The following is a 144,179-nucleotide window of genomic DNA, read 5'->3' as shown; positions in this document are numbered from 1 at the left end:
TGAGAAGAAGATTGTGGAAGGCCTTAAATACCAATCTGAGGAATATAGTCTTTATCTTAAAGATAAGAAGGAGCCTCTGAAAATTTTAAGTGTTAGGAAAGGACAGTGCTAGGCCCTCTTCTGTTCTCCTTAACACTATTTCACTTGTTGATCTCATCAACTTCCTTGGATTCAACAGTCATTTCTATACTGATGATTCTCAACTGGACTTATCTAGCCCTGGTCTTTTTGCTGACCTCCAGCCTTGCATTTCCAACTATGTATTTTACATCTCAAAATGGATGTACTGTAATTATTTCAAACTCACCATATCCCAAACTGAACTCATTATCTTCACCCCAATCTCTGCTTCTAAACTTCCCTATTACAGTAGAAGACCCCCAGTCTCTTAACTTAGATATCATTCTTGATTCCTCTCCCTCTCTCTCTCTCAGCACCACATCATATCCAATCCGTTGCAAAGGTCTCTTGATTTTACCTTCGTAACATCTCTTGTATATAATTTTTTCTCTTCACTGACAGAGCCAGCATACTGGTATAGGCCCTCATTGCCTCACACTTAGACTATTGCAAGAGCCTGATGGTTGTCTTTCTGTGGCAAGTCTCTCCCTACTTCTTGCCCATCACTGACTAACCTATCAAAGTGGTATTTGACCCTATCATGCCCCTCTCCTTTCCAAACCAAACTCCAGTGACTCTGTCTCACCTCAAGGATAAAATATAATCTTTGCTGTGTGGCCTTAAAAATCCTTGAAAATCCCCTTTCCTGTCTTCCTCCACCTTACAGCTCTTGCTAATGCACTCTGTAATTCTGTGACACAGGCTCCTTGCTACTTCTTGAATAAGACCCTCTATCTCCCAAGACCGGTCATCTGACCTGCCTGTCCCCCAGGCATTCATTGTTCTGCTTCCTCATCTTTGCCTCTTGGCTCCCATGCTTCCTTTAAGTTTCAGGTAAAATTTTAACATCTGTAGGCAACCTTCCCAATCCTTCCTAATTGTACTGGCTTCTCTCTGTTAATTATCTATGTATCTGCTACATAGTTGTATGTGTGTGTGTGTGTGTGTGTGTGTGTGTGTGTGTGTGTGTGTGTGTGTGTAATTATTTACATATTGTCTCCCCAGTAAGATTCTGAGTGCCTCAAGATAAGTTATTGTCTTTTGTCTTTATATTTCCAGTGTTTAGCACAGTGTCCAGCAGCACACAGTAAGCATTTAATAAATGTTTATTAAGATTTCCTGATTCATTATAAAATTCTGCTTCCTTTCCATTTGAAATCCTCATTGAAAATATTCCTCATGCATGTGAAGATGATTCTCTTAATTTTTTGCAAAAGAAAACAGGCATTAATGCAGCTGCTATTGATATTCTTTGAGATTTTTCCTCATTTTTAAAAAAATTTTCACTCCCTCTGATGCTTATTTACGAAAAGCTTTGGATGCCATCACAACTGATTTACCTCCATCAAGAATCTCTTTCATGTAAGTTTGGTTCAATTTATTTGTTTTCCTTATGCTTTTTCTCTGTAATGCCTTTTTAAGATCTTCTTATAAACATTTATTGGGCTATGATGTTACAGTCCAAATGTAGTAGCTCTTATATACTTAATAGTAAAGAACAATAACGATAATAATTTGTCATAAAAATCTTTGCAGATCTCTTCCATTTTTCTCCTTTTTACTCTTCTTCCATCTCTGTCCTGAAATGGCCACAGTACTATTTTGCTTAAGTGAGCTACTCATCAAACTTTCTTAAACTGATTTCTCTTTGTACTGCTTTTCTATTCTTAGGTACTTTTTAAACTTTTCAAGTTTCCTTGTTTAGGCAACTGATTATATTTTATTCTTCTTTATAAAATTATTATAATTGTGTCAATGTCATCTCTACAGTCATTTTCCCAAAGTGTGATCTTTCAAAAAATATTTATGAGTTTTTCCATATGAGAGTAACAATTTTCTCATGAAATTATGTTTCTTATTTGCTTGGGACATAATAAAGCCAATGTCTTTCTTTGCTTTTTTCTAAGGAATATCTATGAGCCATCCTTTCACTTATCTGCAACTTCCTTCTTCTGAGATTTTTTTACAGTGATACAAAATGTTACAATTCATTTTCTTCAGTGTTATGTTCATTCATTGGTCACTGGACAAGTCCTGCACATATGAAGTACTAAGAAACAAGTTAAAATTTACAAGTAGAAAACCATGTGATTCTTTCCCATCATTCTGCCAGTTTCCCAGAATCAGAAGGTAGTTTGTTTTTTTCCAATTTTGTTTCATGCGTTACCATGACCAAAGAATCCATCACAAAATTGCCAACCAACTTGTGATGAACCTCCATTCTTAGCTTGGCTGGTGGCTGGAAAGCATACTCAGTATACTACTATACATGCACATATATTTGTGTATATATATATATATATATATATATATATATATATGTATGTATATAAATATGGATATATATATATGTAATACATAGGCAACACCTTTATTTTGTCGTTGAAAGTTCCAGTTTAGACTTCATTAGCATAGTATTTCAGTACCCTAGGTAATCTCCACATCTTCTTTATCATGTTCTAATCATCAGTAAGATTTTTTTTTCTTTCTGCAATCAGAAGAATATATCCAACTTTGATCTTAACACAATTTTAAAAATAAAGCCTGAAAGAGCTAGTAATGCAAATAAATGCCTATATATATTCATGCGTTTGCACAATAAAACCCCAGATTTTCAAATACACAGCTCCCTTTAATGCTAATATCTTCCAACACTACCAAATGATTTGATAACTTTAACAAATCTGGAACATATAAATTTATGTGGGAAACATCTATAAAGTTTCCATTCTTGCTCAAATTATAATCCTTTTGTTCCACCATCAAGCTGAAACCTCTAAACACTTAGCTCCTGGGCTAACTCATAAGTGTCTCAAAAAAAAAAATAAATAAAAGGTTAGATTTTTAATTGAAACATGTCAGTTTTGCCACAGATTGCAGATCTAACTGCTGCAGGCAAAAATAGAAGGATAATGAAAAGCTGATGTTTTCATAATACCTGGAGACACTTTGAGAGATCTGCCATCACAAAAATGAAAGGCAAACCAAAGCAGGTTAGGCTTGAAATAAAGCTAAAACAATGAGGCTGATTTGACTCAATAGTTAACATAATGTTGTTTTATTTCTTCTATACGCTTAAAATATCATTTTAGAAGTATAACAAAAGGTCAACAATTGACAATGTGATTGAACTTCATCAGATAAATGTCATGCACAGTTAAATATTTAATGTTACCATAATTTGCTCAATTAATTCAAACTAATAGCATGTCTTCTATACAAACACAGTCATTTTTCTCTTTTGTCAAATAATCAAACATAACAAGGTAGATCTTGTACATATTACTTGTGTAAAATAAAATATTTCTGATTATGTTTCAGTTTGAGAATAATCCTCTTGATAGCAGCATAAACTCTTAAATGTATGTTTCAAGTAAATACTCACTAGGCACACCAGACACTAAATAGATGAGTCGTGATGAGAAGTAATGAAGACATTATCAACAGAATAAATTTTTTTTATGCTTTTAGAGGAAATAAATATCCTATAAAACACCACCATTTTCAATACACAGAAATCTTCAGATTTTTGTTTTAACCTAGGGCAACACTGATCAACTCTTCTATTGAGTCTGGCCTTGCTCCCTTCATACCTGACATATGGTTAATTCAGGCAGGAAAATGTGATCAAGACATTTACTTCCAAGATGCTTAATGGAAATTAATGATAAAAAAAAAATAGTCAACATATATTAATGAAGCACCTACTACTATAAGAAGAGCACTGTGCTAAGTTGTGGGTATACAAATATGAAAAAAAAAAATCACAGCTTCTTCCCTCAATGATCTTACAATCTAATGGAGGAAAACAACACACAAAAGGCAACTGAAAAAGGAGGTAAGGTAGCTCACATACAGGAATGATGGAAAAAAGCAAGAGTACACGACAGGAAAAGAAGAGATATCTGGCCTGAGCCAACCTCCTTAAATGGAGTTAGGGGAGGAATTCTTCACTCCACAGTTCATTCAAAGGGGCAGAGAGTATTGATGCCGTGTTCCTATGAATCCTGGTGATAAGAGTTTGGGGGTTGGGAAAAGTAGGGAGAGAAGATGGAGAATTCCAAAACGGTGCAGCCAGGTAGGAAATGAGAAGAAAATGTATTGGGAAAATATATTGGGGGAATAAAATAGACTAGAAATCACTTAATAAAAATGTTTATATGATTTCTTTTAATTACAGGCTGTGGTCCTTGGATATCCATGAAACAAATACATTCACATTTGAATCGTAAGTCTGTCTCTAATGCTGAATACAGTGGAACATCCCTATAACACTGTTCTCTGAGAATGGGAATAGCACCCATCTTTCAGGATAATTATATATCAGCAGATTCTGGTTGTGTCTACTTGATGCACTTTTAATGGAAAAAAAAATATAAGCCATAGTATACCCTAATCTGTGTAATAAAGAACCACACTATAATACATTTTTACTATATTTGAATGTTAAACAAATGAGGGAAGACCAGGAATCAGATATTTCCTTAGGCTGGAAGTTGCTGATAACAATACTTCATAGGGAGCTACCTAGTATGAAAGAGAAGAGAAGAGAAAGGGGCTCTGGAGTCTTGTTTTCTGATTGAACTAGGGCCAGATCTCATTAAAACATATAAAAACTCTGCTCCCAGTTGCCAACTTGAAATTTTGTGTGGTTATGTAGGAATTTCAAACTATGAATCTGAACATGCATTCATTGACATCATGGGAACACAAGTATTTTTAAGTAACAAAGTAGATCAGATCTAATCCAGATTGATATGAGTTCTTATTTTGCCCTTCTTGGGCTGTGTCAAACTGTACAACATTGCCCTAACAAGGAATTCAGAGCAGGTCAGAACATCTGTCCTGCTTATTTTGTTAATGTAGGTAGGCAGATGAATTTGCTTTTATAACATAAATAGAATCTGGAATGTTAAAAACAAATAAATGCATCTTATTTATTGTGCAGTGCTATTACAATAACATGCTCTGTAAATAGTGGCATTTCTAAGCAGTTTTTTTGTTTTTCCATTTCTTTCTCAGTGCCATAATGCAATGCTCATGGTTTGAGCACTAGACTTCAAATGAGACATCTATTCAGAACATGTTCAGACAAAATGAGTGGTTTCCTTAGTAATGGGGTCTATGTGAAAGCCTCCAGCACAGCCCCTCCCACTAGTCAGGGTTTTCTTTCGGTTTAGTAGTTCACACATAGGCTTTCAAAGAGCATTATACAGCTGGCTAGCATGCCTCAAATCTTAAATGGATAAACCATTGAATATTCATTGCATTTCTAATTAAATGTACCCTTTATATAAAGGTTAAGAACGTAAAGAGTTCACTAATGGTGAATTTTGTTTTCTGCAACCTATCTACAGAAGAAAAATAAAAACAAAATGATTGTTCTTAAATGAACATACTGATGTCTCACATCAATATATTATAAAACACATGCCTTAGTAGCAATCCAAACTAGCCCTATTTTTCTCCAACCGTGCCAGCAGATTGCTGCTTCCGATACTTTAATTTACTGCATACCAAAAATCCTTGAAAGAGCTTTGAGATATAATAATTCCAAAAAAGAGTGAATTTGTAATAGCCAAAGTTTTTCAGAGAAGTTATTTTAGTTAAACTATGTTTCTGTGTGTGTATGTATGCACACACATGTTTCCAGGATGACAGCACAGTACTTAGGAAGAAGAGGCACATTCAATACAGTGCCACAATTCTCATTCATCTAGAATATTAACTGTCAATGACACCCAAACACAGTCAACTAGGCCAGACTAAGAATAATAATATACAAATGTTGTCCTTTTATATTTAATGCTTGCCTTCAAGCTTGAAAATATGCAGATATTTTCTTGATGTATTCAAATCATCCAAAAAAAGAAAACAGAATGAAGATAAAGAAGGAACTTATTCCTCTTTTTCAGATGAGAAAGCAGAGCTATAATATTTATTAATCTATTATTTCAGCAAGGTAAAAGGTGACTATTCTCTCAAACTAAGACAAATAATCTGTCAATTAACCAAAGTTGAATCTAGATGAATAAGCAAATTGGTGGACAAGCAAAGAAATTAGATTTGAAGGGAGGCAGAATGATGTTATGGAAAGAACCCTCATTCTTGCTTTTGAAAAGAGTGAGAAACCTTCATTCAATTCCAATTTCATGTGCTCAATAGGTGTATGTCCATAAGCAAATCACTTAACCTCTTGGAATCTTAGTTTGTTTTTGTTTTTTTTTTTCATCTGATAAATAACTTACAGGGCTGCTGTAAAGAAAAGAAATGAAGTGTCTTGTATCTCTGTATTTTAGTGGTGCACACTATAATCCCAGGTCCCAGGGAAACTGACTAATGGATTATGTAAACTCAGGAGTTCTGTGATGCAGTGGGCTAAGGTAATTAGGTATCCATACTAAGCATGATATCAATATGGTTGGAGACTTAGGAGTAGAGTGCACTGGGCTGCCTAAGAAGGAATGAACTGGTCTGGGTCAGAAATAGAGCAGGTTTCAATCCTTCCATGTCAATCAGTAAGGAAATCAAGCCCACAAGTGATCAGTAGACATCCAGCATAGGTAAAATGTGGAGAGAACAAAGGAAGGAAGGAAGGAAGGAAGGAAGGAAGGAAGGAAGGAAGGAAGGAAGGAAGGAAGGAAGGAAGGAAGGAAGGAAGGAATGAAGGAAGGAAGGAAGGAAGGAAGGAGAGCTTTGCAAACATTAAAACACTACATATATATACATATGTATATATATGTATATATACACATATATATATGCTGTCATTCTTATTTTTATTAAACTTACTCACAGATTGTAATATAATCCTGGGATTATATTACATTTAGCAGAGTTATCTTAACAAAAATATTTCTAATAGTAATACTAGGCAGGCCAGGCTTCAAGGACATTCACACACTACATTTTGCCTTAATCAATTAGACTATAATTTTTAGTAAAATTGCTCTTATTAATCCTGAGTGGTAATGGAGAACATCTGGCTACCATCCTTGATATGATAAGACTTCAGATGTTTAAAATGAGCTATTATGTCATTATTCAGACATCAATTATCTCCATTTAGGACTTTTATGTGTTTCTTATCTTCAGTTTATGTTTTATGCTCTTCAACTATCTAGATTCCATATTATAATCACAGTTTTCTCCATATAATTTAACACCTCTGGTTAAAAGTTTCAAAATTCAATGGTGGTTCTTTGCTTTAATCCAAATTTCAGCTGTTGATCAAGAAAAAACTCAAATGGGAAGGGATTTGATGTTCTCCATTACCAATGAGGTAAGACTTACATATAGGATACTCATCACATCACAAGGCAATTGGGTAGGTGTTAGACAACTGGAAAAAGTTGGTTATTAGACAGCTGGTCTAATAGCAAAAGTTATACTTGACCATTTATGAATATTAAATGGAAGTAACTATCACGAATACTAGGTCAGAAAAATCTCAAAATTGAACAAAGGACAAGAAGCAACCATTGTTATTCTCATGGAAGTATTTCTTGTCAATTGACACTTCCATCACCAAGAAGTAACTTGCTTATTAGAATCATTGACAAAGATTCTCTGTTGCTACTGAAGTAATTCTACAAACTCAACATATCCTCTTTACTGAAGATCATGAAAAACACTTAGACTTCACAGTTTGAAATAATCCAAAAATATATGACCCAGGGAACTCCTTTTTCACGTTGTTGGTTGCCCACAATTTATCAAATATTTATATAAATAGGTATGACTCCACAAGAGCTCAACCATATGCATCTTGATCCCAGAAATCATATCAATATTTCCAAGAAAGTGAAGACTCCTATGTAGGAGACTATTACTCTATATTCACCTGTAGGCATTTGGAAAGAATTAAGGGACTGGATTAATGTGGTCAAATTATTGTGAGTGGCTGTTGCTTCTGAGAACCAGTATAGAACAGCCATACTAGAAACTCTAAGAGAGTTTCTTGAGGGGCTGGGGGAGAGGTGTAACCACCAGCAAGGTGGAATTTTGTTTTTTTTCTTTTGAAATTCAGTTTCCCAGCCACAGGCTAAATTATAAACATCTGAAGGGTTAATCTCCTTTGACATTAGGTATTGAGGCGTATTCTCATGCCTTTGAGCACTGAACCAGTGAGATGCAAAGTTTCAGAACTGCACATATGGACTCTCTGCACTGAGTCAGTCAGGTAATAACATGTGAGTTGTGCATGTGGGCTCAGCCAGTCAGGTAAACTTGTAAGCTAGGCAAGTGGGCTCAGTCAATCAGATGGCAAGTAAAACCTTGTATATAAACTGGAAGACTGATATCACATTGGGGCTCACTCCTGAGAACTCTTGATGTCCTGGATGAGACTCTGCATAGTCTATGTTAAAGAGCGCCACAGCAATGAATGTGAACCCAGAAGAAGAAATGAAGAGAGCAGACAATGAAGATGAAAAAATAAATGAGCATGGAGAGTGGAGCATTGAGAAGGCTAGGTAGCAGCAGCAGCAGAGACTCACTGAAGGAGCCTCTCAGTTGTGAAAGTGAAATGGGCTAAAGGGTAGATTCCCACTCCAGGGAAGGAGGCTTAGCTTAAGACCCTATTAAGAGCTGTTATAAAGTAGTCTCAGGGCTTTAAAAGTGAATGGAGATGGTGGTGCTGGTAATGTGTGTAAACATGGTCCTTGCCCTGGGACAGAAGCTGGGGGCAGGAGTCCTAGGGGCCTGCTATGTCCAGACTCAGGCAGGAGGAGGAAGAACTTGGAGAGGAGCTCAGACTTGGAGCAGGAGCAAAGAGCTGCCTGCATGTGAATCCAGGCAGGATCTGGGAGCATTGGCACTCAGACCTGCAGGAGGAAGAGCCACAGAGTTAGGGACTTGGCCCTGAGTCAAGATGGAGGTATTGCAGCAAGGCAGGAGTGGTGGAAATGCTTTCCTGCCAGGACCCTCTGGGATGGTTTGAGAGGGGGAGGAAGGGAGGGAAGAGTAGGGAGCAAGAGAGGGAAACTGTTTCACCTGAGATTGCCAGGTGAGAGCCTGCAACACCAGCGTGAAGAGGACACGCCCTCAAGAGGACTTCACTTGGACACTCTATTTTGATTGAGGGGATTGTAATCTATTGTGACCTAGGGGTGAAAAATATACTGAATATGATGATATATGCTGTGTACCATGTTACAAAATGAGTGTTATGGGGGTATGCTAAATGGTACATTTTATTTAAGGTCTAACAGTAAGCACCCCAACATATACATGGCAGCCTGCTATCACAGATTCTTAGAACTGCATTCATAAAGGAATGGTAACTTTTGAGGGGTTTAATCACTTTAATTTAATTTTAATTTAATTAATTTAATGTAATCACTTTAATCAAGCACAGGTATCAGAGAAAATCAAAATCAAAATTTCAGAGAAATCAAAAATCACCAGAGAGGACTTCCACACAGCCTGACCATTAACATACATACATCTTTACAAGGGAGGGGAGTACCAACATTTGGCTTTTCAAAAAGCCTGGCTTCCTACAGTCTCTTCTGGCACACAGACCTTCTTCCAAAAACTAATCCCCAAAGTAAAACCAACCCTCAGAGTATTTATACTTTTTTTAGAGCCAGAGGGCATCACAACGCCAGAGAACCAGTGCCTCATTAACAAAGGTGTGGGCCTTCCTACAACTCTTCCCTAATCAGATTCCCTTCACTGGGGAAGATCTTCAATCACATTAACAACACAAATACATATACTGTTTCTAATTAAAGAAACTCTTAGTTTCTGTACTTTACTCCTAGTAAAGACTTTTGATTGATAAAGGTAGGATTCAATCAGAGGCATTTGATTATATGAAAACAAAAACACCAAAAGATCCCATTTTGCTTTCCTTGACATGAAGTCATGTGCCCACCCTGGTAATAACTTGCTATGATGTTATGGATTATGAATATTATGTTTTGGTTTCTTGAATGAGGTTCAGTTTTGAATAGAGTGCTTATTATACCATTCAATTTGACCCTATATATTCATAGCAGCAGCCCTCAAGTGTGCTGTGTTGATTGGTGTTACAAGAGGAGGAGCTCTGTCCTTCACCCTCCTCTCTATTCAATGCCCAAAGAAGCCCTTAACAACTCAAATGGAATCCACACTGAAACAAACATACTCTCTTTACCTCTTTACTTTTCTTAGTCTCTGTTTCTTCATCTGATTAAATATTATTTAATAGTGTTTATTATATTTTTATTTTATTAATATTATATTATATATAAATATTATGTATTTATTTTATTAATGCCATAAAAATGGCATTAAATAACTCTCTTGCTTACTTCACCAGACAGCTTGAACAACTTCTAGCGCATCTGACCCTTTCTCTTCACTCACAATTGACCACCTTAGTTCAGGACCTCATAGCCTGTTTTTGCTCCTATTATAGCAAAAGCTTCCTGACTCAAGTCTCTCACCATTCTATTCCATCCTACACATTGCTGCCAAAGTAATCTTCTTTTAATTCATATATGACCCTATGACTCCTATATTCAACCAGCTCTGACTTCTTCTTGCCTGTAGGATCCAATATAAACTCCTCTGATTACCTTTTAAACTACCTAGCTTGGCTCTAACCTCTAGCCCCAATGGACATTTATCCCTCTCTCACAGTCTAATATACTACCAAACTGACTCCTCTCCATTCCTCAGACAAATCACTCTAACTATCCCACAAGCCTGGAATATACCCCCTCCTTACCCCTACCTCATAGATTCCCTCTCTTCTTTTACCTTGCAACTCAGGCACCATCTTCTACATCATTCCTTTCCTGATCCCCACAATTGTTGGTGTCCTCCCTCTAAAACTACATTTTATCTATTTTTGAATATTTGTTGGACATATGTGCTAGAAATATTATTTTTTTTATTGCTTATATTCCCCATTGGAATGTGAGCTCCTTGTGAGCAGGAATAATTTTTCATGCCTAGCACAGTGCCTGGCACATAGTAGCTATCTAATAAATATATATTGGTTGATTAATTGGACAGCCTTTAATGTTTAATCAGTAAACAATAGGGAATTGTTCAGCATTTTAATCAAGAGAATCAGGATCGCAGATTTGCTTTGGGGATTTAATCTCACAGGTTTCAGAAAGTTTTTGTCTTGTTTTAGTACCTTTGTTTTCCTTTTTGGAGTCATAAGAATGACATAGGGTGTCCTCAAAGTCTTAGCGCAATTTTAAGCATAATTTAAAAACTTTTAGAACTTCCTGTATTTAGAAGAAATAAAATCATTTCCACATCCCCCCATGGCTATGAAATACACTTCAAATATGGGAATCTAGCTTCTATTATTCTTTCTAAAACTTTTTTTAAGACCTGAAAAGATGAGAATGATATCTCTGTAATAAAAACAAATCAATTACTGTAGAAAGGTCAGCAAGGCCAAACAGAACCTTTACTCTGATGAGCAGGCATATTATATTCATCTTAGAGAACATCTTTCTAAGATCTGTGATTTTCCTGTAGAAGTGCATCTTTCTTGTGCATTTGTTATCTCAAGCAGACATATAATATTAATCATTTGTAAAAGGTAGGAATTTCTTAAATTCGTAACAGCACAGTATGTTATGGTTAAAAGTTCCAAGGGAAATCTAAGAAGTCCTCAAGATCAATTTCCGCTGAGTGCTAAACCCTGATTGTCATAAATTCAGGGCACTTCCTGGCCATCTCCCAGTCATACTACCTGCACTCTGGGCTCCTTCCACTAGAACTTAGAATCAAGGCCCCAGGAACCTGGGCTCTGATTGGTAAGTTAGCTTTCATCTTTTGTAACTACTACTAAGCCTGTATTTGTTGTCTTCTCTTAGAATATAAACTCCTTGAGGACAAAAGATTATCTTGCATGTTTGTTTTTGTATTGCTAGCATTTAGTAGAATGACTGGCACATAATAAGTGCCTAATATACAGATGTGTATTTGGTTTTTTTCTGTCGTTGGTGGTTTCTAAAATAAAAACCATTTTTAAACAAAAGCACATTTACATTTTGATAAACTTTAAGCTAAGACTCCAGGGCTCTGAAAACAGGAAGGTAAAAAGTTACCATTTACATACTATACAAAATTCATCAATGCATCGCAATGTACTAAAGATGCAGAATACATGCTTTAGATCTGTTCCAATGTATTTTTTTTCATAATTCAAGAAAATCAAATCTCTGCCTCAAGTAATGATGAAACTATTTTCATGGAGAGATATGATGCAAAAGAAGCTTTGTTGTTATCTTTGCTTTATATTTTCTAGGAGCACTGGTTAATTCATTCTGATCCCCTCATAACCTGTTACTATGACCAATATCAGGCATCTTTGAGAGCTGGATGGGTAAAGTTCCTTGCCATAGAAGACAATAAAGCTAATTGACCCATACACAATTAAGCCCATGACCTTAGCCTCATTAGTACCATGCTTAAACCACTGGAATATTGAAGCTGAATACCTTAATTAAATATACAATTAAAGACTTAATACTATAGTCCTCAAGCATTTTCAAAACTTCATTAACAGTTACTTCAAGATATCTAATAAAGCAAAAAAAGCGTACAAAATACCAGTTTTATTTAAAAATTAAGCACAAACCTGTAACCTTTCTTGTATACTCTCACATTGCAACAGTCCAAATTAAATATCTGTTTCTTAACCTTCCAAGGTCCTCTACCAATCTCATTTTCCTTATCTAATTATCCTTGTTTTCTATCATATCTAGTTCAAGCTCTGTGCTCCAGCTAGGCAAATCAGATTCTGACCTTCACAGGATTTATTTGTTCCTATCCCCATACCTTCACATGTTCCATTTCCCCCCCATCTGGAACACTTCTCTGTCAAGTTGTGTCTCTCCTGCCCTTTAAGATTCAGTTCAAAATTTATTCATTCAATCAATATATATTGAGCATCTATTATAAGCAAGGGACTGTGGAGAAGACAGAGCTGTGTAAGACATCTGCCCCTGTCCTATCCTCTACTAGGAGAAATAAAACATGTAAACAAACAATTATAATCCAAGGTGCTAGATGCCAATATTGATGGCACAGATAAAAAAAAAAAAAAGAGACTTCAGAAGTTGAGCACATTTCCAGCTGGATGATCAAAAATGCATTATGCACAAAGCCTTTAAGTATGAGTAGAAGTTTAATAGGTGGAGATATACATAGAGCATTCAAGGAATTAAGAAGTGAAAGTGAGACAATGTGTACATATTTGTGAATATACACACCCCTATACACATATGTCTATATACAAGGCATATTAAACACATAATATATTGTGAATGACACATCTATGTATATATTATATTGCATTAAGTATTCTTTTATAACATATTCTATTATGACATCATATATTCTTTCACTCTATTGTACTTCATACATCATGTATCATATTGTACTGTGTCATATCATGTCACGTCATGTTATATATATATATATATAATGAGAGACAGAACTTAGATCAACTTGACATAGCAGAGATTTCACAAAGGACAATATTAAGAAGTAAAGTTGGAAATAAAGGTAGTGGCCATATTATGACTGTCCTTGGTTGTCATGTTAAAGAATTTAAACTTAATTTGGCAAAAATGAATAAATGCTAAAAGTGTTGTCATTGCTATTTATCTTTGCAAATGTAAATTTTATTTTTCATTTCCAATAAACAAGTAAAGGTATTCAGCATGTGAACAAAAATATAAGAATATAACAAGAATGCGCAAGTAAGCTGAAATCAACCAGGAAAATACTACTTTATATCATACATATCTAAGACTTTTGTTATTGACCCATCGCTGACTCTGCTCCATAGTAGTATCCGCATTGTTCTTGTTTTCCCAGTCCTTTTCTTAAACTTTTTTTATTATACTTACATCATGAATTTGTTGCTATTTTTTTTCCCTTAGCTGGTTGGCTATATATTTTTTCCTTTGTTTTGAGTCACTTCATATAAGTTTACATCCATTTCCTTAAATTCTCTATCATTCCTTTCAGTGAAATTATGTGCCATTGCATTCATGTACCATAATTCATCCAGTCATTCTTCAACTGATAACACTTGGTTCATTTCCAAATTTTGCTGTAGTAAAATGCCGCTGGAAACATCTTATTTTTTTAAAATAGGTCCCTATTTTCCTATCCATAATCTCCTTGAAGTATAATCCTAGTATATGGACGACAAGGATAAAAGTTGAGTATACATATATTGTGAGTATATAATTCCATGATGAAAGTTTCTGAAGACGGAAGCAATAGAATCAAAGCAATGTTTTTTAAACAAAATGTTCATCTAGTGATGCAGTAAAGGATGAGTGAGAGATAGGAGAGAGGAGAGGCAGGGCACACTGTTTGATTAACCCAGTGTGAAACAAGTACATCAATACATATTTTGAAGAAAAAGACTGACAGGAGTCAGCAATTAAATGTAACATGAGGAAAGAGAGTAGGGGAAGGTAAAAATAACTCCAAAGTTCCAAGCCTAGGTGACTAGAAAAAAAAGACAATTTTTAAAAAGTCAATAAGAAAATGTGGTTTAGGGAATTGAGAGGTCTTACCTTATATCAGACCACTCAGTCTAATCTATATGTTAGCATAGCTACTAGGGATAGTAGTGGAAAGGAAATTTGTCATCCCTCAGAGTGCTCTCCCACCCCACCAGTTTCCAAAGTCTATTGAAACCTTTGCTCCAGGCTCAAGTATATATGGAGCAAACAAGACAACTTAGCCAGTTACTCTGATAGAGAGAAGGAGCATGTGTCAAAAGAGTAAAATTATAACCAACACTTCTCCACAGACTCCACTGAAGACCTCAAAAATCCTGGGAATATGAGCAACCCATTGACCACTGGTCCTGCTTCCATACTGGAAGCCTGAGCTATAATTAAGGGGAGTAATCACTGTTAAGAAGGGGGTTACCTTCCTTGGCACCAATAACACCAATTTGGCAATTTACTGTCAATGATAGGAAGATAAGCCCCCAAACTCCTGGAGAAGCATCCTCCATACCACTGGCCCTATTTCCATCTCAGACCCCCAAACCGTCATCTAGGGGGATTACCTCTGTAAAGATGGTAAAAGGAAAAAAAAATTCTCACCAACACAGTTCTAGGAACTGTCATGTGGTTCAAAATCAGAAATAAATATGATTTTATTAGTGGAAAGGACATTGAGGACTATATATTAACGTCTGCTTTGCCACTGCAGCCCAAAAACCACAGGGTCTTTCGACCTGCATTGTAATTGAAACATACTCTGTATATAATCTCGTCTTAGAAAACAGGTTGTTTCTGCTTTTCTATTTGTATCTTTAGTGCTTACTACAGTACTTTGCACAAAGGAGGAACTTAACTAATTCATCTTATATACATTCATAGTGTAATTTTCAGGAGAAAAAAAGAAGAGGAGGGTGTTAACTGTATTTTAAACTTAACTAGACACAGCCCTTAATGCACTATATAATGGTCTTCTTCAGAAACGAAGGACAAACACACACAATCTTGGACAAATCACTTCACCTTTTGGACGTTGGTTTCTTCATCTGTAAAATGAGGAGCTTATACGAGGTGATCCCTAAGGTTTTTTCTAACTCCAACATCCTTTGACTCTACAGAAGTCATTGTTTGATAGTACTCCCCAAACACCTGAATTATGGGCCTCCCATGTTAGTGGAGTAGGCAAGCTGGCAACCTGGGTTTAAAGGATCATCTTCAGAAGGGCAGAGAAAAATTCTTAATCTACCTAGTTCCCTCTACCTTTCACTTGCTATCTTGTTACATTAAAAACACACACACACACACACACACACACACACACACATTAGCAACATTTATTTATACAAACCATTTGCTATTTATGACTACTACACTGCGTAATAATTAAGTATATGATTAGATGTTTTAGAGGAATAAAGTTTTATTTCAGTACAACAAAATTTTTCTTCAGATATGTTCAGTGTTCATAGCTTGTTGCTTAGGTAAAATGGTGAACTGCTCACAATTTTTTTAAAGGTAGGAGAGATGTCATAAAGGACTTTGCCTACTACTCCACTTAACCTCTCAAGGCCTCAGTTTTTTTAATTTATAAAATGGGCACGGTTATACTACTTATTTTGCAGGGATTTTTGGAGATCAAATGAAATAAATTATGTTTTTTTTGTAAAACTTAAAATACTATATATGAACAACATTTATCACTACTATTATTATTCCCAAAAAATCTCAAAAGGGATAAGGATAGGAACTAGATTTGTGATTGTCTTGATATAGGGAACTCCAAAGTAAGGAACTCCTTCTACCAGTGCAGGTCACCATCTTCTCTGCAACTTACATTCTTTAAGAGTTATCTAGAGTACAAAGAGGTTAAATGACTTTCCCAGGGTCAAATCATAAGTTCATGTCAGAAACCCAGGATTTCCTGGTTTCCAGACCTGCATTCTATCCACTAAGACACATAGCCACTCTAATAACTGGGGGATAGGAGTTGGGAGGAGTTCTGTATGTAGGAGACATTAAATAAACATTGACTGACAAACCTGATTTTTTTTATCAAAACAAGAATGAACATTGTTTACAAATTATGTATAGTCAACATTTTATTATTCACATGCAAGTTACTCATTTTGATAACTGTCTATGCCACCCTCCATTCCATTCACCCTACTGTCTGCTGAATTCCAACACTCAGCTAATAAAGGGGCTGACCAGGTGTGTGTGAGTGACAGCAAATTACTTTTGCGTTATCTGCTACTTTGTATTATCTATATTAATGTTCCTTTATGGTAGAAGAGTCAAGGTTTTACTGTACAATCTTAGTAAAAAAATGTTTTTGTAGCCTACCACAGCATTGTTGATTGGGTTGGAGATAATTTCAACTGTAGTGTTAAAATTGAAATCTAAAGGAAATAAAGAAGAAAGAATGTAGCTAGCAGCCACAGGAAGCTTTAATGTATAATGTGCACACACCCACACACACAACACACATCCCTCATCTGTCTCCTTTCACTCTTTAAAATATTCTCCTTCCTATCTTTAAAATATCAAATTTCAAGGGAAATCACTAGAAGATTACAGACTGAAAGAATTTTAATATTGGGTGTCCCATACTCCACAGCCCTGAAGGATGACAAGAAAGACAGAAACCACCTCTGCTCTTCCATTTGCTACAAGCCAAATGAAAAGGACAAAAATTAATAAAAATTCAAGCTTAAATATTTCCCAAAGTATATGTTTTTTCTTACTTGGAAATGATAATTCCACATCCCCAAATGTAATCCTGTCAGCTTTCATTAGTCTAGTCTCTAAAAGAACAAGTAGCCCTTTCATCAAAGCAAATAACGTTGTGGATAAGAGCATCTAACGAAATGGGAACTTGATGAAGATTCCACCTAATTTTCTGGAACTACATTAAACTTGAGAACTTTTCAATGCTCTCTAACATGTCAGTGGTTCTTAACCCACCACCAAGAATACAATGGCATTCAATAAATATTAATTGGTGTGGATGAAAAGAACGGATTAACAGATAAAAAAGGTCAAATTAAGAGACATGCTTTATGCTATACATTATTAATGGATCACTCATGAATAATCTAATTTATCTCTGAATTCATAGAGTTAACAAAGCTCCATCCCCCCAGGGTCACTCTCTTGATTTGAGTGCTTCCTCTAACAAAACTCTTTTCCTAATTTGTCACAGATATTACACAGAAAACTACCAAGCAAGATGTAGTTTTAATTACTTCCTTCCTTATCTTTAGGCCGTGCCTGTATACCACCACCTCCATCCCAGAGGAAAATGCTATTTAAATAATATCTGTGGCTGAGAACTTTCTCTCAGGAATATATAAACATAATTCAGTGAAACTCACTCTGAAAGAAAGGAAATCTAAGTAGCATGAACACAACCATAAACAGATAATCTAAGGAGCACAGAACCGTGACTAGATAGGACCACTAGGGTTTTATCCCAGGAAGCTAATGTGGGTGTGTACAACATTTTTCAGTGATTTCCAAGTCTTCCTGACCCCATTTGGGGTTTTCTTGACAAAGATACTGGAGTGGTTTGAATTTCCTTCTCCACCTCATTTAACAGATGAGGAAACTGAAGCAGTGTTAAGTGACTTGGCCAGGATTGCACAACTGGTAGGTGTCTGAAGTCAGATTTGAACTCACAAAGATAAGTCTTCTTGACTTCAGGTTCAGCACTATCTACTGGGCCATTTAGTTGCCCCTGAGGGCAACCACAGAGGAGTAGAATGGCACACTCTTACCTAGAGAAATGGCAATGTTGATTTGAATATGATTCCAATGTTACAGCATGGCAGCTGCTGAGTAGTAGTCTAAGTGGGCAGTGGGGGTGGGGAATGGTATAAAGTAAAGCCTTGCAGGAGACCAGATCAAAATCAGTGGGTCACTGGAGCAACCAACAAACAAGACATTGGGCATGGTGTTAAGTCCTTCAAGGCCTGGTTTCTGCACTGATTTCTGGGATATATTAAATCTCTGTGTTCAGAATCATATAAAGGAATATACGTATACTGGTTTCCAACATGAAAACTCTTTTTAAATGTCAGCTATCAGAATAACAGTATCCTAGACCAAAGTGCTTGCTGGGACCTCAGAAGTTATCTAGTGTAATCCCTCTAGTTTTAAAGAATAAATTAAGGCCCAGGGAGCTGAAGTGATTTGCCAAAGGTCATACATACAGGAAGCATCAGAGGAAGAATTTGAAGCCAGGACCTCTCTCTCTAGAGTCAATGCCCTTTTCACTGTACCATAACACTATTATTTCACAAAGTAGCTGTGAGAATCACTTGATTATGTGTTCTTTCTAGGGTTCAACTCAAAGCATAGCTGCAAAGTCAAAGTTGCTCCCTCAGCATTACTCACCTTCTCTGCCTCTCCTTAGTGATTAAAAGGTGGGAAAAGACAAAGGCAGGTCTGGGAAGCCCAATTTCCCCATACTCATTTGGTAATGGCCTTCCTTCCCTGGACTTGGTATTTATGCCTCTTTTAAATGTACACACATTAATCTTGTGAATCTTTTTGTATTATGCTGTGGCTATCATGTATCCTTATAATCTCCTGCTAAATTGCAAGCTCCCTGAGAAGAGGGATTCACTTTCATTTCAAAGTTGGCATTTTCCCTGGTGCGTATCATAGCATTTTACTCATAGTAGAAGTTTCAATATTCCTTGAACTGAGTTGAACTGTAAAGTGTTATAGAAATTCAACTTGTTATCATTATGAATAATTCTAAATGAGCTGATAATTTTCACAGGGACAATCAAGTGTTGACTATATACAATTTGCAGATAGATAAAAATAGAATGGATAGTGTTTGCTTGATAAGAATTTGGGTCTGGTCATTTAACACTTAAAGGGATAAATGGGTCTGGCTTTTAAGACTGTTCCAAGCTAAATCTGGAGGAGAAAAAACACCAGTTACTGAAGAGAAATATTATTCTCTTCTGTATAGACTTTTCTGGATGTTTTCAATATTTCTATTCTAGATATGGCAGTGTGATAGTGAAGATCAGCTAGTGCTTAAGCCTCCACAGAAAATCCTTCTGGACTGGAAATAGGGATAATGACTTTAAAATGCCCCCAAGTCAATATATTATAAAATGGGGAGGGATATATGGAAAAGAAGAAAGTATGATAGGAGGTCCCTCAATGAGGTCTCACATGTTAGATCACGTGCAAACATTCCCCTGATTTCTCTTAATGCATTTGCTCCAGTTCAAAAGACTGAATGAAAAATTGGGAGGAGACAATTTTCAACCATATATGATGAAGAGGCTGGTACTATGTGATGACAAAATATCATATGAGGAACCAAAAGGAATTATGGTTCAAGAGATATTCACCCTTCTATTGATCCCCTTTTCTCTCTTCTTTCCATGCCTGGCCCTCATGCCTGGAATGCACTCCCTCCTCACCTCTGCCCCTTAGAATCCTAAGTGTCCTTCATGGCTCAGCTCAAGCAACAGTTTTTACATGAAGGCTTTCCTGATCCTCTGAGCTGCTAGAACCTTTTCCTCAAATTAGTTCATGTCTATTTAAGAAGAAGAAGGACGAGGGCTAGGAGAAGAACATGAAGAAGAAGAGAAGGAAAAAGAAGAAGTCATAATCATCCTCACTGTAGTAGGAGTAGTAATTGTGGTAATAGCAGTAGTAGAAGCATAGCTAACATTTGTATGGAATCTTTTACATGCTAGTAGCTTTACAAATATTATTTCACTTCATCCTCATAACATCCTTGAGAGGTAGGTGCTCTAATTATTGCCATTTTACAGATACAGAAACTGAGGCAAATAGAGATTAAGTGACATTTTCAGGATCACACAAGTAGTCTGAGGCCAGTTTTGAACCCAAGCCTTACTGACTCCAGACCTAATGCTCTTTGCACTATGGCACCACCTTGCTACCTCATATTTGTATATGCTGGAATATGTGGCATAGTGTCTCCCATAGTTAGATCATAAGCATCTTGAGGTCAGAGTCTATTTCTCTTTTGACTTTATTATCTCCTTTACCACAGTGTCTTGAATGGAGAATTGTCTGAATGAATGTTTATTGGTTGAATGGTTCATTGAACTCATATTTCTGAAGTAGAGCAAGAAGTACACATATTGAAGAACTCAAGAAAAAAACAGATGCCTTTGCCAGGTATACCTAAGTTTAAGAGACTACATTGTTTTAAAGGGCTTTGCACACTGAAAAAACTCAATAACTATTTGTGATTTAATACATAAATAAATGAAGCTTTCAGCTTTGAGTCAATAGCGATCTGGCTTGGGACCCACTCTAACAGTGGAGGTAGATGTTAGGAGGGTGAATTGTGATTTTTCTCGCCAAAAGCTGAAGGTTGAAATTCTTATGCTTCTACATTTAAGTCATGTGTCCTTCCTTGCAAATGAAACTTTGATCCAAAGATCGCATTGTCTTCTTTAATTCCATGATCCTAATGAACTGCTACATTCTATCAAAGTAACCCATTATCATATCACAATACTTCTCACCCCTGTAGTCATATTTCCAACTTAAATGAGGAAAAATCAAATAGCAGAACCCCCGTGCAATTCACTGAGCAGATCAGAAACTTTTTACTACATGTCAGCCATCTATCATGCATGGCGCATTCATATTTATTTAGCTTTCTCAGCACATCAGCTTGTCTTTCCAAGTCAGCACTGCACTGTTTCAGAGCTCCATTTTTCAAACAGTGCAAGCAACAGAAATTCTGTTATCAACAGACTGAACAACCATAAGTATACAAGAGCATTGCCTGTCTGCTGTATTAAATGCACTCTTTTCCCCCAGTACAGTTACTGAAATCCTTCTTGCTGACTACATCTCAAATTAGTTGATTCAGCAATTCATAAATCATTCATTCAACAAATATCTGTTCAATATAGAGTTTTGAACAACAAATTCAATTCCACAAATATATCTTAAGAACCTACTATGTGTAAAGCACACGTGTAAAATACAAGTTAGAAATATAAAGATTACAAAGCATATATCACTTAACTTTAAAATGTTAATGAACACATAGGATATAAAAGACAAGCATTCCAAACATGTATATATATATATATATATATATATATATATATATATATATATATATATATATATATATATATATATATATATATATATATATATATATATATATATATATATATATATATTAGAAATTATAATATGATGCACCATAAAAATAGTGAAAATAAAATTATGGAATCTCAAATTTGGAAAGTATCTTAAGTCATCTTCACAGCATTCTCGAATATGATCATATAGACTTACTTTAAGTATCATTATTGATAGGAAGTGAACATAATCTAATCAAATTAATAATCAATCAAGATTCTTTATAATGAAATATCTAATATATTCTAAACATAGTGTTAAGTATTGGAGACACAAACACAACAATATAAGAATCTTTGTGTGCAAGGAATTTATTTTCTAACAGATTCACTCATTCCAATTTCAGATGTTCAAATTGTTAAGAAGTTCTTTTAGATGTTGCCAAAAATCTGCCACTTTACAACTTTCATCAATTATTCCTAGTTCAGCCCTCTGGGCCAATGATAGCTAATCCCTCTTCCACATAAGAGCCCTTCAAATACCTGGATAAAACTCTCACATTCTACCTAAGTTTTTGTGTTTCTAGACTGAACATTCCTAGTTTGTTCAACAGATTCATGGATAGTATCATCTTAGGTTTTTGATTATCCTTGCTCTACTCTACAAACAATATGGTTTGTTATTTTTTAAAAAATTCAGATCACATTGTAAAACACTCTGCAATCCTTAAAGTGTTATATAAATGCTAGTTTTTATGATTATTGCTAATTATCACAATAAGATAAATAGCAATACTTCATTGGCATACCAAATTACCAATAAGAAAAGTTTACCTATGGAGACAGGTACCTGTGTTGCAAGTTATTGTGCAGGAGAATTACCTGGGCTATGAAAAAGCAGTGTGACTTTAATTCTTATTTTTAAATGCATTCATTTAATAGTAAATATGTTTTCATATCCTTTCAGATTTTATTTCTTTTATTTCTACTACCAGAATATCTTCTCTGGCTCAGGAAAGAATGAATGAATAAATGAATGGATTTATGAAGTGCTTCCTTCCAAGCATTGTGTTGAGCAATAGTGTTAAATGTAAAAAAGAAGAGTCTTTGCTTTCAAGGAGCTTACATTCTAATGAAGGACACAAAATGTGTAGGAGATTTGTGGGCAGTGAAGTGGAACAACACAGTAATCTATTGACAAAACCGTTCCAGATAATGATTTAATTATCATTTTCAGAGACAAAGATGGGAAAGGAATGGTGGTGGGGAGGTTAAGTACATGGTAGATAGCTGAAAATGGTCAGAGTGATAATGAGGACTCATGGTCCCATGAAGTGCAGAGAAAAGTGGCTTAACTCCTTCTGTAGTTCCCAAAGTCCCATGATTGGTATATACTGATGTGAATTTACTTATGAAAAGCAAAACATTGAAGAGATACATTCATTAGTCACATTTTCAAATAATTCATTTCAAGAAGTACCATATTCACAAAGGTAGTGTCTAAATAGTCACAAAAAGAGGGAACAGAGAGTGCATTTCTTATTTTTTTGCCCAGTGTTAAAACCAACCTACTGTTGCAAAGTCACTTGATAAGATGGTAATAAACACTGATAATGTCTTATAAATACTGTTGCCAAAGGACAACCGTAGATATAGAATAAATCCCATTTTTTTATTTTCTAAACTATGAATGATTATTATTTTTTCCATTAATCTATTGATGCTTCTCTCCTAATATCATAGGTAACATGTCAGGATAGATTTATTAAATGTTATTGCAAAACATAATTATGTTTTTGATTGTTTTAAGTGTCCATTTGCAAAACCTACAATCATACAATAGAAGTAAAGATTCTAAATAATTTTAATCTTCACCTGTAATTTAATAACTAAGTTAAAATGATTCCCTGGGAAACAATCTCTTCAACATTCCTTGATGTGAATGAAACTTAAGATTAAAATGTTTCTCTTTGATTTTTGGAACATACATTCAAATTTAAATATCAGGCATGTTTGTTAGTTTCATCCATAAATCGAGAATATAATCATATATCCCTTTGATTATCACAACTTACTAAAATTATGTAAGTGCATGATAATTCATCTAATTCTTGGGTTCATCAATTATATATTGCAATACCAATCAACCAAAATTAAATCACTAAGCACAAAAGATATAAACTAAAACTTGTTTATCAAATTATGTTATCACTTTCTACCACTGAACCTGATTCTTTTATAGGATATAGGTTAAGTCCTAGGACTAAGAGCAAAAAATAAACTTAGATACCACCATCATAAATCCAATCCTTTCTTTTTTACAGATAAGGAAAATAAGGTTCATACATGTCAAGTGACTGGTACAAGTTCCCCCTTGCAATGGAGTTACAATTTAAACCAGGGTCTTTTGACCCAAATTTACTATTCTTTCCAGTCATCATATTACCTCAATTACATGGAAAGGAAAAAAAAAAGGTCAGAGGTAAAACCAACTATACTGGATAGTATATGGAGGGGCTGAAGGTAGGAGAAAAAATATCACCCACTCAATGTGTACACAATGCTAAACTCCTTACACATCAGCATTTTTCAAAGCTCTGTTCAATTTTCCCAATAACAACTGAAATACCTGGAAAAGAAAATTGCTGAACTATAATATACTAGTACATGTGACAGTAAATGACATAATGATTTCTTCCATAGCAAGGTCATTTTTAGTCAAAAAATGTATTATTTGAAAATATGTGCAACATTTTCATGACTTCATGCATATATAAGCATGTTGGTAAAAATTGCTTTTATTTTTTAAAAGCAAAAGTATTTTTTTAAAGAAAAGTGTTTTGTGATTTTTTTAGCTTTCCAAAACCACAGAGGTCAGTGTCATTTTCAAAATAAAAAACAATAATATAATGTTCAGCCTATTATAAATCACGAATGCTTTCTTCAAACAAATCTGGGGGAAATGTCATTTTTTTTCCTTTTTAGTCCACTAGAGGGTGGCCTTCCTAAACTAGGGCTGGGATTATGCATTCAGCCTGCTTTTTGACCTGTTGATAAAATGATTTTCACATTCTATTCTTCTCTACAGGATGTTTTTTTCCAGACAAAACAGCATTTTTTTAAAAAGTATTCTAATTGTTATTGTCTATTTTTAGGAAATCTGTCTGAAAAATGTGTAGTGTTAAACTCTCACATATTTTTGCCCCTCAAATGAGAAAACATGTGTTTTCTAAACTTTCCTGAAATTTAAAAGCACATTTTATAATCTACTGAATTTTCCATTATGTGCAAAATAAATTCATAAGCATAACTATATATGTATGCATATACATATATGTGTGTATGCATATTATATGTGTATATATATTAGATTTGTAATATTTGCCAAAGTACTAGAGCCCACATTCTAAACACACACACCCACACAAACACACACACACACACAGACACACACACACACACGCACACAAAGAATTACAATTGACAGTTTCGTTATATCAGAGAACCAGAACAGGACAGATACAATTAGAAATCCAGGTTTTAAAAACATGTTCTTCCTTAATATATGTCAGTGGTGTGAATCGAGGGCTAGAAAACATGCAGTGGATTATATTAGTCAATCAGCCTGTATAGGAAAGGGCAATGTTTAAAACAGTAAAAACAAAACACAGCACTGACAAGAAAATACCTGTGCTACATTAAGTAGAGTAAGTAAAGAACCAAATGCCACCCAGCACAGCTTCAAGCTGTTTGTGTAGAATCAGATCATCCTTTGTTGAACTTCAAAGAGAGGTGCTCAGGTGCTGTGCCTTTGAAGGGTTCTTTCTGTTTGGGAATCTTGGTAAATATGGTTTTCCTATTTCAGAACTGGAATCCACACTGTCTCTATGACTGCCAACTTTTGTTTCCAATACAAAACTTGCCCAAAAGCCCCCATGCAAAAAGGGTGAGAAGGCAAATGATACCCAGGGAAAAAAATATGTAAGCTGGTTTCATTTATTTGTGCCCTAAGCAGCAGTGTCATATAACAGACAGGTTGCTGCAGCCAACCAGACTCGAGCAGCTGTGAGTGCTACATCTTGGCACTCCGAAGCGATTGGCTCCTCTCTGGGGAGTGGAGGGTGTTCAGTTATTAATGACCGCTGAGCAGGCAGCACCATGTCAGTGTGACAACTGATCTGGTGAACGATGCACCACTAACCACCATGGAAACAAGGGGAAGTAAAAGGAGCTAGCAGCATCTCTCTTTCCTGGATCGCAAGCATCCGCCAGGCTGACAGGGAGGCAAAGAGAGCGGCTGGCAAAAACCTGGGATCTCAAGTGCAGGCTGCTGCTTTCCCTCATGTTGTAGGATATACAGATAGGACTCTATATACATGTCTATGCATGCAGTGTCTGTTTGTTTATGCTCTGTCTACATATATACATATGCACCTTTTCACACCCAGGGAAGACTGCCACTCTGTGATTATCACACCTAAGGAACTAAGGAATCCACAGTCCAGAGACACAAGAAGTCATCTCTACCCGGAAACTGCATTTGCAGGGTAAGTTTTTCGTTGTTGTTGTTTCGCTTTGCTTTATAAAAAAAATAGATATGTATATATATTAATATGTGCTCTTTATCATTCCTTTGGTGCTTGGTTTCGTGCTTCAAATCTCCTGTTGGTATTTTCTTCTTGGCTGCATCTCAATAGGCTTTAATCTCAAATTTTACTTTTGTAGAAAAATAAAAATTCAACACTTCCTTTCCTCCTCCCCCTTTTATGTCTAGTGGTGCTTGTGGAATTCTCTAACATACATTATACAAGCTTGAAAGCCCATCAAAGGATAAGAGAGGGAGAAAGGGAGAGGCAGTGATAAGAGGAGGAAAGGATTTTTTTTTTCCTTTCATGTACTTAACATAATAAGCAAACTACACAGACGCTGTCTGGAAAACAACAATAACAACAATAAAAAAAAAAAAATGGAGTGCAAACCCCACTAGCCCCCACCCCATCCACACCATAGGTGGATTAAGGCAAACACTGTTATATGTCAGGACTCAAAACCACTGAGCAGAGGCTGAAAGAGCATATCACAATCAGTTATTGAATTTCTGCCAGGCTACATCTTAAGGATTGTGGTAAATGATTTCCCTTTAATAACATCTCCTCACTAGTCAGAAGGGACAGTGAGAATGTCTGATTGCTAATGCAGCTGGAACTGTACAGCCGAGGTAAAAAGGATCCCATGAACCAGAAGAGTTCTCATCTTCTTTGGTAATTAACAGGGTCACAGCAGGTTGGCTCTCTGATACATTTCCTATTTGAGAAGTCTGTTCCAACCAACTGTTATTATATTCCCTTGGCTAAAACCAAGCTGGAAGGCTCAATTCTATTCTAATGTACTTACTTGAAATAAAACCAATCTGCCTTTTTTTTTTTTTTGGTCAGGTTGTATGAGTAAAACACAACCTTTTTTGGCGGGGTGGGGGTGGGAGGAGTGGTGAAGGAGAGGAAAAGGAGATGGAGAGTAGGAGGAAAGGAAAAAGTGAGTATTTAGAAATCACCACTCCGAATACATAAAACACTGAGGTAGCTAACTCTAAGCATCACTTTGTGTCTTCTATTTACCCTCTCTAATGTTCAGAAGCAATGCCCCTGAGACCACAACCATGCTCAGTCAAGTCTGTCAACAGCCCTGTAAGAATGATTCATGAAATACAGTGCTTGGCTAATTGATACGTTTAAACCCTGCAAAGGGCACCTAGCTACTTAATGTATGTTTTCAAATAGACAGGACAAATTCAGGATCTTGTAGAAACACTCACTACTCCTCTAATGGATCCTCTATAGACGTTAACAATAAGCTAAGCATTGAAATCCAGCCTCCTGGAGGTCTTCACTTTCCCCATCCCTTCACCCACCCATTTATGTTCAATTCACTGGTTTTATAGAAAAGAAATGGTTTGTTTCTACACATGGAATTTCAGAATTTGTATTTCCTTGCAACATAAGGAAAATCTAAGGGACAATTTCCTCTCAAAGACTGTCACTTTCCCATACATGTGTCAAAATTGAGTCACTTTACACTAGGTAAGGTAAGAAGTCAATTAATTCAAGTGACCTTTGTAAAAGACGACAATAAAGCAGCTCTGACAATATGCCACTGTCTTCGATTTTCCCTCTGGAAAATGAATGAGCTTAAGAGGTTTCCTGCTCACAGAGAAAAATGAAAGGTGCTGAAGCATTAGCTCTCGATATTGGCAAGCTTAGTTGCTCAGCTTCAAATGCTACGTGCAATCTGTTTTAAAAACAACATGATTTATTATAGAGAAGAAAAACCACTACACTTGCTGTTTTGTTATTCATTAAAACTCCTGCTTTAGCCACAGAGCAGTCCTGATATTTGGTTCAACAAACACCCACTCCTTTTGAGTAGACCTGCAGCCTCCTGCTTTTTAAGCCCTGTAGAATGTGTGGCACTGCAGTATTGATTCGAGACTATTGTGGACAGCTTTGGGGCACAGTTCTGAATAAACTTTTTACACAAAATATTCATTCCCCAAGTCTTATGGGCTTTTGTTTTCCAAACCTGCTTCAGGATTGCAATCCATAGCACTTAAGAGTGCTAAAAATCTCTGCTCTCTTTCAATTTTGAGTAATACTCCCATACGTATTTCATGTACCACTGACTGCCACAGTGATGTGCCCACTAGATTCTGAAAAATTCATAGAACTTCAGATACCCCCGTACTTGGTTTGCCCTGGTGAGTAAGGGTGTTTTGTCTGCCAATGGCAATGTCAAATGATAAGAAAGGCAGCAAAATTTAAAGACTTTTGCATAATCTCCCTCAATAAAGAAATGATGACAGAAAAAAATGATTGCCTACTGGGATGGGAATCTTCGAAGGACCAACCTTTCAGAGGTAGAGTACGTCATAAGCCACAAGCCTGGTTAGAATGCCAAGAACACATATGTGGGCATCTTGGCTAGTGGGCAGAGTCCTAATAAATCCTAGGACCTGCTTTGTATGCTGACCCAAGAACATATAACAAAAGGGCCAAACTTGGGATGCCCAGCAGGTATCTGCCTGCTGTACGAATGCTGATTAAGATGATTATTAAAGGCACTTATTTCAGAATTCAAAATTATCAAATAACAAAAACTCAATACATTGTTATTGAAAAATTAGATCCTGAAGATTATTCTGAAAAAAATAGTATTAGTTATGAACTTAAATGATGTCTTTAATGGAAACTGAAAGATTAAGTGGAGAATGAGTTCCTCTCTTCTTGCTTTAGTAAGGATGCCCCTAATGACCAATTTAAAACAAGTGTTTCTTTCAAACTGAAAATACACTGTGCAATTAGTATTATTTTAAAATATCCTACATAAATTTGGTTCTAATACTTCAACCAGTCTTGTATCATACTCCATGGCACATTAAACTAAATAAAGCAGGTAAGCACCAGGAAATATATCCATCTCATGAATGCTATCAGGGAGAAATTCTTCATAAACTTCTATGATGGTGTTTCTACAAAGACTACTTGGGAAAAGTTGACAGTATAGCAACTGAAAAGAGATGTCAGAATGCTATACCCTCAACACAACACACATACACACACACACACACATACACACACACACACCTGCTTTAGTCTTTAATAAAAACAAAGCTATATCTACTGATGGACCCAGAAAGTAACAAGTTAAATAAGAGTCATTCCTTTGGCCAAAATTTTTAAAACAGATGACCTTTACATTGGCAATAAGAAAGCAGACAGCATAAAAGGACATGCAAAAAGTTGAAAGGAACAATTAAAATAATTAATTTAATTTTGGGGGAGGTGGGGAGGAATTGAAACATAATATAAAATCAGTTAGCAAATGATTCTTAGAGGTCACTAAAAGCTTTGTAATGATAGAGGATGAAATATTACTAAACACAAGTCTTTGTAAAGAAAGACAATGTGTTCCCTGCGGTTCACTGAATTTGCGTAATTGACAAATCTGTTAACACTTACTGGCTGTTATTGTAATTCATCTTTTAAAGTTAGGGTGAGAGTTGTTTTTCTTCTTAAGGCATTTTGAGAAATCTACCCTGGATAGCTTCAATGTGAATAAATTAAAATCTAAAATGTATTCATGAGATCTCTGAATCTTTAAAATGAATGGCACCTTGAGGATTCTCAAGTTCACTCTTCTCATTTTACTTTGGAGGACTGGCATCCAAGGAGGGCCAGTGATTTATCTGTAGTTTCAGTTCTAGTTAGTTGTAGCACCTTGCCTTCTGATCCCAGATCCAAAACTCTTTCTATTCTACCATACTACCTCCCCAGTATTTGAATGTCAAGTTAAAACAAAATAACTCTTTTTTTAAAGTCTTTTTAGATTCCAAAAAATTGGAGGAAACTCCTATGACTGGGACAAGGCACCCTAATAAATGAGAACAATAAAAAGCATAAATTCAATAGCATATTATGTCATTTCATAAATTACATGAAGTCCTCCATGATTCACAATATATTTCTCAAATGTGGAATCGATTATTTACCTATGTTCCCTTACTTTGAAATAAAGTATTTAACAGTTTTACCTACCTCAAAACACTACGTACATGCCAGCTATTATGTTTATTAATATTTTAAGAAAATTAGAGTTTTGCCCTTTGTAAAGCACATGAATCATAGCTATTCAAATAAGAAGCTCCTGGTCCACCATTTTTAGATCTGAGCTCTTTTTTCCAGGAGTAATGATAAGATTTAATCTCATTATTTTATTCCACACTTTTTTGTCTGGTTTCACAGAAGTCTACATTGTTAAAGGCCACACAATCCTTCCATAAATAAGTCAAAATCAATTAACTGCATGTAATTTAATGTTCACTAATAAGGCAATAAAAACCTCTTGTTACAGAAGGATTTTGTGTGAGCTTGAAGACTAGAAAGCAACAAGAAAGGTATTCCCTGTTACCGGTTTTTTTTATGGCTTTTCCTCTCTTTGTGATGTTTTAAAAATGTATTTGTAAAATCCCCACCTAGCATGACATAATTTAGAAGATAGGCCTTTTTTTAACACAAAGTCATTTGTCTATTATAGCCATTATCAAGCTTATTTCATAATATGGCAATACAAACATAAATAAACCACATAAAACTGATAATGAACACAAATGTCTTGCTATAAGGTGGGAACAAGACAAAATTCATTAAATTTCCTGCTGTTCAGTTACTAACCATTTTAATTTGGACTGAATGAGAAAATATATGGAAAGCACTTTACAAACTTCAAAGCGCTGCATAAATGTTAGCTGTTATTATTATAACTATAACTGTATTCAGCAAAATTTTCTTTTTTTTATGTTTTAGATAAAGGGCATGGCATAGTAGGTAGAAATCTGCCCTCAGAATCAGGAACACCTGGGCTTGACACATACTGCCTGTGTGGTCCTGGTAAAGTCATTTAACTTTAATGTCACAGGTAAACCTCTAAACTCCAAGTTCCTGAAATAAGAGCCCATCTGCATTGTTAGTGGGAGTTTATTATTCATGAGGGGTTCCCATTACCAAAAAAACAAAATCACATCTGGACAAAAATGAAATGATATTTTAAAAGAGAATTTTAATAGGTACAATTGAGAAATAAACCTGAAGCCAGAGGACTTTAATTCCAATTTTCTTAAAGCATTAATGATAATGGGAAGCTGGGTAGTGTCATGGATATGAGATAGGCCTTGAGTCAGGAAGACATGAGTTCAAATTGGGCCTCAGACACATTAGCTGTATGACCCTGAGCAGGTCACTTAATTCTGACTGCCTCAGGTCTTGATCTGTAAAATGGAGACACACTGTAGAAGGAAAAGGCAAAACACTCCAGGGACACCATCATGTAGAGGTCCACCCAACTGAACAAAACCAACAATGATAATAGTTAGCAATAAGAGCTGCTATTCTACGTAGTAGTTATATGACTTTAAAAGAATCCCTCAACTCTGGGTCTCAGTGTCCTCATTTGTAAAAAGATCAGGTTGACTTAGATGGTCTCTGATATCCCTTCTAGCTAGAGCTCTATGATCTCATATGGAAAAGTCTGTCTGAAAATAATTTTATTTTAGAGTTTGACCTATAATTATAATTAATGGGAAAAAATGAATAATACTATATTGATCTTCTCCATGGTTTTGTTGTTATTTTTTCCTGGCACTTACCAATCTGGTAAACACACGATCAAGCAAAGGTCAGAGCAATTTTTATAAAAAAGAGAGCAAAAACTTTTCAGTGGTTTAGACCCAGGGGCACACCAAATTGATTGGTGAGAAATTGTGATTTATATATTCAAGGTTCCTGGAAGCACCAAACAAGTGCTGGCAGGACAGCAACTACATAGTTAGAGCCTTCCTGCTTAGGCTGCCTTGAGGAGAAAAATACACATGGTAAGGCTTAGAGGAGGCTATAACACTGTGAGCAAAATCACTTCAAAATCCATTTTATTCTAAGATTCACCTGAAAAGAGGAAGGAAGGGGTATTTTTATCATAATGACTGTTATGGTGAAAAATATAGAGAAATCAATGAAAATATGTTCTAAAATAAAAGCATTTGTTTTGGATTTTAATTAGATTAATGTCTTTGGTTGGCCAACTCTTGGATTCAGAACTAGAGGGGTGTGGGGGGAAGGCAGGGAATGAACCCATCATGTCAATAGGTAATTTTTAAGTACCTACAATATGTGAGTCTTAGTAGGATTACAATTTTTACAACTTTGCATCAGAATATCCCACAGATTCTGAAAATGCTGACTGGCTAGATTACAGGCTTGTACCATCAAGTAACAAGACATATATCTGAACACCTGCAAAATTATCTTCTCTATGACTGAGTACCTGAGGCCTGAAGAGAAAAAAAAGGCAGAGATAAAATATTAAGTAGGAGACACACTCATCAGATATCAAGTTCACTCATATACTCACAATAGCCTATTAGCATGTGACAAATTCATCAGTGACCTTTTATGGCATTCCTATGGTTTTCTGAAGATTCATAAATTCCCAAAGGATATAATACTTTTGACTTGTTTTTCCTGCAGGTAAATAGACTTAAGAATAGGGACTACTACTGGTGATTTAATGGGTATAGGGAATTCCAGAGACAGGAAACTCCCTCTACCAACATAGTTTGATATAATCTTAAAGTGATCCCTAGAGTAGATATATCAAAAACACAGCCTGAGTGACTCCTGAATGAAGCCTGAATCAAAAATAATTGGGAAAAATTAATAAAATAAATTAAAATTCAATAAAACATAGATAATATTACATTTTAAAATTAATTCAATATGCGGTACATTTTGGCTCACAGGGATACTTATGTACAGATTATTGGCCTTGTTTCCATTTGAGTTTGATCCCACTGAACTAGATCACTGACAGGTTAAGTACCTTGCTAAGGTACACAAAGCCATCATGTTTCAGAGATGGTATTGAACCAAGATCTTCCTGGTGCAGAGGTTAGTTTGCTATCCACTAAGCCATGATACCTTTAAAGATATTAGATTGTGATTACAGAGAATTGATTTTTTTTTGACACTCTGGTTCTTGATTATTTGTTGTAAAATTGGTGGAAACAGACATAACAAAGGAAATTCTACTGGGATAAAATCTATTTTCCTTAAATTTTTGTACATGCAAACAGAAGTTATACTTTTCAGTTCTAGAAGCTTGAAATTAAATTTCCATCTGATCTGAAACTTTCTTGTCAGGGAAAATTACAATATCACAAATTAAATGAAAGAAATAAATATGTAATAGATGTATTCAGCATTATGATTCACATTGGTCTTAATATTTTCTGAGTTTCTTCCTTCATCATTGACTTCAAAGGGAGATCTCTTTAATTGGTTAGAAATATAAGTCCTAGGAAAATAGAACTTACCATAATTGTTAACAATGTTAGGAGTCTAAACCATTCACTCCAAACTCAATTAATTTCCTCAGTAACTACAACAGTCATGTACAAGTAGCAGATCTTAGACATGAGCATACAATATTTTTAGAGCACCACACCCATCAACTTTCTCTTTATTAGGAAATTAAATAGTTACTAAGTATGATCTCAATACACACCCAGAAAAATGGTATTTTGATTTCTGAAAGAGCAAAAGGGGTTAATGTTATTACACTGTGCTTGCCTCAGGCACCAAGTGAAACAAGGAAAAGAGCTAAAATGAGATTCAGTCTAGCTTGCAATTCTGCAACACAATAGAAAGTGTAGTAAAAGAAAAGGCAAAATGTTAGTACCATGTAAGACACAGGAAGACAGAAACAAATCTAATATTGAACACAGTTTAGTGTTCTGAGTTCTATTCCTAGCAGTCCTTGAATGCATGGCCTCTGCACACAAAGTACTATACTATTGTGTAAGACTAAATTACATTTATCTGACAAGAAAATTTGCTTTGTGAATGAACTGATTCACCTACCAAACACACACAGTTTATATTACTCTCTATATCTATAGTTTGTCACTCACACTTCTTTTTACATCAAACATGCCTTATATTTTAACTGCATGCAAAAATGCCATGAAGTGATGTAGTCTTCACCCCAGCTTTTTTTTAACAGCAGTGTGTCTGACAATTTAGTACTTCACTTTAATTTGTAAGCATATTACCTGAAATTTTCTAATTGAATAAACTTCCATTTTTTTCATGGTATGAATGATGTCACATTTTGCTTCTGTTAGATAAAACCATCTGTCATTCCTAACCAAGTTAATGTAAGCAAAGAACTTCCAGCGATGAGGAACCTGTGGCCTCTAGGGCTTTCTAGGTCATCAGGTATGGCCTTTTGACTGAGTACAAATTTTACAGAACAAATCCTTTTAAGGGGATTTGTTCGGTGAAATTTGGATTCAGTCAAAGGACCTAGAGGGCCACGTGTGACCTGGAGGCCACAGGTTACCCACCCATGGATACCTTAGGCTCAGAGCATATATGCTGGCCAATTGCTTTATAGAGTAAGCGACAGCAGACACTAATCCATGGCCTTCCAGCCTGCCCCATGGCCCCAAGATGAATGAATGAAACAACTGAATGAATGAAGCCACTGATCATGTAAATGCCATGTAGAACAATCATTCTATTCATATCAAGGTGATGTATACATGTATCATTCATCTTACAGCATAACAGAAATTTTAATTCAGACTTTCTTCTTTTGCTTACTATTTTTGAGTTAGAGTGTGTTTCCCTCTACTCTTATCCTTTTCACTTAGTTCTATAGAAACTAAATCTCAAAGAAATTCTAGTATTATTCTCCACTTGATTAACTGACAAAACAATTTTTACAGTCCCTTCACAAGTAGCCCTATGAACTGGCAGCTTATATGCACTTCTTTCACCATTTTCCATCGAGAAAAGATGAATTCAACATGCTGCTTTGCTTGAGGTCATGCAGTGCAGTCACTGATACAAAGGCATAATATATAGTTTAACTCATAGGTCTCCATTTTCATTCTCCATAACAATCTCAGTCACTTTGGGTATACCCTTCTCTAGTCATGCATTTTCTTTTAAAAAAAGGAAGAAATTGCTGACAGTATTTCATCCTACTGTTACCAGGATCTTAAATCCTCAGTGAAGAACACCAAGTCTCCTCAGTGTTAATGAGATTCTATCTTTGAAAAGAGAATTCATGAGGAATATAACTCATCTTTTAAGTCAAACATGCTGGGGACCAGGTCTATAATTTTAGTATATGTAAAGACTCTACCTATTACTACTGTAGTTAAAAGGTTTTTCATCCTTTACTTTGTAACATTTATTTATATTGCAGTACCATTAGACATCTAGATAATATGCACACATCTAGGACAAAACTACAAAATAGTAGGGATTTGACAACTAGTTACATAATCACAAAATTTTAGAGCAGAAATTTACCTGAAAGATCAAAGAATGTTAGAGATGGAAGGGGCCTTCGGGAATCATCTAGACTAATCTCTTTATTTTACAGATTTCAAAAGGTTAATTTTTTTTTTAAATTCTCACTTTCTTTTTCTAACATAGTATCCTAGACTTCTCAGTTGTCTAAGCCAGGATTTAAATAAACAGCAGTTTTCCACACTAGCTGTTTGTTGAATTTGAGGGTTTCTAGGTTAGCAACGCCCTTTAAAAGGCCATCAATGGAGCTGTACTACATGAGAAAAATCTGAATGAGGAACTAGGGTAAAAAAAAATCACTGAACACTTCTGTAATGAAAAATAAAAAGAGAGTATCTTGTAGTTTATATACCCCATAAGTTTCGTTTTTGTGCTTAAGATGCTGCTTTTTTATTTCAAGTAATTAATCCATTAAAAATAAAATATAGATGTAATTCAGTGATAAAAAGCTAACATACAATGTTAAAAATGGACACAAATACATGTGTATTTTCACATTTCATTTGATGCTTTCACTATTGGGTTAGATAAATTGTTCCTTAAGAATAAATTTGGTGATGATTTTGTATTATTTTCTTTTTTTCCCAAAAGAATGCAATACATGCAGTGCACCGATGCTGTTACCATGTGATTGACTAGACATTCCTTTCTGATTATAGTGATCAATAACTACAAGATGAGATTTTAAGCTTCTCATCAGTTATAAGAAAGTTTACATGGACTACCTTATATGTTTGTCATTCTGTATGATAATTTAAATGATATAATTTAATTAATACAATCATAGAAAAGGTAATGCAACTGACAACACAAGAATGAATGTTAATTATTAATGGATATCACCATTTTAAATATTCTAATAAATATTTGAACTTATGTAGATCCTACGATATGGATAGACAATACCTATTTTTAATTTAAAAGTGCATCTCAGAGGTTGATGACTATAGCACACAGGGAAAAGACTGATTTTTATAGATTTTCATATTCTTTAAACCTAAGTATTTTGCTATAGTGTGTGTGTGTGTGTATATACACACACACACACACACACACACACACACACACACACACACACACATATATATACACACACATACATATAGGCTGGATTTAATTAAATCAACTATCTAGCTGAGCAATCAATTATATTAAAAAAAAGTTGATCACCCAAGTTGGATTACTCTAATCATCAATGTAGGAATTTACTTAAATATTTCTTTTTCCAGAGTATGAGAGGAAAAAGCTAAGCTTTTCCTAAACTTTCCCTATGGCTCTAACTTGTCTACAGGTTTCAACAATCTCTGAACGTCTCAAATGTAAAAACTCTGTGCAGGATCTAGGATCATGGAAATGTACTGAGATTCTTAGGTAGCAGTAGTTCACACAGGCTATATACCTCATTAACCAAGTTAATGAGTTAAAGTACAATTATTTGAGTATAATAGATCACCATTTTCATAATTCTAAAAGTTAGCAGACCTTCTGGAAGGAAAAGGAAAAACTAAATACGTACCTTGAGTTAGTTTCCTCTCTGCTATAACAATTAAACTTGTAGCAAAAGTGTGGTTTAGCACCAATTTGGTAAAATTGTAAAAATAAGGTTTAATTTTAGAATTGTAGAAAGCTCTGCAACAGCTTAGCAAGAGCCACAACTTTTATGTAAACATTCTATTAAAATGATTGGAACTGGGGTTCTTTACATTTTGTGTGTCATTGACCCCTTTGGCAATCTGGTGAAGCCTATGAATTCCTTGGAATCATGTTTTTAAAGAAATAAAATAAAATACATGGGATTTCAAAGGAAATCATTTATATTGAAAGCATTATAAAAAATATTAAAGAAACGGACCAAAAAAAAAAGTTCAGAGACCTAAGATGAAGAAATCTTGATCATGGAGATCTAGGGTCCTATGTCATACTGAGAGAATAATAATGTTAAAGATAGAGACTTTTACTATAGCAAATAGTTTAGGAACATTAAAAATACTATGTAATGGAAAACCATGATCTCACAATTAAAGTTGTAAAAATTCCAAGGGCAATGGAAAAATCTATAATGAGCATAGGCAGACTATAGTACTTGACCAACAAGTTTGAATGTAATGTGGTGTAACATTCATTATTTAGGAAATACATGACCAGAAAAAGAAGCAGGCAACATAGGTTATAAAGCCATTGAGGGTCTATGATTTTAATCAGTGGAGAGAATATATACACTGGGCAAATCATAAATTCTTTCAAAATGTCAACTAAAAAAAGCACCCAACTTCCAAGTCCTAGGATCATAGATTCCTAATTGCAAGGAATTTGAGGAGGCTTTCTAGTCTAGATTAACAGCTATATGGCCCTGGGCAAGTCATTTAACTTTTTGACTCAGAGAGGTTAGTAGGTTTAGTAGGTCATAGACCTACTAAATTTCAGAGACAAGATTTGAACCAGGTTATCCCCACTCCAAGGCCATCACTCTATCCACTATATCATACTGCCTAAGTCCATGGTATTAAGATAGAATCCTAGGATAAATATAGAAACAGATATCTAATTGACTCTAGACTAGGCCACCTCTTTCCCTGACTCCTCAAAAGGTATTCAAATGCACATGTCAGTGCACACACATACACTCACACTGTGTAGTTATAGAAATAAAAGTGTTGAGCTAAGATAGATTCTGTACAATATCAAAAGGAGTCATTAAATGCCAATGTTTCCCTTGTTTACTCAAGTGGGACTTATTCCATTTAACAAGCAGTTGTGCTTCTGTCTCCATTTAATTATCCTTCACTTTCATCACTTAGACTATGAAAAAATGTAAATAATGACTTTTTGTAAAAGATAGGAGAACACTGTTAGGCTTTACTTAATAAATATATTAAGCTAGTCAATTCAAAACATAAACAAAATATAAGATACTTTGGTAGGAAGGGTGCTGTCACCTAGGGCTGGTGTGGGGCAAGGAAAGGCTTGGTAGAGCAAATGATGACTAAGAGAAGTCTTGAATTCCAAGGAGTAGAGGTAAGGAAGGAGTGCTTTATTGGCATGGTGGAAGGGAGGGGCAGTCAGTGCAAAGGCATTGAGACCTAAACATGAGACATGATGAAGCATCATATCAGAGCAATAGCAAGGAGGATAATATTGATAACTTTGTAGAGTGAGTAGAGGGGAGTAATGGGTAAGTAGCCTGGAGAAGTAGGAAAGGAACAGGATATAAAGCACTTAACCTGCCAAAGTATTTACACTTGAACCTAGAGGTACTAGGGAGCCACTGGAGTTTACTGAGTAGGGAGTGGGGTTGGAAAATGGAATGTAGTAAAATCCACACTATTACCACTTATGAAAAAATTGTCAATTTACTGCCCTGACACCATACAACCTCTCCCTCTCTCTAGGAAAACAAAAACACACCGTTCCATGCCTATCATTCCCTTCTACCTGTAGTCTCCCCCTATTAGAATGCAAATACCAGAGATCAGGAATGGTTTCTCTTTTGTATTTCTATTTTCCATGCTTAGTCAAGTGTCTTGCGCTAAATAAGTACTTCACAAACATATTTTCATTCATTCATGTCCATGGAAAGAGAAATGGAATATCTACTTGGAAGCAGTTGTCATTAGTCCAAAGTATATACACATATTAAATATAGCTATCAAATTATCCCATCACTGTCTTGACAGGTGTAACTGACTACAAGTTGTAAAAGGTACTAAATGTATCACTAACCTAAACATATTCTACTAATGATGTTTTAGCATTTAATGATGTTTCAGTATGTGATTATTAATTCCAGGATGCATATTTAGTATTACTTTTACAGATGAAAGATTCGAGTTTTTTATTTTTTTTCCCCACCCTTCCAATTGTTTCATTCTTTGCTATTCGTTCAGTGAACTATTTAACTTGGGCATAAATTTCATGATACATTTCAGTGTGGAAATTCAAATTACTAGCATGCCTTGTTTATGTGAATCTATCTGCTAATCAAAGCTCCATTTTAAAGAGGAAATTACAAAAATATACATCCTTCCATTAGTTAACCCTTTTTCATCTCCTCAATGAATATAGCACTCTCTAAGGATTGTATGTGAATGTTGTCTGGTTGAGTCAATTCAGATAAGAGGGATTATGATGATCAGTTTTAAAGGCCTTAGAATAAGATGAGACTACTCTCTTCCCACTGATTTCTGGAGTATATTTCACAATTGTCATTAACATATACACTTTGTTTTGTTTTGTTTTTCCTTTCTACGTTCTACTGTTATTTGAGTTGATTGGTGGGTGAATGCATAAATGCTGTCTACTCCTAAGAGGTACTTCTCATATACAGACATGATGCCTATGTCTCACACATCTGGAACCTCAAAGTATTATAAGAAAAGAGCACTGGCACTGGAATCAGAGGTCCCAGATATAAACCCTGCCTGTGATGCTACCTGTGTGACCTTGGATAAATCACTTAAATTACCTCTGCCTCAGTTTCTTCATTTGTAAAATGAGGGAGTTGGAAGAGATGGCTTGACAAGTCTCTTCAAGCTCTAGACCTGTGATCCTATGAATAAATAAACAAATAAATAATTGCATAGGAATCCTTGAGAAAACCACTCAGAATCCATGACTAAAGGAGAATGTAGAAATTTAACTGAGGTCTAAGTATGGCATAGAGTTCGTTACAATACATTAGACTTATTGCTGGGACAAGTCATTAATCATCCTTGGACCTCAGTTTTTTCTTCTATGAAACGAGGGGGTGGTTGGATAAAATTATCTCTAAATTTCCTTTAACTTTTAAATCTTATGACTCAAAATAGATCCATTTCCATGTAATTCAATAATTCAAGATATTAGGAATACACACATACTTTTTTTCACAACTAGAAAAGACCTTTAAGATTATTTCATATAACCCCTTTACTACAGGCCAGACCAGTCTATGCAGATTTAGATGGTATAGTCCACCTGCCAGACCACCTTTTTGTCTAAGTACCATCCTAACAATTAAGAACAGATGACAGTTTCTAAATTCAACTGATTGGGAATAAAGGCAGGCTATTTTCTATGAAGGGCTCTCATTTACATAACTCCCTGACTGCTGTGATTTGGCAAGGGTCCAACTTCCTGGGCCCTTGCCAAATGTTATCATCCAGTCACATTTCAAGGTGTAGCTTTATAAATTGGCAGTTTATTTAAAGTAATATGTTTGTTGCTGTTGTTAAGCATTACGCATGTTAATTACTTAGGATCAAAGTGCTTTTTTTAAAAAAAAAATTGTATTTGAAGGTGACTTTTAACAAAAGGTTATAAACTAAAAACACATTTTAAATACAATGTAAAATATTACAACTGAAAAGAAAGCAGATTTGGAAATAACAGATTTTAAATATTCTTCAAAGCAGAAACATAAATGCTGTATCACTACTAACCTCTCCAAACTGCTAGGCAAGCAATTTCTATGATTCTGGATTAATATAAATATAAGATGATTCAGTCCTGGATCAAAATCCCTTTAAGACCCCTAAGCAAAAAGGTTAACAGGAAGAATGGCTGAGGGACTGACTCATCCCACATTTGTGTAAAACTTGTGGTGAAATTCATTTTAATATTAACTTATAAATCCTATTATAAATACATACTACTAAAATTAGAGTTATTCGTGTTTTCCCAATTTTAATAACAGTGAAAAAGAGAGAAAATTGAAGAAAATTGCATATGGTGAGTCTGAGTTGATGACTTTTAAAAAGTGACATCCCCATATTCTACTCATCATGAAAAGTTCATTGATGATATTGACTAATTTTTTCATTAGCTTGGTTTTTTGTTTGTTTGTTTGTTTTTATGGAAAGGGGTGTCCAGAGAATTGCCTCTGAGATACTGAAAATTTTAAGTAATTTGCCCAAGGTCATCGCATTGACCAAAACTTTCATAGTTTTTATTAAAAATATAAATTGTTTTCTTTCCTTTATGTAATTTTGTTCATTAATTATATGGGAATGTACAATTTACAAAATTCCTTTAAAAGTCTTTATAAGTAGTATTGCATAATTATTAGTAAATACCCTCTGAGTCAAAAAGATTTGGTTTTAAGTCCTACCTTTGATATATATGGACTCTGTAAATGAACAAGATATTTAACCTCTCAAATCCCTGACCCCCTTCCAGGATTCCCCTCAACCACCACCACTTTCTCTAAAACTAAATTTCAAAGCAGCGGCTGATCTACATTGGTAAGAGGAATTTCTTCATTGGGAATTTCCTTTATAAATTAAACCATAGCTCCAGATTCTATTCTAAATCTTATGTAGACACACACACACACACACACACACACACACACACACACACACACACACACACACACACACATACACCAAGACTTTATACTTTCTTTTAAAACACAAATTGGCATTGACTATAATACTGCACTGCCATCTTGGACACTTAAAATCATTAATAATACTAATAAATAGTAAATTTTTCTTAGCCCTGAAATTTTCAGTTTCCCAAAGCCCTTACCTTCATCACCCGTAAACTAACATTCAAAGCAGTTTCTGCCTCCATCTATTTGAGCTCTGGAAAAATTGTACCTTTCCTCCTACTAGATAAAAACATATGGTAATATCCATGCCTATAAAACAGGACTACACTAAGTTATATTTAATGGTACTTCTTAAATAAAGAAAAATTCACATTATTAAGCAAAGAAATCAATACAAACTTGTATTTGTGAAAAGAATCATGAATATTCAATCCCTGTCTCTTAATTTTTCTCATTCCTCTTCCTCAAATACAAAGGAAACAGTCATCTCTGAATCTTGACCTTGGAGTCCTATAGATAGTCATAGATTTGTAGGAAAGAGAACAGGAAGGGAAAGAAAGATGTATGGCAAAGGACAAAAGGACAAGGGGTGACAGGATAAATGAGGGAGAAAGAAAGTAGATACAGATACTGTAATAGGGAATAACAAGGAAAGACAAAAAATGTATACTTATTCACAAAAAATTGAATTAAACATATAAGCATCCTATTATTTATTTTTGGCAACCTGATTTTTGCAAGTGGAAATTCTGGTGTTGAAAAAATAAGGGTCTTTACATGATATTTTAAAGTTATGCAAATCATTTATGTATATATACATATATACACATATGTATTATCTATTTTTTAAGTAATATATACCAATTTTCCCTACTTAGTAGTAGTTACTTCTACTTTCTCCCCCAAGTGATGCAGCACAATTCATGCCCTCTCATATTGGATTAATCTCAATTAACCCTTCCATAAACAGAATTTGAAGGCTACAGGAACACTTGTGACCTATGCATGAGCAAATATATGTCAGCTTCCCCCTCACCTCACTATCAACCTCCAATTTTAGAGTTGGAAACAGCCATTCAGATGGGGAGAAAGGAAAGTTCAAAATCAGACACTTTGCCTTTCAATGCACATTCAATTTTTAAACCACCAAAGTACATTTTTCAGGAAAGGGAATGACCTCTATTTCCATGTTTGAAGAAAAATTCTATAAGTCAAAGATTCAATCTTAAAGATAAAATTATTATATCTTTTGCTCAAATAAGATTTTTAAAAACCATGTGTTATTCTTTAAAAAACCTTCTCATAACTTTTTTCTAGAATAAAAACATTAACAACAAAAAACAAAAGAAATGAGAAAAAGAAGAAGATGGATAGCTAACATTAATAAAGGGCTTTCAAACTTGGAAAGATCTTTACATATATTATCTCAAGCAATCCTAATAAAAATGTTGTACAATTGATGCTAACTTAAACACACGAAAAAAAATGGCTCTTTAACCCCCAGAGTTCCTATACAATTTAGCAGTCACTTCTATAGATTATTAGGCTCCACACTCCACTAAATACACATATAAAGTGTATCCCAAAAGTCTTAGTGTTGGTGTAAGTTTTAATAGCTAAGAATAAAACTGCACTAAGACTTTTGGAACACCTTATATAGCTAGTGGCTCAAAGTTTAAAGTAATTTTAAATCTGTCTTGGATCACTAATAGCAATCCCTTGAAACATCATGCCATACACTCAGAATGTTGTTCTCTTCGTGTTACTATTACTGTCTACCCCTTTTCACTGGGAAGCTATAATATTTTATTTACAATAAGAGTGGCAGATTTCTTTGAGCTGGCCTCAGGAACTATTCACCACTTACATCTTTGATTTTATAGAAAAGTGCAAGCAAAATTTCCCCACGACTAATTCACAAACACACCTAAAAACTATAGAATTCTTAAATAATAGGGAATTTTCTCACTACCCCTCCCTACATTTTCATTGAAGATAGAATAAAGTACTATATTTAAATTGAAAGAAGGGAAGTTTATTATGTATAATAAGAATCACTTCATTATCATGGGAGCTATGTGCCTCCAGATTTTCTTTTAATGGGAATTGTAGCATATTCATTTATATGGAGAAAGTGAATTTTTAAAGTGACTTGTTTGTTTTGATACAGAGGAAACTGTAATGATGCTAGAGTCAGAAACCCAGTTTCAAATCCAACCTCTCACCATTATTACTTGTATGAACTTTGGCCATCATTAACATCCCTCTGCTATGGTTTCCATTGTACTAGATAGCCTCAACGATCTCTTCCAACTCTGCATCAGTGGTTCTATGTTTATAGCACTGTCTGAATAGAAGGGCTTGATCTAATCTCCTTCAAATTTCCCCCCCAGTTCTTTAGATATGAAAGGACACTTCATTATGGGATTGGAAAGAGACCCGGCTTTCAATCAATCGATAAGCATTTACTAAGTACCTACAGTAATAGGTACTGTATTAAGTGATGAAATACAAAAAGAGGCAAAAGACAGGCTTTGCCTTCAAAAAACTTATGATCTAATGAAGGAGAAAATAGGCAAACAAATATGTACAAAGCAAGTTATATACAGGATAAATAGGAAATAATTTTAAAAGGGGAAAGCACTAGAGTTAAGAAGAGTTAGGGAAGACTTCTTGTAGATCGTGGGATTTTCTTTGGGACACAGAGGAAGTCAAAAAGATCAGGAACCAGAGAAAAGGAAGAAGAGCATTACAGGCATGTGGAACAGCTGGAGAAAATTCCTGGAGCAGAGAGATGGAGAAGAACAAGGACTGAGAAAAGGCCACTGGATGTAGAAACTTAAAGATCATTAGCAACTTTGGAGAGAGTAGGTTTGGTAGAATGGTAAAGTCAGAAGCCAGATTGTAAAGCATTAAAGAGAGAGCGAGAGGAAAGAAAGTGGAGATAGCAGTTGTAGAGACCTTTTTGAGGAGTTCACCTACAAAGGGTGGAAGAAATATAGGATAATAGGAGGGCTGGAAGGATCAAGTAAGTGCTGTTTTCAGGATAGGAGAGGTGTATATGTTTGCAGGTAGTAGGAAATGAGCCAGTAGAGAGGGAGAAATTAAAAATGAGTAAAAGAGCAAGGATGATGGAGATGGCAACCTGTTGGAGGAAGTGAGATGGGGTGGGATGGGATGACTTAAAAATGCGATTAGCCTTGGTAAGGAATAAGGCTACTTCATCAGGAAAGACAGAAATGAAGAAAGAGAAAGGAACAGAAGGCATCTGAGTGGTAAGAGATGAGGGAAAGGGTGAGGTGGGAGCTCAAGGCAAATGGGTCATTGTTTTCTGTAAAATTTGTCAGCTGAGAGGGTGGAGAGAGGAGGAGTCAGTGGAGATTTAAGGAAAGATGAAAAGGTTTGGAAGAGCAGCTGAGAGGGTGGGGTAATAAATTGGTTAGGGAGGTAGAAGCTGTTTGCTTAGCAACCAAGACCTGGTTGAGGATATATAACATAAATTTGTTCTGGACTCATCAGAAAGGTTGTAGAATGTTCTCCATCTTTATTCAGCAGAACCTACAAATGCAATGAATGGGAGGAGTAATTCAGTGCTGAAGGCTGACTGGGCATACAGGCAATATGATAAAGGTCTAGGGATTCAAAGAGAAGGACAGTATACAATGAACTTGGTTCTCTAAGGAGTCAAGATAGGAAGAAAAGAAAGAGTGGCTAGTCCAGGGATATTCCTCTGTGAGATAACTGAGGGCTCAAGGGAGAGGTGAAAAGCAAAAGACTGTGGTCAGATAAGGGGGTTTCAAAATTCTCAAACATGGTAATGGTTCATTTATAAGTGATGGTGAGATCAAACGTACGGTCATCACTGTGTATGGTAGAAGTGAGGTGAAGGAGTAGTTCATGCAAGGTGAGTAGGTTGAGGAAATGAGTGGCTAGGATATTTGAGGGAAAATCAATATGTATGTTGACGTTTCCTAGTATAAAAGCAGGAGTTGGGGAGGAAAAAAAAATTGTAAGCCAATTGAGGAAGGAAGGGGAGTAACTTGGGAGGGGGGCGGGGTGGGTTTGTATAGAACAGTTACCAAGATTTTGATTGGGTGGTAGATATGAATAGCATGAATCTCAAAAGAAGAATGGTTACTGAGTGATGGAGGAAGGGAAAAAACCTGAACGTATCAATAGGAATAAGAAATATTTCAACTCCCCTGCCTTGACCAGTGAGCCAATGGTAATGGATGAAAATGCAATCAGTACTGGAAAGGGTGTCTAGGGAGGCTGTGTCATCAAGGGGGAAGCCAGGTTTCAATAAGAGCTAATAGATGGAAGGAATATGAGAGAAAAAGATTGTTCTTGTCCTTGAGGAGTTATACTAATAGCTTTTCAGCAGTTCAGATCATAACTACTGATCAAATTATAACAAACTGTATGCGTAAGATTTCTTGTTTTAGATTGAACGCAATGGCTTCATAAAAGACCAAGATACCTTATGACCTCTTTACATTATAACCGTGTGCTACAGAATTAATATGCCTCCAGTTCTTTTATGTGAATCCCTATTTAAGCTTGAATTTGATTCTTTGTCAGAATTTTTTTAAAAAAGCAATATTATCCCCCAAATACACAAAATTATATCACTAAGCTTCATTTTCAACCAAACCTTTCCTGCACTGGCAATTAGCCCAGGTAACTTCAGAATTATGTAACATTCAAGTATGGAATCATTATCCAGGACAGTTCTCTGAAAACAGGAGAGGAGAACTATCCATTATAGAAGTATACAAATTGATCAAATTAGACTGCATATGTTACCATTTTCCATGACAACAGTAACTTATTGACTGACAATTTACATCTGGTTTACTCTCTTTTTCTGCAAATCACAAAAATGGGTTTCCCTAGCAACTGCCACATGTTACTTAGCTTGCTAGAGGGAGAAATTCTCTCTCTCTCTCTCTCTCTCTCTCTCTCTCTCTCTCTCTCTCTCTCACACACACACACACACACACACACACACACACACACACACACACACACACACACACACACACACACACACTGAGAGACAATACAGCATGTAGTTTCATTGTTCTTCCCACCCCAAGAGAAAAGATCTCCTGACAGAGGTTTATTTTCTTGTAGCTTTAAAATTGGCTTTCTTTTTCCTTCTGATACCCTTTGCATTTATATTATGCTTCCAACCAATTGGTATACAATGGAGAAAAGAAAAAAAAAAAGAAAGAGGAAAGAGCCACAAATGAAATTGAGACAGATTGTGTAGGTCACAAGTATCTGATGTATCTGATGTAATCATTGTCTTTTATTATACATTCACATTTTTTCATCATCTTATCTAAGTGCATCTGTCCCTCATTCAGACTAAAACCCAATGCTTTTGATGCTTACTGAGTCCAAGGTTTGTTGTTTTTATTATTTTTTCAGATATACCATGTTTACCCAATCTACCACTGTTTCACATATGCACACACACACATACCTGAACACTGAAAACACTAAATAGAAAAACTATGGAGTAATATAAAGAGCCTAAACTTATGATTCACTAAAAGTACAATTGAGATTATAATAATTATGTTTGAAAATAAATCTATTTCATAAGTAGCCCTACATCCCACAGTGGCTGACAACATAGTCTATCGGAAAGAACATGGGGCTGGAAATCAACAGATAAATTTCACGTTGTCAGTATCTTTCTTTGTGACTTGGGGAAATCTATTTAGTAATCTAAAAAAATAGCATGGCACAAGGGCAGGAGAAGAGGATATAGAGTCATTCCTGAATTTAGGAAAAGCTGAGTTCAAGTCCTCTCTCTAAAATACTGTATGACCACAGGCAAATCAGTTAATCTCTCAGAGCGTAACTCTCAAAGGAAATGGGTTACAAATGATTTGCTGATTTGTACTAATAGAGGAAGTTCCCATACCAAGAGTAGGCCTAAGAAAAATAGATGGATAGGTAGATATATAAATAGATAGGCAAACAGATACAATAATTTATTAACCTTTTGTTTGAACTGCATAATAAAGAAAATGCAAAACTATTAATACTTGTGAATGCTGGGGAAAAGTAAGAAAATATATGTAAAATACTTTAAGAACATATATACATTATATATATATGCATATGTATGTGTGTATGTTTGTGCGTATTTGTGTATGGGTGTGTACACGTACATGGATATATATATATATATATATAGCAACATATCGTTGGAAAAGTTTTCAGAATTGAATATGCAATAGTCCATATGTGAATCAAGTATGTAAAGTTTATTTACAAGCTGGATTATTTTTCCAAAGAAACCAAATTTCTCTTCTTGTCAAAATATAATAATGTTAAAAAGAAATCCCTAAGGGGAAGATGCCCCATCGCCTTTTTGGTAAATACTCTATTTTCTACCATCACTGATATACTAAATTCCTAATTGGATGTACTTACTAATTAAGAAAATTAAAAACCTTATCTTTCATTCAGTGTCTTTTCACAGATGCACTGTACAAAAGAATTTTTACAAGAATGGGCTGGATTTTTTTTTTCTCAGAGTAGATAGAGAATTGGCCACAGACTCACAAAGACCTGAGTTCAAATTGTGCCTGTAACAGATACCAGCTGTGTGATCTCCCATATATCACTTAAACTCTCAGTGCTCCAGGCAATTCTCTAAATATTACATTGTTGGTCAATCAATAAGAATTTATTACATTTATTCTATGCTAGACATTGTGTTAAGTACTGGGCACACAAAGAAAGGCCTCCAAACCAGAAGCAACTAAAACAACAAAACCCCAGTCTCTGGTCTGGAGGAGTATACATTCTGATTAGGGAGATAACACAGAAGACACATGCAACGTAGTAACCTGAAAGTGGTTGGCATGAGCCACTGAGCGGCCCAGGAAAAGTTTTCTGCAGAAGGTGTGGTTTGAGCTGAAACTTGAAAGAAGCCAGCGAAACTGAGATATGGTGAAGGAGGAAAGTATTCTAAATGAATACAAAAAGGATTGGAGTGGGAAGAGGCTTGAATCAGGGAGGGCAGTTATCACCCTAGTGCAGTTAAGGTGGGATTAGGAAATGAACTATGGTAGTGGCTTTATGGGTGGATGACATTGAGGTTGCAGGCTTGTATAGAAAAAAATGTTGCTGCTACAAAGAATAGTTACCAAGGAAGTGTTCATCTGCTTCAGTTGAGGGAAATTCATTACCAGGCTCCCCCTTCACCTATGAAATCACTGGTGATTTTATAAGGTTATAAAAGAAAACAAAAACAAAAATAGAAACAATAAAAACAAACAAACAAACAAAAAACCACTTAGGGAGAACTCTGAGTCTGAAGTGAGAACTTCTTAATTCTGGTCCCACACTTACAATACAAGCTATGCTAGCTTAAGCAAACCTCTGTAGCCCTCACCTTCCTTTGAGGACCTCAGAGAGCCTTATGTTAGATGGCTGCAGGATCATAGATTTAGAGCTGGACAGGGCCTTAGATGCCAAATTCAACCATCTCATTTGACAGATGAAAAAAGTGAGGTTCAGGCATGTCTGGGTGCTTACCAGGTAAGTGGCAAATTTAAGGTTTTACCCTTGGCTCCAGGACTCCAAACCTTATAATTTCTTTTGATTTCACTTTGCTGCCTGTATCTAAGATCTCCTTCTGCTCTATCAGTCAATGAAGATAGACCATACTTCTCTAGATCAAAGCTTCAAATAGATACATGAGACATAGAAGATAGGTAGATACAGACAGGGAGATATATATAGAGAGATAGATATACATATACATATACATATATATGTATATATATATATTATTCAGAATAGAAATATTCCCTCAAGTCTTGACTTAAAAAGTGTGTCCTCTCCTCTTGTGAACATAAGTAAATTAATCTGCTGTTCAATTTAATCATACTAAAGGAATGAACACACGTAGATTTTTTTTTTTTTTGGCATTTCCTTAGGCAACAATATAGAGCAATCAATTCTAAAATAATTGGGGAAAATTTGTGTTTTGTTAGAACAGAAAAGCAAAACATTCATTCAACAGTACCACATAGAATCATTTGCTTAATAGCATTTCTAATATGTTTTGCATTTATTCAATCTACTTCTGTCTATATTAAAATGCAAAACAATTACACTGGATCTAAATCCTAGTAAAATCAATCAAAGTTTCCACTAAACAAGTAGAAGCAAAGTTAAACCACCCTGTGACTTTCAGTCTCTGCTGAGTAGATAGTACTTACACATAATTATTCTCTATGGATACAATACGGACAGGAAAGGTTTGGGGGTTTTGTTTTTGTTGTGTTTTGGTTTTTTTTGGTTTTTTGTTTTTTGCTGATGCTTTTAAACACAAAACACAGAAAATCATTTTTTAATTAATTTTTAATCATTTTCAATGCATGCTTCATTCAGCAAACCATTTACAAATATGTCCAAACAAGTATAATCATAAATCTACATCTAACGCAAGAAGGGCTTTCTTTGAAAATAACTTTTGTAAATGATTAATATTCAAAAATCATTCTGCAAGTATGACCAGAAATGTTTTTGTTACTTCCCTATTATCCCAAAAATCGTTTAAAAATGTCTTCAACCTGTCATTTTAGTCATATTTTCCATTTCTCCTCCATGTGCCTTCCCCATTCCAGCCAAAATGACCCATTTTTTTCCTATGCATGCCATTTCATTTCCTGCCTGTCTGTGCTTTGGCATATACTGTTCCCTGTACCTGGAATGCTCACCCTCCTACCATCCACTTCTTAGGATCTTTAGTTTCCTTTAAGACTTCATTTGCTTCTACCTACTAAATGAGACCTTTTCTGATGCCCAAAATTGTTAATGACTTCCCATAGCCCCTGAGTTATTTGGGATTTATTTTATATTGATTGCACAGGTAGAATGCACTCAAGTAGCAAGTTAGTTCTTTGACTGGTGAGGATTGTTTAATTTTTTTTCTTTGTATATCCAGTCTCTAGCACAGTGCCTTATAAATAACGAGCACGTAATAAATGCTTGCTGAACAAATTAGCTGAAAGCAATTTGTATACCTTTAATATCTGACTCTTTTGCATCTCTCTTCTCCTATGTGTATGTGCATATGTGTATAAGGATATAGATACACATGTGCATATATATTATACACAAAACATACACAAATCATACATACCATATATAATGTATGTATGTAAAATCACATGATGACATAGAGGTGCTTATAGTGAATATTGACTGGCCCTTGGAAACCTCGTATGAAAAATATTAAAATCTCAAAGTATATATTATCAAGAAATGACACCAGCAGGTTTGGAACAAGAAAATAAGGTCAAATGAAAGATAATATGCATTTTGAATTTTAATTTGTTAGAGAAAGAAGGAGGGGAAGCATGCTTTAATTGGTGAGTAACTGAAATAATAATTTTAAATATGAGATTCAATAAATGTGTTTCTTGCTTTGATTAAATGTCAAGGCCACAGATTTGTGATTTCAGATGGAGTGAACAATAATTTTAGAGGATAATAATGAACTCGCGAAGATTTATTAGAAATACTCTGTTGTCTATTTCAGGGGCTTTGCCTCATATTCTGTACCTCCATGTCTGCAGATAATACAATTAGTCTGAGGCCATGAAATCTCCCAGACCAAGTTCAAAGCTTTGAGCAAAGCATTTTACTTTCATCCGATCTCCCTGTACTTTGGGTTCTCAAACTAAAGATCAGGACTATCAATATTGCCCAGTCTCAGAATGTAGAATGTGTGTGTGTGTGTGTGTGTGTGTGTGTGTGTGTGTGTGTGTGCGTGTGTTCATCTTTCATTGCCAAAGAAGACCATGCCATCAGAGAAATAATGACTTGCCCTTGACTTTGAAAACAGAGTGAGGGAGGGCTGTGCAGGTCACCAGCCTCACTTCTCCTCCGGAGCCATCTGAATCCAGTGACCAGATATTCATCAGGATGACTGGAAGATGACCCAGGATGAGGCAATTGGGGTTAAGTGACTTGCCCAAGATCACACAGCTAGTGAGTGTCAAGTGTCTGGGGTGAGATCTGAACTCAGGTCCTCCTGACTCCTGCACTGGTGCTCTATCCACTGCACCACCCTGCTGCCCAGTCTCAGAATAGAAAACATGAAAGCCCACCTTTTTTAGTTTACGTTAATTTCTCTTGACCTCATTTCTTGCCTAGTGGTGGGGTTCAAGGAGTTCTTCGTAAAAAGATAATTTCTAAGGTATCAGCGATAAGCAAACAAACTTTCTTCCATCTCATATTTCCTAGCAAATTATTTCCTCCACTGCAGCACTTAGGCTCATCTCCTAAATTCAATCTCACAATTTTTGTAGCAATGATTGCTTTCCATTTCAACACCATTGGGCTTCTCTCCAACAGCATGAATCAGCTAGAAACAAGCAAGGTCAGACCTCGATCCATACCAAATGTGGAGACCTCACTGTTCTCTAGACATTGATAAGAACTGAACATTGCATTAAGTTTCCGCTGTCAATTAGTAAAGCATGTCAAATTTTTCTCCAGAACTTTTCTTAGGGAAGCTTATGGTTTAATTATTTTGTTGGTCAGATTTCTTTCATCTTATATCTGGGGAGAAAAATGACATTACATTCTTTCAACAGGAATTTGTGTTAAGACCAACATTTCTAAAATTTCATCACTTTTACACTCTTTTCTATGTATAACTATTTTCTAAAAGAAATGGTATGAGTTTTTTAAAGTAAATTTAGGACTCAAGTCCTTACCTAATATAATCCCATTCCTCAGATCGTATCTTTAAACAGCAACTGACAAAGCTTATCTTAAAGTGGAAAGGTGCACACTAGTACAGGCAGAGAGGTCATATCTTCATTAGTTCCACCACAGCAGATTTATTTAAGTCTGTCTCATAAGGAAGAGATTGCACGGAGCTACTTTTATGATTTTCTTGAAAATAATCCATACTTATTATTGGATTTTTAACCATGCTGTTATTTTAAAGTCGATGTTTGTCACACTTCTGTAGCCCTGAAATAGCAAATATTTCTTCTCTTGGTTTGCAAGTTTATGTGTTGATTCAATAGTCTGTCGATAAGCACTGATATCAGGCATTTGGCATTCATCAACAGTCCAATACTACTAATGATGTGGATGGCACATTACTGTATTTGTTGCATATAATAATGTTGTCACAATTCATTATAAAAAATAAATGTTCACAGAATAGCATTTGCTTATGACCCCAAAAGAAGATTCAATTTATATATGTTCTTGTTTATAATAGAATTTAATTTTTTTTAAAGTAACTGCTTTGTTTTACATCACCTCATGTCAGATGATGCATAATTCCTTATTTCAAAAAAACATATCCCATTTTTTTCATTCCATAGTTTTCAGCTCACCTGCTTTCCTTCAAGTCTCAGCCAATATCTCACCATCTGTAAGAAGCCTTTTTCAGTATTCCTTAATCTTAATGCTTTCATTCTACACCATCCCAAGTTATCCTATATCTTATTTTGTACCTATTTACATGTTATCACCTCCATTAGATCATGAGCTCTTTGAGAGCAGGAAGTTGTGTTTGTTTGTTGCCTTTCTTTGTATTCTCAGTGGTAAGCGCGGCTCCTGGAGCAAAGGAAATGATTTGTTTTGTTTTGTTTGAAGTGCTACTTGACTGGAATGCTTTATATACACACATATACATACACACATACATATGTGTGTGCACACCCACATACATACTGAATACATACAAATGTACATAGAAATCACAACTCCCTTTATTTCTCTAGGCAACTTTCTAAGGCAAGTCTCTAAATTAATGATAAATTATTATTTTGCATCAGTGGCAGAAGTTTGCACAAATGGCTATGAAATTACAGGTCTGCCCTCCCATCTAAAAACACATTCAGAAACACACATACATATGAGACTATACCATAGGAACATCAGAACGAAATAAGAAATCCATTTTAAGCATGAAGGATGCTGTAAGTGAAGGCATACCCACAGAAGAAAGAAGGAAAATAACAATAAACACAGAGAAGTATAGTAGAAATGTGCAGACCCCATAAAGGGGAACAATGAGAGATAAGGCTAGAAAGGGAGGTTAAAACCAAATTGTGAAGGACAATGAATGCCAGGATCAGTTTACATTTTATTTATTACAATGTGATATATAGCCTCTGAAGGTTTTTAATCAGGCAATGATTTTAATTGGATTGAATGGAATTTGAATGGAAAGGAAATCTGCTAGTGGAAAGAAGACAAGAAAGTTCTCACAGTGGTACAACTAAGAAGAGATGTGAAACTTAAAGGGAAAGCTGAGAGAAGGAAGGGATAGTCTAGATCTGGGTGGGGAGGCTACAACTTCGAGGCCACATGTGGCCCTCTAGGTCCTGAAGGATAGCCCTTTGACTAAATTGAAACATCAAAGAAGAAATCCCCTTAATAAAAGTATTTGTTCTGTAAAACTTGGACTCAGTCAAAAGGCCATACCTGAGGACCTAGAAGGTCACATGTGGCCTGCAGGCTGCAAGCTCCCCACCCCTGATCTAGATCTTGCAATGGCAGGGTGAACAAGACTTGGCAACTCCTAAAGTGTGTGGGGTGGGGAACAAGAGGAGAGAGACAGTGATAACTATAATATTACAAACCTGAATAACTGGTGATGCTACCATGAGAAAAAAATATGGACGGGCAATCTTTTCGGGGAAAGATAATGAGTTCAATATTGAAAGTCTAGGGTTTGAGCTTCAGGCAAGTCATCCAAGTAGAAATGTCAAGCAGGGAGCTGGAAATAAGAGACTGAATTTCTGGGGAGAATTTGGAGATGAAGATAGAAGAAATCAAGTGCAAAGGTGTGATAATTCAAACCTTGAAAAAGTCCTCATGCACAATATCAGAAGAGAGATATAGGGCAAAACTGAACTGCTAATGTCCTAAATGTATTCTGCTCTCTTTCTGAATATTTACTTATTTATTAAGTATGTAACAATATATTTTCATTAATTTAAAAGTGTTTTACTAAGAGTGGCACTTCTTATTTAAAACAAAGTGGTAAACAACCTTACTTGAAATATTAGAGGCAAGGTAACATATATGAATATGTGAAATGTATTTAATGAGTCATCAAAGTTTTCTTCCCTCAAGTTCAGATCTTTTGTACTATAACATAAGATTTTATATTTACTATATCAAAGCTAAACCTGGATTGTGTAAATATTATCCTTCCTTCGATATTCAGCTCATGTCCTAATAGAATGCTTTGCAATATGGGGAGAATGGAGGGAATTCCAGACATCTCACTTCACTGATATAGGGAACTCCTTGTAAGGAAACGTCTGTACTAATCCATATCAAAAATGGTTCAGCAATTGTAGTCTTAAAACTACAAGTGGAGTGTTTAAAGTTTAAATGGCTTGCCCAAGGTGGTATATGTAGTATGTCCAAGAGGCAAGACTTAAATTTAGCTCTAACAATCTCTGGGGAGGACTTTCTATCTGCCACCTCTTTTAAAATAGTAGAAACTTAATAAAAATATCTTAAATCAATGTTAATTACTATAAGGGTCATCATGATATAATGAAAATACAAATGGCCAATGATTCTGAGATTTGAGTTTTACTGCCACCCCTCTCACTAATTTATACTTCAAATTTAGGCAAGAAATAATATTACTCCAAGCTTCTATTTCTACATATCTCAAAAAGATGGACTGAACTAGGTGGTCTCTGTGGTACTTTTCAACTGTAGCATTCTAAAACTCTGGAAATTTTGAAAAGCAGACAGCCAGGAGTATTTGCTAAAGTGTAGTGACAGATGAGATGAGATAGGTATTTATCAAGATTAGGTTATAGAGACCTAAAAAGCCTGAATTTTATACTATAATCAAAAGGGGAAAAATAAAGGTTCTGAGCAGGAGAATATGTTGAGCTGTGGGACTTTTATGCACTTTTTTCTGGTTTCAGGATGCAGGATAGTAAGGTAAAGAGACATTAGCAAGAAGAACAGTTATGATTTCTCAGTAATAACGCAAATATTTGACTAAATTTATGAAACACAGAATGTTATCACAAGGGAAGACACCTTAGAGCTCATCTAGTTCAAACCTGCCATTTAACAGATAAGGAAAGCAAAGTCGTGAGAGGCTGTAACAAGCCTAAATTATACAGTAATGTGGCAGAAGGAGAATTTGATCCCATATCATCCATCAGCCTCTCAAGTCAGGACTCACTACAAGGCTTCTTAATCTTTTTCTACTCACCTCTCCTTTTTCCCATTTATTTTTGGCTTGTTGGCTTTGTGTGCACTGAGGGCATACAAAATGCAGTGTGCTAATGCTTTGAGTTCAGAACCAACGCTACATTGAAGCTGTGCAATACAGCATGGGCAAGCGCTGCCAGAAACACCCTTGATTCATTACACATTTGATCTTAAACAAATATTTGGTCACTGCATGTTCAGAAACTTTTACTGTTGCCAATTTTGGGGGACCCCATATGGGCTTTCAACCCACAGTTTGAGAAGTTCAGCTAGGACACCAGCTATGTGGGGAAGAGGAATGCCCTCCTAAAATTTACAAAGGGGTGATGGGAGAATTCAGTTCTCTCTTCACAAGAAGCCCAAATGAAATGTTCTACGCAAGGTGACTTCAATTCTTATACTTGGGGCAAAGGAAAGAATCAGGTGGAATGAGACATTTACTCAAATGCTTCTATGTTTCCTTCACCAATGCAAATCATAATTAATCTAGGCCAACCCATCATGTTCTTGTACATGTTCTCAGATAAGCTCATCACAGAGGCTCCACCTAATTACCTGAAGGTCCTACTTCCTTTCTGTATGACACAGTGGATAGAATGCCAATGACAGAATCAAGAAGACTTGAGTTCAAATCTGGACTCAGATATTCACTAGCTATTTGACCCTGGGAAAGTCACATAATCTCTCTATTCCTCATTTCCATCCATATTGGATAATAATAGCTGCTACCTCCCAGGGTTGTTTCAGGGATCAAATGAGATAAAAATTGGAAAGGCATTAACCCAGTGCCTGAAATATAGCAGGGACTTACTGAATGTTTTCCTTCTTTTTTCCTGTCTTTCCTTACTTATTTCCTTTCTCTTTCCTTCACTTCTTCTGCCCTTCCTTATTTACTTCCCTCCTTCCTTTCTTTAAATCCCCTTCCTTTCTTCTTCTCTCCCTTCCCTCCATCACCCCAAGGAAAAGCTGTCCATCGGCCATACCTTTCTCTCGCTAAGTGGCTAGTCTATCTTCCCTTCCTATTATATACTTTCTTGATGAGATCTTTTACTATGTTCCTGGACATTCCTCACTGGTTAAATGGTGCAGCCTTCTCATATCCACCTTGAATATTCCACTGCCTCTTATATGAGATTCATTTTAAATTCCTCAACATTTATTGTATTTGAAATCATGTAACCATACACCAACACCAAAAGTATGCTTATATTAAAAATACGGACTTTGATGTCTATGAAATGGCTTGGTTCATGAAAGAAACTTTCTAATCTGAGGCATTTCATTCTGTTCTCCAGTTTAATTGTGTCCAATCCAGCTTGCCTTTCCCAAATATACATACTGATACATAAGTTCTATAGGTTGTTTCACAAAAATGCATGGACAAAAGACATTCTTCATCTACTTGAACTTACTGGGTACCAAAGCCAAGCTCTTCTGAGGAGCTATGCATCTTTTTAGGAAACTCTACAGGGTCTTTATGACTTCCATATCAGTACATGCACAAACAAGCATCTAGAAGAGCATATCATCCACAGAGAGCCTTTCAGTGTCAATTCTGCACTAAATCTCTCCATAACAAGGGCAAACATATATCTCTATCTCTGTTTTATACTTTGCTGGATATCCATGAAAAGAAGATCACTGATTATAGGTATTAGATAGGTAGAGATATAAATAGGAATCTTGAGTAATTCTGATGCACTGAAAAGAGAAACCTTGTTGATGACAGACTATAGCAGCTTTTTGTTGTATCAAATGCATTTTTCATAACTGAAATATATGTACAATCAAATATGGTATTCACTACCTCTTTCAGGTAATTATGAAATGCTAGCTATGTGGTCCATTGTAGAATATCAGTTGTAAAATCCTGTTTCTTCATACCTTCATTGAGGTTGCCTTCAATTATTTTGTAGATGAGCCTCATTATTGTTTGGTATAGCTGTGACAACAGGCATCTTCTCTCATTCACTTATTTTTTGCGGGGGGGGGGGGGGATATTTATTAAGTCCAAGATTTTTTTCTGTGCCTTTAGTGCCTTATCTTCTTCAGAAAGCTTGTAAATCCATCAACACTTTCATATCAGTGTCATCTCCAGCATAGATCTCTTCTACCTATACTTGATCCCATTCAGTTGCTATTCTCCTCATTTCTTTTTTAGTATCATGTATATGTCTCCTATAATTATGCCTCAGACTCTGACATGAGAATTCAAATGTGGTTCCTCTATTGTCCTTGATGGTGAGAATATTTTATCATGCAAACCTTTTTCATATTTTTTTAATTTTTTCATTGTACTTTTTCCAATGATTGTTTTCAAATGCCTCCAGGATGAATGTGTTGAGTTGGATCTTCTGCTAAGCTTTCTTTAAATTAATTTTATCTTCCACAGCTGCTGTTTGCTTCATGAGGGAATACTGCTTATAATAATCCATCATCCATCTCCTTAAAAATATGACAAACAACTTCATATTTTAAACTAGTGTTATCTTTTTTCTGCCATCCCTCTCTGATTGGCTGGTCAAATGCTTGTTGACTTTGGGTGTTCCTTTAAATCTCATTTCTGTTTTCCATAAACCATTGTGACTAATGACGGCTTGTTTGAATGATTCAAAATTGAGTTGTTTCAATTGTATGCCATACCTTTTATCTCATTCTTCTTTTTTTCTGCAAATTCTTATAGACATGTATGTGTATATATATATATATATATATATATATATACACACATATTCACATATTTATTCTTTGGCCATTCAGTATTATTATTATTATTATGCAAAACAGTTGCTACAAGGATGACATAATAATGGGTCCTTTATTATATGTTCATATATAATCTATTTTATTTTTTAACTTACTTGATACTCGCCATGTGTAGTGCTAAGCAAGTCTTTTATTTTGAAATGTTCATAATGTGAAACATAAGACTTCTATAGGACTTTTGTCTTCCTGATTTCTTCTTCCTTACCCATGCTTTCTAATAGATTTCTTATCATCCTCCTATAGTCTGCACTTCACATAGAAATTGTTGAGTATCAAAGCACATGATGATTTGAATTAGAGTCTCTTCTGTTTGTTTGTTGCTTTTTTTTATAGCTCTAATGCGATGGTACTTGTGAATCCATTCTTCCAATATTATACCTACTCATTAGATGATGGACAAGGCTCTTATACTGATGTTTAAAATAGTCAAATTATAGTTTACATGTAGTCTAAAACTTATTGATTCTTAATGTACTCTGCTCTCTTTCACTACTCTGCCACTGTTACTGAAGGAATGGAAAGAGGTCAAGAAATGAACTCCATTTTTGTTTGGCTGTTTTATGGATTTCCCTGGCAAAGAATTCTTCACCAGGTGGTGAATCTGCTGGTAATAAGGCTCTCTATACTTATCTCATCCTTGGAAAGTACACTCAATCTATTGCTGGAACTATACTCGAATCTTTTTTAAGCATGGACCTACCAGAGCTTATGCTGTGCTGCTAAAGCTTTTGAGAATCCAAAGTGATCTCCAGAATACAATGATGTATCAGAGTATAACTCTGAGAAAATACAAGGAAATAATATGATAGTCCCATCACGGACTTCAACATTATTTCACTGCAATAACTACCCAAGCTTTTTCATATGAATAAGAGATAACTAGATATTTTTTCTTGAAAGGTCATATTGTTATTTAAATGACAGGCACCTAGCAATGCAAGAAGGCAGGTGCTTTCCCCTTCCCTCCCGCCCCCCCTCAAGCCCCGTGATCATTAGTAATAGTCAATGCTTAGGACTGTGGATGTCTTCAGGGAGAAAGAATGGGAATAATATCAAAGGGAATCAAAGGGAAAGGGGAATGATAACTGAAGTTCCGAACAGTAGGCAACAGGTGAAAGTCACAGTCAAGAGGTAGTTTATCAGAGGTGTCTGGAACAAGACAATGATGAAAGCAGAAGTAAGAAGAATTAGAGGGATCCACATAAGTATTCCTGATATCATAATATGGCAGATAACAATGGAGAGATAGCCAACAGGCTTCTGGAACTATACTAAAATATTCTAGTGTCTAGCTAAAGGGACTGGGATTAAGGATCTCATTCCCTGGAAGGATAGACAAAAGCAAAACAGCATTTCAGGCACAAGATAACTAGAGTATTGAGCACGATAGGAAGGTAGAGATTCAGACATGGGGAGAGACGGCATCCATTTATTGGAACTAGGATATAAGGCGGGGTTAAGAAATACTAGGGTACAGCTATGTGGCACAGAGAATGAAATGTTTGGCCTATACATAAGAAGACCGGAGTTCAAATGTAGCTTTAGACACTTAATAGCTGTATGATCTTGGGCAAGTAACTGTGTTATTATTGGTATCATTACAAGGTCAGAGAAAAACCACCTTGTTGATGAACACACAAGCTATGGTTCCATCAGTTTTCCTTGTCTGGGAACTAAATAGACTTTGGAATCTGAAGTGAGTCTAAACTGCAGATGAAAAAAATGAGTGTTGGAGATTAACTTGAAGAAACAGGAGGACTAGGAATAAGAATGAACAAGGAAGCAAGGTATTCTCTATAACATTAAGGGCTTTTGAGATAAAGTGATAGATTCAAGTATCAAATAACGTGTGTGTGTGTGTGTGTATGTATGTATGTGTGTTTTCTCTTACAAAATGAGGTTAAAAATCAAACAACACATTCATATGCTTATAACATATACTGTCTTTTATGTCAATCTCAAGATGCATACATACTTCTTTGTTACTAATTTCTCCTGAAAGCCAATATTTGACCATTTGAGAGAAGTCAGATTCTCAGGCTGTGTATCACAGTGTTGCTAATCACATAAATTCAAAACATTTTCGTAAAATTAAAAAGGCAACAAAACATGATTCACATGTGTTTTTCTTGAAGTGCAGTTTTTAAGACTTGACTTTTGCATGTATGCAGGCATACAATGTATTTCAAGAAAAGGAATCTAATCAGTTGCCTAGGAATAGTGCTTTATTTAACATAAGAATTGGAGAATAAATTAAAAAAAAACATTTGGGTCCCTATCATATTTTCAACATTTGGAGGAACTCATGTAGTTATATAAGAATTATAAAATGTATATCTTGTGTTCAATATGTATCTAATATAAGCAGAAAATATATCTTCTATAATATAATAAAAAGGAGTTGAGCTCTTAATTCCTCTAGATTTCTATTGAATGCAAATAGGTAATGTATGTTCTTGCAAACATTAAAATAAGCTCTTGGCTGTTTTACAACAAGTGACACAGTGAAGTTTGGATAGATGCCTGTTCAAAGATCTTTTCTGGAGATTCCACTTGGCTAAAGGGGCACCCTTGAGAAAGTGAGTTCTCAATCTATGGTGATAACTAAGAATTCTTTCAAACTGAGTAGTGAAATTGCACTCTCTTTTCACCTAGGTTCCTAGTCTTCACCTCATATCATGAAGCTTTACTAGGTGACAACTAGGTGCTATGTCACCTGTTGGGAAGAGTTCCTAATTATAAATACAGCCTACAGAAAATTTAAGGAATAAGTTACTATCTGCTCAGACTAGGAAAAGTTCCAACTTTTGCATAATGCAATAGCAGCCCTCACTGGATAGAACTGAAATGTGTTTTTAGTGGATAAAATGAGAAATGCTCACTTAAGAATTGGGCTTCAGTTATGGAAAAACATTAACTTGCTGTATGGGATGCAAAAGAGCAAGGAAGTCCTTTATATACCCATTGGGAAACCCCAGCTACTTTGCACATGATGCAAGATGCTCAAGAAAAATTGATTTAAATTGTATCATGACCCTGCTGTTAAAGCAGTAGTTTGTATTCATTCAACACAGAATTTTTTTTTTACTTTTATACTTTTCAAATTAATAAGGAAAACTTTCCTTGAAGAATGAAAGTTATTTCTTACATTGATATAAATGTTTCCAATACAACAGTGCAGTGTATTATAGACAAATCTGTTATAAATCTAGGTACTAGGAAATTTAAAAATCCAAATTACAAACAAAATATATTCTCCTGTGGCTCTTTAACTATAGAATGACAATAGTTAATACTATTTAGAATGATCCATATTCTATTCCCAGTTTTCCAAACATATTTTCTAGGCTCCATCTTTGCCCTGATTTTGTATTTTGGATGAAAAAAAATTAAAATTCTACAAACTTGCAGGGAAAGATCAGCCTATATTATCCCAAGGAATAAAAGAGAACTGAGTAAAGATTGGTCATTCTCTGTTTCATTTTGCCTTAATAATGAAGTCAAATCAAATTGAAGTCAACTGAATGTGAAGAAATTGCAATTAAAAAAAAAGATTTTAAATAATATAGCTAAAGCATGTTTAATTCTAGGGCCATTTACCACCTCACAGAGAAACAAACATTGTGCTTGTATTTTTCTCCCCATCTCTACTCCCAACCTGTCTTTTCCTTCCTAGTTCTTATAATCTAATAAAATTTACTTTCTCTTTAAAAAGAGAAAAAACTTGCATTTTTTTTCATTTTAATCAGATGTGTAATTTCATCAATGTAAGGAACTCTTAAGAATTCTTAGCGTATCACTATTAATCCATTTCACAGGATTAGCAACTTGCAGACTTAGTTGCCCAGAACACTAAAAGTTAAGTGACTTGGGTAAGACAGCCAGCCCACATAGCCCAGATGCCCTAATTCTAAGGTCAGATCTCCACACGCTACACTCTATTGCTTCTCTAGAACTCCCAAAGTATCGATTAACTAGGTATAGTCCAATACTTGAATGGTGCAGTGGAACATAAATTAAGTAGAATTAATAATAAAACAGGCCAATTGCAGGATCCTGGGAGTTAAAGCTTAGAAGGACCTTAGAGATCACTTAGTACATTTTAACCTGTAGGGTATATGTGTGTGTGTGTGTGTGTGTGTGTGTGTGTGTGTGTGTGTGTGTCTGCTAGATACTTAACAGTCTCTGAATCATCTTTTTAATTATACAAAATAAATATGTAGAATTGCAAAAGAAACAAATTCTATTGAAAAAGAGTTTCAAAATATTTTTCAAATACATTTACAGACCTGAGGTTAAGAACTCAGATATGGCCTAATCCCTTCATTTTATAAAAGAGGAAACTGAAGCCAAGACATTTTGAGCATTTTGCTCAAGACCACAATATAAGTAGCCGCTGGAACGTGTAAAACAGGACTTCAAAGTTCAAATCCACTAAAGTTCCAAAGGAATTTTAGTTCTCAGTGTCCCCAAACACCTAGAGACAATTGTGCATTAAGTCTCTAGTATATATGCCAGGTACTGCGCTGAGTGCTTAACAAATATTATCTCATTTAATCCTCAAAAAAAAAAAAAAGGCAGTGCTATTATTATAACCATTATACAGGCAGAAGTTAAGTGACTTTCCCAGGGTCACAAAGCTAGTAAATCTCTAAGTCCAGTGTTGAACTCAGATCTTCCTGACTCTAGGCCTATTACCTTATCCATTGTACCACCTAGCTGAGTTTTTCCACATCAAATCATCCTTTAGGAAAATCCTGATTAGTGAGTGACCAGTAGATTTACTAAAATTCTATAACTATAAATTATGCAAAACCCCAAAACTTCCTCTAAAATTTTTTGTATGACATTTAGGAATATTATAAATACAACTTCATAATGTAATTTTTAGGTCTATTTGTAGGATTTTTTTTTTTTGTAATTCTATTTTAAAGCCTTTTCATAGCCTCTATGACAAATGCTTCATTATATTCTTATTGAGGAAGATGACAAGAGTCATAGCCTCTAATATGAAAATGAGAAATTAGAACATGGAAAACAAAGTATGGAAGCGGTTGCTAGTGATATTTTGGGGAGAGAATGCAGAAAATGTCATCAGCCTGGGTAAAAGCCAACCATCATCTTCAAGTGAAAATTGAAGAACAGTTGCATATTTCAATAAAATCTTAGATTTAGAGCTAGAAGATTTCTTAATAGTCATCTACTCCAGCCACCTCATTTTACAAGTGAAGGAAATATGGCCCAAAGAGAGTGTTTGACTTGACCAAAGCCATACAGAGAGCAAGAAGAAGAACAAGAATTTGAAACCCAGATTCTCTGACTCTCGAGAGAGTGGGAAATTGTAAAACTATACAGGAGAACATTATGTTAGGATCATATCCCTCTCATATCTATTTACTCTCAGAAAAATTTTCCCTTCTTTTCAACTAAGAGTCGGAATGATAAGATGAAATATTTTAGTTAGGTTAAATACAAATGCATTTAGAATCATGATTAAATAAGTTCATTTGATCAAGGAACATATTTGCATGTGAAATTTAAAAGCATCATGAGAAAAATCAGGTCTTCTTTGAACAGAGTAATTTTTACTATAACAAGATTTTAAAGTACCTACATACATATAAATATTTCACACTTACAAAATTTAAATGTAAAATATTTGGATATATTTGATAGTAGAGATCCCTTTTATGTAGAAAATGCAATCTTTCCATGGCATTGTTAACTTTTACATTCAAATATATTTTTGACCAAATGAACTTATTTGATTAGGATTCCAAATGCTTTTGTACTTAACCTAATTAAAATGTTTTCTTTATTTTTCAGATCCTCAATAAAAATAAATGAAAAATACACTAGTTGGTAACAGTATTTTATTTCATAATATCTGTATGCCAGTTTTGTAGCATGTGCTAAGCAGAAAGGAATAGTTCAGGGACCATCTACTCCATCCTTTCAGAATAATATTCTTTTCTCAAATGGAATTTCTGGTTCTCTAATACCACAACTAAAATATTTCTTCATCCCTATATCAATAGTACATCAGTGGACTCTTGTCAAGGGGCTTCCTTATCTCCTTCCAAAGCCAATAACTTTTTGTTCTGTTTAACAGAAATACTAAATCAAGACTACAAATATAATGAAGACCTTTTCAATGCTATCTGTACTGGGATACAATTTTCTTTCATAAAAAAAAATATCTCCTGAGAATGAGAAGAAAGTACGTACTTGGGGGCACCAATAAAAGTCACATTTTTTCTTATAATATCTATCTGCCATGTAATCCCATAAAATTATCCTACATTCTACAGAGACTACTACTTGTGAAATCTAAGGGACACAAGGCATACTTTGACATGCAGCATATCTGAAAATCTCTTTCTGTTATTGTTGTTAAATTTTCATTACTTTCTTTTAATTACACAATAAAGATGCATTGTGTTTTCATAGACTTTGGGCAGCTACCTAACTAAAAAGAAAATGTGTAGTGAAAAATAACAACTTAAAAATTATTTATTTTCCTCAAAGTGTTATACCAGAAATGCTTTATGACTGAGGTTAGGTATGTGTGAGACATGAATTTCCAAATTATCATTACAAGATGTTATTTGAACTTTGTGAATTGGTACACTGACAGGGGTTTTATCAAGAAATGCAGTAGAAAGAAATTTTTTTAAAAGTACTAATGTTGGTATGGGAGGACATCAATTTAAAATGGCATCATCTACTGTGTCACTGTATACAATTCACTGTACTTTACCTATATCTCATCAGATGTAGAGAATTAATCACTACCTTTTCTCCCATCAAAAATTAGAATTAACCAACAACCTTGGTTTTAGGCAGGCTACCATAGTCGAGTCTACTATTCCTCTTCAAATAAGGTCTATTTTTCCAATTACAAACTATTATCTAGCAAAATCAGCCAAGAAAGAAAAAGAAAGAGGAGAAAAAGAAAAAAACAATGAATAAGCAACAAGTAGATACAGACAAATCTTTTAAAAGATTTATTGAATATAGAAATATACCCTTAGAAATCATGTTCTTGACTATAATCCAAATTAGACAAAAACACACCCAAATTTTGCCAGATGAATCAATTCTTCATACATCTAAATGTAGGGCTCTGTAAGATACAAAACTTATCCTAAGAGGAATCTAAAAAAAATCTTCATACCTTCCATGGATTCGTGCAAGTCAATAAGATACTGGTGATTCTTCGTCTAAGAATAATAAATGAATTATAGTTCAGGGGAAAGTACCTGTGTTAATATTGCCCCCTGCCATGTACAAAATATGATAACTTTCATGGTAAGTAGTGGACATGGCAATAGACAGAGTATCTTTTTGAAGCCACATTGGCAATATATATACTCAAAAGAAAATCTTAAGTATGTAAATTTATCTACTTAGTTGTGCTTTCTTTTTTCCAAGCCAATTGCAGAAAAAATAGAATAATTAAATTTTCAAGCTGGAAAGGACCTTGAAGTTCATAATCCCAATCTAATTTTATAGCTAAGAAAACTGAGGACTAGAGAGATGTGACTTGCCCCAGCTCACAAACCAGGGGCATAACTGTGACCTAGAAGCATAGTCTTCCCATACACTGTGATGCCATATGCTGGATACTAAAAAGAGGTTGTCACTCTCAATTCAATCTATAGTTCCCTTATAACCTGAAGCATCCAATGTGTCTCAGTTTCCCATTTGAAAAACAAAATGGTGACAATGACATAGAAGATAAGCCAGTGTTAAAAAAACAGTGAAAGAATACTTATATTTTTATCCTGTAACAGATAGCTAATTGCTGGCACTGTAAAAATAGTAAATAACAAGTGAAAAATGACAGAAAGTAAAAATAAGCAAATCATGTAATTAAAATCCATTGGCTTCTGGAATCAAATTGAATAAGCTATCATAGTGTTATAACAACAGTTAGTGTTCCCTATTACATTGAATATTAGTATATTCACTTAGAGACAAAATATAAGCATGGAAGAAGGATGTTGGGTTTGGAAATAACATTTGTTTTGCTAATCATGTACAAAATTCAACTTTACATGTAATGTTTTTAATGAAGTGCTCAGTTGAGCAAAAACTATAATTAAAAAGAAATCCAAATCAAAATGCTTTTCATAATTAAAAATGACAGTATACCCCCAAGCTGGTAATTCATAAGCATGCAGAAATCATTCCAGCCGATGTGAAACATTGCCAAGATCCGGACTTCCACTTTCATCTCTCTACAAAAACAATTATAATTGAATAATTTCTGTTGTGCAAATTTTGCAACTTTTTGTAAATACCACAAAGTTATAAACGTCTTATGTTAGAAATCCAAATCCAAATCTGTTTTCTCTCATGGATTATAGCCATATAACCCTTCCAGTCTAATAGTGGAGTCAGCTACCAAGGAAGAGGTTGAAGCAGTACTAAGCCCATGAAGTCATTTCTGCTGATGCTGCAGAACTGTTGTGAGAAAAGCATTTTGCAAACTATCATATAAAGTGAGCTGAGTTCTAAAATTATTATTTTATGCCTCCCTAAAATTTTGACACAATCCACTTCATTTATCAACTTTACAGTTTTCTTTTTCTTGTCTTGCTAAAATATGTCACAATAATATTATCAATAGTAACAATTAACATTTCTGTGAGACCTTAATATCTTAAGAATGTTCTTTCTCACAGTAGCACTATGAAGAAGGGATAGCTATAGGAACTGAATCTGGGACTTTCTTAACACAAGTTCTCTCTGCCAATAGAGGTTAGCACTTTCTCTGAAACTATGAGCCATAGGAAGATACCAAAACACCAAGAGGTTAAATGACTTGCCCAGAATTACAATGTCAGTGTGCACCAAAAGCAGTACTTAAACCCAGTTCTTTCTGACTTCAAATCTGGCTTTCCATCTACCATATTATGCTGCTTCTTACAACAGTGCCATGGAAATGTGCACAAAATCACAGGATCAAAGGATGAAATGTGTGAGACCCATAAGGTGTAATGGAATCCAAGAACTTCCTTTTGCAGATGTGAAAACTGAGGACTCCAAGAAGCTGAGAGGAAGCTGGAGGAAAATTGAAAGGAAGTGGGTCAGGGTTCAGACAGAGGGCAGAGAGAGAGAGAGACAGACAGACAGACAGATAGAGCCAGACAGAGAGAGAGAGGGAAGGATGGATGGAGGGAGGGAAGGAGAGGAGTGGGAGAGGGAGAGGGAAGAGAGGGGAAGAGAGAAGATATTTTGTATAAGAGTATACAAAATCACATTAAGCTGATGAAAGGAAAAAAGCTAGCAGTTTCAGAGGACTGAAAAAAAAATCAGGCTGAAGAGTATCTTTAAAGCAAGGGTTTTTCACATTTTGTGTGTGTCCTGGAACTCCTTGGCAGTTCGGCAAAACTTAAGGATACCTTGTAAGAATAACGTTCTTAAATGCATGGAATAAAATATAGAGAATCTTAAAAGGAAATCGTTATATTGTGAAAAAAAGTTTTTTTTAATCATCCAAGTTTACAATATTGAAATCTACCAATGAACCCTGATTAATAACCCTTGTTTAAAGGTTAATATCCTTTAATTGCATATATACATTTCTGTATATGGGGGTATATACAGCTATGTATAAATTCCAGGTTTCAGCCTAAGTATCTGTACAGTGAGGAGAAGAAACAACTAAAATTAAAATAAAATAATAAACACTTTATTAATATGAAGCCTCTTTTAGGTGTCTCTTCTTTTGTTAATTTATTTAAACAATATTTCATAGAATTGTAAAATGTTAGGGCTGGAAAGGACCTATGTGAAACCTTCCTGATTCTCTCAAATGTTAGTTCCCTCCCTAACAAACTACCTTGTAATTAATGACTTTATGTAAGTTTATATAAATCATATATACATACATTTTTGTGTACATATGTGTATACAAATATGTATGTGTGTGTATGCGTGTGTGTGCCTGTTCTTTCTCCCATCAGGTTAAGTCCTTAGAGTAGAGAGAATTCCATTATGTATATTTGTATCCCTGGATGCTAAAACAACACCTTGCTAAAGCATTTAATAAAGCCTTTTTGATTGATTTTAGAGATTCCTAAGTGAGAGGATGCCTTCATTTTGGAGATGGAGCAGTGAAGATTTCATGACCCATCCCAAGGTCATAGAGAGATTTTGCTAGTGACTTCACTGAGTGTCTGATTCATTTTTTCTGACACTTAGCCCAAAGCTTTTTTTCTAATTGGATGTGCTACCTTCTCAATTCTAAATTAATTTCATATTTGCATTATGAGGAAGGTGGATAGAGTGCTAGATTCAAAGTATGGAAGACCTGAATTCTAATCACTTAACTTCTCAACTTTCATTTCCTCATCTGCAAAATGAGGATAATAATAAGTCCAACTCCGCAGGGTAATTGTAAGGATCAAATGAGATGAAATGTACAAAGTACTATGTATACCTTAGAGTGTTATATAGTATTAATTACTATTGTCAACAATAATAAAAGCATCTGATTAAAAGAGAAAAGGAATTGAGAAAATAGTCCTCGACAGCTACTCCTGAAGAGGCAGTGCTAAGATAACCACTACTTTTTTTTTTTGATAAAAGGCAACAGCTGTTGCCCATTTTCTTTGAAATCTCTAAATCCCACATACACTAAAATTGTACTTGTAATGGTTTGAATGCCTAAAACAACAACAAAAAAAAATAATGACAGATCGATGGATGACTTTGCCTCCCAACATCATTCCCTGAAAAGAGGGAACATTCTGGTTACACCCCAGGTTCTGAGCTACTGTAATTGCAACCTATGGTGGATCCAGGCATGCAATATGATTTGAAAGCTGGAGAATGTCCTAAAGCAGTCCTAAAATTCATTACAAGTTCATTCAGTTCCCAGGTGGTCTTCTGGATTAGGTTTGACATTAAAATAGAGCCAAAGTGTGTCATTTGTCAAGGACTTCTGGAGCCATTCCAGTCTTTCTACTTATCTCTGGAGTGAATCTCCTATAGGCAAACAGAGCTCTGACTTCATGAATGTGAATTCTAACAATGCAGAATGGATCCATTCATGCATGTTAAAATTCTTACCTATATCCTGCTATAAATCCACTAGAAGGAGGACCACCAAATTATGATAGGGTCTTCAGTGAACTTTCCACACAAAAACACACTATACATAACAGGATATAAATTTCACCAAATATTTATATTTGCTACCAAAAGCATTCTATTGACAACTAAGATTTTATTGTAAGCACACATTTTAGTTTTTGAGTTGGCAAAAATAGAAAAACCTAGCAAAACTAAATACTAGTCTTTATTGGCAGTTTTTTAATTAACTTGACCAAAAAAACCAGTTAGTCCCAACAATTCATGCTCCAAGATAGATTTTGTTGTATTTAGTAAAGTGACTAAATTATCTGGATAGCTAACAAATTTATCCTTCATATTGTTGTGTATATACATGATTATAAACTAAGTTAGTTTTACCAAAAGAAGAATTGCATATAACTAACCAAAATTATTTTAAATGCCTTAATCGTTCAAAGTATATGACTAAAATCAAATATTCCAGATCTTTTTACTTCTTGAGACTATTGAGAAAAGTAAGCTATATGTTAATGTATTGAGGGGGAAATAAAATCATGTTTTTGATTTTATGGATAGTTTTTCAATTTTAGTTCAAATTATTTTCTCTTAAATTTCCAGTTTTTAATTTGTCACCATTTAAGAGACAGACTATTCTGTAAACACAAAGAATTTCTTTAAGAATAATAAATTCAAATTCAACAAATGAACTAGAATTTAATAGTAAGAGAAATATGGATTTCTCCCAGCTTTAATATCCAGGAAAAAATAAATGGTCTTCACAATGACTCATTTGCTACAACTATTATGGCATGGCATCCATTCAAATGGTCAACAATACCCAAAGGATATGAAAACTTCAATTATACATGAAAAGAAAGCCAAAATCATACAACAAGGGAATATAAAATCAGATAACGGGAAAAGTAAATTCAAATTTTTTACACAAATGAATTCAGCTTGTAATTTGGTACAAAAGAAAATTGAGCTTCTTAATGTAGTCATGGCTACTCTTTGTCTTCATTAGTTATTGAACTGAGGCCACCTAACATAATATCTCTTTCCCACTGATTTTTGATGGGAAAAATCTTTCCTATTTCTAGACTATCGTAAAGAATAGTGAAAAACACAATGGATGGGTTAAAGGATTCAGGTCTTACTACCAGTCCTATACCTAATCAACTGTGTTTCCTTTATCTATAAAATGAGGATGCTAATGAGATAATTTATTATATTCTCTGCAGATCTAAATTCTATGAGAGAATATGAGATGTGTCCCACAGTTCCCTTGACTGGGATTTGAAAAATTATGACAGAAAGACTATGATTTCAAGTATTGAAGTGAATTCTCCTGCTTTCTTCATCTGCTTCATTTTCTTGGCCTTTCATTTCCTCGAAAAACTGGGAAAGATGACATAGGAACGTTTGAATCATTGTTGGTTGAGAGAAAAACTAAAAAATAAATTTCCTTAACCAGTAGAAGACTAAATATTTCCCATGGGTAACTTTCATATTTAACTGCTTCTAGAAATAATTTTCATTTTTAGAAAACTAGAATGTTCACAAGTATCAGGCATTCAGTATCATAACGAATTCCTAATGCTGCTTTCCTGTAATGGGCTCTAATGTGAGACTTTATCTTGTCTTCTTCTCATATAAAACATTTCAAGCCTTTGGCTCTCCCTCAGGCAAAAATCTATGTCTGGGAGCCAAAAAGAGAAATAAAAGATATAGTGAGAAATTCACAAAATAAAAATAGACATTTGAATTAGAGAAACTATTCCACTCTTTTAAACCATGTCTTATGTCACTGAATATTCTTATGCAGTTAATGGACATACTCTACAGAACAATGAATCTCACAAACTCTAAGAAAAAATATATCTTTTAAACTCTACCTGTTCAAATCCTACTTGGCTAGACATTACAGATTTAGTAATATCATATTTTTACAATATATTTAAAATCTTTTTGAAAATTAACCTGATTCCCAATGAAGACATATAAATATTCATCCCTTGGCTGCTAAATTTGATATTCTATGTCCATCATTTTGAATACTGATTAATGTATAATAAATGGATTTCACTGAGAAACAGTTTTTAATAGCTCATGAAAATTCACTAATATCGTCTTAAACCTTTAGCATCATTTAACCATTCTTTATTTGTGCTTTCAATACATTGAAAAGCGTGCTAGATTCAGGGGTCTAGGATTGAACACCAGCTCTGCCACTTGCTCTCTGTGTGATCTTGGGCAAGTGACTTACACTCTGTGGGCCTCAGTTTCTCAGCCGTAAAATGAGGAGATTGCCTTAGAGGATCTTACTATACCTAACTACATGATCCTATGAATCAGGCATCTTCAAACTAGGAAGAGGGACATTTGGATGCTCTTAATTAATACTATAGGGCCTAACAATTAAAAAGAACAAACTTAATGGAAAATAAGTTGTTGCTAATCTTTATGAGGGCAAGATTTTAATCAAGGAAAAGGACATGGTTTAATGAAAGTGCACACATGTTAAGAGTATACTACTGTTTACACCACTCCTCTCACATCTCCCTATTTTTATTTTAAAAAGAAAATACATAATCTTTCTGTAATTTACCCCTTCCTCATAACTTCTTCCCTGGAGGGATGCCATTACCAGTAGAAATAGAAATGGCAGCCACAGTTTTGAAGTTCTGAAGTCTCTGGATTGGCATGCTGAGTAAAATACTTGTTAATAAAGTATATAGGAGAATGAGAGTTACATGTCCTTTATCTAAAAATTTCCTAAGCTTGAAAATGTGTTAAAGGTCTAAATTTCCTCCTGTATGATCAATAAATGGGTATGACAAAAAAAGGTAGGAAAAAAAAGAAAATCTTCAATGTTTAAAAATTGGGATTTAACTGAACATGTTTAATAATGACCAGAAATAAAGTTCTACCTTCATATTTTGTTCTGAAATGTTTAATGCTTACATAGTGATACACACAAGGTCAGATAGATTCTATCTATAAAATGCCTTTTTTCCTCTTTTTTTCAATCAACGTTTTGGTCAGGGCTATTTTCCAGAAAAAGTTCTGAAATGATTGTGATGGCCGAAATTAAGAGACTGTTCTTCTATGAACAAATCTGAAAGGCAGCTTTGTAGGAGCAGCTGTGTTTTGAAAGTACTTCCACCTCTAAATTGGTCCTTGTAAAGTGAACTCTTTTCCCTTTTGCCAGTAGGGCCCACTGCAGTGTAACTGCTACATTTCCACTTTTATCACCGTCTGACCACTGAAGTGGAAAAAGAAAGATTGCCAAAATCTGATGCATTTTTACCCCTTTTTGTCTTTCTGAATCTGTTCTTAGATGTCCATTACTCCAGTGATGAGAAACAATGTTGAGGGTATTCATATTCTGTAGGCAACATCAATCCCTAAATATGGTGATGTCCCTTGGTGAGCTGGCCACTCTAGGAGTGCAATTAAAATCAAATGAAAACAGACTCTGTTTTTAAGAAAACTAGTACTCTTGGGGTCACAGAATTCAAAGTAGCTCAGGGCATATTAGTAAAAGCAATTAAATGTGGTATGTGTGTGATTTCTCTCTCTCTCTCTCTCTCTCTCTCTCTCTCACACACACACACACACACACACACACACACACACACACACCCCAAATTTAAGAGAACTTTAGTAATTTACCAAGACTTCAAATTCAGTAAGACTTACATAAATAGATAACATCTAAAGACATGTTACATTATATGCTCAAGGCTAAATCCGTGAACAGTTACTTTTTTTGTTCCAGTCCATCAGGCATTTTTTACATCATAATGGTAAATACAAAAAAAAAAAATCTTAGCCATCTATTTAAAAGATCAAAAAGAGAAAATCATATCTAATAGATCATGAAGAAATCTTATCTACTCATGTAAATAAAAATTATTTTACTATATACTTGGTGGCACATTTAGTAACTCTTAAATATATTGTTCTAAATGAATAAATGAATTCTTCTGGTTTACCTTAGTTACTCTGAATTTTCTATAGTGCATCTGGAATTTCTAAATCAAAAAGTATTCACTCTATTTGCCAAGCATTTCCAGAGTTCAGAATCTGGCTATTTTGGGGGGGGGGGGAGGTAAGATGATTTCAATTGCAAAAGGGATTTGGAGTAATACTTAAAATATAGCAATTTTATAGGAATACTTAATATTTTTGAAAAAAATGATGACTTATGATATTTATTTTGTTGCTGATTCTGATTTCTATATGTCATTTATTCAGACTATAGAAAATATATTTAGTAGCAATAGACAATTCGCCAACATTGACTTCCTGACCTTTCATTAGAATCTAATTAGATATTTCTTTTACTGTGACATGAAAGCACCAGTTGACTTGGAAACTAATAGAAAAGGCAAATGGGATCTTCTAAAATGAGGCATATAAGAGCTAGATAGGGAAGAGAACCACATCACTTAAAAATCAATTGGTTTAGATGACACGACAACCTGTGACATGAATTTATTTTCATTAAATTCTCACTTCCCCCCTTCTTCTCATCCTTTTAAAATTTTTTCATTTTGTCTGCCCTCATTATTTCTTTTCCCTTCCTCCCTTCCTTCTTTTCTTTTCTTTCCTTTTTTTTTTTTTTTTTTTTGAGGCAATTGGGCTTAAGTGACCTGTTCAGGGAGTGTGAGATCACATTGAACTCAGGTCCTCCTGACCTTATTGTTTCTTGAAATAATAATTCTTTCCTAAAGACTTCAGATTTTTTAAAATGCCAATTTTTTATTACAGCACTTCAGGTTTCAACAGGAAATCTATTTTGAATTTTAAAAAATCATTTGTTTGGTTTTGCTATGTGAATATAAATAATAGCTATTTTAAATAGTCATTTCATCTAAAGACACAGGAATTGAATGATAAATTTTCCAGACTGCATTTGTGTTTTAACTTAAATTTCTCCTAGAATATAATGAACACTTAGCAAAAATGTGGATAGGCACCCCACTGAGGTAAAAACTAATTATATTCTACTACAATGTAAAAGTTTATAGTCATTAATGATAACATTTCTCAAACTTAAGGAAAATATAACTTATAAAGTCACAAGATAGTGAATGCAAAACCTCAATTTATTTTTTAAACAATTCAAATGATCTTTTCATTCTATAGTGCCTAAATTGTTTCTCCATTCATGGACTGAAATTTAATCTCCAAAGGGGAAAATTAGTCAATACCCTGAGATTCTATAAGGAAATTCCAAAATATTTTGTCAAGGAAAGTCACATTTTAGCATTGACATATTGTTTCATAAACAATGGATGAATGTAACACATCTCAAATTGGTTTCGTGGAATGACATGGAAAGCTCTTCTCAGCCAGTTTTTTCTGTATTCTTGTTTCAACTATTAAGTATGAGGTCATAACTATCCACCCTGATACACAAATGGTAACTATAAAAACTTTTGGGACAGTCTGGCATTCTTTCATCCAAGAGTTCTTAATTTGTTTTTGTGTTATGGATACATTTGGCAGTCTTTTGATATGTATGGGCTACTTCTTAGAATAATGTTTTAAATACACAAAATACATAGGCTACGAAACAAACCAAGGAGTAATGAAAATAAAAATGTACTTTTTGCCCATCCAAGTAAATGGAATACTGTAATCTTTCCACCATGCTATAAGCAATAGATATCTCCATGCAATAAAATATTAATCAATGGATATTTATTGAGAAATTAGCATATATTTTTCCCTAAGTGCTACTAAGAATGGTCCTAGGTGTCAAGGAATTTCCAAATTAAATAAAATGAAACACATTTCAGAAACACATTTGGTCAAAAAGTTACACAAAATAGTAAGCATTTCAATAGGGCTAAATGTACTATTGTGTGTTATGTTATTAGTATGATATACAGAGGCAAAATCTAATAAATTAAAAATAACACCAAAGCACATTTAATTCACTTCAGGAATAGCTTTAAGTCTAAGTTGTCATCCATAAATATTAACTGATTGAATGTAAATGTCTTCATATAACACAAAGGAATTATTGAGTTAGAAGCAAGAACAATTCTCTTTTTCATAAACTTTAAAATGTAGAGGGGACTTACAAATCCAGCAGAGGAAATAAAGAATAACTTTGCCTTCTGACTATCTCTGATGTTGACTTTTCCCAAACATTCTGTTAGTGAAAGACATTCTTTTTCTTGCCAGGGACCTCGAAATCATAAATATTATAATAAAAATTCAAAATTTCAAACTAGCTTTCAATCATGCTTTCTACTGGAGATTTCTTCCAAAAGACTGGAGAGAAACTAACCTCATCATGTCATCACTGCTTTAGAGATCTTTGAATTTACTTACCTGTAGACAAGCTGCAACTCAGATTAGGTCACAACGGGATGGCTGTTAGTATTAACTGTATAAGTAGCATAATTAGAAATGATAATAATAAAGATTTTATAAAACAAACAAAGAAACAAATTAAAATAAAAAATAACTACTGGACCTTCCAGATACCATAAAAATATACAACATAGGCAACACTTGCCAAAGATATGCTAAAAGTACTTAATACTTTTTTTTTAAATTTGATTTGTCCCCCCTGAAGGAGGATGAAGTAGTCTCTCTGCAGGAAAATTATGCTGATAAAATAACAAAGCTGGAAGGAACCTTAGTGCTATCTAATGCAGTTCCCTCATTTTATGAGAGGTAGCATAGTATGGAAGAGATAATAATGAGTTCTCTAAAAACCTGGAGACACTCGAGTTTCAATTTCAACTTGAGCATTGACTAGTTATGCTATCATGATCAATTCATATAACCAAAATGCAAAATAAGGATAATATCTGTCATCAGCTAACAAAGGAAAATGGGAAGCTCTAATGCTAGCTCAGTCTATATTGCTTTTGTTTTGTTGATTAGTCATGTCTGACTCTTCTTGACGCCATTTGTGGTTTTCTTAGCAAAGGTATTAGAGTGGCTTGCCATTTGCTTCTCCAGCTCATTTTATGGATGAGGAAACTGAGGCACACTTATATTTTCAATTTATTTTATAGGGGTCAAAATCTACACATGCCATTCCCTATAGCTTCAAACCATGCCACGGCACAAATGCTCATTCCTACCTTCCAACTCTTCTTTTATATTTGAGATTTATTTAGAGGAATAAATTCCCCTTTGTGATTCCTTTTTCCCATAAAAATGGAAGCTCTTTAATGGCAGGGACTTTCTTGCCTGCTTTTATTTGTGCTTCCAGCACTTAGCATAGTCCCTGACACATAGTAAGAGTTCAACCAAGAGATCTATGTATTTATCTACCAATTTTTTAGAGACAATAACAAAGGTTTAAGATTCTTCTCTGAAGATACAAAATAGTGTTTTTCTCAATCCTGAGAAGTCACTTTTTGAAATATATTTATCAATATTAATAAAGCAACTATGCAGTTTTACATTATCACAGTGTTTTCAGGAAGAGAAAAAGTAGAGGTATATAGTAAAATGTTGATTGCTTTATGTCATTGTTTCAGGAAAGACTTTGGAATGAAAATAACTCATTACTACAATAATGATTAGGAAGTTGCATCTATAGAAATTATAGCTACATGTGTCAGATTACTCATGTTTCTTTTAGAAAGACATGAGTATTCATTTGAAGAAGAGCCATATAATTGTGTATTATTTATATACTAAAGACATTTGTTCAGTGTAAATAACTAAGATAATATCAATAATCTTTGGGTAAATATAAAATAAGTGGAGTTTACTTTGAATTTTTGCTTTGGATAGCACTGAGAATAAATCAGATGATTCAAAAGATCTAGACAAGAGATTAGACAAATGCGCAAATATCATGACAGTCATTATTACATGATATTTGTGCCTTAGGGATGGTGTGACCCAATAATTATGTGAGTGTGGAAAAAAGGTGGAGTGGTGAGAATGTGGGGTTGAGAAGGGTTTCAGAGACCAGGTAACATTGTAATTGTACTTTCATGTATCAACAGATAAAGAGGGGAAAGTGGATATTCCAGGAATAGGGAGCAACATGAGCAAAAATATGCATTGGGACAGAGTAGAACTATATCTCATGCATGGAATAAAATGAGATAAGACCTCAAAAGGAAAAAAAAATAACATAGGGGAATCTGAATGCCAGGTGAAGGAATTGGAGCCGCTTAGTAGACAAGGGAAGGCTGTGAAGATTTTAAGTGCAGGAGTGATCAAACCAAATTTATGCACAAAAGGCATTAATCTGGCAATGTGACATGGTGGTTTAGAGGTCTGGGGTAGAAAGTAGAAGCAAGAAAACAGACCAGGAGGCAAAGTTAGGAGCACAGTAATAAGGTGTGCACTATAATGATGCTAGGAGGAATAGTGAGGAAAATGGTTACAAAAGAAGTTTTGGCAAAGGTGGAGTTGACAGGACTTAGCAATGGAATTGGATAGGAGAGATGGAAGAGAAAAGTACAAAAACATTAACTATAAAAGTATAAACATAGGTCACAGAGTGAATAATAGAGCCTCAGAGAAATGTGAGCTCCGAAGGAATGGACTTAGGGCACAAAGGTCATGAGATATTTGGAGTTTGAGGTAGTAAGAGGATAATAAGTATTATCCTGTAAAGAGTTGGAGATAGACTCTGGAGTTCAGAAGAGCAATCAGGATATATTGCATTAAATTAAAATGAGAACCATGCACATAAAGGTGGAACTTCAATCCTGGGGAAGAGAAGAGATGGTCACTGTCATATGATGTTGTGGCTAGAGAGCTATACTTGGAATTAGGAAGACCCTAGTTCAAATCTTTCCTCAGATTCTCTAGTCACATGAACATGAGCAAGTAAGTCACTTAATATGACTCTGTCTAGAGTGATTGCTATGATCCAATGAGACAATAGATGTAGAAAAAAAACCTTTGCCAACAGAAAACTCCTATGTAAATGTTGGGTGTAATTATGTAAAATACTACATAATAAAAATCTTTTAAAAGTAGGGCTATGTAAAGAACAATAGAAAATCCAACTGAAGATTAATATTCCTCATTCACTGAACTAATATACTTCTGAACAACTCTGGCATTCCTTAAGAGAACGGTGTCACAGTTTGGCAAGCTTAGTTGAAACTCAATGAGATTATTTAATTTTAGCCAGCAAAAATTAGCATATATTAACTCTTACAGTGTACTATGCACTGTGCTTTTTTTAAAAATTTCTTTAGCATAGAAATAGGCCAATCCAGCAACTATTCAGAATTTAGTATATGCACTTAGCTAGACATTGTGAGTACAAAGACAAAACAGTCCTTACCGTCAAGGCATGAACATTTTATTAAATAGACATGTGTATATACATATATGTATATATGTACATACATATACATACATATACATACACACAAAGTAACCATAAGGTTATTTCAGTGGGGAGGAAGTATTATTAGCTGGGGAGTCAAAAGAAGTCTTTTGTGAGTGATGGTGATTGAGTCTAAGTCTTGGAGGTGAGAAATGGCGTGTCACAGGTATGGAGGACAGCAGGAGCACAATGATATGAGATGGGAAGTCTGTGTAATAAAGAACAAGAATGCCAGTTTCACTGGAAAGGATAAATAAAATGCCTACATAATAAAAATAGCAAGCATTTTTTTTCTTTCACAGACAAGTTCTTAAAGGATAAAATCATATTCACTGAAGGTAATTATAAAGAGAGTATGCAACAAGAAAAAAATCAGTACTATGAATTTTAGAATGTTTAAAAAGTATCTTTGAACTCCTAAGGATTCAAAGGCTAAATCTAAAGCACAATAAGTGAATATGTGTAATCCTGTGTGTTTATTCATTTAACAAACATTTTGTTAATGATTTGAGTTAAGGTATCTCTCAGCTAGATACTAGATAGATAGACAGAGATGAGTTTATTACATAAATATACATGTAGACTTGGGCTTCTGATTTTATCAAGGCAGAGAACTCTGGTATGTAAATTCACTCTATCAGTGGAAAAATATTTGTAATTTATAATCATAGAGATTTGCTTGAGTTAGAGAGTCGAAATGAGTTACCCATGGTCACACAGGTAGTACGAGAAGTATATATCAGTGACAGGACTGGAAACCATGTTTTCCAGACTTGTAGAATGATCCTTTATCCATAATGGCCTTCTATCTCTTCAGTAATAAATATACAATATGTACAGAAAAACTCCTGATCTTATGAGGTAATTTCTGAGAATGGTAGAAAACTAATCAGTTTTTTTCTTTATAGTGTCTACCTTCCAGAAGTAGAATAATTGAGTAAGAAACATAAGATATTCATACAAATAAAATAATAATGTCCTATTTCTATATTCAAGTATAAATTATTCAAATTTTGTTTTTGTTTTTCTCTGCATAGTAGGCAATGTGAGTATTATTATATCTATAGATGAGGTCACTGAGGTTCAGAGAAGCGAATGACTTGTCCAGAGTCCTACAGGCAGTCATTGTTAATGCTAAGATTCTAAGTCATCTGCTGACATTGAGTTTAAGACTTCCTGTTTTACCAGTTTGCCACTAGAAAACAGATCATGAAAATCCAGTCAAAGCAGGAGAAATGAAGAAGTATATGAGCTGTACAGAGGAAAAGATGATATTGAGAGGTACAAAGTATCAGTGCCAAGCTTGGGGCAAAAAATCATTTAAAAAAGTGACAGTTTTGCAATGGGGCCTAAATTAATTAAAAGTCTCATGCCTTTTTATGCTAATTTTTTCCTTTGCTTAAATTGTAGGTCATGCTGCCATTGTTGCAGACACTAATCCACCATGGGATATGAAATTATTACTCCTAAATAAATGAATTGCTTAATCTCCAATGACCATCTATACATATTCCATCTTCACAAAGTTTATCAACTTTATCTCATCAAGGCAATAGTGATCTTCTGTTCTCCAATATGCACGGAATTTTTGGACAATGCTTTTGCAGCTTTGACACTCTTTTCCAGGAAGACAAACATTATATTTCTTTGGTATTTATCATTTGACAAATGCAAGCATTTTCTTTATCAATCAGATCTCATTGAACTTAACAGCAACTGTTGTGGAATGTTTAAAGGTCCATTGTATTTCTGAAGACTGAGAGCTAAGATGAAGGACATGCCACTCAAACTTCAGGTGCTACTTGGCCTAGCTCTCACTGCATTGGTACAAGCTATAGATAAAAAAGTGGATTGTCCACCATCATGTACATGTGAAATAAGACCTTGGTTTACACCAAGATCCATTTATATGGAGGCCCTTACAGTGGATTGTAATGACTTAGGTCTTTTTAATTTCCCGGACAGATTGCCTGCTGACACACAGATCCTACTGCTGCAGACCAACAATATCGCAAAAATTGAAAACTCGGTAGACTTTCCAGTGAACCTTACTGGCCTGGACTTATCACAAAACAACTTATCCTCAGTCACCAATATTAATGTAAGAAAGATGCCTCAGCTTCTTTCTATTTACCTGGAGGAAAATAAACTTACTGAGCTGCCTGAAAAATGTCTGTCCAGGCTAAACAATTTACAAGAACTCTATATTAATCATAACTTCCTTTCTACCATTTCACCAGGAGCCTTCATTGGTCTACACAATCTTCTCCGACTTCATCTCAATTCAAACAGATTGCAGATGATCAACAGTAAGTGGTTTGAAGCTATTCCAAATCTAGAGATTCTCATGATTGGAGAAAATCCAATCATCAGAATCAAAGACATGAACTTTAAGCCACTTATCAATCTGCGCAGTCTTGTTATAGCTAGCATCAATCTCACCGAAATTCCAGATAATGCATTGGTTGGCCTAGACAATTTAGAGAGCATCTCATTTTATGATAACAGATTTGTTAAAGTGCCCCATGAGGCTCTTCAAAAGGTAATTAACCTCAAATTTTTGGATCTAAATAAGAATCCTATTAATAGAATACGAAGAGGAGATTTCAGCAACATGTTACACCTAAAAGAGTTGGGGATAAATAATATGCCTGAATTGATTTCTATAGATAGTCTTGCTATTGACAATTTACCAGATCTAAGAAAAATAGAAGCTACTAACAACCCTAGATTATCATACATACATCCAAATGCATTCTACAGACTTCCCAAACTTGAATCACTCATGCTCAACAGTAATGCCCTCAGTGCCCTGTACCATGGAACCATTGAGTCCCTGCCTAACCTCAAAGAAATCAGCATACACAGTAATCCCATCAGATGTGACTGTGTTATTCGCTGGATCAATATGAATAAAACCAGCATTCGACTGATGGAGCCTGATTCACTGCTTTGTGTGGACCCTCCAGAATTTCAGGGCCAGAATGTTCGGCAAGTACATTTCAGGGAAATGATGGAAATTTGTCTCCCTCTGATTGCCCCTGAAAGTTTTCCTTCTAATCTGGATTTAGAAGCTGGGAGCTATGTCTCATTACACTGTAGAGCTACAGCAGAGCCAGAGCCTGAAATCTACTGGATCACACCATCAGGCCACAAGCTCTTGCCTAATACTCTTTCTGATAAGTTTTATGTCCATTCTGAAGGTACATTAGACATAAGTGATATAACTCCAAAGGAAGGTGGTTTATACACTTGCATAGCAACTAACCTGGTTGGTGCTGACTTAAAGTCAATTATGATCAAAGTTGATGGTTCTTTTCCCCAGGATAATAATGGATCTTTGAATATTAAGATAAAAGATATTCAGTCTAATTCAGTTCTGGTATCTTGGAAGGCAAATTCTAAAATTCTTAAATCCAGTGTTAAATGGACTGCTTTTGTTAAAACTGAAAATTCTCATGCTGCTCAAAGTGCTCGAATACCATCTGATGTCAAGGTATATAATCTCACACATCTCAATCCGTCAACTGAATATAAAATTTGTATTGATATCCCTACTATCTACCAGCAAAATAAAAAACAATGTATTAATGTCACCACAAAAGGATTGGATCTTGACCTGAAAGGTTATGAAAAGAATAACGTAACAGCATTCATTGCCTGCCTAGGAGGTCTTCTGGGGGTGATCAGTGTGATATGTCTTTTCAGCTGCATCTCTCAGGAGATGAACTGTGATGCTGGACACAGCTACCTACGGAATTACCTACAGAGGCCAACATTTGCATTCAGTGAGCTTTATCCTCCTCTAATCAGCCTTTGGGATACAAGAAAAGAGAAAAGCACAGCCCTTGAAGTAAAAGCAACTGTCATAGGTGTGCCAACAAATATGTCTTAAAAATGGTGGTTGGAAAAGTTACTTTCTGTGAAGAAAAGCACAAGACTAGAGTTGTGCTAAATAAAAGAGACGGAAGTATTATTCTTTAGAAAGAAGTCTAGACTTCATCAGTGCTGCTGTTGACTGTGGAAACATGTATGAGTTCAGCATTTAAAAAAAAGTATTTTAATTAACTGGCTTCAAAGGGTTCTGTGGCAACCAAATAAAACAACTTCATTTTCTAGACTTTTCATTTGACTTTTCTGTCTGGAATACAGCTCAAGTGAACAAGAACATTTTCTGTATTTTTTTTAAGTATGTAAGAGTAGTTGAACTGAGCAATACCTCCTCCTGTGTTGCATTACACATATTAGCCACGAGTTTTTGCAGTGACCAGATAAACTTGAATTGGCACGTGGTATAGCAAAAATGGACAAATTATGTAGAGTAGACAGACACAGTGAGTATGTGAAACTTTTTTTATGAGGAAAAATACATTTTGGATTAAAATCAATTGCTTTTGTCTTGTTTTGTTTCTAAATAAAAAACCAATTTCTGAGAGATACTATCTGACAAAAGTAATCATTTCAACAGCGGGTTTAAAAAACAATTCTTTTACAATGGAGTTCTGAATTCTAAGGGGAAAATTTTTTCATGGGCTATTTAAATACACCTCATGCACAAAAATATATCTTATAAATCATTTTATACTTCCATGATATTAAAAATTAGCAACACAGTGTTTTATACCTTGAATATAAACAAAAACATTAATGAGGGGATTATGTATTTAGAGTGCTGTCCCAGCATTTTTTTTTCCTTTCTCCTCACAGCAGCCTGAAGACTAGATTTACTTACTGGTCTGAGACAGTGTAAATTCAACATCTGGGTTAAAAAAAAAATTAAACTTTAGTTGCACCTAAATTTCAGGAGTTTTGCCTTGCAGAAAATTACGCCAAATTTTAACCAGGCATTCTATGTTAATTATTGCTATGCCTACTCACAATCAATTGTTTAACTTTTATAACAGCACACTACTGCCTGCTGCCAAAACATCATTGGCTCATAAACATTTACAGGATAGAACTTCTATAACTTCACCTGTCATTAATGAACATTTGCCTTCCTTACCTCCCAGCTTCTGACACAATTACTTGCACATAGTTAATATTTTATATTTATTAAATTAAGCTGAATTGAATTATTGATAGGATCACAGTCTCTAATTAAACCTTAGCTATTTCTGATTATCTGGGAGGTAATTGATAACTCCTTCATTAGAGAAGAGGAAAAAGGAGTATTAATTTTAAAACATTCTGAATTTGAACCTTAGAACTTCAATGTGTTTCTCGAACACACATTTTACAACCTGATGAATCACCATCATACATTGGCTGACATTAGAATTTATCAGTGAGACATGCTCATATATCATGAGAGATTTCAGCACCACGGGCAGAGCTTTTTTAGAGTGAGGCTATTTGTCAAAAATACAGATGCTAAAATATGACCTATTATGATGAAGGTACTGTATAGGTCAGCAAGAACTTGCCTATGTATCTTGCATGTTTGTTTTTTGCACATATCTGCATTGAGAAGCATTGCAGGTAGAGTTCAGATGGGAGAATTTAATTTATTTTAAATAATGATTCCCTAGAAAAATGGTACAAAATAAATGTTCTGAAGGAACACCTAATAGCAAGCACTGAAATGAAAAATTATTTTTGTTTCAGCTGAATAAATACAGCTGTTCATAGTGAACCATAATGCTATCTACTTTGTTTAAAATCTAATCTAAAATTGCCATTGAGGGAGAAAATACATTTGTTTCAATAACAAAAATGACATTTTGTACTCCTATGTGACTTACTAAATAAACTTCACACGTAAAAAATTACCTTTGCACTAGTCAAGATACTCAAAGTATGCAAATGAAAAGTCTATTCAGATATAAATTAACAAGAAAATATGCTATAGAAACACAAAAGTTCTCATCAATAGCCAATAAGCTCTTTAAACTAATAGGGCTATATAAATGTTAAATTCTGTGTGTGTGTGTGTGTGTGTGTGTGTGTGTGTGTGTGTGAAGAGAATAACAATGTACATAACTGTTAAGGATTACATATTTGACTGGTTCATATCTCAGTAAAATATTCTAATTTCACAATAATTAACAAAATATGCATTTAATTTTAAAGAATCACGTCTGATTGAAACAGGAAATAAATTGAAATAACATGACCATTATAAGAGCAAAGCAACAACATTCAATATATGAGTATTTCATGATTTACTGAGATGATGGAATCTATGAGAATATGCAAGGCAGAATATAGATGTATGCCATTAATTACACATACTTTAAAAAAGCTGCAAACACATGTTTTCATAAATCAAAATATTACAGCCCAGCTTTGAGGTAATATAGGATAATACCAGAATATGATAATATTTTGATGAAAATAGAATTTCATCTAAGTGTTAAAAACAGGAATTACATTTCATCTTGTTTCCACGTTTATGAGTTTTAATAACAAAAAAACAGGCTATGACCTAAACAGACTTCCTCACTTTACTTTAGTCATTATTATAGTGTATGTATCAATTGTCTTTCCTACCAGGAACTGATTCTCAATTGTTGTTTTGGAAAAATTACAAGATTTACAACTTACAGGATTGTCTAGTACTAATACAGAATTGATTTTCACAAAATAGACACCAACAATATCATAAAAGTAAAATTGTGCTGATATCTAGGTCTGTTCATTAAAGAATGAAATCTAAATTTAGGCAGGTTGAGAAACTCCTTAATCTGATGTAATTGTCATTAGTCCAATTCAGTGTAGACAAGATACTATAGAAATAAAAGCAATGATATATGGAATAATATTCTACAAATTTTCAAATAAATTTAGAAAAGAATAACAATATGAAAAGGTGTCATCCTGATATATATATATATATATATATATATATATATATATATATATATATATATATATATATATATCAACTTAATCGCTTTTCCCAAATGGAAAAAATAATCTATGTCATTAACATTACTCTTAGTACATTACATATTAGTGACTAGGCATGAATAACTACTGAATAATTGTTTCATATGAGAACCCAGAAATAATAAGTCAATGACTAGAAAACTAAAGAAAAAATAAAAGTTTAAAAAATCAGAAGGACAGAAATTATCTTATACTTTCCTATTGTTTTTGTAAATGTGAAAATAATTTTAATTTCACAAGATAACACTTTGAGATTCAATCCAGATATTATTTTCCAGACACTATAGACCATGAATATTTTAAATGTGATTATATTTTCTTTTTTTTCCTACTTTGTTCTGTCTCACCCTAAGGGAGATGATACAATAGAAGAATATGATTTTTAGGCTTTTAAATTGTTATAATAACATTAATCATTTCTATAATGACAAAAAAGGCAGCTAGATGGTACGTTGGATAGAGTGGCAGCCCTGTAGTGAGGAAGACCTGAGTCCAATTTCAGCCCCAAACACTTACTAACTGTGTGGCCCTGGACAAGTCACTTAATCCTGGCTGTCTCAATTTCTTCATCTGTAAAATGAGCTGGGAAAGAAAATGGCAAGGCACTCTAGTATCTTTGCCAAGAAAGCCCCAAATGGGGTCACAAGAGTCAGACACAGTTGAAATAACTGAATGAAAATTGACAAAATAATATTTGGAGACTTGCAAACTAGATAAATACCATTGATGATCTCTCTTTGATAATTTGATTTTCAAGTTTTCTTCATATCTTTTATTTTTTTTCTCTCTGGTCTTACAGTTCCAATTGTTATGATATTCTCCCTTGGTTGACTGGATTGATGCTTAGAAGCATTGTAGCATTGCAGTGGAATAATACACCCATGCCCAGAATTAGAACTCATTAAACAGAAAATAACACCAACAGTCTATGCAACAGAAGAAAATCATTCCAGTTTCAACAAAACAGGGGGCCCTTTCCAGAGAGTAATACAGACTTTATTCAACATTACATGTGAAACAAAGAAATGAGTCTTCTCAATACCTTTTTCTACAGAGGTTTAAAAGAATATAAAAAAATAACAATATCAAAGCAAAACATTTTAGACACAGAAGATAAAACACAGAATTGTCTTAAATATTACACAATACCAGTCATAGGCCATTTTCTAAACTACAGAATGATGTTTTATTAAATGTTAACTGAATTTGAAAGCAGTTATTACATGTAAGGAATTTTGTTAGACCCGAGGATCCAAAGAGGCAATCGGTATAGTTCAAGTAGGCTTTTTTCTTTACAAGTGATACCGTGTTCAAACTGACTGTTGCATCATCCTGAAAGCACCTAGCACTCTCTCACAGATCTTATCATTCCACGTATCACTTCAATACTGTTAAAAGAAAGCAGAGTTCTCTGTGTTGAGAATCTATCCCACGTAGTTTTGAACTTACGTTTTGTGGCTTATTGCATAATTCACTGTGCTCTTAACAACATCGTATTCTTAACAACAACATATGCCACCACAGCACTTGAATTTACCCCCAAATCTGTACATTAAAGACTGTGAGTAGAAAACTTCAGATGTCCTCAAATCCAAGTCATTTTTCAACTGAGAAAAATGGCATTCCAAAATTTAAGTGATTGGTTCAGAAACACTTGATTTATGGCAGACCTCCACATCTCCTGACAGTCATTCTGATACCCTTCTTATGAAACCAGATTATGTCATGTGTTTATGTGTTATCTCTTTGGAATCATCCTGAAGTTATACTACCTATTTTTCTATGATAGTGATGTAAAGGCAAGAGATAATTCAGAATATATATTAAAAAATTAATTCATTGTATGAAGTCCAGCATTTTATAGCCACAAGAGTTGTGGTTGACTTTAGCAGCCTTTCGGAAGAATGAACTATGGTGGCACTTGAAGACAATATAGTGCTGTGTGGTTTTCTATTTATCTTTCCTATCTATAATGTATCTCCAAAGAACTAATAGGATTACGTGGCCATTGCAAGGAAACTTCAACTATTCATTTTGACATATGGTTCTGGGTCTTAACTTATTGAAGGAAAATTCAATGGTGATACCCATTCATAATATTTACTAACCTTTGGAACAAGTAATGGAGAGAGTCACGGACATAAATAAATTCTCCTAATCCTTGCATTACGAGAAACAGAGGGCAATACATAATACCTTTCCTGTCATTTGTGGTACTAGATTCAAGGTTGTAAAAAAAAAAAGCAATAGTTCTTTAGGTATCAAAAGTATGGTTGAAACAATATGACCAAAAACACCCAAACAGATCTTCATAAGAACATTATACAATGTTATATATTATGATAAGCTACAGAATTATTTTAAAGGTTCAAAAAGATACTTTATATACATATATGTGTACATATATATACATATATAAATGTGCTTATATACATAAGTATTCTTTTAATATGGTTACTCATAGAGGTTATTTATTCAGATAATGTATTTCCAATACACAGGGATTGAGAAGTTTCTAAAGAGAACTTATTTCCATTCTCTCTGTCTTTAATAATAATAATAATAATACTGTAATTGCTGAACATGTTATAAATGTTTATAAAACCTTACTATCCCTTAACATAATAATGTGTTTATGTCTTTTAGATTTCAAGTATCTGAAAACATACTTGGCAGAGTATAATACTAGAAATAAAAATACTCATGTAGGTCTGCTAAATGAAATTTGTCTTCACACAAACACAAATGTGTTGTTACTTGTAACAGTAATATGACTTGTGATCAATGATCTATTGGCATTATGGCATCAAAAACAAATATGTGAGATTAATGGAAGATTACATGGGATACTCTTCTAATTCACACACTAATTTGGGGTGATTTTGTTCAGTTTCAGTTCTAAACTTAAAGATGTAGGCTCTCCTTTCATGACTTTCTCTAGTCCTCTATAATCCTGTACTGTACAAATAAATTGTGGGTCATTCCTTGTTCAAAGGAGATGGGAAGTTATGGTCGATTGCACTGAGTTTGGTTACAGAGGTTGAAATCTTGGGCTCAGCAAGGCCCCAAGATCCTAGATTCAAGGGGATTTGAATTCCCAAGTCACCTATCAAACTAACGTGATCTCTCAAAAGTCAATATGGGGCAGAAAAGTTTCAAAGTAATTTTAAGCCCAAAGAATAATGAAAAAGAAGGAAGAGAAGTCTTGGAAACTTTCATGATGGAGCTAAGCCCAAACCAAATAAAATTCTAGGGATGGAAAGGTCATTCATAAGGTAAAAGGATAATTGTTCATTTTGTTAAATACTTTAGTTTACCTGAAATAAACAAAAATCATTTGAGTCTATGTCATAAACATAAATGTGTAAAATTGAATATTAAAATTATTTACAGGAAAATCAGAGAGAAGACAATAATTACATAATTAGATGAAATGTCTTTCTCAATTTACATAAATATTTAATTAAAATTGAGCACTACTAGTAAAATAGAAATAGCATTATAATAGCTCAAAGCCTAATATCTGAAGTCCACAAATACATAGAGTCATGTTGTGAGACTTTGAAGGGATCATAAAAAGAATCCACTTCAGTCCTGTCATTTTATAGGTGAGGATATCAACTTCTAGAAAAAAATTGATTAACTTCTCAAAGTCATACAAAAAGTAGTTGAACTGTTATTTGAAGCCAGTTCCCTGACTTAAAATTCCATGCTCAAATATTATTCTTGCTCCACTACCTCATTTTCCTTTTCAAGTAGTGACACATAATTGGCAAAACTTACTTCAGGGCAATAAAAGATATATAAATAACAAGATTCAGTTATTAGCATTTTAAACAACACATATGTGTATGTATGCATACAAATAAGTATATATATCCTTATACATGTATACACACACATATATAAAATCACAAAAGTATCAATCAAGTTTTGTGTTTATTTTTAAATAGGAAATCATGAGAAACCCTGACACTAATCTTGCAGATTATCCCCAATGACTTAACAAATCAAGACAAAGCAAACATAATTTTACCTGAGGACTACAATTCACAATAACCTTTTCCTTCAACATTTTTTTTTCTTTTCAATCCTATAACAGGAATGTGAATTCATTGTATCCTTTCAGCAGAATATAAATTCCCTGAGGGCAGGGATTATATAATATATAGTATATTTTGTACCAGAATATCTGGCACAATCTTATCATTTGCTTGTTTGGTTAAATGACTGAGTTTATAGTTTAAAAATCTACTTGAAATTACTTCTTACAGAAGTATACCTGCATTTTAAGTATCATTATCAGATAGAAAATCACAAAAGTCACAATCTTAAAAATCAAGTCAAACTTAAAAATCAACCAGTACTTATGAAACACAAATTCTTTGCAAGACAGTACCAATTACACTACCACTTTTGAGTTTAGGCAATTTTTACACCGATCATTAATCTGAATTTTTAAATCAGTTCTCATGATCTCAATAACATTTTGAAAATGTATAATATTTATTTCACTTTTCACCATATGGTCAGAATTTGAGATAATACTGTGGTTTATAAGGAACTAAATGCCTCCTTGTTTGGGGGTTTCCAAGAAATCTCTGTAATCAATTCTATAGGATTTAGATGTTTTGGTATAGTGTTATGTAATGTTCACAATAAGCCAAGTAGGACTTCCTATGAATATGCACTGACCTCTTCAGTTACCATTTTTTAATTTATGCTGTTGCCTGTTACAGAAATAGCTTAATCTACATTTTCTAGGAGCTGAATTCCTACTCATTTTTATGCCCAACTCAAATCATACCACCATAAAGACTTTTAATTCCCTTAATCTTCTTATATCTTTTTTTGTTTTATGCCTCTTTGATATAATTGTCAGTTATTTCTTTGCGTTACATTATGTGTCTATATATGACCCTCTACAAGTCAAAATACTAAATGTGCCATATATTGCCTGGCAGAAAGTAGAAGCTTAATTTGAATGAAAAAAGAGAACATCAATTCAATATATTTTATTCCCTTTAAGACTGGATTTGAAAGAAGATGTTGGGAAGAATATGGAGACAAAAGAGAGATAAAAGGAGAGGTCTACAGCAGGAGTTCTTAAACTTTTTCCACTTGAGACCCCTTCAGTACTTCTTAAACTGTGAGTTGCAACCCCACAGCTTGCTAGAGTATGTAAGGAGCAAAGGAAGCTGCACTGACCAAAACTGTCTTCCTTTGGGTTTAATAAGTCTATAATTTTAAAAAACAATCAATAAAACTTATTTTGCATCATCTACATCTCTCATTATACCTCAGCAAGTCATCTCTTAAAACAAAACAAAACAAAAAAAACAGAGAGGGAAAAAAAAGCTCATCAAAAATCTTAAATAGTAAATACTCCCAAAGTCATGTGCAATGTTCCATACCCATACACCCCCATCTCTGCAAAGGAGAAGGGAGGAAAATCAGAACCCATAATTCAGATTAACAATAAAATGGGAATTTTGACAGTGGTCAAGAAAGGACGGTATGTTATACATTTCTATGAGATCAAAATGGCTCAGATATTGTTGTGAGAGTTTGGTGTGTGGGGCTGGGGGAAAATGAGAATTAAAGGAAAAAATAGACAGTGGTTTTGCTGATAGATTTTGCTCCTAGTTTTCCCTTAGCTATTTAGTTAATTCTGCATTTACTAAATTTTATTTTTTATGGAAAACCATTTTGCTAAAATTATGAAAAAAGATTAAAAACAACATCAATGCTACTTGGAGGAAGAACCATATTAGTATTCACTGGGATTTAAGTCAAAAGGTGTGGGTCTGGGGCCTGACCTTGCTAACCGTAAAACCACTGGCAAGACACTCTACCTCCCTAGGCTCTGAATTTCCTTATCTTAAAAATTCTTTCCTGCTTTGGAGTTAAAAATTCTCTATAATCAACCATTTACCAATTCCTTAGGCTACATATGTGGAGTGGGGACCTTGAATGGTGAGAGAATAACATGAGTGCACTGGGTATGAAAGACAGAAGATATGGCGTAGAAAAATTCAAAATGAGTAGCTGGGGAGGGAAAGGTACCACAATTAAACTTTACGTTCTTTGGAATTTTGCCCACATAGCTGTGTACAGGGTACTGAAAACACTTAGTATAGTTTGCTGAAGCAAGAGAACTGCTTTGGAAACAGTTATTTCAGGTTTCCTTAACTCCAATTATTTTCCATAGTCAAGCCCAATATCTTTCCATATTAGTTAACATTTATATTGCATTGAAGTTTGTGAAGTGCTTTATATAACCCTTTAATATGATCCTCACAATAAATCCCCAAGATAGCTACTATAATTATGCCCATTTTACAAGTGAGAAAACTGATGCCACTCCCCTGAGATCTGAGCCAAGATTCAAAATTATGTCATGCTGACTACAAGTCCAATGCTCTCTAGATATTAAGCAACCCAGGTAACCTTCCTCTGCTTAGAAGAGTAGAAAAATGTGGAAAGGATACATAGAAGACATGCTCAGTTCTTCCCTTTAAGTCAATATCATATTGTACCATACTTAAAGGGTTTCCTGATTTAGAACCTTTAAAATGATCATATTTTCCTGCTAATTCTGTAGAGCCACTCCCCTATGTTCATATATTAAACAAAGTATTATTAATGAGAGAGAAATTAAAGATAAGTTGAAAATCAATTTTCTCCCTAATATTAAATACCATATAGAACAAAAAGTATCAAGATATTCTGGATACCTTTGTGGTGCTAGGAATAATGTCATTTTTTTTTCAGAAAACATGTTCCTTTAACTTTGACTACAGATCTGGTTCTTTCTCCAGGTGTCATTGGTGTTCTTTACAAATCTTTTTTTTTTTCATGTCTTCCACAAGTGAATAGCTATAACATAAAAAGAAGATATATTAAAGGGAGAATCATCTATACAATCAAAGGGAAATTAGGTACAAAAATCTACTAGGCAAAACACATCTTCTGTTTCCTGCTCTAATTCATGATTTCCTTAAACTCTACAGACTAATCTCTGTCCATAAGGTGTCAACCATCTTGATATCATGGATATAATGTATTTCTGAAGATGAATTATTAATATTAGATACATGTCAAATAAATTCTTGAACTCTTAACATTCTAGCTTGCAATAGCAAAGCTAATATGTAGCTGTTGAGAAACCAAACGATTCTTTTTACAGGTCACTAAATCTTTTCTAGTTTCCATTATGCACTCCTAAGAAGATGTACCACATGGTCTCCTATCAAGACAATATGATAAATTCTAAGAATAAATAGCATTGTTCCTCAAGACCTCAAAGATGGTAAACTATTCTTTCTGCACATACTTTCTCAAACATGAGTATATCTCTCCCAACATGGGAAATTTACATAGAGGAATGGGGAAAGGCATGAAGAAAGTTGCCCCAGTGATCTGGGACAAGCACAAATTCCAGGTTGGTTGCTTAAGCAAGCTACATAACCTCTTAAGGTCTCATTCTCTAAAAGGAGGAGGTTGGGGGAGAAAGATGATCTCTAGGCTCCCTTCCACTCTAGATCTTAAAATCTATAATAATAAAATTTATTTGGAGATTTTTACAGAAGCATGAGGAGAGAGGACAGAATTTTCTGCCACAGATGGAGTTTTAAGAATCCTTCTTCAGAAGAGGACACCTTAAGAAGAGGAGAAGAGATGATGGTACTTCCTTCCATCTAATTCTTCCTTGTAGAAGCAATAGCAGTGGTGTCAATGTTGGAAGTCCCTCCTCAAACCTACCCTGTCTCCAGGGAGCAGGAAGGAAAAAGCTAAAGCAGCAAGATATAAGATTGTTTCTTGTGAAATCACAGATGCTTGCTCAGGTGGTTGGAGCAGGGGCTAGGAGCAGCAAGCAGAAATTCAGAACAAGTAGCAGTCCTTATCCTCTTAAACTTGCTTAAGAAGGATGTGACCTGTTTAGAAGCATGTTGTTGTATTCTCTTAAATACTGTGGCTGACTGGTCTATTCTTACTTCTCATAAATATGTGTAATTAACCCTGACCTTTTCATTTCCTTGTGTTTCCTTCTTTGCAGAATGAGTGGGTGAGATACCTTGTGGAGTTACACAAAAGAAAGGAATCATTCCTAAGGCAAAGTTATGATTCCAACCTCCCAGTTCTCTGGTTGAGTTTCTCCTCTCTATATGAGGACATGATCAGGAGCCATTCATATGCTGCCTAATTGTCAAGACAGGAACTTGGACCTTTAAATCATTAGACCATGAGTCTAAACTTGGTACGAATCCCAGCCTTTACATAAACTTTCAAAATAAATCATAAGGATTATGATTAGCTTATCAATTGTTTATATGTTAAGAAATGCTTATAAAGAATTTGAAGTGATAGGATGATATTAAAAAAGTTTGGTCTTTAAAGTATTTTATGCATTACACTGAAAACTTATTATTGATTATTACTATCTAGAAAGGATTAGGAAAAGAACTTTCTAATTTTAAATAAAAATGAATTGGAGACCTCTTATTTTATAAAGACCCTTACTACACAATGGGGTCCCACCACCACAACATACACATACGGAATCTTCAAATTGCTGTATCAAATCAGCAAAATCTTGTTGCTATTTCCTCTGTTTTTACAAGTTCTATGTCATGTAGAAAATCCTTTAGATGTCCTCTGTACTCCCAGATTACAAACACTGGGGCCAATGCAGGGAAATTACAGAGATAGATTTCTGCTCTTGTAATTGAGAAAAGCTGTGAGGTGTTTAATGTGATTTACATATACTGTCTCATGCACCCTTGACAATACCCCTATGAGGCCCATGTATGAATTTCCACTGTCCATGTGCTGAAATTGAAGGTCATAAAGGTTAAATAACTTTTTTAGGGTCATGCATCTAGCTAATAAGTATCTGAGGGGAGAGGTGAAATGAGGTCTTCCATATAAGGAAAAAGATATCCTACTACTTGGAGCTCCCTAAAGATAGAATGGCTGCTTTATGAGAAAGGCAGTTAACTATCACTAGATTCCAAAGAATAAAAGAGTATAAAAAGTGAAAATGTTCTAAGAAACCATGTAGTCTACCCCCCACCATTTAGATCAGGAAGCAGAGGCCCTAAAGGGTAAAGTGAATTGCCCAAGGTTTCGTGATGTATAATAAGCAACAGAACTAGGACCTTTCTTCCTTGTTTCTCTTTTGCTTTCTCTTGTACTTCTCTAAGTTACTTCACTACCTTCTATGACACAAGAGGCACCCACATTCATTTCTGAGTCTGACTATTGGCACTCAGGAATAAGAGCTTGTTGATCTTTGAATGAACTAGAACAGTAGTTCTCCAAGTATCTTTCATAAAGCATTGAGGGTCCTCTAGATACTTACAATAAATTTTCCTAGAACCATAAGTAATTTAAGACATGCATAATAAGAAAATAATAAAAGAAGGAAGAAAAGGAGGAGGGGTTAGCACTCAATTTGTGCCAGAGTTGTAAAGATCAAAGATGATATTCATAAATTGTTTAGCATTGTACCTAGTGCATAATAGGTGCTACAGAAATGCTGGTTGTCATTACTAATAGTAATAATAACCATATATATAGTCCAATGTTCCACAAGTCTTTTACTAAGAATTTTCTTTCTTTTAGGAAATATTTGTTGCTTTGATAAGATAATAATTGCTAGCAACAGACTGCCAATTTCCTACAGTTTTTAAACAGTTATTTCAGATCAGTTTAAAAACAGTGCATTTCTACAACATCACGGCTTTTGTTCACTCCGGAGCAGTACAAGTGCAGTATAATCAAATGTTTGATAGCATCTTTCACAAGGTAGACTAGTCTATCAACACAGCTGCAGTTATTAGTCATTCTTCCTAAACTGCTTGAATTGATTTATAAATAAAAGTTGATATATTTTTATTCTTTTTTTTTCTGAGTTTCAATCTGAAAATACTGCCTTTCTACTAACTAAAGAAAATGTCTCTTTCTGAAGAGTGTCAGGATGCAAAAAGAGATAGCCCAATATGGAATAAGAGGAGAGCGAAGTCCAGTAGACTCTAACATACATCTCAGAAAGACGAAGAACAAATTTATATATGTGCAGAGAGGGAAGGGATGGGATTCAATATCATAATCCAATATCATATTCTGCAGGAGAAGATAATACCAGAAGGAAAGACAAGTTCAAACCATGTACCTTGAAGAAAAAAAAATATTTCAATGAGGAAGAAATGATAAAATCTAAAGATATCAATGTAGTTGCACAGGACACTCATTAAGAGACTCAGATTCAATGAAACATATACCAAACGTCAACATGAATATTAGGGTGCTACAAGAATACTGCCAGAACACTAATACCCAAAATGAGCTAAAATTGACAATGCATGCCAACCACAAAAGAAAATATTGGATGGTTGGTTGGTTGGTTTGAAAGCTATCCTGACGATGCTAGAGTAGCAGGAAGAACATCTAGTTTCTGCATCAAATCTCTTTTACAAAGATCTACAAAATGCTACAGGTGCAATTCTCATCACTAAATTCAAGAAAAAGTCACAGTGAGCCATTTTTCCAGCCAAGAGCAGCTTAGGGAGATAGAGGAGTCTGTGGAGATTGCAGAAGATTCCTGACCTGGAACATTCCCTTGGAGAACATTCCAATGTCTAGGAATTGAAAGGGAGCTGAGACCAAACACCAGAATAGAAACAATCACTGGGCAGGAAGAGATCCCAGAGCATCCTTGAGCTAGTGTAGGCTTGCCATCTAGAAACTCTTCCCCTCTACTACCCAAGCATAGTTCAGACTGAAAGCAAAGTTGCCCTTAAGAGAAGCAGAAAAGAGAGTTTGCTAGTGGGCTCTAACTGTGTATACAACAAGGAACAAGTTTAGAAACGAACAGTAGCTTTACAACTCTATTTCCATGAGCAGAGCATAGACTCACTTCCAGTTTCCAGTCCAGACTAAAGCCAGACATCAAATAACCAGGGAAGGGGTCCCAGACCAATGGAGAGCCTGAAGTTCAGTCATTCTGAACCAATAGAGCTTCTCAGCAGGCTAACAATAGCTGAAAATTGTGCTATGGGTAAGAGGAAAAAGGGTCAAAACCACTTCTAGGACTCAATGCATGTACTGGTAGTAAATGACATTTTGACATTAAACTCTTATTTTAACATCTTCCATTTGAAAGAGAAAAGTCTTTAGACTGGAGAAAAATAGAACACAGATAGAGTATAGATAGAAACCAAAGGTAAGTGGCAATATGAGAAGAAGGCACAAGGCTACCCTCAATTACCTCATGTCATAAAATCTGACAAAATACATACTAGGTCACTGAAGGCATTAGTAGATTCATGAGCTGCTGCCAGTGATTTTTAAAGCATTTTATTTCACAGGAGTGCTATAGAATTGAGAAAGAACAAATATATTGTTCAAATTTCCAAAAACTGGGAAACAATAGTCTTCAAACTATAGGCAAGTAAGTCTAGAATTTCTTGCAAAATTCTCAAACACATTAGTTAAGGGATAATATGAGTATTTAGAAATAGAAACAGTGATCAGCAAAAGTCAGTAGTTCCATCAGGAACAGAATCTACCAGACTTTCTTCCTTTTGTTGGAAGAATAACTAGAATGATAAAGGAAGGTATTGCCACAGTGATAGCAGAATAGACTTTTAGTAAAGAATTTGAAAAGTGTCTCATGCTATCTTGATATACAAAATGTAAAAAATGGGGAGCCTTCTACTAGTGTTCATCTATTTATACACTCCCTTGTGCAATTAGGATTGCTAGAGTAATTATCTTTGTATCCCCAGAAACTAGGACAGTACCTGGCACAGGGGAGGCTCTTAATACATGTTGTTGTTTATCCTTTATTTTTTAAAGACCAGTGACTTTATGGGGTGACGTCTTGACTTGCATGTGGACTGAATTTAAGTGAGGCAGAGTTGCACAAAGTCGTCAACCTCACTCTCTCTTTCAGAGCCATCAAAGTCTAGAGGTAAGACAAAAACAAAGATGACTGGTGATGGCCCATGATGCAGTAGATGACCTTAGTGTCTTCAAAGTCTGACCAAGCTCTAAGTCCTCCATAGCACCTGCTTCAGTCACTTTTCATGGCTGTTGAAACAAATTGTTCTTATCTGCACATTCCACCAACGAAAATTCTTCACATGCATGGGATAGATATGCCCCTAACTCACTGATGGGTTTTAGCATTTCGGTTACTCTGGTTTTACCCATCTGCTGAGACAGGATGTGGCCATTGCGTAGGTTATACCTTCTTGGTTAGACATGAGTGAAAAGTGGACACCAAAGGTGGATGAGCAGCCATGCAAAGGGCTTGGCAAGCTCTCTCACCAGAGGTGCTAGTCCTCCTTGAACATCCCATATTCCCATAAATATTTGTTGATTGATTATTCTCTCCTTGACAGATAAAGAAATAGAAGCCCTGTTTGTCAAATTTGCAGACAATGTGAAATTGATAAGAATAAAACACACTAAATGAAAAAAATTAGTATCTAAGTAGTTCTCAATAGGTTTGAATGATGGGCTGACTCATACAAGATTGTATGTAATTAATAGAGGCATATGAAGTTCTACACTTGAGTATAAAGAATTCATTTCAGGAGTACAAGATAGGAGAAAGATGGCTTGATAATTTTTGATATGTAAAACTTTCAAGAATCTGAAAGTTTAGCCTTAAACAGGAATGTGGTTTGATAGACAAAATGCTAACATTATTCTAGATTGAAACATATGAGTAACCAGAAAAAAGGATAATATACTAGGCTCCACATATCTAGAGTACTGTATTGAGTTCTATGTGCCACACTTTAAGAATTATAGCAATAATATAGAGCCCATAGAGAAGCAGATAAGTAGGATAGTGGAAAGACTAAAGATCATACCAAATGAGGATGACTGAAGAAATTTCTATTATTTAATATCAATCCAGTCTTCACTGGTTCATACTAAATCATTTACTCTTTCCCAATTGATTCTCTATTCCACTTCCCACTAGGTCAGCTCTAAAACTTCTCAATTCAAGTATATTATCCCCTTTATTTATTTTCACATTAGCCATGCTGAAAAAGAAAGAAAGGAAGGAAGGAAGGAAGGAAGCAAGGAAGGAAGGAAGGAAGGAAGGAAGGAAGGAAGGAAGGAAGGAAGGAAGGAAAAGAAAGAAAGATAAGGTGAAAGGAAATATTTCAATCTGTACTCAGAGTTTATCAGTTTTCGTTCTGGAGATGGATGACATTTTTCATCATGAATCTCACAATTGTAATGGATCCTATTAATCAAAGTAGTCAAGTGTTTCACAGTTTATTGTCATTACTATACTATATATACATATATATGTATATATATACTATAATTATCATTACTATAATATTACACTAGTATAACATTACTATGTATAATGTTCTCCTGTTTGTTTCTCACTTGCTTTGTGTTAATTCATACAAGCCTTCTCAGGTTCCTCTTTGTGTTTTCTTATAGCATAATAGTATTCCATCACAACCATATGCCACAACTTGTTCAGCCATGCCCCAATTAATGGATGTTTCACAGATAATGCACAGGAGGCACCAGAAGTCTTGGACTCCAGCCTCTAACAGGTTCACTCTTGATCTGGTCAGTTAAGCCGACAGCTTCAGAGGGGTTACTAATCAGCTTTACTCTAGTCTTGTCTTCTCAAAGGGTTGTGAGACAACCAGCTCCTACAGCTTTCCCTCATCACCCCTCTCAAAGGGGCAAGCAAGAAACGGAGTGAGCAACTACCCCTATGTCTTGATGGAGTCAATCAAGACAAGCACAGCATTCTAGCCTGTCCCCTCAAGCCTCAGTGAGGACCAGTTGAGGCACACACAGATTCCTCTATGGGTTCCCCATGGTTTCCCCAACTCACTGATCAGTGCCTACTGGCTTTATAGGGCAACAGACAAAGAAGGTGTTTTGCCAACAAATGACCTCACAAATTAACTTTAGCAATTTTCTTATTCTGCACAAATGTAGTAAATATCACATCAGGTCACCCCATATCTCATGGCACAGCCCAGTAGGACTGGCTGTCACTATAATTCTGGGAATTACTATGTAGAATCCTTGGGGCTATCCTGAGAGTTATTATGGAGCAACTAGAAACTAGACATTCCCATGGCCATGGATTCTGAGAAACTAAGCTAAAAAGGATGACAAAATCCTCCTTACATACAATGGATATCCCTACAGTTTCCAAAATTATTTTCCACCACAAAAATAGCTATAATAGATATATTTTTACGGATGGGTCCTCTTCCTTTTCTTTTGATCTCCTTGGGGTACAAAGCTAATACTGGTATCACTGATTTCTTCTAATAAAACCTAATTGTTAATATCCTTTAACTATTTATCAGTTGGAGGATGACTTTCAATTTTTTCAATATGTATACTACCCTCTTTTAGCAGAGGACTTCACCTCACACTTTAATGAAAAATATTGAAAAGTAATGAAAAAAATTTTGTGAAAAGATCATCTCTTTTCCTCAATTCTACATCTCAAATCCCCTTAATATCACCCACCACTCTCTCCTTCTTCACTTCATACTCAGAAGAAAAGGTGACCCTTCATCTTAAAACAGCTAACCCTCTCTCTACTTGTGCACTTGACCCTATCTTACCCTTGTATCCTAGTTGGATGCACACAAGGAGGAAAGTATGTACAAACTGCCAACTTTTGTGCCCTATACTGACTGGGGGTAGGGATGCGGAGAGGAAAGGGAATAGGAATCCTGGCCTATATTTCAAAATAAACCAATCTACATGTCAGTTCTGAAATTCTGACCAGTCTAGACGTTGGTTATTTACCACCTGGACTACTACAAACACTCTACTGGGTAGGATCTATGCAGCATTTAGAAAAGCATGAGTTTTTTTGATAAGCTAATTAATAACAGCTAACCATCATAATAATGCTAAAAAAGGTAGTTTATATTGAAAGTTAGAAAGAGTATTTCCCTGATCACACATGCTCCTAGTCTGGTGTCTGAAAGTAGAGATTGAAAAACAGGAAAACAGAAGCAGAACAATTATATCCCATTAACTTCAGTGCTCTTAGAGGAATTTGGATGCACAGTTGATATAGGCAAAAGCTTTTAAGTCTCAAATAGAAAGAAAAATTTTCATCTTTAGGAGGCAAACCTATCAAAAGAGCTTCCAAATGACTATTCACTCAAGCTATTATTTTTTTTAAGTTTAATAGGTTACATGAGCAAAACCTCAAGGGATCATAGGGTCAGTTGGAAACTAAACACTAGAGTGGCTGCAACTGTCTTTTGTCCATATTTCAGGGCACTGTTCAAAGCTATAGTCAGCAAAGGTAAGCAAAAAGGAACTATTTGATGGACAACTACATTTATTCCCTAGGATAAAATTACTGGGGTGTGTGTGTATGTGTGTGTATGTGTGTGTGTGTGTGTGTGTGTGTGTGTGTGAGAGAGAGAGAGAGAGAGAGAGAGAGAGAGAGAAAGAGAGAGAGAGAGAGAGAGAGAGAATGCTCAAATCTTTCCAAAAGAAATCTGGTGGAAACCAGGTCAATGTTGCCCTTGATCTAAAAATAAAATCCTCATTGTTGTTACCATAAAATCTCAACTCTTTCACCTAAGAAGGAAACTGTCTACACCTTCAAATAGAATTATTTGTAAATGACTGGTCTATTTCTTGATGTGAGTTAATTACTAAAAATCATTTTCTGATTTTGTTTTTGGTCAGAGACTTTGGTTTTTCTTTAAGTTTTACTTCATTTAGGTCACTTATGGATTTGATGAAATAACGTTCAAGTGAAATCAGCTTATATTTCTTAAAGACTTGACTGTTTGTGACAAATTCTTAACCTCTATTTTCTGAGAACTCTTAATCTAAAATGACTGAAGAAATATACAGCATAAGATGCCAAGAATGTGTTATTTAAAGAGGAATAAAATAAAGAATTTTCTTTTGATATATAGATTAATTTTTGTTATAGGATAAAAGGATAAGAAACAGAGACTCAGAAAGTTTAACCAAAGGTCACAAGGTTATAAATGGAAACATCAGTATTTGAACTCAAGCCTTCTGACTGCAAATCTAATAAATTAATCAATCAAAAGCAATTATTAAGCACCTATTATGAACCAGAAGATATAAAAAGACGCAAAGGGCAGTCCATGTCCTCAAGGAATTCACAGTCTAATGAGGGAGATAACATACAAACAAATACATAAAAACAATGTATAGTATATATGGGAAATAATTAACAGAGGAAAGGAGCTGGAATTTAGGGAGTAGGGAAGGCTCCCCGTAGAAGTCCTTTAGTTGGAACTTAAAAGAATCCAGGGAAGTCAGTAGTAAGATAGGAGGAAGGGGAGCATTCCAGGCAAGAGGAACAGACAGAAAAAACACTAGAAGTCAAGAGATGGAATATCTTGTTCATGAAGCAGCAAGTAATTCAGAGTCACTGGATCAAAGGTATGTGGCAGAAAATAAGGTGTAAGAAGACTAGAAAGGCAGGAGGTGTCAGTTTATGAAGGGCTTTGAATGCCAAATAGAGCATTTTCTATTTGATCCTGGAGGTCAGTGGGAGCTGCTGGAGTTTACTTGGTGTGGGGAGGAAGGGAAGGGAGTGAGGGGGTAGCATGGTCAGAACTGAGTTTTAGGAAAATCACTGTATTGGTTGAATATAGGATGAATTAGAGTGGGGAGAAATTTAAGGCAAGAAGGCACACTGGAAGGCTATTGCAAGTCTAGGTGATGAGGGCCTGTGCTACAGTGGTGGCAGTGTCAGAAAAACTGGTATATTCAAGGCATATTGCAAAGGTAAAGTCAACATGCCTCGTCAACAAATTGGATATAGAATGTGGGAGAAATCCAGTAGCATTCTGAGGTGCCACCTTGATTTGTCAAGTCTCATTTCTACTTCGAATGGGGAAAAGATTGATGGGGACCTGGGATGAAAGAGTAGTTCATAGGAACATAGATTTGGAGCTGAAAAGGACCTTAGAGGCCATAGGGTACAACCCCCTTATTTTACAGAGGAAAGAACTAAAGTTAAGAGAAGTGATTTGCCCAGAGTCACAGAGCTGGTGTCTAAGGCGGGATTCAAACTCAAGTCCAGCATTCCATCCACCATGTCACCTACCCACTACCATATCTCAGTTCCACTAATAATACTAATACCTTTGTTTCTTTTCACAGAAACAAAAAGAAGCAATATGAAATTGTTTCACAAATGACTCATTTTGTGTTCCATTTACAATAATTTGCATGTTTGCAGAGCTATTTAGACACTATTTAAGAACACTCTTTTTTTGTTTGGAGGAAAGATTTTTTTAATCAGTGTTTATGTAGTTGCCCAATGATTCATTTCATAGTTTCTTAATGGTGGGAAAAAATGTGTTAAACCAGCATCACAATTTTCTGTCATGCAAAACAAAACTCATACAAAATGCCAGCATATTTTCTCATATATTTATGAGGAATTTTCTATTTCATACTCTCGGGCCACATACTTCAGAGTAAGACAACGCTGATGTAATCAAGCTTTCTAAAGGCATGAAGCAGGACAAATAATACAGAAAAAAACTACTTGAGCTAAGAATTAAAATGATTAAATTATCATCTCAATTTGAAAGTACAATATCGAAGATAGTTCGATTTCCACTGTCCTTGATCCTAAGTGATATTTCACCATCTCCATATCTGGCTAAGTTAAGACAATGCTGAGTTTTTAAGAGAGTCTTAAAAAAATGAATGAGTCGAGTCACTGTTCTTATTTCAAGATACACATGATCTCCAAACACAGCGAAGATACAGCAGTAGTCGTCATACCTCTAGCTTCATTTATGATAAAAAGACTAGAGAAAGATAAATTTCCTCCTGTGTATTTGATGCATGAGAATAACAACATATTATTATGTGTAATCTGGCTGGATTTGTTCTACTGGGAGAAATAGGGCTCCTTCTGCCAAAGGCTTTCCCCTGCTCTTGTCTCTTCTACAAAGGCATGACCAGGGTGATAGTGTCATAAAGGAAAAACCCAAGGCACTGACTTCTTTTTACTGGCTTGGCCATCATCCAGCACAGCTTCTTTTTGCCCTGTATTAACTTGAAAGGCCACATGACTAAAGCTAGAGGGAAATACTGTGTCTTTCTGTTTAGCTGTAGAAGGTTGGTTTTTTTTTTTTTATTGGTAGAATGATATATAATTCACCAAATTTCTAAAATAACTATTCAGTGTAACTCGCTTTCAATCTTAATAGTCAAATATATAGAAACTAACAATAACAAACTCTTCAAATTATTTCTTCCTTGCTCTATTTTAAAAAAATCACAAAATAATGCAAAGTAAATTAAAATAATCCTGAAAAGAGACAGAACACAAATTCCAAAAAAGTCAAAGAAATAGCTCTCCACTGATGCAAATGCCTTGTTTTGAGAGTATACGTATATTAGTACATCTTCCAAAAAAAGGTGTTAGAGGTTATGCCTTATGAAATCTTACCTATTTTCAATTAAATAAAATAATGTCGAATTTTTTTATTCTATGCATATGTGTTTCATTTTATAGCAGATATGTATCAATATTTCCAAAAAGAAAGTTAAAGGTACAGTTCTTTTGCAGTGGTCAGTACCAGGCTTGAAAAATAACTATTTGGATATTTGCTTAGAAAAGTTTAATGTGTTTGCACGTTTCAACAAGTACTGGTATTCAAAAGATAAAACTTCCTGGAGCAAAGGAGACCTGTTCTCACATAGCAGCACCACTTTACTAGATGGAAATAAAATGCTGACAAGCATGATAACAGATATATTTTAAATGCATAGCCACTGAAACAGTCTGGAGAGACACTTCTTTAGTTGGCATCTTAAAAGACATTTATAGCACCGTCCTTCTATTAAACTCTATTGGATTATTACATGAAAAAATGGATGAAACCAATGTTTAGGAACAAGTTTTTCATCAATCTGTATCCATCATGATATAATAGGGGGGATAGTGAAGTAAAAGTAAGGAAATCTAAATTATTTAATTAATGGACTAATCTTGGGGGGAAATACCTAATACTTAAGGGCCTCAGTTTCTTCATCTACAAAATGAACTGTTAAGCTTCCTAGTAGGTATGAGATCTTAAAGCAAATAAGCCTGGACATTTTGGGATTGTCTCCATTTCTTTATATTCAGGGAAAGTACCTAGAGATGGTACAATTCAATCTAATGTACAGATAGGAGGCATTACATTATCCTGGTTAAGCACAAAAGTAGCAATTTTGGTGCCAGAGCTACCTATAGCTAGAATTCCTGAAGGATGCTGGGCAAGGGTGCCAAATTGACATCACGGAATACAAATAAGGATAGATCAGTCATTGCCTAGGACAGAAAGGAAATGAGAAATGGGAAGGGGACAGTACCATGGGAAAAACCAAGATAATACCTCCCTGATAAAAGAGACACTTGAATTCTGGAATCATCACTTCTTCACAATTATTTTAGATGCTTTTATTTTCCTTCCCCAGGTATGTCACCTTCTACTATCTCATATATTAGACTACAGTTTTAATTATTATTCAATTTATATTCTAAAGTAACTAAAACTCAAAATCTTCATTTTTAATTAAAGGACGTTAGGTAAGGATGCAATGTAACGTACGGAATATCATCTATTTGCAGTTAGAAAAAAAGTATATTCACTTTTTGAGTTTTAGACCAGAATTGTGATTTCAATGGCATGGAAGCTCCCTGTGAAGAACTTTTCTTTGTTGTAGGTTAGTCATTTTTCAGTGATGACCAAATCTGCATGACACCTTTTAGGATTTTCTTGGCAAATACATTGGAATGGTTTGCCATTTCTTTCTCCAGCTTATTTTGCATATGAAGAAACTGAGGGAAAGGGTTAAGTGAATTGCCCAGAGTCACACAGCTAGTAAGTGTCTGAGGTCAAATTTTAACTCAGGTCTTCCTCACTACAGGTCTGACACTCTATGCACTGCACCAACTAGTTGATCATTCCTCTACCAAAGCAGATACACATCTGCTCAGGGTTTTAGAATCTTAGCAATTTATCTGGGGCAAAGAGAACTGAATTAGTTTGATTAGGGTTAAAGTCAAGAGGAATCAGAGATGGGATTTGAACTCAGGTCTTTTTTTGCCTTCAAACTCCAGTTCTCTATCCACTCTATCAATGAAAGTTAAAATTTATAATTCCTTTAAAACAAAAATTCTTAAATGTTTTGTGTGTCATAGATCCCTTTGACAAAATTGGGATCCTCAGAATAATGCTTTTAAATATATAAATTCAAATGGATATGATTACAAAGGAAACCAACTATATTGAAATATTTTTAATTCAAAAAAAGTATTCAAACATTTCAGTTTAGGAACCCCTTATCTAGAACTGAGAAAATTGGTTAAGGGCCAGAGAAACACCAGTCACACAGGAAGTTTCAAAGACAAGACTTGAGTCCATATCTCCCTATTTCCAACTCCAATATACTACCTAGTACTTGAAATAATTTTATACTAAAATTTACATTATGTAATAAAATCATATTGCAGTAAAGCATTGTTGCTAAATTTGTGTTAGAAATAACTAACAGAGTGAGGCAGGTTTCTTTGCTTTAACTTTGGAAATATCTGAAATTCTTGCAAATGTCATAGTATATTGGAGTGGAAAAAATTTCCATCTGTCTAATCTAAAGGGGTTACTTCACGAGGTTTGCCAAAGAAGGCTGTTGGGTTTCTAAATAATGGGCTTCTAACTTTCCTCAGAGGGCATTTCTAAAACTACTGAAATAAATGATCAAGCATCAAAGCTAAGACATTTTTGAGAGTCATTAGAAATGTTTTGTTACACTTGAAGCAACCTGACTGCTCACAGCCACAGATTTCAGATGCACAAAATGATACCTATGCATATTTGTATAAGAATATATTCTACATGCCTAAAAATGTTTTTAAAAGTTGAAAACAATATGTAACTTTACACCTAGTGTTCATGAAATTCCTTGGTATAAGTTAAGTATTAGAATTCTAAGTGATATTTTTGCCTTAGGTAAAATTTTCAGAATGATTTTTAACAGGGATTGCAAAAGTTCAATTTATAATTGTCTCAGTTCTCAATACTTTCGTCGAGACTATTGTGATATCTAGAAAGCAACTCCCCTGGCCTCCTAGGACAGTGATATCAAACTCAAATAGAAATGGGAGATGTAGGCTTTGAGAGAAATACTAAAATTAAATAATAAGGAGATCACCCTTGAACTCATGGAATTTACAGTCTGGTAAGATACAAAATTCTTCCATGGCCGCTCAACATTAACGGGTAAGGCTTGAGTTAATTGGATAACCACTCATTCAGTAAGCTGGAAAATAAGTTTTATGCCTTAACACTTTCATTTGATGCCATCAAAGAGTAAATTATCCATTAGGAAGTGTAAAATCAAACAAGTAGGCAGGTCACTTTAGGCACATTTTAGACAACTAGATAATGGAAGATGTGAAAGTCACTAGAGGCCAAGTCAGGTATTGCTGAATAACATGCCACTGGCCCCCAATGCTAATAACATGCACTATTTAGAGACATTCTCCACAACTGTCCTCTGTTTTTATGACACCCTGAAAACATAGGAACAAACAAATAAACTCCTGATTGGGAAAGTAACAAAGATTAGTTAATAAATTTGCCTAATGACAGAATGCTATTGATAATTTTGAGGACTCTCTTTTAATACCCAGAATGAGGTTCTAAAAACACACTAGGACTACCAAAGATGGAGTAGGGAAGCATTGTGAGATATCAATGAAATACATTTTTCCATTGGAATCACTTCAAAGAGTCATAGGTCACACAAAGCCTGGGAGCTCCACTAAATTAACAAACCAGCTAGAAAGTAGATCTACCATCCTCATGTTATTCTACAATACTCTATCCCTTTCCCAATATTCATTGCTCTACTGCTTTTGAAAATAAAAGCAAACACAAAATTAAAACTATTCTTATTCCTGACATCCACCTCGACTTCCACTTTAGCTATTTCTGTCAATAACTCATCAATTCAATGTTTGCAACCTTGGTATAACCTTTCACTATCTCCTTGCCCTCATTTTGCCATATCCTCATTCAATAATTTCCCAATATTAAGTGTTTCATCTACAAAGCACTTCTGAAACTTTCTCCTCTCTAATCTACTACAACTTGAATTTTTGTCTCATCACCCCCTCCATGTCTATTGCAAGTCCTCCTAAAAAGTCTAATTCTAAACAAATCTCCTCCCAGTCCTTTATATAATTTCCCCCAACTACTCCCCTTTTTTTTAGAGGTCTGGTTAAGTATTGCTCAATGAACAAAACTGATATTCCTTAGCTTGGCATTCAAGATTTTCCAAAATCTGTCACTGTCTAACTTTTCCAATTGTATCTTGCGTATGATCCCATTCTCCAACCTAACTGAACTACAATCTGTCTTGCGGAGGCATAGTGCCTGACTCTGTGCTTTTGCTTAGATTGTCCCCAGTGCCTGAAACCATCCTTCCTGTGATCTACTGCTGTCTCTTGTATGTGTACTCTTCACCTAAGGAATAGTCCACATGCCATTCTTACACCCTTCCTTGACTCTTTACATGTTATAGCATTTTTATAGCTCTCTAATACACTTGACATATTTTATGGTGCATTATAATTATTCCTATAGATAGATATATATCCCCCTACTAAATTTTAAGTTCTACGTGGGCAGGTACCAGGTCTTTTTAAAATTGCATTTCCCCTAGATCTTAGCACAGTTCCTGATACATAACTAGTATTTAATCAATAGTCATGGAATTGAATAAATTGTGTGTATCTTCAAAAATATTTTCTTACTACATTGTTAAAGATTTTTGACTTTTTACGTAGTACTTTATGGTTAAAATTTGAATTGCCATGTTCCATTGTGAGAGATAAAACAAAATGAAAACAAGTTAAACCATAAGTTTGAAACTACATAAGGACATAGCAATTCAGTCTAATTATCAGTTATCCCTCACTTGACTTACCCACTTGAGTTCTACTAATTTGATTGTTCAATCATTTTTTTTCAGTAGTGTCCAACTCTTTGTAACCCCATTTTCTTCGAAAAAATACTGGAGTGGTTTGCCATTTTCTTCTTTAACTCAATTCATGAAAAAGAAAACTGAGACAGAGGGTGAAGTGACTTGCCCAGGGTCACACAGATAGTAAGTGTCTGAGGCCAAAATCGAACTCAGGAAGATGAGTCTTTCTGACTCTAGGGCTGGCATTCTATCCACTGCATCACCTAGTGCCGTTAAGTTAATTTACTAATATAACAATTTAAATAGCAAATAGCTTTTTATTTGAGATAAGAAACATATATTGTATCTCTCATAAAAAATGTCATTGTTGCCTGCATATTTACCAAAAATAAAATTGTTTCACTTACATACTGAAGAAAAAAAGTAAAAGTATAAAAAGCAGAGTTTACTTTGAAGCTTTCTTTAATAAGCAAGTTTTACAGATCTCTACAAATGACATCTATCAAGAATTTAAGAATATTTGATTGAAATAATTTATTCTAAATGATGAGGTCCCAACATCATTAATAGGGAATAAGTAGCTGGCCCAGTGTGAATATGACTACAAATTAAAGGGGTCATTTATGTTAATGAGAAAAAGGTCATTTTTCACATGTGGTTTTAGATATAAAAATCTTTTCCTCAGTGATTGAAAATAGGACAATAGGCTATACCTGTAATATGAGTTAAAGATGTCCTCAATTAGGTGACTAATTTTACCAGCCCCAAATCCTTTTATTTTCACTTAACATTGAAATTAATCATTCCAGGAGGAGTTGGGTATATGCTAGATGGGCATAAATTTCCCTGGATTGTGACCAGTAATGAAGAGCAAAATAACTACTTAAGATTTAGCACATGTTAAAAAAAATTTTCATCTTTTCCTGTAAACCATGTTGCCTTCCCTTTGTCCAGTTTTTGATAAATTAAAAAAAAACAACTATTTCTGCTTTACAACAAATTCTGAATTACAGGCAAGTTTTTGTAATGGTCCATAATAGGCTAGGCCTGGTTTAGGCAGAGCTAGTACCTTAGGTCAAGATTGTATGCTCATGGAACATTTAGCAGTTAAGCAAATGAGGTTTACTTTACAACACAGAGCTCATAATCCACAAGGGTGGACTTCTGATTCAGTTGAACAAATTTTCCTATCTTTGTTGCTCACAATAGCCTGAAGAAACACATCTTCCTCAACTTTTCACTGTCATTCACCCCATGTATTCAATCTGTTGACATATCTTGCCATTTCGACTTTTAAAATATCTCCCTTGTGTCCCCTTTCTCTACTCACACAGCCACCAGTCTGGCACATGCCTGGATCATCTCTTGCATAGAATACAACAGTTACCTAACTGGTCTCCCTTCCTCAAGCCTTTCCCCACTCTAATCCATCTAATACTCACCTGCCACTTTTGCTAAAGTATAGAGCTGGCCATCTTACCTATCTTGCTGGAACTCCAATGACTCCCTATTATTTATAGGATTAAATTTAAAATCCTTTTTTTTGACAGCTGAAGATTCTCATGATTTAGCCCCTTTCTATTCTTATATCTTTCTATACACTCTACAATCGAGCTATACTGACCTACCTCGCATAGAACACTCCCCCTTCCCTGCTTGGAATGCCTTCCTTCCTCGTTTTTGATTTGATCCCTTAAAGACCCAGCTCTAATCTCAACTTCTGCAGGATCTCTGATCTGAGTTCACCCCCACTAAGTGCTTTATCTCTAAGACTGCCCTCCATTTATACTAAATATATTCTTGTATGTACATAATTATTGCAAGTTTTCTCCCTCATTAGAATGCGAGCTTCTTGGGAGCAGGGACTGCTTTGGATTTTCTTTGTACCCTAAATACTTTATCACAGTGCCTAGCATATAATAAATTCTTAATAAATGTTAGTTGATTCACTGACATAATGAGACATCATGATTAGGGTCTACTTCTTTATTTCTTTCTGTTTATTATAAATTTAACAATCATAATCACCATAAACTTCATGATATGGAAATAAAATCAAAAAAGTGGACTGCATATGAAATTCCAAACTCATTTTTCATGTGTATTTTGTTTCATGTAATCCTTCAACATTGTTTTGCTTTATATTATTGTGGTCACCATGTAATTTTGTTTTCTCTTAGATCTGCTTATTTCACTGCTATAATTCATACAACTTTTCATGTCTCTCTAAATTATTTATATTCGTGATTTCTTACAGTGCAATAACATTCTATTCATATGGTACAATTTGTTCAAAAATTCCTCAGTTGATGGGACCTACATTATTTCCAGTATTTTAACTACCCCAAAAAATGCTTCTAAAATATTTTAATACATTTGGTTCTTTCTCTTCTATCTTCTATCTCATCTATCTTCTATATTTAAATAATACCTTTTCAGGGTATATGGCTAACAGCATTAATGGATCAACTATATAATTTAGTGAAGTTAGAGACATAGTTTAAAATTGTTTTTCAGAAAAGTTGGAAGAACTCACAACTTCACCAATATTGTTTCTCCTTAGCATACTTATCCTCAAGGAATCCTCGCTATATCGCTATTTTCATTTTTTATTGTTTTTATTAATCTGATGTCAATGGAAAATCATAATTGTTTTAATTTGCATTTCTCTTAATCATTAGCTGTTTTGATTATTCTTTCATATGTTTGTTGGTAACTTGTTTTTCTTACTTTGAAAAGTACCTCTTTCTATGTTTTGGCCACATCTGTCTGGGAAGGGCTTTAATCCTTATATTTGCTGCAAAGATATTTTTCCAATATCCTGCTTCCTCGACTTCTAACTACACTTAAGTCTGCTCTTTTAAAAGCTTTTTATTTAATGTTGCGTGATTGAAATTGCCCATTGTATTTTCTATAATCACCTCTATCTCTTGTTTAGTTAATAATTTTTCCCCATGATAGGTACTTCTTTCTATTTAGGATAGTTAGGTCATTTATCAATATGAAGCTATGGTACACAGATTTAGTTGCTAGTCTACACCAAATTTCTGTCAGATTTCTTTCCATTTTCCCCATCAGTTTGGAAAAATAGAGAGCCTTTATCCAAATAGTGTCCTTAAACTATTTTTTGTTTTTTTCTTTCTTTCTTTCTTTTTTAGCACTACTAGTCAACTGCTTTACTAAAACTACTAATCAACACCAATCAAATGCTTTCTGGGCATTATTTAGTTAATGTATCCTTCTTACCAACTTTTCTATTTTCAACTATTACTAAGTGATTTTTGATAAATGCTACTTTATAGTAAAATGTGTGATCTAATGTGAGGTTTTCTTTATTCCCCATTTTGCATTATTTCTCTAAAGATCCAGTTTATCTTGAACATTTCTTCCTCTAAATGAAATTTGTTATTATTTTGCCTAATTCTACCTATTCCCATAGTAGTCTGATTAATATGGAACTAAATTTGTAATTTTGGTAGTATCAGAGTACATACTACATTTGCATAACCAAACTGTGAATGATTACTCTCTGTCCAGTAATTTTGCACTGTTTTGTAGCAATATTCATATGAGTCATAGGTGCAGCTTGGTAAGTTGAATATCAGATATTTGTTTCATTGTATGGAATATCAGAGAAATGGGAAGAGCTTACTCTGAAAAAAGTACATATATATATATATATATACATATATATTGCTTTTTATAAAATGATTCTGATTTTTTTGATAAAGGTTTTATCTGCCTCAGAACCCAAGAGATTCAGTCCATGATACCAAGAAGAGATCATCCAGGGAACTTCTCAGAATGGAAATTTTTAGGGTTTATCTTTTCTTGCATAATGTCAGTCTACAGGATGGAAATGGAAATCAAGATAGAGAGAGTTATGGTACATAAGTGGAACTTTCTTGTTCACATGTTGCAGTATCTTTTCTCAAATACGTTCTTCTAAAAACAATTGGCTACTATTAAAATAAATAGGAAATGCTTCCCATATTACTCAAAACCCTTATATTTTTTTCAAATAAAAGATTTGAAAGCAGGCTAATGATAAGACCATACACATACTGAATATTCAATTCAGTTTCTTTACTAATATTTTATTTCATTTAGAAATTTACTTCCCATCAGTCTTCACATTTTCTGCTCATTTGTCTATGTCAAAGCATACTTGATAGATCCTTATCACAATCAAGGAAGAAACTGAATAATAATATTCATTTGAATAGCTCTTCATCATTGGGAAAGTATATTAAAATGTTTAGTAACAATTCATTTGATACTCACTGTAAACCTCTAAGGGAGTTAATAGAAATATATGTTACTAAATGTATAAATAAGGAAACCGATTCATTTTAGTTAAAAAAAAAAAATCTTATTAAGATTCATTCAGCCCATAAGTGGCAGCAGTGAGACTTGAAGCCAGCATTAATTGCAGGTTTCCATTTTGCTTAGCTAACACCTTTTTCCTCATTTCTCAATAGTTCTAAATGAAGAGATAATGTGGCCACAGAATATTCCATAAGATGGCCATATTTGAAGGGTGGCTAGGATATATATTTAACTTTAAAACTACATACCTATTTTCATCATGTCCATTCACAGTTCTCCACTACAGCTGCTACTATTATTTGGTAAAGAAACACATTTCTTTTTGTATCCATTCCACCATTCTTTTTTTTCTCTCTTTCATTTTCCTAGTTCTAAATAATTGGCATGAGGAGGTAAAACATATTAAGTCCAAGGAAGAGGGGACAGTTTACATAGAAAAAAAAAGACACATATTTCAACATCTACAGAAAAAAAATCTCAGTAATTTAATAATGTGAAGTGTATGGAATTTTTCACTACAAATTAAAATCCAATAGCTGTATGAATCAATGACCTAAGAATGAGGCTAGATCAAAGGTTCCTAGTTTTTCCTTGCACCTCTGTTAATGATCATTGTATGACCCCTCAGCAAGCTACTTTACTAAAAGATAATAATAAAGGCACTAAACCAAGGAACTAATGAACTATTTTAAGTAATATGTCACTTTAAATTGCAGTCAATTTAAGGTGATATTTATATCATAGATGTAATATATAACATAATCCATATACATAATCCATATACATATATATGTAATCATATATAATCGCTTTTAAATACATAAAAATTAATTTTCCCCCTAGGTAGGGTAGAGTCTAATCCAAACCCAAATGCCATTCATCATTTTCAGGAAAGGATTTATGTTTCCCCACCATGGCTTAAAGCTTGTATTTCCCAATTACTATAATGATACTTAGCAAGCCTCTTGTGGGTCCCATTCCTATGCCAAAGCCATTATCAATCTACCTTGTCAACTCAGATTCTATTTTATTTTCTATTGAAGGCAAGCTTGAGCTGTAATGTTTGTATGTTTACAAATGGTTATTGCATCCAAGTGACCCCAATCGTATGTGAAATCATGTATAAATAAATAGTTAAATCAATAGGCATAAAGATCATCACCTCCCAAAAAACAGGGAATGTTCACAGATAATTCTTCAGTGATTACAATTATTATTGTCATTTGTGACTTACAAGCTCTACCATCTTTGCAATGACTGGGCATTCATTACTAGTCATTCTTCTAATACCTGCACATTCTGAAAGAAAAGCACACACACACAAATTACTATGCAGAAATGCATTTAAAGTCAAGAAAAGTTATGAATAAAGTAATTTATTTCACAAGAAAAAAATGTTCTCTACTTTATAATATTAGTACTTGAATAACAAGAAAGAAGCTCATATTACCATGGCTGAATTAATTCAGCAATGATGATTTGTCAGTTAGTCAGTCAATCAATAAGCATCTATCAAGTGCCTACTAAATGCTAGGCCAGACTGACACAATTTGGCAGTAGGGAGGGGCCAAAATTAAAACAGATTAAACTTCTTTGACCTGCAGATAGGTTTTTTAGCAATTTACTTTCCAATTAAAAGTGTAATTAATGATTAAGCTGTTTTGCACATAGACCATATTAAGAAAAGGGAAATTTCAATTAATATCAATTACTTACACTTATTATTTTAAATTTGATTTATCATGAAATCACATTAATGTTAAAAATTTATTTGCTAAGTGTTACAGGTTTTAATATGTTTTTAGGTTCTGTTTTACTGTTTACATTTAGTAACAACAGAAAACACAGCAAAAAGATGTGACTCACCCTCTCAAACTAGAGACAGAATGCTCATGGCTAGCTGCTGCAGAATATGTGACAAAGAAGAGATAGTGTACAGTCACTGCACAATCACAACGCACCTGCCAAGTTACATGACAGGCACGATAGTGGAGTGGAAGGCTAGCTAAGCAGTGTATGGACAAAGCACTCTACTTTCTTTTACATCCTCTACATTTTTCACAGATGAGCCAAAATCCTTTGGTGGGTCACAGGCAGCCCGCAGGCTACATTTTGTGCAAGCCTGTGCTAGGCACACTATTAGGCTCTAGGGATACAAAGGAAGGCAAAAGATAGTGCTTGCTCTCAAGAAACTCACAGTCTAATGAGGGAGATGACTAACAATCAACTAGGAAAAACAAAATATATACAGATTAAGCTGAAGATAAGCCAATAGAAGAAAGACACTAACATTATAGATAATTAGGAAAGGCTTCCTGTAAAGTTGGAATTTTAGTTTGAACTTGAAGAAAGTTAAGAGGGAGGGATAAGGAAGGAGAGAGTTTAAGCCTGGGGGAATGCCAGAGTAAATGTCCTGAGTCAAGAGGGAGTGTATTGTATGAAGAAGAGCAAGAAGGGGTGTTGTCACTAGATTACAGAATAATTAGGGTAGGGGAGCAGGAGGTAGCGTATAAGAAGATTGGGCATAATGTTGTAAAGGGCTTTGAGTGCCAAAAAAAAAGGATTTTATATTTGATCCTGAAGGTAATAGAAAATTATTGATGTTTATTGAACAGGGACATGACTTGATCAGAACTTAAAGAAAAGAACAGTTTAGAGGTGAATCCATTCACCATGGGAGGTAGCCGTTGTGACCTGGGAAAGAACTGAAAGGTTGAGAGATTGTAGGTGAAAGTGAGTATTAAGAGCAATATTTGAAGTTTCTAGGCAAAGGGAGAGGTGGAATGACAACAGATTGCACTCATATAAGGGAATTTCAGAATTTGTGAACAAGAAAGTAGAACATTTATGGATGATGACAGGATAAAGGGTATGAATATCTCTTTATAGCTGAGGTAAGATGAAGGAATAAGCCATGGTTGATAAGTAAATTGAGGATCTGGGAAGTTAGACCACTTGAGGGAGTCATATATGTATGCTGAAATTCTCTACTATAAGGGCAAGAGCTGAGAAAGAGAGAAAAACTGTAAGCTAGGTACTGAACTCTTTGAGGAAAAAAGGAGTGTGCCCTGAAAGTTGGCAGGTAACAACTATGAGAATTTTTATTGGGTACTAAATACAGACTGGGAAGCTAGGTAGCAGAATGGATAAGAGTGTTGCCTTAAAGTTAGGAAGACTCAACTTCCTGAGTTCAAATTTGGCCTCAGATATTTACTAGCTGTGTGACCTTAGGCAAATCACTTAACCCTGTTTACCTCAATTCTTCATCTATAAAATGAGCTGGAGAAGGAAATGACAAGTCACTGTAGTTCCCTACCAAGAAAACCCCAAATGAGACCACAAAAAGTAGAGTATGACTGAAATGACTGAACAACAGCAAATGTAGACTAATGAACTTTAAAGGAAAAAACACTAAGTGATGGTGGTAGAGCACAAGGTCAGAAATGGCCAAGAAGTAATTCAACTTCTCCAATTCAAGTGGAAGAAGTGAAAGTGAAAAGAATGGTCAAGGAGGCTGTGTCATGAGGAATTAGTCAGGTCTTAGTGAATACAAGAAGGTGAAGGGAGTGAGAATGAAATTGCCTTAAAATGATATGCAATCTGTTACATACAGAGCAGAAATTCCAGAAAGCACAACGGAAGGGTTGGCAAAGAGTATAAGCTTGAGAAAGGCTTGGACTGAAAAGGATGGAAATAAAATAGGAGTCAATGAGAGAACAGATTATAAGATCTGAAAAAATTACCACCAGAAATTCAGAATCATGGGGTTGGGGAGGGCAAATGCAGGCAGTTTGTTGATCATTGAGCTATGAATTTGGCTAGGTTATCACATTCTTAAGGGCTCAGTCTCATGGTCAAGTCTGATGGGAGTATAAGGCAACTCAGGCCAAGACACTAGAGAGGAGAGACAATAAAAATGACATTTTTTTCTTTTCCCCTCAAGAATTCCAGGCCAGGAGAGAGATGGAAGGAGTATAATGGAATGGTATTTCTCTCCTTCCCAGAAAGGCAGGAACAGGTGAGGCCAGAAGGCTAGCACATTATCTGCATATATCAGTTTACATCACTAAGGGCATATGGTAAAGGGCTAACAGCCTCATTAATAGCCCAAGTGCCGCACTAGTATTTAATAATTATTATCTTAAGGAAAGCTCTCAGTCCATTGGGAAGATCTAAGAAGTTAGAGAAAGACATGGAAAAGAATTACACAATGAAAGAGCACCCATTGGCTTGAAACAGGAGTATGCTCACAAATGAAATCAAGGACTAACTGAAATACAGTAAGTCTACTTAACAGTTAAATTGTAAGCACTACATAAAATTAGACATAGAATAAATGTATCATAGTGGGATGCGAGCTTACTGGCCTAGGGAAGCAGGACCTATGGAATGAGGGAGCTAGAAACTCAAAAGATTTGGGAAGGGGTGCTCAAAGACAGACAGGGGATTCAGTGGGTAGAATATTGGTGCTAGAGTCAGGAAGACCCAAACTGAAATCTAGTCTAGGTCATTCACTAGCTGTCTGACCTCAGGCATGTTATTTAATCTCTGTTTATCTTAAGCCACTGGAGAAGGAAATGACAAAATATTGCAGTATTGCTGAGAAAACCCCATGGACGGTATTGGCATGCTATGTCCATAGGGTCACAAAGAATCGGACACAACTATAACAACAAAACTCAAAAACAAACTAATTCTACTGAAGGGATGGTGCATTTTTTCCCATGCCAGTGCTAATAAAACTTTTTAGAGGCAGCATGGTACAATAAAAGAATACTAGCTCTGGAAACTGAAGACCTGAATTCAGATCTCATCTCTCACATGTGCTACCTAAATGACCTTGGACAAATCTCACCATCCCCTGGGCCTCAGTTTCCTCAACTGTAAAATGAGTGGTCTCCATCTCTGGATCTATGACCCTGAATTTTAAATATGAAAGATGTGTCAATGTATATTTTGAGGCAGATTGAGTCTCATGAAAAAAAAAGGGAAGAAAGCTTTAGCTAGAAGATTCTTTCAATTTGATTTTAAATAGATTTATTAAGTACCTTTTCTGTGTAAAATACTGTGCCTGGTGCTGCGGATAGAAAGATTAAAACAAAGTAGTCCCAGATTACAAGCAGTTTACAACCTAGTTCTTTCTCCCACTTTGTGTTCAAGACAATGCAATGAGTTCACAATAGCTAACAGATCAGAAGATATCTGGATGAGTGAATCTAATTGGATATAACAAAGTATTCTAAGTATATTTTAAGCTTCTATCCCTATATACATATATATATACATATACATATGCCTGATTTATTACCAATGCTTTCCCCTAAGAGCAGGGTTAATAATGAATTTGTTTATCAATGATGATGAAAAGTATTTAGGAATGTTTGACTTTTAAGACCACTTTCCTTTGAGATCAGAAGATGATTTTATTTAGGCAGAAATTCCTTCTGAAAAAATGTAACATTTAAATCTCAAAGAGATCTTTTTTCAAATGGCCAATGATATTGATGGGAAAAGACCTTTAAAATGATTAATTGCACTATATGCAAATTGGCTTTGTTTAGCACCCAAAAGAGTTTTGGAATTGTTGAAAGATAGTGAGAGAAAAATCATGGAAGGGTATAGCACCAAGACAATATTCACAGTGCCTATGGTGGCCAGCACAATTCTGAATTGCAAAATGCCACAGACTCTCCACATAGAAGCAGAATCAAAACATCAGAAATATCAGAAATATCAGAAAGCCAAGTCCATCATAGTAACAAAACTCTAATAACAATGCCGAGTACACCATCCCCAAGCCTTTCCACTGCTAGGCTTCCCACAAACCAGCTCCATTAAACAAATCACCAGCAGGCTCTCTTAAACAAAATCACAAATAAGCTCTTTCATTCGTGATAGTCAGCTACCTGCTTGCCTGCATCCTTCAGTTCTCTCTGTTCTGACCAAATTTTCTCTCACTTCTGCCTCCACCCTTTCTGTTCTACCCATTCAGCAAGCTCCTCCCACCAGGTGGGACTTAGGCTTCCATGTAATTTAAGCAGATCACATGGGCCTATTAATGAATGGAAAAGATTTTCTCATTTAAATTACCATTACAAAGGGGAATACTGAAAAAAAAAATCAATCCCTGGCCCCCAAGATATCTTTGCAAATAAATAAATAAATAAATGAAAGGGTTAGGAGGAAAAAAGTGAGGGTAATTGTTAAAGCTGACCTATATGGGATTCAAACTAGTGACTCCAAAACCTTGAATAACAGCAAAGACTTCCTTTTAATGTTGTAGAATAAGTTGATCTGTCCTATTTCTATTATAATTTGATCTTTTTTTCATATAGGAGGCAAAACACTCCCAAAGAACTTGGATGAAATGTCATATTATTAGTCCTCAAATTCCCCACCAGTTCTCACCAGGATATTACTTTTTTTCCCTTTTTAGTTAAAAATTGCCCTATCACTATTTTTAGCTTAGGGTATTAATTCCCAGTTTCTCCTACCCTACACACACACACACATATATATATATATATATATGTATGTGTATCCACACACACACACACACACACACACACACACACACACATACACACACACAAAAATCTCTATCAAAGACAAAGATACACTTGACAAGTTTTCACATTGCTTACTTCAAAGCATTTGAAGATTTGGAGACTTACCATACACAAAGATGTTAAAAATGCGGATGTTTTGGTGACTAACACCTTCAGTAAAAGCACAGACAAAGGCACACTACCTAGAGTGTCCCAATTGCTTGCTTAGTAAAGCAGACAAAAATTCCAATATAATATACTTAAGTTATATTATAATTTATATGTAATTATATATAACATATTTTATATAATTTATAATTTATTTATAAACTTTATATATAGAATATATCATATTCTATATATAATACACATATTATCTTCTATATATATTCTACATATAGAATATATTATATTCTATTCCTAAATATATAATATATAATAATTTATATAATTATGATTTATATGTAATTACACATAATAATATACCTAAAATCCCAATATTTTATATTTAAATTGTTATAATTTTTATATAAATAAGTTACATATAATTATATGTAAATTATAGGCCAAAGTAAGTTAAACATGAAGTAAATCAAGTCAAAGGACCTAGATTCAAATTCTGCCTGTGACTTTTACTGAATGACCTTGGGTAAGAACAGCAAATGGAGTAAGTACTCAAGGTCACTCTGTGAAGACAGGGCTGCAGTTTCCTCATCTGTGAAAGCAAAAAGCTGAGACCAGATGACCTCTAAGATCTTTTCCAAATTAGATTTAGGATCCTAAATTTAGAGACAAAGAAATTTTTAAAATAAAGCAAGACCTATTTCCTGGCTGTGTTATATTAACTACGCTGTTATATCTCCCTCTGTAGCAAATATCTCTTAGGATCTGTTGCTCCCATTACTTACAATTTCTGCTTCTTATTAGTAAAAGTCTCAGGTCAAAGATGGGAAAGGACAGGAGAAAGAACTTGAGACGCTATGTTAATTAATTAAAAAAAAATCAGAGGTCAGCATGACCCAAAGGCTTCCTTCTGAAGTGCACAGTAGTGAAAGAGATGGAACATTTCCAAAGACTTTCATTTAGCCTTTTTAAAGTTTGATATTATGGGGTTTAAAAGGAGAGTCTCAATTTTCCAAAGCGTAGGTTAAATAGAATTTTTCCTCAATTTATTTGCTGAGTTCTACATTGCCCTCTAGATGTTGAGTATAATTCTCTTCCTTTACATTATTAAAGTTGCATTAGAAAATAAACAGCTTTGAAAATCTCAGATTGTATGAGGATTCAAAATGGCTAGAGAAATTTAGTGCCATAATGCGATATTTTTTCTCTGGAAGTCTGGAATATTTTATCCTCCTTTTTACACACACACACACACACACACACACACACACACACACACACACACACACACACACCCTCACTCCCAAGAACAAACACCTTGCAATCTAGCTTTTAACAAAGAGAATATCAAAAGGATAATGGAAGTTGAGGGGAAGGAAAGAAAAAAAATTAAAAAAAAATGGCATGGCCGGGAAGCAAAACACATCCATAGATCACTTTCCATTTGGTTCAAGTGTTCTGCTTTAAAGCTGAATTCACATTTATCCCCCTAGATTGTGAATAATTCCCTTTATGAGTAGCGTAGTCAACTACACACAAAACACAAATCCATCACTTGACCCCACAAGACAAGGGACTACTACTCACTGCTATGTCAGCAATAGGAGGAAGCAGACACATTTTAAAATCTAGTGTGATATTGTAGCCACGATGCAGGCAAACTCTTTTTATTTAGTAAGGAAAGCTTTTGGATAAGAACAGCTTATTTGGATAGTAGGGCTTTCAACAAATGTGAGTATATACTTAGCATTTAATAAAAGAACAGATAAGACAAAAGAAAAGTCTTTTTCAGGAATTTTTCTTATTTTATCGGAAAAGCCATTGTAGTGTTTTAGTTAGGAAGAATTGACAGGAAAGAAGAGAAAAAAACTAGATTCTAAGATCCTGGAGAACAGATTTGTTAAAAATACTCTCCACTGTGGGATGTTTGTCAGTCAAGCTAGGAAAAACGGAGAGGTAAAAGGATTCAGGGTACTGGGAGTAGGAAGTAGAACAGAAAAGGATGAAGTCAAGTCAACACACTTTTATTAAATGCCTGCTATGTGCCAGGTACTGTATTGTGTGTTCTGGGAACACCAAGAAAGCACCCTGCTGCACCATCTCCGAGTCCCTATCTCAAAGAGTTCACAGTCTAATAATGAGTGATATAACATGACAAATATGTCCCAAATGGTGTATAAACAAGATATATTCACAATAAATTGCAAATAATATAAGAAATAGGACACTAACACTAAGGGAGACTGGGAAAGTCTTGTAGAATGGAAGATTTTAGCCAGAACTTGAAGGAAGGCAGGTCATAGAAATGAGGCAGGGGGGAGAAGGAGGTTGAAGAATTCAAGGCACACAGGAGAGTCAATTAAAATGCAGTTAGAGGATGAAGTGTCTTCATCCAGAAAGAGCAAGGAGAGAATCAGAGGATCACAGAGAGCATAAATGAGGGTAGGATAAGAAAACTGGAATGGAAGTAGGTAGCCATGGTGGGCTTTGAATTCCAAGCAGAGGGCTGGAATTCATTGAATACTGGGATAAAATGGTCAGACTTGTCCTTCAGAAAGATCAGTTGGATAGGTAAGAAGAAGATGGACTAGAGGGAGGAAAGGCTTGAGGCAGGAAGATCAACCAGAAAGCTATTTCAATAGTTCCAGCATGAAGTGATGAGAGCCTGAACCAGGGTAGTGGCACTGTCAGAGGAGAGAGAGTGTGAGGAGTCAAGAATGACTTCTAGGTTATAAACATGGGTCACTGAAAGAATGTTGGTGTCTTGGAATTAATAGGAAAATCAGAGTGAAGTTAAAAATTGATACCCCACTTTATTATGTATTATTTATTAATTGAGAATTGTATCAGATCACTGGAATCAGTACTTATGGATTAGCATTAGATTTAATTATATAGGCCTTAGTATTAGAGTTTATAAGAGTTTAATTTCTTTATTTCTCTAGACTACAGCCTAGTACCCAATCTATCTTACGCTAGAAATGAGGAAGAATTATGAGTCTACATGGTCATAAGATGATCTGCTTGGCATAAGCCTTGCACTTGATCATTCTGGTGAAGGGGTTGCCTAACACAACTCATTCCAGAAGGTGTTGATCAACTCTGTGTTTTTCCCATTGCCATAGCACTTAGAGATCCCCTCATGTGAGTCAGGCCAAATGTAAGCCCCCTCTTACCTCTGATATAGGCTAATTACTATGTTAGTTTACTTTTCATCACCAGGCTATTTTTTAGCACCTCATATAGACTATCACATTTTAACTGTTTTAAAAAAAGGCTGCTCTTGCTATTAAAGGTACCCCTGGCAACTGAAAAGCTTGAGATTTCATTTTATTGGCAATTGCTACCCTTCCAAATAAATTGATTATATTCAAAAGCTTGTGCCTCAGTTTATCATTATTAGAGACTGTTTTTTTTGTTACATTAGGATAAGAGGAGGTCTGAGGTAGGAAAAGATAAGTATTAGAAGAATACTTCTAAGGGAAGAAGTAGTATTAGACATACTAAGTTTAAGATGCTTTGGAGCCAGTCAATTCAAGGTACCCAGTGGGCAGTTTAAGGTGTGAATCTGAAGACTGGAAGAAAGATTAGTGTTGGATAAGTAGATTTGATAATCATTAACAAAGAAAAGATAGTTGAATAAGTGGGAACCAATGAAGCTATAGAGGAATAGAGAATAGAGGAAAAGGGAAAGGGAGACATGATTGAGCCTTGGGGGACTCTAATGGGTGAAACCAAGATGAATATACTGAGTAAAAGCAATCAGAAAACAGAATCACAGAAACTTGAAGACAAGAGTATCAAGAAGAAGAGAGTGAGCAAAGGCTGTCAAAGGCTGCAGAGAGGCAAGGAAGATGGAGATTGAGAAAAAGTCACATTAAATTGAATAATTAAGAGATCATTTGTAATTATGGAGAAAGCAGTTTCAGTTGAAGAGGTCAGAAGTCAGAATATACAGAGTTCAAAAGAGAGTACAGGATTTCTTCAAGTCTTACCTAAAATCCCATCTCCTGCAAGAAACTTCCTCATTATCCTTAAAGCCAGTAAATTCCCCTTGAAATTATCTCCAATTTATCCCATATATATTTTGTTTGTACATAATTATTCACATGTTGTCTTGCCTGTTAGATTGCGAGCTCCTTGAGGGAACTGTGCATGTATATGTGTGTATATATCCCTTCTTTGCATTCCTAGTGTTTAGCATAATATCCAGCATATATCAAGCACTTAATAAATTTATGTTGATTTGACCTGATTTGATATATTCAAAGTGCTTTGTAAACCTCAGAAATTTTCTATAAAACTTTCTTATCAAGAAATGTGAAGTAAAAACACATTTTGCCTATTTCACCAAGAGTTTCTGTAAAAAAAAGTCCCATAAAATAATTAGATTAAAGCTAAAAAATGTAGAAAGATTTATTAGAACTTATATCACATCCATTTCTATGCCATAATTTCTGACACTCAGATATCTACTCAATTCCGTGGGGAAAGACAATATGGTACAAGGAAAAGAACATCAGTTTTGAAGTCCAAAGACCTGGGTTCAAATCACTTTTGAAATTTGCTTGTTGTGTTTGTCCTTTGTTCTCAAAGAGGGGACCATGACATTAAGATGATGACATGACTTGCAGTTGACTTTGATTTGAGTGAGGGAGGGCTGTGCAAGGTCAACAACCTCACTGTCTTCTGAGCCATCTGGACCCAGCGGCCTGATATTCATCAGGACGACTGGAGATGGTCCAGGATGCCATGGGAGACCCTGGTCCTTTCAGGCCAAGGTCTTATCTCAATCTTACTTTGAGTGAGATACACCCATTCAATGAATAGGCTTCTTTAGGTAGTTGCTCAAGGGATGGCCCCTTCAGTAAAAAAAAAAAAAAAAAAAAAAAAATCAAACAGAGGGGAAGACCCTCAGGGATTATGGGTAAAAGAGAAACAATTACTATTTAGTTATTACAGCCACTTTGTGCTAGGTGGGTGGGTGCGGACTTGTTGTCAAGTCTATGACCTCCACAGTGAATTGAGTTTAAGGTTTCATCTTTGAGCAAGAAATGCACCCAGTAAACCCAGAGGAAAAAAGGCAGCTTTTGGCCATGGAGTTTACCTTCCCCTGGAAAGAATACCAGAGGAGAAGACAGGAGAAGAGCTGTTACTCATTCACAGCTTGTGTTTGTCCTTCATTCTCAAAGGATCTGCTAGGACCTAAGTGAATCACTGACAACTAGATGTTACAGTGGACAGAGCCCTGAATTTGGAATCAAAAAGACACAGATATTAGCTGTGTGACACTAGGGAAGTCTCTATTAGATTTAGTTTTCTTTTCTGTAACATGAGGATAATAACAGCACCTACTTTACAGTATAATTGAGGATAAAATGAATGTAAAATGGTATAAAAGCAAGCAATTAATTAATCATTAATTTAACTTGTCTCCATTAGTAATATGATTAAAAGTACAGAACCAGTGTCAGACTGTATTTTCTTTTGAAATTTACAAACCAGGTGACTTTAGGAAACACACCCTCCCCAAGTCTCAATTTCTTCATTTGTAACATGAAAAGAAGCACACTTGACATCAGAGGTCCTTTAAACCTCAAAATCCCTCTATAAACACTTAGGAACCTATGGAAAAGGATTATTACTACTGCACAGTAAATATGGGTTTGTAGACAGGCAGGCCTCTTAATTTGATGTCTTACAATTTAATTCTCTGTTAAAGAGACTTACAACATTGAAAGTACCCATGTGGTGGTAATATTCTTTTTCCTGATGTAATCTTGGGTTACCATACAGTGACAGAATTTTTATAACATTTCTGAGGAATAAACTTCTTACTCCAAATGTTTCATGGTTTTTCAATATGCTTCCAACTCATTTCTTAACTTTCGTAGTTTTCTCTGAGACAAGGTATGCTATCAACAAAAATACTCTCCCTGCCCTCCAGTCCTAGAACTAGCAAAACCCTCTGACCTGTTTGTCTTCATTTTACAGTCCACAGAAAACTACAGAAATCATTTCTCTTTTCACCACAGGCAAATTAACTGCCAGGCCTGAACACATAAATCTCCTGCTTTCTCTTTTGAGATTTTGGAACAAACTACTTAACTTGACACAGCAAACCTGGACAACGTCTCCAACTAGGTTGTTGAGGGTGAGTTTAATGGACATTGGCTTTAATTCACTTTGTCCTTGTACTGGCTGTATATTGCAAACATTATTTAAGACAACTAAATAAAAAGAAGTAAATTTTGATTGTCTTTTATTTGTTTCATTTCTACCCCACTGAAAGTCTCAAATTTACTGCTTCAAGCTCATAATACTTTAGAAAGGAAACCAAAGGATATAGATACATAGGAAGATAGAATGTGTATGTGTGTACATATGTGTATGCTTTTTGTATCTCTGCCACACACAGATTTCATACATACATATGCACATGTGTGTATACACACATGTGTGTATGTACATGTATGTGTAAGTATGCATGTATGTATGTATGAGATTCACTCATGGCAGAGATAGAAACTTATTCTCTTCACCAAAATAGACATCTTTGCTCACAAGGAGGGCCATTTTGTATTGGTTTTGAGGATACAAAGATGAACTAGGACAAGAACATGTTACCTTTCTACTTTATCTTTCACCCTTTTACCAACCATTTCCTTTCATATTTAACCAACCTGTGAAAAATTCAAAGAGAGGAAGAACTCTTGAAGAGGTTTCAAGAAAATAACTACATTCAGTATCACACTTTTCTAAAAAAAAGGATGTTTGCACAAAATATGATCATTTTATTTCTGAATTCATACATTGCTGTCACATGAAAATGGCAAAAAAATCTCAATCTAAAAATGCACTATTTTTTTCTTTCCTCACAGTATCAATCAGTTTTCCGAATTTCCAATATTATTTGCATTTCTGATTGGCATTATTTGAATTCATCATTAAATCATTACTTTCTAATGATAATCTCACTTTCCTATACCCCTAACTTTCAAGCAAAAGAAGAACATATTTACCAAGTAATGAATATTTATTGTTCAACGTTGGGCAAATTAATTCTATATTTAGGAATTAAGTAACCTATTTATATATCTTAGAATCTAGAAATCAATGAGTTTTGGTAGTTGATAAGCAGCAAGCAGAAATGTGTTGATCAGGAAACTCAACAACGTTTATTGAGTTTTGTTTTTGTTTTACGCCTGACTTGAAGGGTGTTTGCCAGGAAGGATTCACCACAAACTGGCTACATTTGTGTTAGAAATAAGCCATAGGATGGCTTCCACTTTCCTGATCACATCTTTAGCAGGCTCCAAGAGTTCTCAAAAGGAAATTGTCATAAGACTATTACTCATGAAATTAGAAACTTCAAAATGAGAAACGTTGAGTTTTGCCTTTTTTAATGTGAATTTTCTATGTTTACAAATACGGTCCTATCAATGATAATAATTTCAACTTTTAAGAAGATGGTTAATATAGAAAGGTTCTCAACTAATTATCAGGACTTTGGGGAGTTTGAGGGCAGATTAATTTATAAGTGTTGTGCTTCTCAGTCATTAAAATTTAAATGCAAGTCATTTATACCTAATTAGTATCATTCATCTATGAAAAAACTGGTGATTTTTTTTCCCCTGAAGGGTGTGAAGTCCTCTATGGTACTGAATTCCATGTCATCACTGAAGTATTAGAGAAGTACTCAATTTTCTAGTTTGATTTGTAGAATATATTCAATGAAGTATCTTTATTATGATCATTTGTACTTCTAATAAGTAGAGTCAGAAATATTGCCTTACAATGAATATTGAACAATGTACAGCCCTTCTAGTCAATGTTGGACATTGATCATCTGATGTCTAATCAATCCTTCTTCTGTCAATGATTCTTAAGTACTACAAGTGAATAAGTAACATCTTTTTTTTTTTAAAATTCAGACATCTCTAGCTAGAGTACAAAAAGCTGGGATTAATGAAAAAGGGTTTTAATATAGCAAAAGGATAGAAAATATATTGACATTTCATGTCGTTTTGTTTCTCTTTATATACCTCTAGAAAAGAAAAGAGAAAACTTTTGCTGGCTAAAAATACAAATGAATTATTTAAAAACTCATAACAAATATATATGTTAAAAGTTATATATTGTATGCATATATACACATGTACACATATATATGTATGTATATGTGTGTACACACATTTATATATACACATATATGCACATATACGGACATATACACACACATATACACACACCTAAAAATGTACTCACCTTTTAATGAGAACTATATCTTTTCTTTATGGCATCTGCACAATAAGTGCACAAATCTCCAAAAGGTACCAAGCCTAAGACAGTGTAAAATCAATTGTTTCCTGAATGACTGCTCATATCCACTCAGCATGAATTATTGCCTTATTAAGTACCAGGGACTTTTTTCCCCCTAACTGCACACCCCATTGTACCAAATCTAGTTAGATGAAGCAGAAACAAATTCATATTTCCTAACACTTATTCAAATTCTTTGGCCTAGAAATCACATTGCAGATTGGCTTTAAACATTCTGCTGAATGATTCTCTCAGTCAAATTTCTACTAACAAGTCTCACATGTATCATTACCTTTTTCCCCCATTTGTATTTTAAAAAATACCCCCACTAATTTCACAGTACAATGAGTCATTTATCACTTAATTTCTTGTCTCATAGTTTATTAAAATTAAAGATGCATATGCCCTGTTGTGCTACATTATTGTTTTCAACAGTGTGCATTTAATAATATAATAAATGAAAAATTCTAATTTAAGCATTCCTGAAATATTCCTAAGAATCTCATGTTATCCTCCTTTATGGTTTATCCTACATGGATTATATTCTTATTTCTCTCATCTTTAGAGGTATTTGCTTTTTTTTAATAGTGATATAAGCATAGAATTATTCCATTAGGCTTAGATTCCATAAATAGTGCATATATTATTAGGATGTGTTTAGATTCAGGCAAATACCCCACAGATGAGGAATATTTTATAAAGAAATAGAATTTTATTGTTGCTATGAATGGAAGGGAAAGCACTATTAAAGTTCCACATTTGAAACCATTTTTCACTGTCATGGTTATATCTATGTTTAAGACAATGTACAAAAGAGATAACAGACTAAGAAAACTAGCTGTCATTTTTAGATGCTGTGACCAGATATGGGCAAAAAACTTCTGCAGAAAAGAATTATGAAGGAGTTGCTGATTTTATCTATTGTTACCTGTTTGGCAATCAAATGTCATCACAACCTGGTCTCAGTGTATCTCTCCTTGCTGTTCCCTTTAATGTATACCATATTCCAGATAAATTGGTTTCTGTACTGTTCGTCTTCCATACCAGGCCTCATTTCCCTTCCCATTTACAAAGGCTATCCTCTACCCCTGAAAAGATCTTTTCTCATCTTCATCTCTTAAAATCCATAATTTCTTCTAATGTTCTGCTCATACACCACCTTCTACATGAAGGAGGATCCTTCTATATCTGCCAGCTTCTATTGCCTTCCTCGTAAATTATCTTGTGTGCAAGAATGCATACATGTATAGATACATAAATGTATGTATACAAGGGTGTATATGTGTGTTGTCTCCCATGTAGTAGAAAGTGACCTAAATCAGAAAAGAGGTCATTTCCCTTTTCTTTTTGTATACCCAGAATACAGCATTTACTAAATGTATGTTGATTGATTGTGAGTTACTAACCACTGGAAAAAAGGAACAATAAACTCCTTAGCAATTTTAGTTTTTATTTCACTCTGGGGCAAGCTGCAAAAGAAAGGTTACTGTAGTCCACTGGCAATAACCTAGCAAGGGTGGCCAATAAGGATGAATTTCATGAGCCAAGCTTCCAGTTGAAGCCCAAATACATTGACATTCAAGAAAAACCAAATGAACCTCACTATTATAGCTTCTGTTAGCAATGTGTTAAAAAAAAATTCTCTGGTGCTTCTGGAGCATTTGTCTAGTAAGTCACTGAGTCAACAAACATTTGTTAAGTATTATGTCCCAAGCTCTATGCTAATCTCTAGGGATAAAAAAAAGACAAAAACAGTTTCTGAATTCAAGGACCCCCAGTCCAAAGAGAGAGCAATCTCAACCATGTACAAAAGTAGAGGCTTGTGTGTGTGAAAGATAAATATATGTATGTGTGTGTGTATGTGGGTATTATATACAACCTTTACATCGACTGTATATATACAACAGTTATGCGTAATTACTATATATCATATATTTAATTATACAATAATTATACAACCATTAGTTTGTAATAGTTATTATCTATAAAATAGTTTCAGAGAGAGAGAGAGAGAGAGAGAGAGAATGAGTAGATGAAAGACAATCTCAGAGAAACGACACTAGAGAAGTTTGAGAGAAAGGCTTCCTGATAAAAATGAAATTTGAGTTGAGTCTTAAAGGCAGCCAGGAAATTTAAGTGGTGAAGGTGAGGGAACTATGTATTAAAGAGAGGAACAAGAAACTGCCAGTACAAAGGCATAAAGGGGTGATGTAAACTGCGAGCTTCACAGAATTGCAAAAAGGCCAATGTAGGTAGACTGTAGCAGGAAAAAGTATAAGACTGGAAAATTAGGAAGGGTAAAGGTTACAAAAAGCTTTGAATGTTGGATAAAGGGTTTTATATTTGACAGCTGAGTAGCGGGGTGACATGGTCACACCTGCACTATTTGAAGTTCATTTTGATAGCTGATTAGAAATGGATTGGAGTGGAAAGAAGCTTGAGTCAGGGAGACCAAACAGCAGGCTATTGTAATAGTCCAGAGTAAAGGTTATACAGGTCTCAACTAAGTTTGTTGTTGTGTAAGTGGATAGAAGAGTACCTATAAAAGAGATATTGTGAAGGCAGGAATAACAAGACTTCACAACAGATTTTATATATGAGGTGAATTTGAGTGATAGGTTAAGGATGATACCTAGATTTGGGGGTCTGGATTTTTGAGTGTTTTTTTCAACAGCTGTAGGGAAAGACTGAAAGTTGAAGGTATTAACATGAAAGACTATATGATGTGGCAGAATAAGCACAAGGTCTGCCATAAGACATGAGCTGAAATCCCAGCTTAGCCCTTCTTAACTTTTGTGACATAACCTCTCTCAATCTCACCTTCCAAATTTATTTATCTCTATCTCTCTCTATCTATCTATCTATCTGTCTGTCTGTCTATCTCTCACTATCTAAATGATACTAATCTCTGCCATCTAACTTCATGGAGTTGTTGTGAAGTTATTTCATTGGTGGCCCTTATAACATGATCTAGATATGATTTATTATCATAATTAAAACCAGTTTGGCTTCAATGTGATGTGCCAAATTGTGTAAAATCTTGTAATAAAAGCCACAGAGCTTATGGGGGGGGGGGAAATTAGGTTAGAGGTATAGTACTACAACATTCATTACACATTGGGAAAAAAAGCCAGGAACTTGATAAAAATGGAAGTACAATTTCATATATATTAAATGACACTTTACCTGGTCACATCCAACTATTTTACTAAGTTCAGTATTACAGTCATCTTCAAGTCATTACAAATGTTTTTAATAATGCTTAAAACACTTGATTACTGGAATGTCAAGCTGTCATGTAACCTTCTGGCTTTCTTGAACATCATCATCTTCTTCATCTCCTGCTTTCACTTTCCCATTCGAAGCAAGTTGCCACAAGTCTTCTGTGGTTGGATCATCAGGATGTCATGCTCTTCAATATCTTCCTCTTGTACCTCTTCCTATGTAACTTAGTTTTACTAGATTTACACTGGTTTGAGAAATTGAGAAAATTGTTCTGAAGGTTCAAATTCTTCAAAATCATTAATCAAGTTAGGGAGACTTTTCTGCAATACAGGAAGAAAGCATTCTTGCATTACATCATTCTAGGCTTCAACAATATCAATGGGTATTTTGATGTTATCTCTTCTAAAATTCTATAACATTTTTTGCATTCTCACCTTCAGCGGCTGTAAGTAACATTTCAAATATTTGCCTTAAGTAGTAAGCCTTGCTACATTTCACTATCACAGCACTGATCAAGGTGCTGTATCAGAGAGGTGGGTTTTAGAGGCAAAAAAGACAGGTCTAGCGTATGCAAGAAACCATCAGCCTGATTGGCTGATGCAACTTCTCCACATGGAAGATTTCATAAAAGTGAAGAAATGGCCTTAAAGAGACTTTGAGCATGGATAGGTATTCCATAACTGATTCTAATCAGTTAAGCCTAATGTGAAGGAGAGGCTCTTTAATAGACTTGGGAAGCAATCAAAAAGATCTTTCACCAATAGCTAACCTCCTCTTTGCCTTGTCTCCTCATTTGGCTTCATATCAAAATTTTCATTCATTAATCTGGTGAAAAACAATGCTATAAAGGCCTATAGAGCCTCCTTTTCTCTAACACCATGTGGCCCTGAGAAACATGACAAGGATGAAGACCTCTTTCTTGAGGATTATATGACCTCAGAATGAGGGAAAACATGAAAGTCTTTCCCTTCCAGCATTATTTCTCAACAGATGCCATTAGCATAGGAGTCACCAAGATTCCTTCCAAGAGTAATGAGGCAAAACAGAAGGTGACTTAAAGCTAACAGGCCTTTACGAATGCCTTCAAAGCCAGTCATAGAGCCTCTTCTTCACTGTGTGGTTAGCTGAATGAAGCCAGTTATAGAAAGTCTACTCATACTCCACAGTCTCTCAAAGGCACACTCAAGTCATCCTGCTTCTCCCAGAAGAATCGTTTTTGTGGAAAAGTTGCATCACGTAGTAAATTGATGAGGCCTGTACCTGTTCTAAACCCTAGTTTTGTAGAAATGTATAAGTATTCCATACACACTAAATATTCCATACTTTTATTCAGAAAAGCAAAATAAATATTCCGTACTTTTATACAGAAAAGCAAAATGATGAATTAAAAGTATTCCGCACATAGACGGAAAAGGATTTTCTTGTCCTTGGACATATCTGTTTTTGACCAGAATATTCAAATTTATTGCTAACTATAGATATATCCCCACCATTTTTCATGAAAGAATCAAGAATCTAAAAACCTAGAAAAATGTCATAGAATCTATTCCCTGTAATTTCTAATTCTACCCTTCATAAGTAAGGATATAATATGATCCCTTTGTCACAAAGTTTTATTGACTGCCTCTCTGGTCTTGTAAAATGCTATTTCCTCCTAAAAGCAAGTACTTTGCAGAACTCAAATGAGACAAGATACTATTTTTTATGCCTGTCCTCCTTTGTAGTGTATTTTTCATGGTTTTGTGCTGGCTTAACTATCTCTCAACCTCTTTCCTGCTTCTTGTCAACTGCTTCTGGTTGAGTTATCTAATGAACTTTGAGTTGACTTGACAAGGCATCCTGCTTATTCTCTTGGCTGATAACTTGGACTGTGCCCTCTGAGGTCCAGGAAAGGTCCCTCTTCCGCTTAGTAATTGAAACTAATCACCTGAACAGAATGGTCTTATTACTGGCCTCCGCTGGAAGTTTAACACTGCTTCTTGGAATGTCAGAGTTTTATTTTCAAGTCTTCATCATGATGAAACAGAACACAGTATCAGAGAAAGAGCATTCAATGTTAAACCAGGTTATTTTTAATAATCATATAATTGCTATCCTATAAACAGAGGAATAAATGATATCTTGAGTGTTTTCTCTACTTGCAGAGATTTTGAGACTTTTCTAAAATGATTAGTTGGAATTATTGGTGATGCAGAATCCAACATTCTGAAACTGTCTTTTTCTAAAACCATCTATAAGAGAAAATTGTTTTAACATGGTTTAAAGATGACTATAACCCTGGCATTAGTTAGTGAACATGTATTCTTCCTAACATAGCAAAGGAATACTTTTCCTCGGTGAAGAGGGTCCAGAAGTTTTCTGAGTGGCAGAAAACTTAATGTTTTTAGTGCTACAGTACTGTAAAATTTTGACCAAGAAAAAAAACAAACCAAATATGTTGAATATGTGTTACTAGTAAAGTCAGATGTTAAATTGATCATTAACTAGTTCAGCCATATAGTTAGCATAGTCAGGATTGGAGGTAGCCCTGCATGACTAGATCATTAAACGACACTGCTATTGGCATAATTTTCCAGCATTTTTGTTATTTTTATTTTTTAGCAATCAAGTCTTTTCTCATCACACATTCTATTTACAAAATAGTTTTGTTAGGCAGATATAAAAATTCCAGTTTGATTTCATGCAAGTGAAACCAAGAAATTATATAATAGTATCTTTGCTTTATGTGTTTGTGTAGTAAAGAAAATCAATTTAGCATTTCCAATTCATCAGAACAGTCTATTTTTTCCTCAGCTACATAACACTGCATGTGAAAATAAACCTAACAGCAACGATATATAGTCAACACAAAAATTCATACAGGTGAGATTTCTAAATTGTGTAATATAATCCATTATAACACTTTCAGCTAAAGACTGTTGGCTTCATACAGAGAGTAGCAGCAATTAAACTAGGAGGTAATTATGTGCTTTTACAATTGCAAACTATAATTTAAGAATGAAAAACAGTTATAAATGCAAATTTAACTTCTTTCCCAAATGCTAATTTTTCAAATCCTACAGTTTTCTGTTATTTTGTTTGAAAGCAGCTTTTATAGGCATTGCATAGCACATTACAATTTTGCTTCTAAATATGTAAAACTATATTGTAAATACCTCAGTTCAAATATCAACAAATGTACTTTAATTCTGATACTTTAGGTAAGAGGGTTCTATTCAATGTCAGGTTCAAATGTACAAATACTTGGAAAATATCTGTGATGCCTTGGAAAGCGCACTGCACTTTAAGTCAGATGACTTGAGTTCAAATCCTGATTCACATTAGCTATGTGAATTTATGCAAAAATCAGATCAAGCTTATTTGTATGGACCTGTAATTTCATCCAGGTAGTTACACCCTCCAACCATGGCAGATTACAATGCATCCACATCCCCTCATCTTCTGTAATTCTTGCCTGTATGCTATTTCTTTCTCCTCCATATGAATCTATCCAATGTGAAAAAGACCATTCTCTACTTTGACACATTGTCTAAATAGCAATGGAGGATGTGGGTTGTTCATCATTTGTCTCTTGCTCTCAGTACATGACCAGCTCACCTTTCCTTTTAGAATTACATCTCTCTGTTGACATCCTTTGTCCTTCTTGGGTGCAACTCTTGGTTAATGTCTGCTCATACCCACTGAACATCTCTCATTTGACTGTTAACTGACATTCTACTGTAACTCTTCAGAGACTATTGTATTCCATTACTCAAAGTCATGTAACAGCACCAGAAAAAAATATTATTTAAAAAATATAGGTCTTATTTTTAGGGAATAGCTTTGAGTAAATAAATCCCATGAAACCAAAGCAAAAGTTAATATACAGCTAATTTGGTAAGGAGAATTCCTGAAGTAAAAGGAAGGAATGGAATATTTGACCCCACTTAGTGACTCCTGGAGGTCTCTGATTTTATTTAGACTATCAATGAAGCTGATAGTATTTTAAAATAAATTATTTTCTACTTTTATTTTTTAAAACACAATTCCTTGTGAGCTTATGAATATAAAAGTCAAACTAAAACGTGATGCACATGTATAGCTACTAAAATTGTGAATATGTTTGCTTTGGAATGTAATCATTTTAGCACAAAAATCTTTCTGACATCATTTTAATAAGCATATTTTGTCGTTAGTAATCTACTACAAGATAAAGTTATGTTAAAATTTAATGACTCATATTCTATGTCATCAACAATACTGAACTTCACATATTACCTTCAGCCTATAAATTCCACAAAAATATCAAATTAGTTGAAACATAAGAATTACCCCCTCTGCCCAAGTCTCCTCTTCTCCAGATTCTGTCCCTGAATTACATTTGAATTAGTTCAGAAATATTAAACTGGCAGCATTTGGAAAATGTGGATTATAGCCTCAGCTTTGACCCTAAGCACATTTGTGATGTGGAGTGAGACGTTTATGCTCTTTGAACCTCAACTTTCTGATCTGTAAAACAAGAAGTTTGAGTGCAGGGATAGGGAACCTGTGTCCCCAAGGCCATATGTGGCCCTCCAGTGGGGTCCTTTGACTGTCACGCTTGAGGACCTATAACTCTACATGTAGCCTCAAGGCCACAGGTTCCCTACCCCTGGACTAGGTCAATCTAGGGTCTATGAATTTCTCTTGTTTTATTAAATATCTTGATAATTATATACCGTCTTGTTTCTTTTGTAATATTTGTTTTCGTTTTATTTTATGCATTTAAAACCATTATTTTGAGAAACCTATAAGTTTTACTAGACAGTCAAAAGACCCCATGACATACTAACACCTAATCTAGTCCATTTGTAATGTTTATTTTGTTTCTATGATCCTATGATTCTCCAATTCAACTTCTGATAAAAATTGATTTCTGACCATTCAAAACACTTTTTCCTTTTCATTCTTATCTGAAAGACAGGAAGGGAAAGTTTATACTAATTAAAATCTTTATCAGGAAAAAAAGCTAATGAGGCAAATTTAACTCAGCTGATAGAAGAGAGAATAAATTAGATCTAAATAATGATCAAGTATTATATATGCATAAAATGTTAATGATCAATACCATCATTCATTTACCAGATAAATTTTAAAGTTCTATTAATCACCTAGCAACTTTGAGAATGAGCATCCTTGTTTTGGTGAGCACATAGTAATTAATATTCTAAATACATTTGTAGCTTAACCCACTATCATTAAATACCAGTCTGCTTGAAAGACTGGTAAACAGAACAAAAGATATTTATTATTCTAAAAGATTTCCCTGTTTGTTCTAAAAAGACAGGTTTTACTGTCCCTGCACAGAGTTTGAATAATTCATTCATTTCATCTTAAACAGTATTTTCACACAAGAAAAATGTGATTTAAAAAAGAATATTAGGCAAATTATTTTTTCTAGTTCAAACATACTATCAGGACTTCATTTCTGACTTTAAAGAAGAAAATTAATATGAATGTACAATATAGAATAGAGAAGCGCCATGGCACAGGGGAAAACTAGGTCAAGTGTTTCTCACTTCTAGGACATACTGTCTTTGTGACCCTGGGCAAATCACTTAAACTTAAAGTATTCTAGGTACTTTTCTCTGACTACATTCTATAGATTTACCAACCTCCCCCCAACTGGAGAAGTCATCTCACATTGCACTAAACTGATACATTAGATTCCTAGACAGAAGAATATCACTGTTTGGATCCAAAGCTATAGAAGTCTTTTTCCTCCTTATCCAGGCAACATAAAATGGGTGATAAATCTCTGAAAGCTTCATTGTTTTTATTCATGGCATTCTTGCCCCCATCTCCAGTACCCAGGCATCAAGTTCTTCTATGTTTTTCTCCCAAGAAACTCACTAGAAGCATATTTTAAATAGCTGTCATAGTTGGCTTCAGTAAGGAGTGATCTGCAAGTGGAATTTCCAGTGTGTACACATCTCCCTCTTCTCTTGGTTATTCCTGCCACCCTCTTTTGCATGGAAATGCCATCCATGATAACTCAACTAGTTCTGAGTCTAAGAGAAGAGAGAAAATTCATTTCAATTTAGATAAATTTTGATCCCAAACATCTCACTCAAATTGCACTTTGAGTTCATTATGGTTTCATTTGGATACATTTAGTGTGTTCTGAATGTTTTCCTCTCCATTGCAATTTGGAAACTGCTTCAATGCAAAAGGATTTTGATGGTGTGTTTTTCAGTCAGTCATGTTCAGTGCACATGAGTGAATGTGAGTGTGTGCGTGTATGCATGCATGTAGGTATTGTGTGTATAAATTTAAGCAGAGAGAACAAATCAAATACAAAGTTATAAACAATTTGATTATTTGTGATTGGTCCTGACTTGGGGGCTTTTAATATTTCATTACTAAACTTTGACTTTGCCTGTGAGGGTCCCAAATTCATTTACTTGGAAAGGCAAATTTCATATGGTCCCGTTAGTTATCTTGCTTAAGCAAACCATTAGGCAATAACTGTACACAGAAGGATTGGATGATAGCCATTTGTATAAGCTGAAAGGTCAGTACCATATTGAAAGTACGAGTACCCGTACCATCTGTACATCATTAAAAAATGAGTTTGCCAATCAATGCAATGCCAGTTTACTTTTCCCTTCTGGGAATATATGCACAATAACCAAAATTCATTAAATTTGTATATTTTTTCCTCCATCTCAAGTCTATTTTTTTTGGTACTTGAATACTACCCAATCTTCGTGGTCATTATGAGACAACAAAATGTCAATCTATGTCTTCCTCTTCCTATCTGTGCATGACCCTAAACAGGCCATTTGCCCTTTCTAAGTCTGTTTCCTCAGACATGTGGACCAGATTTTCATTATCAGTATTCAAGAACTGCAGCCAAAGAAGCATTTTATAAAATAAATATGAGCTTTGTTATCATTAATATTATCATTATTATTATATGTAGGAAATTTACGTAAAGATAATCTGAAACAGCATTCCATATGTTACAAATGAAATTATAAAGGCTATTTTCACATATTCTTTACAAATAAGTTTCAAGACACAACAAAACAAGGTGAGAATTAATCAATGAAAAAGCATCTGTGGCCTCTAAAACTGATACTCAAGTTTTGTTGCACCAGGTTTTGTATTTGCTGTTATTGTTTTTGTTCATTTCAAAATAAAGGAAACATTTACTTCTAAATTAGATTTAATAATTAAAGAAAATATATCCCAAGGAATTGCACTAGTGCACATTTGCATCTGAATGTTTTTTCCTAATTATACTGGGCTCTAAGATTTCTTCTCACTGGTTCTTTTAGTTTCTATAGTAAATTATAAATGGATATACTACATTTACCTTAAAGCTCTTTATACTGACATTGTGTGCTTTTTTTCCTTCCTAATGGCAAAATCAAATGTGTTAGGGTTTTCCCACTCTACTCATCACTTTCTTCTACCTCTCCATAGAATTTGTCATGCCTAAGTATGTCATGCCTTCCCTTTTCATATATCTCTTTCTTTAGTTTCAGAGAAAAAACATTTTCCTAATTCTCCTTTAATTCATAGCGTTGTAGATTTAGGACTGGAAGGAATCTCAAAAGTGAACTAGAACAAGCCCCCTCATTTTATAATTCAGTTCAATGAAATTCAATAAATACTTATTAAGAATCTACTAGCAGCAGAAGACTGTTCTAGAGATCATAGGAGACATTTTATGACATTATCTTTAGATCACAGACTAGTAGAGAAATAGGCATATACAGACAATATACAAATTCTTAGCTTCTTTTGCTAGTACTTCATTCTCTTCCTAAGTCCTAAGGTGGGGAGGAGGGGAAACAGGTACTTTTTGGCTCTTTGACTATTTTTTCTTTATATTTACTCTCTTGGCAATACCATTTATTCCCATGAGATCAACTACCACGTCTACCACAGATACCTCCTAAATCTGCATCACCAGCCTGAGTGCTCTACTGACATCCCAACTGACATCTTTAAAATATTTATAGGACATCTTCACTTGGAGGTTCCATTAGGCCAGCAAACTCAACATGTATAAATCCAAGATTTTATATCATTCCCTGTAAATCTGTTTCTTCTCCAGATTTCATCTTTTAAAAAATGGTAACACCATTCAATGAACTCCATGTGCTCCAAATCTTGACTAGAGCATAGTTTATTCATCTGACTTTTATTTAATCATCACCTATAAAATGGAACTTGTTAGAAAATTCTACTGATTTATCATTTATAATATTTCTATGGTCTGTCTTTCCTCTATATTCCCAATGCCACCAATTATTCCTATTGCCACAGTCATATCTTACTACTTATCCAAACTACTATAAATGATATTAAAAATAAAAGGTTTCCTATTCCTCTCTTCTCCTCTAATCTATCTTGTATCTATTGCTAGATTAATTTCCTAATACATAAGTATGATCCCATCACTCTGCTTAAAAATTATCAGGAGTTGGAAATTGCCTATTGAGTAAAACTCAAAACACAGTTCCTTAACATCAATGTCATCATCGTTATCTTCATCAACAAAAACAACCATCATAACAACATTGTTGTATTTTAAGATTTGCTAAGTATTTTACATAGATTATTCTCAATAATCCATTAACCAACTCTGTGGTATTATTATCCTTATTTTTTAAAGAAACTGAGGGTGAGAGAGCTTGTGACTTCTCCAGGATCACATAACTATTGCAAAAAAGTGAGCCAAAATTTGAACTCTGGTCTTTTTCTTTCAAAGTATGTAACTCTATACTCCATTACTCAAAAGTTAGCATCATTCTGCTTTTTTCATCCAGGGATGTCAATCCCCTGAATATTCTCATGATCTAGTAAAACTGAACTATGTTATATCCACCCAATCATCCTTGGACTTTGCTGCTTTATTCTTGCTTTTGTTTTTTCTCCATTTTTGTAATGTCCTCCTTTCCTTTTTTCTAATCCCTATAGCTGGGAAGATTCTTTTCTTCTCTGACCTTACATAGTAGTGCTCTGCAGGTACTTAGATAATATTTTGTCTGTGTCTTATCTAGCAATTAGACCATAAGATCCATGAAGATAGGAAATTTTCATTTCCCATCATAACTAGCTCAATGCATGGCATTTAGGAGCCTCTTACTGAATGTTTGGTTGACTTGAATTGTATTAGTAGATCAGCTCAAATCTAAAAAGAATTACAAGGAATGATAGGGCAGGGATTTATAACCATGTATATGCTGTTGAGGAAACACATTAATGAACTGTTGTGCTCTAATATCTAGTCTATATTTCTCAGAGAAATACATGCATTTACATGTGAAATTTCTGAAAGTTTACCACAGTATTCTGAAATTTCATATAAAACACATCAAAATTTCAGAATTAATTACTAAAACAAAAAAGAAAACTCACTCTCTCAAATTGCAGAATTCAAATCGGTTCAACAAGCATTTATGACTTCATAGTGTATTCCACGAACTGTGCTAAGCACAAAAAAAACCCAAAAAAACAGTCTCTTCCCTCAGGTTGCTTACAATATAACAGGAGGAAACAATTTGAAAACAACAACTATTTTAAAAGTAGAGAAAATTTCAGATGGAAGACACTAACTTAATGGGTAACAAAGGAATCATTCCTGGACTAGGGAAGACTCATCTTCTTGAGTTGAAATCCAGTCTTAGATACTAGCAGTGTCATCTCTGGCAAGTTACTTATTCCTATTTGTCTCAGTTTCCTCATGTGTAACATGAAGAGGAGAAGGAAATGGCAAACTATTCCAGTATCTTTGTCAAAACAAACCCCAAGCAAGGTCAAGAAGAGTCAGACATGATCAAAAGGACTGAACAACCACCACAAAAAAACATAAAGTTCCTAAGAGTTCATAAAGTTCATAAAGAGTAGAAAAGACTATAGGTAGAATGTAGGATTTTAGCTGGAACTTGAAGGAAACCAAGGAAAGTAAGAAGTGGACCTGATAAAGAATAGAGGTCTAGGTATGGGGGACAACCGCTGAAAATGCCTGGAATTAGGAGATGGAGTAGCTATCTTTCATATGCAAAGAAAAGCTAAGAGACCAATATAACTGGATCATAAAACATGTAGAGGGGATTATGTCTATGAGGACTGTAAAATGTACACTGGAGTTAGGTTATTAAGAGATCTAAAAACAAATAAGGGATGTCATATTTAATCCTGAAGGTAAAAGGAAGGCAGATGGAGTTTACATAGTAGAAAGATGACATGGGTAGAGCTTACTATGTAGGCAAACTAAGTGGAGGAGGGACTGAAATCAGTTAAAGCCCACAGGGTCAGGGAGGTCAACCAGAAGAATATAGCAAGAATCCAGGTATAAATAATGAATCAAGAAAGCCCATAAATCAGAGAACCAGAATATTCATAAAAAGCAGGTTGATTGGTAAAATTTTGAGTTCAACTGGGAGAAAAGATTTACTACTGTTCCAGTTTTACTATTAGGGGGTCACAACTCTCAGTAGGTTGGCAAGTACATGAGGGCAAGAGACAAAGCTTGCCCAGAGACTGTAACCAAGAGTACAGTATGCCAGGTAAACTGGTGAATGTAAGAACTGTAGAGTGCCAGGGTCAAGGTGTGACAGCAGGTTGGTCAGGCTTACAGTAACTGACAGGAATCAGAACTCCAATTCATGGTAATAGTAGAAAGAAGGGTAGGACTTAGTGTATGTAATTGGTATTCAAAAGTCAACCCAGTAGCACACATTATAACTTCTAAACAGCTACCAAAACTTCCTAAACACAGGTTTGACCGTCACTCCCCGTCCAAAAGCCTTCAATGATTCCCATTACCTCCAAGGGAAAAAAAAGGAATTCTTCAGCCTAAAATGTAAAGCTCTACACAATTTGACTGCATGCAGACATGGAAACGTAACTAACATTGCTGCCTTTCAGGTATCCTATAATCCAATCATACTGAGCTTCTAGTTATTCCTCATATTTAGTATTTCCTTCCCTACCTCCATGCATTTATAAAAGTCATCCCCCATGCTAAGAATGCTTTCTTATCACTGCCCTGGCTTAGCATGTATGTTCCTCTCTATGAAGCCTGACCTGAGCCCCAAAAGGATTAGCCTTCTCATCCTCGCCAAATTACCTTTATATTTACTTATTTATATAATAATAATGACATTCATAAAATATTTCAAAGCTCTTTGCATGTTATTTCATTTTATCTAAAAGTATCTCCATCCCACCCCCAGAAGGATGTAACTTCCTTAATGGCAAAGCTAAGATCATTGTTCTGGCAGATGTTTGTTTGCTTCTCTTTTGTCATTGTTTGGCCAGCACCTAGCACAATGCCTTGTAAATAACTGGCTATCTAATCAAATTTCCTTGGACTGTATTGAAATGGAGTCTAGCAAATGGAAAATGATCGATTATTTCTAAATTACACTAGTATTTTAGTTACTATGTAGATGTAACTAATATGGAATGTTTCCATCTATACTATTTCTGTCTGGAAGAGGCAGCATGCCTTTAAAAGTCAGGAAGATCAGGCTTTAAATCCTGCCTCTGACACATACATTCTCTCTAACAATGGGCAAGTAACTGAATCTCTCAGAATCCCAGGAAACTTGAAGACTATGTCACTGATGGATGGCTTAATACTATTGGTGGAGGATATAGTTTCCTATATCAATGAAATCACAACCACAAACTATCACTCCTTCCTCCACTCCCATGGCATCAAAAGGAAAAAAACAAGAAAAGAAAAAAGAAAGAAATCTTATAGGAAAATTTCTTAGAAGAATAAAAAATTCGGAAAATAATACCTGGGCCACAGAATCATTAGGATAGTAGAACAGAAGAAAGTCTCTTTTTCAATCAAGCATTCTTCAGAGTACTGAGGGGACTTGTCCCTTGGGATGTGTGTGTGTGTGTGTGTGTGTGTGTGTGTATTGTGTGTGTGTGTGTGTCCAGAATGTCGAGTTCTCCAAAAGTTTACAGCAATGACAGCAACCATCTTGAAACTCTGACTTATTACATTGTTTTTTCTGATAACTGTTATATTCCTTTAAAAAAGTTTTGTGGAGCACAAGCTTGGTTTTTTTTTATAATGAATTAAATTTTGTTTTGAGATTTTCAGAATATGATACTGTTCAGGAATAATTAATATCTCCCTGGAGCAGTGTGAAATCAATGTTGAGAATCATAACTCTGGAGAGACACCACTTGAGTATCCTTATCCTGTAAACATACATGAGCCATTTAAACATTTACCTCTAATGTCCAGAAATGAGAGGCAGATGGAAACTATTTTGATCCAACAATTTAGACATAATTCATTTAAGGTTCGTTGGTTTTC

General features: G+C 34.7%; 1 protein-coding gene and 1 long non-coding RNA gene across 2 annotated transcripts; one reads left to right on the top strand and one right to left on the bottom strand.

Annotated features, from left to right (window-relative positions):
- Positions 1 to 25,875: 25,875 nt before the first annotated feature.
- LRRN3 (leucine rich repeat neuronal 3) lies at positions 25,876 to 83,835 on the top strand. Its single transcript, XM_072653026.1, has 2 exons — positions 25,876 to 26,262; positions 80,811 to 83,835. Exon 2 carries the CDS (start codon positions 81,169 to 81,171, stop codon positions 83,293 to 83,295), a length of 2,127 nt encoding a protein of 708 aa, XP_072509127.1. The 5' UTR covers positions 25,876 to 26,262; positions 80,811 to 81,168; the 3' UTR covers positions 83,296 to 83,835.
- A 48,031-nt stretch (positions 83,836 to 131,866) lies between these two features.
- On the bottom strand, positions 131,867 to 135,755 carry LOC140531274 (uncharacterized). The gene is made up of 3 exons (XR_011976312.1): positions 135,458 to 135,755; positions 133,788 to 133,867; positions 131,867 to 132,180 (listed from the first exon to the last, which is right to left on the bottom strand). It is a non-coding gene; the product is annotated as an uncharacterized lncRNA (long non-coding RNA).
- Positions 135,756 to 144,179: the final 8,424 nt, after the last annotated feature.

This window comes from Notamacropus eugenii, chromosome 3 (genome assembly GCF_028372415.1).
Source record: "Notamacropus eugenii isolate mMacEug1 chromosome 3, mMacEug1.pri_v2, whole genome shotgun sequence".
Lineage (NCBI taxonomy): Eukaryota > Metazoa > Chordata > Mammalia > Diprotodontia > Macropodidae > Notamacropus > Notamacropus eugenii.
The sequence above is the reverse complement of the archived record's forward strand: the minus strand, read 5'-3'. Positions and strand labels throughout refer to the sequence as shown.

What these genes read in the sequence shown, in the direction of transcription:
- LRRN3 (XM_072653026.1), top strand. Translation starts at nt 81,169, where the DNA reads ATGAAGGACATGCCACTCAAACTTCAGGTGCTACTTGGCCTAGCTCTC.